We start from the raw sequence: 144,179 nt of genomic DNA, 5'->3' as shown, positions 1-144,179 counted from the left end.
CTATGTATAGGTGGATAAAGCATTTTGCTTTTTCAGGGGCTACATCTTCGGACAAGTGAAACCTCTCTGTGCCTAATGCATGTGGTATCAGTGAACATATGTAACATGACCTGGCTGATGTCTTAGAATCCACAGTGGTCACGTGCTGATACTATGTGTTGTGTAAAAGTGTGCTGTGTAGTGCGTGTTCAGTATTAGGTGTGGTGTAATTATAAGTGACATGGGAGAGGACTCTACGCAAGCTCAGTGACAATTCCTAAATAAACTCATTAGACTAGCCCACTCTTTGGCAATTAATGGATGCAGCAGCAGCTATAGTAGAAAGAGGATATACAAATGTACAACAACACATTACTTATAGATCATTGCAGATCTTGAAATGAATATATGGAAGAAATCTGTACTCCTCTGGTCATGGGGGTTTTCTTAGTTTTAACAGTTCAAAAAAAGGTCCTGGAGCAGTTTTGAGTTCTTGATCATGTTAGCACTGATGGTGAAAGTTCTTGAAGCAATTTGTAGTTCTTATTGAAGTGGTTGCTGAAAAAATGATGGTCCTCTGTAAAGGTGGTGAACTTGGTGGCTTGATTGCAGACCTGTTGGATAAGAGCTAGGTTTGGTTTGTTATTTTAGAAACATTACATTCTTGCATGTGTCATCGCCAATTATTTCTTAGGAGCTCCTGTGCTTTTTGGGTATTCAATTTGAAATAAAATGGGTTACTGTTCATGCATGTATCAATTTTGTATCCATTTTATGAGTTTTTGGGCCTCCCCCCTCTTCGTGCCAGATTAGATGTACGGTGGTAAAGCTTATTTTTCGAGGTGATCTTGTGAGCATGTAGATAATTTCAGTTAATAACTGGTGCTCTGTGGGCACCACCAGCCCTCCAGCATCCTAATGAGCACATGGGGGTGTTATCGGTGCTCGGGGTGTTCTTCTAGCTATACATGCGCGGGACGATGTATAAAGGGTAGGCATGTCACAATTGAACATTGTTTAGCAATTGCAACATGCCCTCAGGTCACGCGTACACCCCTCTAGTCCTGGCATGTGATGCCAGGTGTCTTGACTATGCCCTTTTTCTAGAGGCTTCTTTTGGGTTAACTTTAGGCTTCTTTTTATTGGTCATTGGGCGCTTCCCTAGATCTTCACATGATCTGTTATAGTAATTGTTGTGAACTGGAGGGAGTCAGAAGGTTGTTCCAGGATCCCATGTGCCTCTGAATTGCGGTGTTCAACATTGGGACTGTTGCTTCCTTCAGAAGGTGTGTGTAAGGCCTTGTGCTGGATGATTGCTAAGCCTGATAGGGGGTGAGCATATTTCTGCATTCTATTCTGCTCCTTTTCAGACTCCCTTTTTCCCTGGCACACCCCTCTCCCTCTGATCACATCTGAAGACTTTGAGAGAAAGGAGGGGGCAAAATATCAGTACATGGAGAGTCCAGAGCAAGGTCAAGAACTCATCAACTTTTGACCAAATGATGGTAATGGACTGGGATGGCTGATTGTTCTGGTGAACTGCCTCTACTGACTCGGCATGATGCTGTGCTTCGCAATGTGTCTGATTTTGTGCATGCACTGTGGAGGCTATGGGGTCTTCACTATCTCAAGCATACAGGAAACCTGCATCCCGACACTGGAGGACAGCTTTGTTTTGGAACTAAAATGGGTGCCTCTATTTGGCTGGAAGCTGTTTAGCTTTCTGGGGTGCTGTTGGGACCACACTCCATGAAGGAATTTTGGTCCCTGTGGGTGCCCGAGAATGGGACTTGATGATTGCAACCCATCCCAATGGACTTGAGGGTGTGGGGACCCAGGTGCCTGTTTTTGAAACACTGGTTGGGGAGCTGCCCTGCCCCCTGATCAGACTGCCCTCCCCCTGGGGTGTAGCCAGCCATCCCCACCTTGGGGGATCAGCAACAGATTGGAGCTTTTGCTCCCACAGGCACCCTGAATGGCTGACTTTAGTGAGGATACCCGATCAATAAAACACATAGAGCGGGCCCTGAGCTCCCAGAATGCAAGTAAAGCCTTGAATCTTTAATATCTCGTTGGTCCTTCTTTTGAGTTTTGGTTCAGCAAATTTTGAGGTATGCATGAAATGGATGCTTCGCATTTGAGGTTTTAACTTACTGCACAATTAGGTTCTCTGTGTGTGTGTGTGTGAAGGCATTGCTTCTCCAGTTATGCCTTCCTGTGGTGGTTGTGACCCTTGTCCTTAATGGGCTGGGTTCCCTGTCTGTGATTGCTGTGACACATGTTTGTTCAACTATCTGACCCTTGTTGCGGTGGTGCGATGGTGGACTAACTTCCTTGAGTGCAAGGTGCATTTGGATTTCCCTGGGGTTGGTTTTCTGGATGGGATTTTCAGGGACTGACCCAGGCCAGCATCTGTTGCTCATGTGGCTGATTCTGTGGCAATAGTGATATTCTCTAAGGTCTGGCTAATGCCAACCTTCCTGACTTCTGCCATTATAGCTAGGTTGAAACTCTCTGGGGTTTTGAGTTGGGGCTCCCTAACATAGCGTTCCCATCTTTTTAGACAATCCTGCATGTGGGGGAAGTTCCACTTGGTATCCCCCCTCCATGCCGGATGCAGTCTTCCACAACAGCCATGTCCTCTGGTTGAAAGGATCCCTCCTCTGGACAGGGTATATCTGACTGGTCCCTTCCTTTGGTCCTGGGGGCTAGCAGGTGACAAAATGGTTGCGCTAAGAACTTGCCCTACTCTCGGGCCACTATCTCTCTTGTGGTTAATTTGTCTCTCCTGCGTGTTCACAAGGATCAGCAGATGTCTTTGTTGCTGCCCTCCTCATGCACACACAAAGGAGCCATCTTGATGCTCCTGTGTCTAAGTTGAGTTTGCACCAGACTACCTTGGTCTCTTATGTCCTGGTCAGCCTCTCTCCTATGTTGACAATCTGCTGAGACTTGGATTATAGCCAAAAGCCTCTCCTCTAAATATACCTAAGACTCCTCCCCGAACGGTGCTCTGTACCTACCCCTGCGCTCCTCAGATGGAGTGCATGGTGCTCTTCTCTCTTGTTGTGCTTCCAGGGTGCTCTCTCTTTCTCTCTTTCCTTAGTCTGTCCCTTTCTTTTAAATCACACCTTGATTGCCTCTTTCGTTCTGAGCTATGCCCTGATTTTTTTGGTTGGAATTTGCCCTCAATCTTGCTTTCTGTCATCTCTTCAGCTGCCTGAGAAAACCCTGTGGCTCCCTCCTTAGCATCGGATCCTGAAGGACTGGGACCCCTTTCTTCACCCCTGCTAGTTGTGTCACTGTCCAGAACCACTATAAATCTTCCTGACTCTTGAGTTATGTTATGTTATGTTATGTTATGTTATGTTATGTTATGTTATGTTATGTTAAAGCATTTGATAGAGAGCAACATTTTCTTGAATGTGTCTTAGTGCTAGGTGACTGACCACTCTTTTCTTAGTTTGCCATACGCCAATGCTGTCTGAGGCTCTGATGTAGTCTTTTACCCTCTAACAGTGGCTTCTTCAGGATGGACCTCCGCCCCCCAGATCCAGCAGAACTATCAATCGATTGCAGCGCCTGCTCACCTTTCTTGTTGCACAAGTGTGAATCCATCCAGGCGGGGTCTCCTTCCATCTGCTGCAGTAGGGTCTTAGGTACCAACCAGTTCCTGGCTGGTTCACCAAAATGTTGCTCAAATGTGGACTTACCTTGAAAAAATAAAAGACAAGAGGTGTTTGGCAAAGCAGGAACAGTTTGTTTGATTACACACTACAGCTTGGGGAACAGTTACAGAACAGGGTCTGAGAAATGTCTCAAAATACAATTGAACCGAGCAGTGTTTTATACATTTCTCTAAGAACCATAAGACAATATAAACATTCTTTTTTGGTCAAGAATGTGAGCACTTGTCTTGGAGTCATACAAAAGGTCCTGATAGCAAATGCGGGGGGCCTCGACTGGACACAATGAGGGGCAGTGGATAATGTGTTCAGATTTCTCGCATGAGGGGCATGTGATCGCTGTGTGTTACTGTGCGTGCTGTGTTCTGATTGGCTAAGTGTTCCTAGCTACATGTGGCATCTGATTTTATAGTGTTCGGCAATATCACACTCCTCTGGCCTTGTGTGCTTTATTGGGGCTAATTTCCTGAGGCCATTGTGGTGTTTTTGCGCCTATCTGTGGGACTGGTCTGAGTTTCCTGTTCATGCTTTTGTCCGCTGGCTACGTGCTGTCCCACCTGTGACCTCTCAATCAGTGACCTTAGGCCTAGGTCTTAGAACGATTTTGATTTTGTATGTACACATATCATGGTGTACATCGACTTCGAGTTTTCCAATGTTAACAACAACTAAATAGGGTTTAAGTTATAATTATTTAGACATCAAACTCACTATCCCTGTCTGCTCCCAACTGAAAATTATCATCTATAAATGTAATTGAATAACTCAATATTATACAGTGGGAGAGGTAGGCCTTGCAGTAGTGAAATTCAGATGTACTTATCCAACACTTTAACTACACTGCACCGTGTCCACAGGGCTGTGCATGGCCTACCCTAGTGATGATTTACACATATTAAAAAGGAAGATTTAGGCCTGGCAAAAAAGTTTACTTTGCCAGGTCAAATGCCAGTTTACCACTGCAGACGAAAACAGCAGCCTGAGGCATGTTTAAGGGCCTACTTAAGTGAGGGGCACAAAGGAGAGTTGCAGGCCCACTTATAGGTAGCATTCAATGTGGTATTATTTTACTAGACACTTAAAAGTAAATTAAATGCCAATTGGGTATAAGCCATTGTCACCATGTTTAAAGGAGAGAGCACAAGAACTTCAGTACTGGTTAAAAGTGGTGAAGTGTACAGAGTCCCTAGGCCAGCAAAACCAAATCCAGCAAAATAGGAGAAATGGAGGCAAAATAGTTTGCTTGTGACCCTGCAGACAGGGCAAAGTATAATACTTGTAATTTAGAATCTGTCCCCACACTGTTTCATGATTTATCTAAAATCAAATGACTCAAATTATGCACATTCCTAGTCAAGACATGATACAACAAGCAAACCTGGAACTTCTCTGGACTTGTCGATGCAGGAAGATTCAGTGTAGAATATAAGTGACACAGATTGCTCTTTTTGGGTCTTAGTTCACTTTGGAGACAATGGATCTGAGGAAATCTTTGATCCTGTCCATGTTTCACAAATCTATCAAAGTTGCTGATTGTACAGACTTTCTGGTGCTAGATGGTTGTTAACTGGTAGCAATTCATATCTGTTGAAATCAGAATCCCTATTGTAATAGAGTTACCTTTAAGGTGATTTCTCAGCATCCATAAATGTATGATCCAGAAGCAGTATTTTAGTCTTGAAAAGTGAAGCTTCACTTGTGCTTTCCTAATCAATTCTGAGAGTCACTAGTGTAATTATAACTTGTTAAGTTTAAGGATATAATTATATATGTTTGCTGTTGTGAGGAAAAGTAGTGACATGATTGAGCTTTGAAGGCTGCAGTAATCATGCTGAAAGGCAGAGATGTGGGTGAGAGTCAACAAGCTGATGCTTGAGAGATAGGAGGAGATTTAGTGAAAGGTGTTTCTCTTGATGTCAAGTTCTTCTTATTTATTAGATTGGAGTAGTGCCCAACAGAAAAAATGTGGCAGACAAGTTGAGTGTTTAAAATGAGGTGACTTATTCCTGTCCACTGTGGTCTGCACGTCACTTCTGATGAAAATTGGTGTTGATTCAATAGTCTACTCTCAAAGTCCAGGCAATCAGTCATACAAGGCTGCATGGCATGTCTCATTTCACACATCCTTGCAAAACATTTTACACTAGTAAATCATGGTCTGTAACATTTTATTTAAATATTGAATTTAACAAGCAGCAACCGTGTCAGCATTTTGTTCCGAAGACCACCCTTAGAACATTCCCTTTTCACTGGGTATCAACAAAGATGAGTGCTTTGCTTACAGTGAAATGAGGGTGGCAATAGGAAGGCATATCCAGAAATTATGTGAACCGTGCGTCAGGCAGATAAAGATGAAAATACTCTCCTCATAATTTAAGGGCACAAAACCCTCAGAGAGGAGGGGCAAAGGAGGAAAAGTCAAGCAACTATCTAGAGCACCACCCAGGAAGCCCTGAACCCATATTCAACCCCCCACCACATATGATACATACTATGTAAAAACATAAGGAGGTGTCAATTTCAGGCATACTGGCCTTTTTAGGGTGTCACCACATTCACAGAAACATGTTATTTTCCACTATCAATGACAAAAGTATTCACATTCCATTTTGTCCATTTTAATGTAAAACTTTGAATTGTTAGCCATCAACACTGTCAATAAAGCATTGTGTGGAATAAAGTGTCACTGAGTCTTATTTATATCTTTGCTATGCTATCACTAAAGCTTTAAACTAGGCAAATCATCAACTAGGGTCATAAATATAATCATCCTATAAGAGACATAGGCAACTCTTGGTGGACAATACTGAGTTTGGGCATTCTGTAACCCCCAAACACCTTTAAAGCATTTCTGAGGTCAGCTGGCGGAAGCCTGGAGTGGTGGTCTTCCAACGTAAAGAGTTTGGCAGGCGGCGGAAACTTGGGATGAGGCCCTAAGTAATGTCCACAAAACAAATATGCATTTTTCAGTTCCTCATCAAACTTAATTATACAGAAAATGAAGCTTTAGGAGCATCAGAAATGTTTTGTCCAACTTCTTTCCCTTTGAGACAGTTTAGTTCAAACATTTTCTATTTTGAGGGCTTTATCAATTCAGAAAGCTACCGTTTAAATGTCTTTCTCCATTTGCTGAAGGTTCACACATTTAACTTGGCCCCAAAAAGATTTCAAAACAATCCTGCCATGCCTTTCGGGGTCAAGGTTACACACCAAAGTAACTCAAAATCTACCTTCTACTTGAATGGTCCTTTGCAGCATAGAAACAGAGAAGTCAGTCTGAAGAAAGAGATTAGCTGGTTCAGGAAGTAAGCAGCTGCTGAGTTGTTCCCTTAATATAACTTTTAAACAGACTACTTCCTCCAGCATCTTGTAAGACAAGTATGACTTCATGAAAAACTTGTCTGCGTCTTGTCTCACCACTTTCTCAACCTTTGGGCATCATGTTGGAAGTATTCTCCTTCCCCATGTTATTAAGGAAATTAACTTTAATTTTGTCAAATGCCACAACACTTCTGTTCTTTTTACTTAGACACCATAGTAACCATTTAATACGTTATATGCAAATTGCATCTTTATTCACAATACTGACACCTGCTTCCAAGGTGACTTCCACAGCCAGCAAGCATAAGAAGCTTCCTTCCATACTCCCCTGGCCCACAGCCTCCTGAACTACTTGCAGGGCACCTGTGTGTCAGTCAAGTCAAGGGCTAGTCCACAGACATTCCAGGGGAACCATCCATGCCCCCCCAGCAGGTACTTTCCTCCAACTGTACTTCAGTGGATGTAAGTGAGCCAGTGCCACTGGTCCTGGAGAGACCCTTTCTAGTCAAGGGTGCCAGCTGAAGTCAAAGCCATTTAGCCCATTTTCTCAGTTGGGTCAGGTAGTGTCGCCTTCCAGCTAGAAATTTATTCAACATCTCTTATAAGTCTAGTCTTCTCAAGTGTCTCTCACTTGTTCAGTGGTTTTTAAGAGGGAGTGGAAAGTTCTGGAAGGCATGCATCTCTGCCCAATCCTGGGGTGCCTCCTCCTCACTCCACATGTTCCCCACCCTTCTGTATTCTGGGACATTTAAACTTGCCAATTTCAAGTAGGCTATAAAAAGACCTTCCCTGGAAGCCTCAGTTAAGACCCCAATTGATAGAGCTGCATGATCCTTTCCCACCAAACTTTCAAAGGTGAGCACCTTTTATGTGTGGCACCAATGGTTTGGCCATTCTCCTTTCGTTCTGTGGGCTTTCCCAAGCCATGTCCAGTGTTAAGAGCTAAATATTAAATGCAGATGTCCTTACTACCCCTTCATTTACCAGCAACTGACACAAGCACTGTTCATGGCTCTAGTAAATGGGGTGCCTTTGATTCTCCTCCTGGCCAGCAGGGTAATTAACTTGGCCCAGTCGTGCGGACAAAGGCCTGGAATCTGATTAAGACTGAGGGAAGAATAATGATTCTCAAAACCCAATAAAGAGTGTCTTTATGATGACAGTTACTGTGAATCTAAACTTGGGATGCATGTTTACCGAAGATCAATACCTCACTGAACCCTGTAGACCTAAGTAAGCAAAGCTGTAGTTTGGTACAGATTTCGACTAAAATATGTAATTCAGTTAAGCACCATAGGCTTTCAGTAAGCACCTCAGACCTACACTATGAATGTCTGCCCCCATTATACGGCCTACCACAGTTCAGCAACAATCCATGACGAGTCCAATCTGTGGCAGGCTACCTGTGCTCTAATACCAGGCTGTGGTAGACAGTTGTGTTACATATGTAGCCTGTACATGCTACACCTACGATCCAAATCCATTTCCCCCCTTGATGCTCGTAATCAATGGGCACTCCATGAGACAGGAGCTAATCAGAGAGGCAGTGACAGGTGCAAAACTGGGTAAGCCCATGGATTCTGTGAAACCATCAGAGATCATGTTTGAGATGATTATGAAAGAAATGGGATCAATGATAGGTGATATGGAAAATAAACTGAAAGAAATGTCAACTGAGGTTAAATCTACCTGGTCTGATATTCTGATTTGCAGAATCTGTAGAATCCTCACAGAAGTGCATAGAAGACCAAGAACATAATTTGGGGCTCTATCTAATTCGAGAAAGGATGTCTAACAGCTGCATACAAACTTACTGACCTGGAACTCAGGACAAAAAGAGACAATTCTTGCTTCTGCAGCATGCCATTACCATTGTAAAAATGAAATATGGAAAGGTTCCTTAATTTGTTTTTGCCTCAGCTCCTTGATATTGCCTTTCCTCCAACTCTAAAATTCGAAAAGGCCAACCGGATATGGTCTTGAGGACAGCGGAATCTTACTTGACAGAGGCAAATGAGACAGATCATCCAAGCTGCAAAGAAATGTAGCTCCTACTGTTATAAAGAACACACTGTACATATCTCAGCAGATTTGTAATTCAAAACTAATACAGAGAGGAGAAATTTTGTTGTTATCACTATGCTGAGAAGAATCTATATTAAATACCATCTCTGGGAAACAATGGTAATGCTTATCACTGTCGATGCCAAATGAAGCAAACAGACCCAGGTGAAGTGGAGCAATTCCTGGACAGACTGGAATCCACAAATAAAGAAACTCAAACTGCAGATATTGGAGTGGAACCTCTCCAACTCCCACTTCTCATTGCAGACCCATTCTCCCCCTGACATTAAAACAAGGAAGGTTTGGAGAGATTGGTGGACCCACTGACACAAGGCAAGGACAAGTACAAATCACCCTTGAAGATGACAGTGTCATTGATGTTAACTGAGAATGTTTCTTAAACTTTTCTTTTCTTAACGGTTCAGAGGAAGTCACACATTATCTTCTTCTACACATGAAATTCTTGTTATTTGTCCTTAGCACACATAAGCAAGCTGTATAGTCTCAGGGTCAGTAGTTGCACAGCGAGAGCTGAGGCAGACAGTGAGCTAAATAAATAAGACCTATCCCTAAAACATACTCATCATTCTCAGTTGACTTTCAAGACTCTACTCATTTAATTCTGTGTCGGTTCAGTGATCCTTATAAATTACCTTTACCTTCCTATCACCTCCTAATGCTACCTCCCAGGATCTACCTAATTGAAGCCACAGAGTGACGGTGCAGTGGATGCATGCCGTGGTCATGCTGCTGGCATGCCAAACACGCACTAAAGACAAGCCCGTCTGCACCTGTTGACACCTGGGCTGCATACAGCTCCAGGAACCCTGGTCCAACTGCCTCCCACAGCAACACCTCTACTGCCCGCCATGCTATTGTCCCTTGACGTCATCACAAACACTGCCATGGCACCACACTACACTCCACAGTAGCATCTTTCACCTGAACCCTCTGCAAATTCACCTGCCACAACACGCACAAAGCTACCCCTCTCAGCAAGACCCAGCCCACTTGATGGTCAAAGCCAGCTACCCACCTCCAGCTCACATGCACCATTCTCTACACTTGCTCACTCAGCAAACATGCCACCAATGTCTGGGACTTTATCAACACTCTTGTGATAGACATTGTCTTTCCAACCAATACCTGGCTCAACTCAGCCTCAGCCCCTGACATCACCACAGCCATAGCAACAGGATACAGAATCACCCACCACATCAACAAGCCAGGCAGAGGAATCACCATCATCCACAGAGACTCCATCAAATGCACCACCGCTAAGGACTATACCATCCTAGCAATGGAATGCCCCAACTTCACGATCCAAACGGGTGAGAAATACGGGTGAAAGATATACTTGCATACCATCCACCTGCAACTCAAGACACCTTCTGCAACTTCATCACTGATTTTGTCACCCCCCTCTTGCCATCGTCCCAAAGGACTAAATTCTCCTGGGTGATCTTAACTTCTACATCAATGACATAGTAGACCCTAACTCCTCCAATCTCCTGGATAGCCTGAACAACATCGGCCTCACCCAAATCATATATGACCCCACGCATATCGCAGGACTCATGCTCGATCCCATATTCACCTCCAGGGACCACATCAAATACAGCCACATCACCAAACTCACATGGACTGACCACTCAATCGTTCACTTCATCATCATGACCCCCATGCACTCCTCCCCAAAACAATGCAACGCTGCCTGTCACAGCTGGAACAAGGCCTCAGAGACGGAATGAATGGACCAACATCATCAGCCTCAACCTGCACAAACACCACAACAACGTGAAACAGATGTCAGAAGTTTTAACACTTGAATCATTCACTACGCTGACATTGTTGCCTCTATTAAGAACAAAAAAAACAGAACATCCACAAAGTAAGCCAGCTGGTTCCTTGAGGACCTCAGGACAGCCAAGCATCACTGCAAGCACCTTGAGAGAAGGTGATGCACCAACAAAAACCCAGCTATCAGAACGACCTACAAATCAGCATTCAACCTATCCCACCACCAATAGTGTGAGATGCAATCAAAAGCCCTGGCATTGTGCATCAAAGTTAACCCTAATGACAGTAAGGAACTTTTTAGACCTGGCATCCTTTTTGTGGGTTTCTCCAGACTTTTTGCCTTCAGACCACCTGTTTTGATGACCTTGTTTTTGCTGGCTTTGGGACTCTGGGCACTTTACCACTGCTAACCAGTGCTAAAGTGTGTGTGGTCCCTGCATAAAACAGAGTAACATTGGCTTATCCAGAATTGGCATATCTCATGTACTTTTAAGTTTCTAGTAAAGTGAACTACCTGTACCCAGGGCCTTTCAATTAAATGCTACTAGTGGGCCTTGAGCACTGATTGTGCTACCCACTTAAGTAGCTGTTCACATATGGCTCAGGCCTACCATTGCAGAGTCTGTGTGGTAAATGTTAACTGCCATGTTGACCTGTCAACTTAAACCTCTTCAAGGCCCAAACCTTCCTTTTTAATATATATAAGTCACACCTAGGGCAGGCCCTTGACAGCCCAAACTTAGGGTGCAGTATATTTAAAAAATAGTACTTTTAAGTTTTACATGACCTAGTAGTGAAAAACTCTTAAAGTCATTTTTCACTACTGCATGGCCTATCTCTCCCATAGGATAACATTGGGACTACGTTATTGCATTTTATAAGTGTAATTTCCATTTGGGAAGGGATGGGACCCCCAGGCTTGGATTCTCTAGACTAACAATTTAAAATCACCATTTATGGTGAAGTCAAATTTTAAATTGTAATTTTGAAAATGTCACTTTTAGGAAGTTGGCATTTTCTTACCTTAGCCATTTGGTGCCTACTGCCTCTCTCCGAATACATGTCTAGGATGGGTAACAGCTGGGCTTTGTGCATTGTCTCTAGACAGCCATACACAAAGGAAGCTTAGATGTGACTGATGGGCCATCAACCTTCTGATGGGCCATCCTGGGCAGAATAGGAGAGAGGAGCTGACACTTGGTCCCACACAAAGGGCTGTATGCCCCCTGTAATGAGTCTGGAGCCAGAGCAGAGACTCTGTGCATTTCACAGGCATATCTTTGAAGTCTCCTCCACTTCAAAGGCACCACTGGGTATAAGTACTGGACCTTAGATACCACTAACTCAGCACACATCTGGACCTGTGGATACTCTGCCAAGAAGAAGGACTGCTGTGCTGCTGAAGGGACTGCGACTCTACTTGTCTGCTACTCTGCTGGACTCCTACTCTGCTGTGTTGACCGTCTGCTCTCCTTGCCTGGGAGTGAGAAGGATGGACCTGCATCTCTCCATCCCAAAATAAAAGTGACTTCAAGGGCTTGCTGACTTTCCTCCCGATGGAAGTCGCAGTGACATAAAAGACTCCCAACTTACTTGCTAAGCTAAAGCACCTGGACTCTGCCAACTGTTAGTCCTGCCATGCCAAGTGGTGTTACTCTAGTCCTGGGCCCTTGGAAGTGGGTATCAAGCGCTGCTCCAGCCAAAATCAATGCATTTTAACAGTAACAGTAAGTTTTTTTAGCATAGTTAATTAAAACCGCCAATTTAAAACTCATCACATTGTCGAGCTAATAAACGCTCACAAGCTCTCTAGTTAAAAATGTAAAACATACAATTACAAAAAACGTTAAAAACAGCCCCCTGTAATGTTAACAGATGTGCCTCTAGATTGCGCACTTTCCCGATGGATTTACTCCACCTGGTAGTCAAAACCCTTAAAACATTACTTAAGAATATTCCAAAGCCGTGTCTTTAGACTGTTGTGTAGCCATTTTAGTTATAGCTCCATGCACGTTAGTTTAATACACTAGGCCACTGTGCACTTTGACCTAGATATATTTTATTCGGCTTTGCATTGTTATTTTTACAATAACCAGTTTTACGATCTTGGTGTATTTTAATCTAACTCTTTTTGCTTAGCCCAGCACTGTGTTCTCAAACAAGACATTCTTGATCACTTTGTGCTTCAGTCAAGGCTACAGTTTGGTACATTGCCGGTGAATGTGGTAGAAGTTTAGTCTCCAACATTCGTAGAAATACACATCCTTATGTAGGGACATTTTCATAGAACATCAGCTGTGTTATTATAAAAACACTTCCTAGTCCCATTACACGTTAAGAGGGAGATTCCAGCCAGGGAACCACAACTGTATGCTGATTGCTGAATGCTTCGCTGCAGATGCTAACGCAGACTACAGGCCTTTGCTCAGGTATGAGGTCCCGGGGGAACCTGAAAGGAAAAATTAGAGCTTAACATGCTGTGCTCAGATTATGACTTAGATAGGAAATAGTCTATACATTCTAGTGACAATATGATAGCGTTATTCTTATGCTTCACTCTCCTCGTCACCATTTTAATATTGTCATGTTGTGTCGTCCTGGTTATTGCAGCTCATGCTTTGCTATCTAAAATGCAGTTGTTTTATTAAACCAGTCTTTAAAACTCATACTGCTTCTTATTGTCATTTATATATGAGACCGAATTGTGAATGAGAGAACCGGATGCGACCTGAGTTACCACAACTTCCCTGAGAAGTATAGTATGTCATGCGCTCGGCTGCCCAATCATCTCTATCTCTTGGTGCAGATGAGGCACTGCTAGTTAAGCGGAGCAAAACCAGGATTTAGAGTGACAGGTGTCACCCGCAGTGGGTCAGACTCAGTCTCCCACACCGTGGCCGATCTTGCTGCTCCAAACCCAGTAGTCTCAATAGAATAATGAGAGCCTATGCGACATGGCGCAGCCAACGTTTGGTCAAGCTCTAATTTTCGGGTCCTCCGGAGTATCTCTGTCTCATTATATATAATGGCACCTCAATGCTGTATGCGGAGACGTCAGTGGTGCTGAGGATTTCCACCACAGCTGTGTAGGTAAGCCTACTACAACTGGCGGTTGTTCAAGCTTGAACTTTAAAAGGAAAAAAAACATTTTGGTGTGCCTTCTCTAAACTCATAGTGTTACTAACATGACGAATCCCCAACAGGTACAAATAGCTGTTAAAATAAGACAACCTCTAACGGCACACTTACTAGCAAATGGCCTAACGGCCCAGGGAGGTTCAGTCACATTCGTGGTGGATGCCCATGCAGGCTATAGAACAGAACTTTTTTTACTCTTGGGTCAAATTTCCAGCAGTTGATGGGAACACAAATACATTTCATCAATATACACCTGCGAATACGACTGGACAATACAGAGCATACACATATTTAGAGATACCTCTATCTTATCAAGAACATAATAATTGGCTTGATGGTGCCATACCCCACCCAATATTACCAGTAAGGATGGGTCCACTAAGTGATGACGGTCCTACCTGGCCTTTATTGGCCACCTATACACCACATCCTGCTGTATCAAATTTAGCAGTAGCTGAGGTTCGTCGCTTATATATTGAGTTAATAGCAATATATAGACGATTGATACAATTAGTGATGCAAACACTAAATACAAACCCAGCTCGTGCTGCTTCAGCTCGTCCACATGCAGTAATGCCAGGTATAAATCCTGTGACTGTACATTCCCTTATGGGTAAAGTACCCCCCAAACGAGAGGAAACTTCATTTTGGTTAGCACAGAAAATTAATACGCTGGAGGCAGTATTTCCCCATACGGGACCTCAGGATAAACATAGAATATTAACGATGTGCTTGCCCTGCGGGATGGTCCCTACAGTAGAAAACTGTAATACCTGGGGCACGGTATTTGCCGCGCTCTACACACCCGCACACGGTTCACTGACACTTGCCAATTTACCGGAAGTGCTGAAACAAATTCAAGATGAATATGGGGCTGCCCCGGCCCTAGATTTGGGGATGCAATTGATGGGCAATTTTGCCACAGTATCCACAATCATTTTAAGTAACCTTAAAGGGGAAGCAGTCGCACCTGCAGAGCGCATGTGGCTTCATGACGTTCCACAACAAGATAAAGAACGAGAACTGCCTAAGATAATAGCAGAGACCATGTATCGGTCGAGATAGCCTAGGGGCCAGACCACAAAAACCTAAATTTCAGGGTAAATCAAACAAAGAGACCCCCACAAGCACCTGAAGGTAATAAGAAATGCTGGGATAAAGAGCAACAAACTCCTAAGAAAGAAAGGGGAGAATCTCCACATATGGAGACCCCACAAAATAGGTATAATCTCAGAAATAGGGCTAATATAAAAATGCCTTATAGATATCAATATACTGATACACGCCAATCTCGTTCCTTTCAGGACTCATCGGAAAAAAGAAATGAGAGAGGTGGGCGATCAGAGTGAAGAATAGAGTACGTGAAACCAAGACAGGAATCACAACGCTCTTCAGAGGTTTCTGTTAAAAAGGAAGAGAAACCCGCCCAACAAAAACAACAATTTAAAAAGAAAAAAGAAGCAGCAGTCGCAGTCCGACATGCCACACAGGAAGAGGATCCTCTTGAAGGACAAGAATTGGACTCTAGCCTTGCTACACAGCGTGACAGAGGTCACAATAGTTCGCCAGAATCTTCTAGAGCATTTGGAGGTGAAGGCAACTGATGACTCTATACAAGTAGAAACTGCGGACATACGTGTCTCCAAGCCTGATAGGGTGTACAAAGTAACGCTACAGTTAGAAGGAGACATTGAACGCACAATAGACGCAATCTTTTGGGATTGCATAGTAAAAGTATATGATGTCTTGTTGGCCGAACAAGATTGGCCACCTGACTTTGTCCGTACCTGCCCATATGGAGAAGATGTCATTAAGCCTTCTTTCTCGCCCCTTGTTCCAGAGGAACTCGCTGAATCCTATTCCATTGAATGGGCTCTAGCACAAGCACCCGCATTATACAGAAATCATGTAGGATTGGATAAGGAATCCCCCTCCCATGTAATTCCAATTAAAAGTTACAACCGCAGTATCCTATAAAACATGAAGCAAAAGCACCAGTGAGAAAAATACTCATGCAATTAGAGTACCAGGGTGTGATTGAACCTTGTGTCTCACCAATGAATAACCCATTATTCCCAGTAGCTAAACCAGACCATTCATACAGAATAGTCTTAGACTACAGACATTTAAACAGTCATACACGCACCTATGCTATCCAAAATTCGCATAGCACAGCACTAATGAGCAACATAGTGCTTAAAAATAAAAAACGACACTAGACATTTCCAATGGGTTTTTCTGCCAGAATATAGGCCCTCATTATGACCTTGGTGGGCGGCTTCAGCCGCACGCCAAGATCTGACTGCCGGGCGGCCGCCAATGCGGCCGCACTCCCGCCGCGATAATTTTGAGATCCCCGCTGGGACGGCGGCCGGAAACCTGGTTTCCATCCGCCGGCCCAGCGGGGATCTCGGCCGCAACACAGGAGCCTGCTCCAAATGGAGCCAGCGGTGTTGCGGCCGTGCGACGGGTGCAGTTGCACCCGTCTCGCTTTTCACTGTCTGCATAGCAGACAGTGAAAAGCTGCATGGAGCCCTGTCAGAGGGCCCCTGCACTGCCTATGCCAGTGGCATGGGCAGTGCAGGGGCCCCCAGGGGCCCCGCGACTCCCCGTACCGCCAGCCTTTTCCTGGTGGTTCAAACCGCCAGGAAAAGGCTGGCGGTCGGGGACTCGTAATCCCCTGGGCAGCGCTGAAAGGGCAAATGTGGCGGGAAACCGCCGGCCCCGGCGGTGCGACCGCGGCGCAACCGCCGCAGTCGTAATGACCTTGGAAGCACCGCCAGCCTGTTGGTGGTGCTTCCGTCACATGACTGCCATAGTGCCTGAGAGTAGAGACTCAACACGTTTTAGCGCACTAGGCTCTCAGAAAAAATTCTGTTGTTCACCTCAGGGGTATAAGAACAGCCCAGGACTGTTCGCGGCTCGTGTCACTGCTATTTTGCACAAGATTGACCCTGAAGCATTGTCCTATATAGATAATATATATTTCACGGATGATGAACTACTACAACATTTAAGACGGGTAGTCCGCATTGTTGTAGAGTTTGCAGAATCTGGCTACACATTTAACTTAAAAAAAACAAAAATAGCCTTCCTCAGCGTCCTGTTTCTAGGATATGAGCTGTCAAGTGAAGGGAAGAGCCTAGCGCCACAATTCTTAGAAAAGTGCGCATAGTTACAACCACTTAGTACGATTAAAAAACTCCAATCATTATTGGGTTTCTTAAATTTTGGGAGACCCTATATTCCAGATTATGCTACACGCATAAAACCTTTATATGACCTAATACGTCCCGATTTTTCAAGTAAACTCTGGACCGTTAAACATACACGTATTCTTCGAGAATTTCAGACAGACATGCTTGCAGCACAACATCTACACACAAGGGACAACAAAACACATTTGGTCATCAGAGTAATAGCTGGGGCCCTTGGTTTCACCTTTGTGACATTTAATGAAGGTGAGACAGTCCTGATAGCATACAAATTGCATTTGTACTCAGCAGCTGAACAACGCTTTGCTCCCACAGAGAAAATTCTCACTGCTGTACAGATGGCTGTCATTAAAGAAAGACCTCTTGCCCAAGGAAAACACATTATTGTAGTTTCTCCAATCCCAGCCCTAGAGGCTGTTACAAAAGCTAGCATTCCAAACGCAAAAGCATTACATCCACGTTGGATACAATGGGCTACGTCTCTGACAGCCACTGATGTAGACTACATTTTTTACCCAAAGCTATAAACTCAGGAATTCCTACAATATGAAGTAAAATATCCAGTTCCAGCAAATACTTTGCCTATTGATCAGTATCATAGAGTCATGTACACCAATGGCTCTGCACAACCTGCAATTGGAACTAAACATCAATATTCTGCTGCTTGCGCAGTCGTAAGTGGCTATATGGTGGGGAATACATTTTGTCCTCTGCATACCTTTACACAGACCCTAGGGGATTGTACAGCACAATTGGCTGAGCTGAAAGCTCTACTGATGGCACTGAAACACACAGACCCTGCACAGCTTACTCTAATTGTTTGTGATTCCTATTACTGTGTCCAGTCCTTTAATGAATACCTGCATTATAGGCGCCAGAATGGGCTCGGAGATTCCAAAGGCAACACCATTAAACAAAGACTAATGTGGGGGAAAGTAGCTGACCTGAAAGAGACGCTACCGAATGTCCATATTGTACACATACTTGGACACCAGCGCATTGGAATACACATTGCCAGAAATACACTGGCTGATGAAGCTGCAAAGTCAGCAGTGGCAGTAGCCACTGTAGCTGCAGTGACTCGCTAGAGTTCCAAACCGGACGCAGACATTTGGGCTGCCATGAAAGCTACGGTTGATGGTAAGCCCCATCATAAAGAATTTCCTAACAAATATCATTATCGTATGGGAAGTATGCGGAACGCTGAAGTTAAGATACCAGGCGTAGGTGTACAAGACATCCCTAACAAAGACATAAGATCACAATTGATTAAAGTAGCACAGGAGGGGGTGGCATCTGCCCATGCTGGTGTGGCGGCTACAATTTTGATCATGCAGGCCCACTATTGGTGGCCAGGTCTCTACAAAGAGACTGAGCAGTATGTCCTTTGTTGTGCCATCTGTCAACAAATCAAGGTTTCCACTGCCAAGCGCCCGCCGCAGACACCCCTCTTAATTTCAAACAAACCATTACAATGAGTGTACTTGATCATTGTGGTCCGTTAACACCTGATAGTGCATACAAATATATCTTAGTGGCTATGGATTCATGCTCCAGATTTGTATGGGTATGGCCACAACGCTCAGCTGACGCTCGGACTGTTATTAAAGATTTGCAAATCTTTATCGGTACATATGCTGTTGCAGCTTTCCATTTGGACTGGGGCCCTGCTTTCGCTTCAAGGGCATTCAGGGATGCCATGGCTTTGTTGGGGGTCCAACTCCAGTACTCGTCTCCATTTCATCCCCATGGAAATAGTGCAGTGGAGTGATTAAACCGTGATTTAAAGCAATCCTTAACAGCCAGAGTCTTAGGTACGGGTCGTAGTTGGCTTAATCACCTGGATAGAGTCCAAAGAGCACTAAATAACCTGCCTAGAAGGTCCATGGGGGGGTCGTACTTCATATGACTGCCTGTTCAGAACTCAAATGTATGTTCCGGATCTTGATGGTCCTGGCGTGGAGGCAGCAGAGACACCTTTTGACATAAATGAACATGTCAGTGTTTTACAGGAATTGCAACAGTTCCATGATGATAATTCTTCCAAATGTGGCGCCTCCACAGGAATTAAGGATGTGTCTGTAACATCTACCGGCTGGATTCCCAGAGTTGGGGATCTTGTACGTGAAAAAGTCACAGTGAAAAAGGAATTTGGCCCTTCTTATTGAGCATCAGTCCCTGTACTAAGGATACACAGTACTAGAACTGTCATTCTACCACCGTTGGCGGGTGCCAAAGAAAATCGTTTTGTCTCTATTGACAATGTCAAACTACACCATGTGGCCAATCCTGCACAGCCGACCAAGAGGAACATCCAGTAGTTGCTGAATCCCTCTTACTACCTGCGAGGAAGTTCCTCTACAAGTTGTCTACACCAACCCCGCACCTCTCCAAGCAAGGGGAGGGTGGAAGATGATCTTGGATTAGTTCCACTAACATCAACTAATTTTGAAACATTTGACCAAGCCAACTCGACTTCAAGCCAAACGGATGGTGCCGTCTATAGTCTACCACCGCAGGAAACACCAACTCCACCACTGACAACGGCTCCGCCATTTGCACGAACTGCCTCTGGTTATTTTGCCGACTTCAACGATGATTTCTCAGACTCATTCGCCTCTTCGATAGCTGAATTGTAAAGTACACGTAAGCTAACAAACTGGCTTGAAGAAACTTATTTTATTTTTCCATGGAACTATCTATGGCTCTCTTTGACTGTCTTAGCCTTTCTACTTTGGATTGGTTTTGTCATTACCTTTTTCTTATTAATACATGGTCATTTTCTTCCTGAAAGATCAACAGTTGAACTGGTGGAGGAGGTTTTGAACCACATTTTTCATCACATAAAGTCCGAAGAGATTTATCCTATGTGAACATTTCCGCAGTGCCAATTCCTGATGGGATTGTTTGGGACAAAGTAATGTTTGATATATATGGTCCCACGGAAGTTATTCAAATACCGTATGTGTTCAAATTATCAATGAATGATGTAGTGATACCAGGCATTGTTTCTGATGATTGGGATGTGAAAACAGTTGATTCTATGATGACTGAATTGCAATATTATACTGTCTTTGAAAACGAAGATGTTTACCAATTTAAAGAAAATTATGGTGATATGTTTTGCTATAATTACTATGGGCACCATATCATACATAGAGCGAGCAGTCCCAAAACTGTATTCAATTACACGCAATGGGAACATTGCCCAATTCTACCGCAAGGGAGTTCAAAAACATTTTCTGAAAAGTTTGCATATTTTTCTGGGCACAAGCAAAAGAATGCTGAGTCATGTTATTTTAAGGTACCACCTACAAAAGATATACTCATGTTATTGACCAATACGAAATTTATATATTCGGAATCCTTTGTTTCACGGCCATTGATAGAAGGCTATGAATATTGGTCCAAATCAATTGATCTGAAAAGTGTCTGGGGAACAAAAAATTGGCAAATTAAGGGAAAACAAACATTGTTTAGAGCATGTCTTATTCCTGTTCAAATTATCTTTTTAAATGAAACAAATGGCAAAAATATACGAATGCAACTGAAGATGTGCTCAATGAGTGGGTCCAGAATGGTACGTTTAATGCTTCACTGACACGTCCTGGCGGGTGGTTATTGTGGCCAATAGATAACAATGGGTGTCATCAACGTTTTATGAACTCTTCGAGGGGTTTTAGGACGAGTAGGCCAGACCCTTGCTATATCACCAGAGCATGCAGACATAATAACAACATATAGTGTGGGAAAACTATGCCAGCAGTGGCTAAAATCATCCTCACTAGACACAGTTAGAGAACACCTCAGTCTCCTGTCTAACTCCACTGACCTACAAGATTTATTGTCAGGCCCCAGAACACCACGTAGGAAGCGTTTCTTATATGCAGTGTACAATGAAATTTGGAAACTTTCCCAACAAGATACGGCTGCCCGGTGAAGGCAAATAGATCAGGAAAATCTAACACCTTGTCCGACAAGATATATACAAGGAAGAACATTGTCTCTTCTGCTATAGACATTATACAAACTGATATGTCTTCTTTATACCATGGACAGAGTCAGATCAGGTCTATTATGCAGTTAGGTTGGACGCTTCAAACATTGAAGGTGGGTCGTGTTCCATGGCAGCACATGTCAGTGCAAGGGAGATATTTTCTTCTTTTAATCTAACGCGACAACAACAACTAATGGCTAAAAAGGAAGCGACATATGTCATGCTTAACATAGAGAAATTAGAAAAGTTACCTTTTACCGTGGCTGAAATACCATTGGTTGAGTGGTTAATACATGGGGTTATTAATCTGTCTATTTCCACACTACAATTCACCTCCTGTTTAAAACACATTCCGGTAGGCAGATATGAAAAGCTGGGAGATAGTTACATCCATGAGGTGTGGGAGCTTCCCTTCTCGTACAAATGCTTCAATGGCATGAAAGAGGTCTTTCTTATCTGCAGTGAATGCGAGACTTCAGTCAGCCATTCAATGATTTGTAAGCAGCTGTCCTTCCATGGGGCTTGTAACGCCTCAGCTTCAAACTTGGCTTGTTACCTTAAGGGAGTCCCAATCCCTTTAATTATACCTACGTTCCAGGTGCTTTCAAACGGCAGCTACGTCCTTCTCAATAGTGAAAGCTGTTGTGGCATGCAGGCCAGAATAGTTTACATTGTTTTGGTCTCTAAGGTCGTTACATGCTGTGGGAACGTATTGTTTCCCCCCCACTAAATTTAAAGAGATAGCTGATATTTGGCCTTACATTGCTACTTCAAACGTGAATTTTGACAAGTTGAGTAGACTCAAGGCTTTACTGTTTCAAAAGCATGTGGCAATTACATCTGCACGCAAGACCTACGCACTTCAAGTGGCAAGGTCATCAGCAGAAATACAGTCTCTGTTAAATACAAACTTTCCGAGACACTTTGGTGAACTCATGGGATGAATATTCAATGCGTCCAGTACGACTGGAATTGCACATTTTTTCAAAGCTGTTGGTTCTGGTTTCGTTCACACCTTCTCCTCCATATTCGGTTTGATACCTTCAGCTACCCACTCAATTTTCGGTAGTATTTTGGGGGGATTTCCGATAACTTTGGCTTTATTAGCTGGCATCCTGCTGTTGCTGTTGTTTATGCTCAATGGCTGTCCCGCCGCAACGAGGAGAAATGACGACGCTCCCATCAACGCAGCTGTGTTGTGAGCGTATGATGCAGCATTTTGGAGCAACACTCCTGTAGCAATTGGAGTGTGACTGGTCTTTGTCATTCAGACTGGTTCTGTATTGTGTACAGCCCATGTTTTGGTGCCTCTGGTGCTCTTTCGAACATGCACTGGAAGTTTGTCTTCCACAGCAGCGCCTCCCAGCAATAGATGCTGATCTGTTGATGTTCTTGCTGAGGGTTCATTACCAGGCATGCGCACTGAGGTTGCGCTTGCCACGTGAAGCTAATTATGAGTTACCCTTCCTGGAGGAAGTTGCCAACAACTCATCAATGGGCACTCCATGGGATGCCGCCTTGGTTGACACTGGGGCTATGGAACACACTTGCTCCTTGATAATTTTTGGTGTGGACTTTCCGGTTCTGACACTTGCCGAAGCGGAAGATCTCCTGTTCTCCGTGGCTCGTACTTAGTTTGGAACTTTTCTAAATTGACTCGTCCGTTGAATTCGGTTATAAGCCACGTGCTCATGTTTTAAATTTCCACGTAGTATGCTTGTGTGTCCTTTTAACTTGTCAAAATTGACCTGTTTTTTTTATATATATCTTAGGTTGCGCTTTTAGCAATGAAAGTTTAGTTTTGGCTTTGAACCAATTTAACCAACAAAGGGAGTGTGTTTTGTAGCTATTTTAGTTATAGCTCCATGCAAGTTAGTTTAACACACTAGGCCGCTGTGCACTTTGACCTAGATATATTTTATTCAGCTTCGCATTGTTATTTTTACAATAACCAGTTTTACGGTCTTGTTTTATTTTCATCTATCTAACTCTTTTTGCTTAGCCCTGCACTGTTCTCAAACAATACATTCTTGATCACTTTGTGCTTTAGTCAAGGCTACAGTTTGGTATATTTCCGGTGAACGTGGTAGAAGTTTAGTCTCCAACATTCATAGAAAATACACATCCTTACCTAAGGACATTTTCTTAGAACATCAGCTATTTTATTTTAAAAGCACTTCCTAGTCCCATTACACGTTAAGAGGGAGATTCCAGCCAGTGAACCACAACTGTATGATGATTGCTGAATGCTTCGCTGCAGATGCTAACGCAGACTACAGGCCTTTGCTCAGGTATGAGGGTTGATGTCCTCCCGGGGGAACCTGAAAGGCAGAATCAGAGCTTAATGTGCTGTGCTCAGATTATGACTTAGATAGGAAATAGTCTATAAATTCTAGTGACATTATGATATCGTTATTCTTATGCTTCACTCTCCTCATCACCATTTTAATATTGTCATGTTGTGTTGTCCTGGTTATTGCAGCTCACGCTTTGCTATCTAAAATGCAGTCGTTTTATTAAATCAGTCTTTAAAACTCATCCTGCTACTTATTGTCATTTATATATGAGACCGAATTGTGAATGAAAGAGCCGGATGCGACCTGAGTGAAAACGACTTCCCTGAGAAGTATAATATGTCATGCACTCGGCTGCCTAATCATCTCTATCTCTTGGTGGAGATGAGGCACTCCTAGTTAGCCGGAGCAAAACCTGGATTTAGAGAGACAGGTGTCACCCGCAGTGGGTCAGACTCAGTCTCCCATACCGTGGGTAATCTTGCTGCTCCAAATCCAGTAGTCTCATTAGAATAATGAGAGCCTATGCGACAAGACAAGACCTCGCTTGTAGCCATGACAATACAATAACAGCACAACCTAATTAGCAATCCTAAAATGCCAACAATATCAGAATTGCTGGGGGCATAATCCTTGTTCCTCAATCTAAAATTTAAAATACTTAAATGCACCACAAGAACAATGCTAACCCTACAACTAGACTTTGATGTGTCTCCACCCACTCGGTTTCCTATGATAAGTGAAATGTTTAACCATCAGCATACCCCCATGGACATTTGAAACAGCAGCACCCCATCCATCCTGGCTCAGCACTACCTTTTCAGTAATATTCAACAGTTTTTTAAAAGTCTGCACCATAAACATATTCCCCCGACAGGAAAGAGGAATTGAGGAGCCACTTAACCAGCTAATGACGCCCGTCCTACATGAGCGTATTCCCATGCCCATGAAGATGTATTTCAAGTATGCATTCCTTTGTTCAGCCAGCACTGGGCATGCACAAAAAATGTGAACAAGTGACTCTTTCTTGTACCCACAGAGGCGACAAGATTGAGTCCTAAACTACTGCTTCCAAGAAGGGGCCATGTATTTGGTTTCAATCGTCCCAAAGCGCAGAAGCATAAATTGATGTTTTAGTGACTGTGTGAAAAGTACAGATAGATAATCCTGTGGCAGGAGTGTTTTATATGATAACAGTACGGTCCAGGCGTGTCGTCTTTTGGCAAGCGTGTTCTTGTCTGTTGTAAGCGACAGTAACCGAGTTGCAGCGTTTACCATCCGGTAAAACTCTGCTTTGTTCAAGCGCATGCCACAGACATTTTTCAGGCCCTGTTCCTTCATTGAGTTATTTAGATGGTTTCCCCATGAGCCTTTAGCGTTGCTGCACTGTAGCTCATTGATTTCACACCAGCATAGATTACTCAGCTGCTCGCAGTCTCCAGCAGTGTTTTAAGTATGCATTTTTGCTCTGAAATTTGTAGTTCTTTAATCCAAATTCTAGGCGTACCTGGGCTGGTAAAGAAGATTTTGGAATCTGGAACACTGTTTTATAGGCCTTTGTTTGATTTTTTTTAGAACTGCTATTTCTTTGCCCAACATTGATTCTGCCACATATGTAACAGTTGACATTAGCTGTGCTGACATTAAAGAGAGCAGATGATTGTATGACGGCAACTCATTTTTTGTTTTAATATCTTAAATTCATAGGTCAAGGATTGTGCCTTTGCTTGAGCAGCAACAAGCTGTGGTTTAAAGGTCACGTGTTGGTCCACTATGAAACCCAAGTATTTGTATGCGGGAACAAACTCCACGCGGGTTCCGTTAATGAATCATGCAAAAGATTTAAATTTAGAGTACACCAATCTGACCACTTTAGTTTTATTCAAGTTCAATTCCAGACCTTGCTTAACTATATATCCAGTGACTGCATCAATGCTGTGCTTCAGACCAATTGGAGTTTGACTAAGTAATACTATGTCGTCTGCGTACTGTAACCATGCAATTACTTCCAGCGTCAAAACGGGCGGGTGATTGTTTACAGGAGAAAGAGCTTTGGCCAGGTCAGCTAGATATAAATTAAAAAGCATAGGGGCTAAAACACCTCCTTGCTGTAGACCGTTAAAAGTTTGAATTCTATTGGTAACCTGGCCACCTTTCCCAATTTTGATTCATGCCCACGTACCTGAATATAGTTCCAACATTACATTCAACAGGTTACTGGGGAGACCCGAGATTTTTCAATTTTTCCCATAGGTAAGTTCTTGGGACACGATCAAAAGCAGACTTAAGATCAATAAAATAGGTGACTAGTCGGCTTTTCTTATGCCTAGCAAAGCCAATGCAGTCAAGTTGGTTGAAGTGCCCATGCCTACTCTGAAACCAGTCTGACTTCATGGCAGAAGATGTTTCTCGTGTATCCAAACCGATAATTGTTGCAGCAGACAGGTTGCATAAAGACTATTAGCCTTTAATTTTGTGGGGAGGCTTATAAATTGGATGGAAGATGTTTTCTTTCCAGGCATCTGGAAGCAGCTTTGTACCATGGAGATCGTTAAAAAGGAGCACAAAATAATAAGCCCAGTATGTTGCTTCACCTTTAAAAAGGGCATTAGGGATGCTGCTCTGTCCTGTGGCTTCTTCTGGTTTTAGCTTTGTTATAAAGCCTATTATCTGCTCAGTGTCTATATCCGCAAGAACGTTGTCTTGATCAGAATCGAACTGGGAAGCGTCTGTTTTCAACTTTACTCTAAAACCAAAATCAGTCAAACTTTAAGTGCAACGACTTGAAGTCTTCCTTCACCTTTTGGTCTGAGGACGTATACTGTGCTGAGACATGGGCTTCCCAAGTGGCTGCATCAATGCCTGCATTACAGTGTGGATTTTTACGATGTATTAGTCCATTCACCGGTTACCAGAACTTGTTATTCTACAGATTATTAGACATCAGGAGCTTTGACCACAGATCTTTGTAGTACTGACTTTTTTCATCCAGCAGTCTTTCCTATATTGTGATCTCAAATTAAGGAGCCTTGATTTGTCAGGGATGTAATCCCTTCGTGCTTCCTTTGCCATTTTCTTTGTCTCACTTGAGACTCGATTTTTTAATTTATGCAAATATCTGTTATACCATGAATGCTCTTCGATAACACCTTTGAGATGTTTATTTGCAGTAAATGCAGAGCTAGAGAACAGGATATTATTAGGAAATTTGTTCAGTGATGAGTGGCATAGGTGCTTCAACACAATCCTGAACTCAATGCTGTTTGTTCCTGGTTCACAAGTTCTTTCTTGAGCTCTTCCAGTGACCCTGCACAGTGATACACTTCATCCATCACTTCCTCAATGCTGTGCCCCTTCCATTTAAATATTTTGTATTATAGGTCATTGGGGCGGCGATAATGATGCTTGCAGTTGGTAGTCGCTTCCATTCCCGTCTTAACTGTATGGCTTGTGGAAAGTGATCGCTCTCTGGGCATACATAAATATTGTAGGCTGAGACTAGTGGCAGTGCTGCTTCGTTGAGTAACATGAAGACAATTGTTGATTTGATTGATCCACTTGAGAAAGTTACTGGTGTAGGGGAGTCTCCCCCTAAGTGGGTCATCAAGTGACAGAAGCCAAGATTTTCAAACCTGTCGTTCAGGTGCACACCAAAGTATTTTTGTCCCTGTTTTGCAAAGCCTCTGCTCAAGTGAGCATTAAAGTCACCTGACACAATATGACTGGCCTCCTTGTATTGCCTCTGCATCGTTTTTAGGATGTTTAACAGTGTTTCCATATTTTCTCTGTTTTGATCCTTGTTAGGGTGAATGTATACATTGGTCAATAGCAGCGGTGTTTGAACACTTTTTAGCTCCTGAGGATCCAACTTAATTGGCAGCAGCCAGTCAATTCCAAGGTCAATTTGTTTGATGGCCCAATTAGTTTTGGCTGAATATAATGTAGTGAGGCAACCTTTGGGATGCCCACATTTCTGGATCTTGACTGCAGAAACATGCCGGCCGACATAGCCTGAGATTTGAATTAGCTCTGTACACCAAGTTTCCTGAAGCATGTTGATATCAAATTACTGTACGAACTTCAACGCCTGCGCGTCTGATGCCATTTTTTTCAGACCATAGGAGTTCCAAGAGCATATGTTCAGGGTGTCCTCTACAGCAGTTTTCTGCCTTGATCATTCGTCAGGACCAGTTGCTACTGTGGACCATTATGGGTTGCCGCTCTACCTGTTTCCAAATTGGAGGCCTGCCGATATATAATTGGTGGCTTCATCACTGATGAAGTTTGATTCCTTACTGTAGGTAAATTTCTCGTCTGCTTGGAGTCATCTCCACTACAACCGCTCCTTTCAACACTGAGGCCACCCTCTCAGTTCCCGGGAGCAGGAGGCTGGGATATCGACAAGGTTCTTGTCTTTGTCCCATAGACAATGCCCCATGAACTAAAAATGTCCTGGTGTGCTAGGATTTTGGCGGCCGTGGCTGGAGAGGCCCAGGATGTAAGTGTTGCCTCTTTGACCCTGGTATTCAAATGAGGGACAAACTCCACTGTCAGCAGCTCACTCGTGGTGATATGGGCTAGCAGCTGAATTTCATTCATAAGTTTGAGGATTGTTCCTCTATTTAAGATATCAAAAGCCCCTTTTGAATTGTACCAGGGGGTGAAGAGGAGTTTGTTATCACTCAAAGTTTGAGATTAATGTCCTTCCTTGTGTGTTGTTTCTTGCCAATATCCAGCATGGTGTTTGTCTGTGGGAGATGATGTGAGGACTGTCAATGATCGATTACTGCAAGTGTTTGGTTGTTTTCCCAATAATTGAAGGCTTCCCACCCAGTGCTGCCCATTCGGTTCCCTTGGACTGTGATCTGGCAGATGTTAGGATCCTCTTCCAGGGGGTTGCTTGCCGCGACCTCCAGCTGTGCCGGAGTTCCACCACAGCAGCAGTTTGAAGGCCTTAGGTCCTTAAGTGCCTGGTTTAGCTGAGCTGGTTGACTTCTACATGCAGAAACGGTGTGAGTTGGGTTATTCTGGTTATCCTTTAGTGTTGTCATCTGCTGGCTGAGGTGTATGCTGCTATCCTCCAAGTCTCCCTCATCTTTCCCCTCAGGGTCTTTGCCCTGCGTGCCCATGGACTTTGCGAATGACTTCCAGATACTGTTTTGCTGAGCCGCCTTGGACTTCTTCTGAGATTTCCTTTGCAGTTTCTTTTCCCTTTTAGTAAGAGAGACCTCATTTGCTGCTAAGGTTTTTGAAGCTTCTCCTGCAATCCTTTTCTTGATGGGACTTATTGCTTGAGTGCTGGAGTCTCTGCTGCACCCAGATGAGCTCTGGTTTTTCTCCTGCTGAGAAAAGCAGGTAGTCTGTGAGTTTCTGTTTACACTGTCAGTGCCTTTCTTGTCAAGTTAATCGTCGTGCACAGACCCTTCCCTCCAGCAAAGCCCGTCCTGTGATTTTGGGGCCTGGGCCCTGACTTCTGTCAAGATGTCGTTTAGAATTTCAGTGGTCTTGGGTGAATTGTCTCCTTTAGAAGTACATTGGCATGACACTTGCTGATCCCTTCTTATCAGGTCGTTCAATGCTTGAAGCTTCTTGTTGATGCTCACAATGTGCACTGCCAAGACATTGAGTAGGTGCACCTGAGTTTCCTGTTGTTGACTTGATAATAAATCGCCGCTAACATTGCATCCATGGTCAATAGGAGGGCCTGCCAAGAGGCCCCAGCCTCCCCGGAAGCTGGCCGGTCCTCCTCGAGTTTTGCTTCCAAAGAAGGGTCTGCTGGGGCATTTGCCTCCTCTAGACTGCCCGGCACAGTACCTGTTGCTTGATCCTGCTAGGGCGCCTTGAGTTAGAGGAGGGGTAAGCCTCCACCTCCGCCAATGAGCTACTGCAACTGGTGGTGCACTGTTTCAGGATGGCTGCAACTGGTGGTGCACTGTTTCAGGATGGCTGTTGTATTTTCCAAATGCTCCTCCCCTCCTTTCGTAGCATTGGTGTTAAACGGTTGAGCCACATTAATGGATCCCTCACAGGCCACAAGCTCCATTGAAAAAGCAGTGGCACAAGTGTCAGAGAGGTCAATTAGAGGGGGATCGTGCATCATTATGCAGTTGCTGATACTTCCTCCCTGCGGAGATTGCTGTAATTGTTGTAATTGCGGTATTTGTGGACTCTGTAGGGGGGAGTTCTGGCTCCAATTATTCCAGTTGCTAAGATTTAAAGTGGAGGAGTCTGTTGGTTACCAGTGTGCACTTCTGCCATAGTTATTACGCTTGAGGCACTTTGAGTGCTGACGTGGAAGCTTTCCCTGCCATGGAGGGGCCTCTCTGTCACTGCAAAAGTTGTCCCAACATCAGTGTCCGTATGAAGGGGTGCCGACTGTATGCCGTTTAGAGCTGGGATGGTCTTTGTCCGCCGGCTTAGTAATCAGAAAGTCAACAATTTTGTATCTCTCTTTCTTGTAATGACCAGCTAATTTATTTGAGGTGTTGACGAGTTTCTTGGCCGCTGCTGATTTAGTGGGAGGGTTCCACTCAGTAGAGTCATTTGGTTGGACCTGGGGAGCTTTGCTTTAACCTCTTTGCCGCTTTTCTCCAACCCAAGTTAGTGTCATCATCACTCCTTTGATCCTTTTGCCGGTAGTTGGTGGTTGGGCGGCAAAGCTCGAGTTGAGTGCCTGTGCCGGTGATAAGGTGATGAGGTGCTTGGCAGTTTTCCTTTAGGCACAAGCTGCACCGGTCTAACTCCAGCCGCTTCCATGCAAAAAGATAGCTGTGGCCTACGGCCCTGCAGTAGTTTCCACCCTCAATAATGTCCTTAGCTAGTGAGGTATGGTGTGGTACTCTGCGGTTGCTCACTGTTGCTTGCACTGCCTTTCAAGTCTGTGTTGAGGCCTGCACGGTGCCTCTGCTGTGCTGGTGGCAAGGAGCGTATTGGTGCTTGGCACTTGGGGATTGCTTACTTCCAGCTGAGTGATCTGGTAAAGCTCCTGGATGCCTAGACCTCTGGCCTCAAGCCTTTGCACCTCTGTGTCTGGTTTGTGATGGGGGGCAGGCACTCTGCTGACTGTTGGCCCACAGGCTGGGGCACAGTTGGCAATCAACTAAGGGTAGGGAAAGGGGCTTGAGTACCTAAACGTGCACTCCCCAACCCCCGTACCTCTGCCACTGCTATCTCACCTTCAACACTCCTTAATGTGTAGGGTAGGCAAGGGTGACTGGACAGCTGGACGGCTGCAGGCTGTGGACCTCGGGGCCTTGGGGCACAGGCTCCTTCTGTTGCCTACCCCTTAGAGTGCTTGAGTGCCGGACTGGGCCAGGTCAAAACAGGATGCTAGCACGGATGGCTCACGGCACTGGTAGGGTCAGATAGGACAGGGGAAGGCCGGGTCAGGGATGAGGCGGCCCGCACCATACTTCCACGCCCGCTTCCTCTCCACAGGCTTCACCTGTGCTTCATCTGGCGTGGGCTTGCTCCCTGCTCCTCTCTGCTACACTCCACCCAGTAGTGGCTTGATGTTGTTGTGTCGCTCAGCTCCTAAGCATCTCCATTGCTGCCACCGCATTGCCACTGCTGCAAGGATCAAGGACATTCCACTGCTAACATTGTGGTACATCACCTCCATTTCCTACATGACTCTGGCTTTGCGAGACTTAGAGCTGATACATCCCATACAATCCTAAGGAACAATGACAATGCATCGCCTCCCTGCTCCTTGCATCTTCCTTGACACAAACAAGGTACTTTGCCGTGGTCCACGGCTGGTCCCTGTATCTGACCCGGGATCCATCGCAGTCAACCTGAACTTTCAGATTTGACGTGGTCTAGCACAACCAGAGAGCCCCAGTTGGTGTTTTATGCTTTTAGGCACTGCATTTCAGTTTTTTTACTTTGGAAATTCATATTTAAAGTTCTACTTGTTAGACTTTTGTCATTTTGGTCTCATTTTGTTAATTAAATTAAGCTCTATTTTTCTAACCAAGTGTGATATTTCTCTTTGGGGTGTTTGCACAGTTTTTCTGTTTGAAGTGCTCTACAAGTAATTTACACATCACCTAAGTTAAGCCTGACTGCTCTGTGCCAAGCTACCTGGGTTAAGAACAGGTTAATTTAGGGTTTGTGGTTCTTGCCCTAACTAGAAATGTGGTTCCTGCTTGGACAGGGTTCATACCTCTGGCAACCAAATGCCCATTTTCTAACAGAGCACTTCTGTGTAGTCAAAGGAATTTAACGACCCTGCAATGGTGACAAGCAACAGCTCTACCTCTCAGGACCTATGTGGCAGCCTTGCAGATTTCTTTTGTGAGAAAATCACCAACTTCTACAGAACCTTCAATCCCTAGTTAAAGTCTGGAGACTTTTTCCACAGCCATACCCCCACACACATGACCATCCCAGGGCTAACCACTTAGATTCACCTCACAACTCAGAACACTATCAGCATCATGAAATCCATCCAGTCAGAAGCCCCATCTGACCCACATCTTCAACCTAGGAGCAACCAGGATTGACATCAAGCTTTCCAGCCTGCTTAACACCTCATTTGATTCTGCCCCCTTCCTATAAAACTGGAAGCACTCAAAAATCAAACCCCTGCTAATGAAACCTTCATTGGACCCCAACCAATGCAGAACTGACGACTCATCTTCCTGCTCCCTTTTTGGGCCAAACTAATTGCAAAAGCCACCAACCAACAACTATCTATCTGGAACACAATCACCTCCTGGATGACTCCCAATCTGTATTCCACAGCAACCACAGTACCGGAGAGATATCCATCCTTATCCTCCTCAATCTCTGAGCAGCCTTTAAACCCATCTCCCACCACATGCTCATCGCCATACCTCACATCAAAGGTACCCAACGAGCGCCTTCAGATGGATCACCTCCATGTTCACTGACAAAACATGAGTCCACCTTCCACCCTTCATTTCCTAAACCAAACCAATCAGTTGTGGAGTTCCACAAGGCTCATCCCTCTGCCCCAACCTCTTCAACATCTAAATGCCCCCCCTTGCAACATAGTTAGATCCCACAGACTCAACATTATTTTCTAGACTGAGAATGCCAACTCATTCTCCCTGAAAACTCCACCACCTCCAGAGCCAACTTCCAACAACGCATGACCATCATTGCCAATTGGACATGGAACAACTGCCTCAAGTTCAACACAGGCAAGATGGAAGCTTTAATTTTCAGCAGTGACAATTTCCCCTGGGATATCTTCTGATGGGCCACAGAACTGTGGCCCACTCCAAACCCAGCTGAGCAAATGAGGAATCTTGATATCATCTTGGACAGAAAACTCACTATGATGTCCCAAGTCAATGCAGTGTCATACTCCTTATTTTTCATCCTGCACATGTTAAGTAAGATTTTCAAGTGGATTTCCCAAAACGCAGGATGAACCATCACCCAAGCCATCCTTCAACAGTTGACTGGACTACGGAAATGCCCTCTACGTGGGAATTGATGCCCACCAAGTTCAAAGACTACAGACCAGTCAAAATGCTACCGCAAGACTTGTCGTGGATTTTCCTCATCACACCCACATCGTCCCCACCTAAAATAAAACTCCACTGGCTCCTGGTTCAGAAGAGATACCAGTTCAAGCTCTTCACCCACGTGTTCAAGGCCCTGCATGACTCTGGACCCACCTATAGCAACCACTGCCTGAGATTCCATAACCCTCCAGTCACCTCCGCTCCACGTCCCTCATGCTGGGCCACACCCCCTCTAAAAATGCATCAGAGCCTTCACCTGCTCTGCTGCGTTTTTAGAGGGGGTATGGGCCATCAGATGAATGCTCCTTTTTCAACCTCACAACCAAATTCTCCCACTGCACCACAGGACCTCCCCTACTCTACATGAGTTCTGTAGGATGCTGTATACCTGCCTCTTCGACTGAGACCCTGGACCCAACCAGTGCCTGGATGGGTTGTAAATAGCATTCTATTAGTTTACAGCCTTGATTTCCTAATTTGAGATCTCAAAATAATGTGTTGTAGGACTCCCCGTAGTGGTGCATGCTTCACAGGGGGACATAGTGTTGAGGACAGGGATGAAAAGGAGTGAGGAGATGAGTATGGAAGCTAAGTTACAGTTTCGGATTTTGGTGGCCCTGGAAAGCAAAGGCAATGGCAGGAGTTTGTTTACTTCTGTAATTTGGGTGGGGTGTCCCTCCCGTCCCTGGTTCCTCATTTCCCTTTGGCCTTGAGCTGAGGAGGGTGGGTGCCTCCCCGGGTTCACTTGGAAGTCCTTTCATTTCTGGTGGGTGGGAGGTAGGGGCAAATGTGGTTTGTGGTGCCAGGCACTGGTGGGTGCTACACTGATGGCTGGGGAGTGGTAGAATTTGGGCCTCATGGGAGTCTATTTTGGTAAAGGGGATTGGTGCAGCTGGAATGAGTAAAATGTGGCAAAAATGTGTATATTACACAAATTTTCTAGACTTAGTATAAGTGAAATATCACCAGAGTGTCACCCACAGAAAATTGATTCACACACTGGGAACAATAAAACAATTACAGAGAGATGTTTTCTTCTCAACCCAGTCTTTAGTCAATAATTGCATGACTATTGAGCGTGAAGTAAGCACTCACAATGATTTGCTACATGATACTCCAAAGTATGTTTCAAAACTGTTTCAAATAATTTTCATGAAACTTAATGAAAAAATATATGGACTTTGCCCACTCCTGTGGTGTGTGTGTTTCGACTTTATCTGGCTGGATACCAGGTAAAAGTGTAATTGCAATTTCACTATAGACAGCATTATGATATGTTGAGAGTAGGTGTTGGGTCTGCCTTGGGACATTTAATCAGTGGCGTCCTTGCTTATTTCAGTAAATATGGTCTGTGACCTGGCAATCTTCTTAGGTGCCACTGCAGGTTTTTGAATTGTGAGGACTTATCAGGGGGCAGTGGTATGAAGAGGGGGCAGAACAAAGGAGAGAAGCCAGTGATAGGGATTATTCAACCTCCTGGTAGAGCTTCAAATCAAAGGGGCCCCTTCACCTCCCTGGAGGGGATGCGGGCTCAGTGCCAATTAACCTGCTGTGCACTGTAAGATGTTTGGAAGCGGTGCTCCCACCCACCAGCCCCATTTCCTTTGTTTCAAGGTCAATCAGAGTCATTTTTTAACACAATAGAGACTGTATCCCTACATCAATAGATGAAATCTTTTTTGCCTCAGCTGTGGAGACAATCCCATTTGTCAATGTGAGAGGCATGTCAGTTGTCATGTTTACCGGGAGGATTGTTATTATGCACAGAGCATGTTACATTTGGGTAGGGCAAAGGCAAGGGAGGATCTGTCTAACGTGCAGCTCAAGGTTGCATAGGTAAAGGTGGTCAGGAATGCGATAATGAGGGGCAAATGGATTCAGTGGTTATATATCTGTCCCCTAAAGGGTGTCAGAGCAGGCAAATCTGACATTGTGTGCACTTGGGAATATCTGGAGGTGAAAGTTATTCTGCACTGCTGTAGTATGAAGGCAACACTAATGAAAGGAACTTGGCAGAGTCAGAGGCATAGGGCAAGAGAAATGTACCACCTCAGAGAAATAAGCCAGAGAAAGGCAGCAACTGAGAGCACAGGGTCAGAGAGGCCTGGGCAAGATTCTAGTCAAAAGGAGCCCTGGCAGGTACAAGTTGGCTTCCCAAAGCCCCGTCTTTCAAACTCTCTGCCTCTCATTAAGTTTGGCATGCACAACTTCAGCCAGCGGTTTAACTGAACATTGTCACAAGTTTTAAAAAAAAATCTGAATATCTATGTTTTGTATGTGTTGAATGTGGTTTATTAGAAGGTGCATGTAGGTACCTACAACTAGTAATAATACCAGAATCACAAATAAGGTCCAGTCAAAGTCTCATTAAACTAATCTGTGGGATCTTGGCTGACCCATGACCAATGGGATATGGGGTCACCCTCTGTGATATCAACTTAATTAGAGGTTTGGCATATGTTTGTCTACAAATGTATTGTTTCACAAAAATCCAAAATGTCCTGGTGGTTCAGGCCTGGCTAACCCAACTCACAGGTGTGACAAACGTTTTACCACACTCCCCTTTCAGCTCCTCTCCTAATCTATTTAGAGGTGCTCCCATCTCACTGGGGATGAAGGAAGTGGAGTTGGACATGGATCCTGTATTATCTGCCCTTCTCCCTTTGAAGACTAGTTTGGCTACCCAGACCCCTTTCTGTCCTGGCATCTGGAGCAGCAGATCTCCACACCAGATGGTTCCTTTGTATCAGCCCAGGTCACTTCATACCTCATCAGAGCAGCTTGGCTCAGCCTCTCAAAGGCTGACCAATCAAAAGAGGCTGCTACAGGGCTGATTTTAGGTAACTTTAGAAAAGCATTTCTAAAACTACTTTCATGCAATAGTTATAATGAATTTAACCCTGGCAAGCTGTTGAGTTTATTGTAACTATTATTTTGACACTTTGAGTGACTTCTCTAGCTCACTCCTGTCAAAGGTTAGACTTTATAGAAGTTTAATAAAGCCTTCCAAGGTAGTGCTACAGTAGGGAAAATAAAATTGGAAGTGATTCCTTCACCAGGGCATACAGCAAAGCATTTATAAAGTCCCTGCTTAATATTCGAATGCACCCTACCCTTGGGGCTTGTAGGATAGGCCTTAGGGGTGACTTAAATGTAAAAGCAAGGTTGTTTAAGATTTTAGAAGTACTTTTACTTCCTAAGTCGAATTTGGACATCGTTTTAGTTTAAAAGCAGTCTGCAAGACAGGACTGGCTTTTAAAATAACAGCATGCCACACTGCACCACTAAGGTAGCCCCTAAGTAATCCCAAGGGCAGGATGGTATGTAATTCAAAGGTAGGACATGTACCTTTATGATTTACATGTCTTGGTAATGAAAAAAAGCCTATTTTGTTTTTCGCTACTGTGAGGTCTACTCCTCTCATAGATTAGCATTGGGAATTTCTCAATATACTTTTAAGTTGTAATTCTTGATCAGAAAAGAGTAGCTTTCTCACATTTCATAGCTTTGGAATGGTAATCATAAACCCTCTTTACTGGAAAAGTCAGTTTAACATTACTATTTTAGAAGTATCACTTTTAGAAAGTGAGCATTTCTCTGTACTTACTGCTCTGTGTGCCTGACAGCCTGTCTCCAATACACATGGGCTGGGCTGGGTGACAGCTACATTTGTGCATTTCCTACAGACAGCCAGAACACAGGACACTCAACTGCACCTGCATTCATCTGCATACTGATGGTTCTCCCTTGGCAGGAAGGATGAAAGGGCTCACACTTACACCTCAAAGGGTAGTGGCCTGTCCCCACAAGGGCTTTTTACCACCCATAGCTAGACTGGCAGACATGCCTGATTTGAAAGTGGTCCCTCTGCACTTCCGAGAGCTCCTTTAAAGTCATTCTGTACATCAAATATTTGGGATATATGTTCGGGGTCTCTGACCCCCTAAAATCAGACACTTTGTTGGACCTGTAACAAGACATTGCTGGCTCTAAATCTGCACATTGCCAGAAGGAATCTGTGCTGCCAGGAGGAGCTTCCACGTTTCTAACTGCTCTGCTGTGTTGACCTGCTGCTTGCTGACCTGTAAGAGGGACTGCCACACTGTGACATGCCTTACTCTGCTGGCCTGCTATCTGCTACCTTTGTGCTGTACCGAACTACAAGTTTTCTCCTAGTGCTTGCTGGCTTTCTCCCGGTTCAAGAGGTCTCAGTGTCATCAAAGACCTCACCCCTTTCACTGCCATGGCACCCCATAATTGGGGGTCCTGCAAGTGGGTATTGACATGGATCAGCTTGTATGCTGATGGCTTCCTCGATCTTAGCATGAAGACCAGCTCTTCCCATTTGCAGAGAACTCAACAGTCCTTTTTCCTACAACTGGCATTGCCTATGAGAATCAAGTTGTTCCGGCTGTGCTTGTGCTGATCTAAGCCACTGCCGCACTCCCAGCAGCTGCAGTGCCTTCCAGCATGGCTCTACTGTGATGTGTTCCCCAGGTGACCAACATTTGTGATTGTTTTTGTGCGTGAAGGTGAAGGTGTCCCTTCCTGTGCACAATCATCCTTGCAAAGCAGACACCTTTGCTCCATTGTGCAAGCGTGTCTGCATTGACGCTTGGCAGTCCATTGTGCACCAGTGCCGGGGAAATGGACAGGAATGTGCCGCATCTAATAGATATTGCACATGCTTGCCCTTTTCTTTTGACGCAGGGTAGCACAGCCGTGTGGTGCGTTCTTCAAGTTCACCTCTGCCTAAAGAATTTTGCTGATGTCCAGGATCCTGGATATGCTTCAGAATAGGCTTGTTCAGGCCGGACTTTTATATGTCATGCTTAGTTTCCCAGGGATCGGGTCTCCATTGTGCTCTTTCCATCATATGTGAGACTTTACTTTTGTGGCAACCACTTCATTCTCCTAGCTGTTTTTTTGCAAGGTGGCTTTTGGGAAACACTGAATAAATGGGACTTTTCCAGTTTTGTTACTTGGGTTTGTGTAGCCAAAGCATTGAACAATTCTCTTGTCAGCAGGGCAGTGGAGGCAGGATAACTAGTTTGGTATGGCTTCCTTTTTAAGTACCTCTCTGTGCAGGTGTGCAAACACATCCTTTGTCTAGTGTGATACTCCTCACAGCAGGGAAGTGTCCAGCCTATAGAACCCACAGCAGAGGCACAACGAGGTCTGAACTATCTACCCATGGTTGTGAAGAGCCAGAAAGACAGTGATTATGTAAGAGACAAAAGGTTGGTTTGTACCTAAAAGAGCCTTCTCACTCTGAACAACAGACCACAGCCACCATCGCCCCCACCATCTACCAAGTGGCAGTGCCACAGAAAGGACCTAATCAAATTTCCTATAGGAGCCTTGTCTTTTTGTCCTCATCTGCACTGTCCAGGTCTCCTCCATTCTGCATCCTGATACACCAAAATAGAACCTACAGGCCTTTATCACTCATTTTCACCTATACATATAAAATGCATGTACTACAATAGCCACATCAACAAACATGCACATCATGCACTTGAATAGGAAAAGGTGACATAACAGGGTACATATCTTACTGCACATTGGCAAGACACTCTCATCCAGTGCCAAATAACTAATTTAGTGACTGAGTGAAAAATCATTTAATTAACAGAATACTGAAGGAAGAGCTTTAAATGCACCTTTGTTTTTTTCTGTACCACATCCTCTTGTGTAGCGTACAGATCCTGTACCATGGTTGCAGTAGTGCAGGCTATGCTTAAAAGAGCTCTCCCGGGCTTAGCACATCATTGGCTAGGACTCTTAATATTTAAACAATATGTACACTCGGAATCACATGTTTAAGCTATCTGCCCCAGATATGATGTAGCTAACATCTTGGTTCATAGATCACAACCTTTCCTCCTTAAAACCCTATCCCTGTAATGTAACATTGCCTAATCTCCCCCAACCTATCTATCTCAACAACCACTCACCTGAACCCGCACATCTCCACTAATGATCACACCTGCCTGGTATTAAAATATCACAAAGTAACTGAAGTAAATGCCTGCAATTTGTTCTTGGTACCACATGACTAAACACAACAGCTAACAAACCCACTAGATTAACCACTGACCTTGAGTTTCGGAGTAGTGTGCTAATTGCTGTGAATCACTTTAACGCCTAATCAGTGGTAGTAAGCGCTGTATAAATCCAATTACAATTACATTCTATATAAATCCCTCAACCATGACATATGCTATGATGCGGAGTCACCCAGTGATATGACACGATAATGTGCCACAGAATTGCATGACGTGACTTGCACCTAGACAAAAGAACTTTCATAGTGCTTGCAAACTCAGGCACCAATGCAATTTCATAAAGAACACGGATGAGGTTGCGGTGCTATGGATTCCCTTGCTTAAAAGATAAAATTTGTCGACTTTTCCATTTTGATTAACATTGTTGGATTTGAAAACAAATATTGACATGGAACAGCTTTTCAGTGTAATGTAGCCATAGTACAGGACATTTTATAGTGCATGCAGGAACTTCTTAATTTATGGATGTCAGAAACATACTATACTCAGCCAAATAGGCCATGATCATGTTTAAACCTTCAACTCTGAAGTTATGTGTTCTTGTCTCCAGCAAGTAATCAACCCACACAGCTTTCTTAGCAGCATTGTGAAGACAGCGATTGTGAAGGATAGGCATTACTCTTTAGGGCAATGCATTTACTCCGCATAAGCTCATTCTTAGATCGTTACATGTTACTTTCTTAACGTACAGATAGCTGGATGTCGATTTGTTTCGAAAAATAAAGTGTGCACAAGCGGTGGAGCTGCATGGTTAAATAAAGGCTTTAGAAACATAATATCAATCTTAATTTAATGTACATCAAACTTAAATGTGAACATTTTTGAAAAACATTAAATGATTCAATGTAATAGCTCAGCCGAAACCTCTTGAAAAACATTACATTATTTTAAGTAATAGTTCAGCCGTTTTCTATTTTGCGATCTAACCATTGTTATATTCAACTGGCTATCCGCGTTTTCCAACACAAGGAGTGATAATATATGATAATATAGTGATAATTTATGTACTAATTGCTAAGCTTAGAAATATTCATGTATTTCATGATGAGTAATCAGTATCAAACATTTAATCAATCTGGGAAAATACGACGCTCCTGGTGAAACGCTGGAACTTAAGTGTGCTGCACTGAGATGTCAAAGCCATGCAGTATATCCACAGAGCAATCTGGTATGGGTGCTACATACATTGTTCCAAAGTTTACCTAGCCACTGTTTGCAAGAGCTGAGCGATAGTGCAAAAAACGCACTGTGAAATGGGCAACAATTAGTTACTAAGCTTTCCAAGATCACATTCTTGAGTCTTTATTTGAAAAAACACAAAACAAAAGCTAGCTATAAAGAATCGGAGGAGGCCATTGGAACCCTATCCAGTGCGTTGCAAAATGTAAACGCAGCTATCAACGAGCCGTGTTTTCTTTCTGCTTCTGGTGAGTTCTCTGCTACCACCATGTGAGGGGTCCCAAGAGCAGCTCTATGGTTAGCAAAGGGCAACCCAGAGGTAGCAGCTGATCGGTGGGAGATGATTACAAACATTCCCTTCTGTCTGCAGAGCAAGTCACATTTTAAAAAAAGTCCGGGGAGTCAACATTGGCATAGGTATTAATTAGACTAAAAGAGATATAATGTAATACTTGTGTAACTATCAGCATTCTGCGCTGTGTGTCTGCGTGCATACATGTGATTTCGAAACGCGCGGTTTTCTTTATCAGGATGGCTACTTCACAAGAACGTGAGCTGAAGGAAGTTAAATAACTACTCGGGCCTCAGTTACGAAAAAGAAATACCAGTGCCCGAATGTGTTTCTCGCAACGTGGCTTTTTCCGTCTTGTGTTTTATCACGTAGGTCATGATCAGCTGCCTCTTTTGAGGATTTTCTAGACCTCTCATGTTGTTTCAAGTTATAATCCTAAATTCCTGCGTGATACATTATACATATTTTAAGAATGAATAGGATCTCTGTGATTGCCCATATTTACCCATAAAACCTGTCTACTAAATCAAGAAGTATTCCTGTTTCCTGTATATCTATAAACCTCCACTACCGTGCCCCACTCGCACTGAAAACCCAACCGTCAGTGTAAAATCCCCATTACATACAGATAACTTCCAAAGGAAAACTTAATAGAGCATACATGCTTAGAGACCTGGCAGTGGCGTAACGCAATAAGATGGGTCCCCTGCAAAATGCCCTGAGTATCCTATATCTCAGAGCTGTTCATTGTCAGTGGGCTAAATGGGAGCCCCCTAAAGGGACGAGGAGCTCCTCAAGAGTTGGGGGCCTCCCTGCATCAAGAGGCTGAAGAGGCCTGCAACATCATCCAACCGCATGGTCCAGAGTGCAGGTGCAACAGTGAAATCATATGATATTTCACCATCACCTCTTCCTTAGGGCATAGAAGCATAAAGGAATATTATGAAACAGTTGTGCTATATTTCAGAAGATTCACCGGAAGATATTGAGGCAAGCTGAAGGAGTTTTAACTAGGTGTCCAATTCCAGAAACAAACAAAAAATAGGGAATTTGAAGTCCATTTTAAAATGATCACCTGCACTTTTCTTCTTTTTCACAACGTCCTTGGCAAGTTTCATTGTATCTTTTGGCATTTGGCACATATTTAAGTGGTCTCCCTTTTGTATTTGAAGATATGCTCGCTACAGAATAGCGTCTTTGATTTAATATGTGTGAAACAGTTTGTTACCTCTGCGTACGCCCTCATTGCCTTCTGCAATGCCAATACAAAGTAAGGAAAAAGATATGGTTCAGCCTTTTTGTAACTGTAAAGGGCCTTTTTTCCTTGCCAGCCTCAGGAAACAGAGAGATGGTTCAGCCTTTGTAACTGTAAAGGGCCTTTTTCTCACACCAGCCTCAGTGCATTTTCTCTGTCTCAACAGCTTTATATGTGGGCGATTATTGTCTTGGCTGTGCTTGAGGATATAGCCCTAATGCCCAGGGTGCTTTCTTGACAATTAAGAGGTTCGAAACATTTCTCTGTCCAGCATATCTGCAAAGAGTGTTTCCACAAATGTTTCCAACTTACCAATTTGTGTGGATTCAGGAAAGCCCATTTGCAAGTAGATTGATGCCAGATAAGGGACTTCTGTCGAAGGGAAGACCGGGAGGCCCAGGTTGTTACAGTCTTGGTCTTCCAGAAGTAAGGATGACGCCTTCTAGTATCCACAATGCAACCAACACCTAATACCGACTAAGCAGTTAGTGCCCTCTAGAAGGAGGCCCATTTGAGGAAAAAATCCTGAAGGCAAAAAAAGACTCCTTGATAATAGGATGGATCCAAGAGGCTGAGAGAAGAAGACAAAGAGAGGATAGAAATTGTTCAAGGATAAGCTGGCGGGAGTTAGGAAGTTGCCTAGAATTGAAACAACAGGAAAATAACTACTCAGGAATAGCTAGGAGGTAGTCAGGAGCAAGGAAACACAGCAACAGAACTGAAGAAGCATTGCAAAGAAAGGAGTAACGTAATTTGTTGTGTTTATACCCTGAAAGCAGGAAATTACCTCACAAGTAGTGGTGGGGCAATGTTGGATTGGGAGATAGGTAACAATGGTGTGGCAGTCATCTTGAAATAGGCAATATTTTTATACTAGGAATCCTCAATAGAGAATTCTGGGAAGGAGGAGGAATTGAAGAATGGAGGTGCAGAGGGCTTCTCCTACCATTACCCTCCTCTGCCCCTCCAGGGTGAAAAATGGTGGTGCAGGAAGGAGACTGTATAGGATAGCTGGCCTCCTTGAGATGCACCTGGTGAGGAAGCAGAGCGGTCTTCCAGTACTGTCTAGCCTGACTCATGCCTAAGCAGCTGCGTGTTCCGTCTTCCTGAGACTAACTCTGGTATTTATACTGGGCGGGATGTCAGCAATACAACATGATTATGTGCACATCATTTCTGCTTGACTGCACTTTGAGGTCCTCATTCTTGGCACTGATTTTCTGAGTTCTCCTTCCAGACGCTGTGCGACTATTTCAGAACCTGGACTATCATCTTCAAGGATGGATATTCTAAGCTCACTCTCATCATCTTTGTCCAAGTGATCTTCCATTAGACTCACTGATGCAGTTAGATGGTCCATCTTGGAATGAATAGCTTGTAGGATTAATTTAATTTCAATTAGGATACTTTTACAGTCCAGGCCCGTTGAGCTCTCCATGCCATTATCATCCCTTTCTCCACATGGTTGGGGGGGGGACTTGATCTGGGTCCATCTTTTTTTCTCTCCTCCTTGGTCAGATTTGCACCTACCATGCTTGGGTCAGGTCTATCCATCATTGCACCAAGGGTAGCAGGGATTGTACAGCTCTGGGCTTTGCTATGCAACGACATAGTGGGTGTATGGCAGTAGTATGAGTTTAAAATTTTGCAGTTAAAGCAGTCCAGTGGTGGATTTTGCACTTTTAACAGGGGGTGACATTTGCAATTGCACTGTCTTTTACACCTAGGCGCCTCAGGAACCATACAGATATGTGTATACTTTAGTTGCTCTGCATCTCACTTAAAGGCATTGCATATGATTTTTTAGGGTTTGTGCTGCCCTCAGAGGCTAATGCATCCTTCATTCATTGTTGGCCTCCCTTCCAATCATTCTGCTGTATCGCCTCTTGTGCCGCTGCAGCAGGAGGGATCAAAAATGAGATATACATCATCTGGGCCTCCTGCAGGACATTGGCACAGGCATTCAGTGGAGCATTCCCCAGGCCTGGTTTACTCAAAGAGTGCAAGACTGCATGGTAGAAGATGTGATACACTCTTATGTGATCATGATTCAAAAAATTTAAGTTAACAGGTGCCGAAAGCTAGAACACCAGAACATGCTTTCTGAATATAGGGCCTGATTTAGAGTTTGGCAGATGGGTTACTCAGTCACAGACATGACGGATATCCCATCCGTGGTATTATGATTTCCATAATATCCTATGGAAATCATAATACAGTGGACAAGATATCCATCACGTTTGTGGCAGAGTAACCCCTATCCGCCAAACTCTAAATCAGGCTCATAGTGTCATCTTAAAGGATCAAAGAATGACCACATCACTAGTCTCCATCCATTAGACCTATCTCCTCCTTTACCTTAAAATTGTACCTGAGATCTTGAAATTCAGAAAGGAATACAAATATTTTTGTTCCTCAAGCCATAATTTACAGCATCCCCTGCTGTTTATGAGATACACGCTTCTTTGTACCCTCTTTATTCATGTGCTTGAATTATGACTTCAGAATTCTAACAGTAATTCTTCAACAAGGAGTCAACAAGTTGCCCAAGGCTAGAACCCCTGCCCCTGCTTTTCAGACCAGATTGTCAAACTGAGTGATACCAGGTTGAGTCCAGGCCTGGAAAAATCTACTTGACCACTCGCTATGATGAGTCACTTTTTTATGGTTGAGACAGTTTTCAGGCCCACTCAGCTGACCAGGTAAGAGAGCTCATGCCTAATTTAGTGCACTAAATACATACTGTAGCTAAGACAGCACAAGGCTCAAGGGAACAGCTAATTGAATCTTTAAAAAATGGCAAACAAACAGATGTTCTGATTGGGTGATTGCAGCGTGAGGTCAGGCTGCAGAGTCCAAATATCAATCAGTCAATCAGAATGCATGTGAAAAATTTGTGCTTTCATTCAAGCATGTGGTGTGCAATTGTTTAGAGGCACTTTATTGGTTGCTATTGGCTGACTAGCGTGTGTTCATTGGAACTACCTCCTTTATCATAAAACTTGTACAAGAGGTCTCCTTTCCAGTCGCGGTTCACTTAGCTAATGAGGAGGAGGGCGGGAGAGGCATGTGGGGGTTGGGGTGGGTGGATGCACAGGAGTGGTTCTAAAAATTAATTAAAAAAATAATAATAAAATAAAAACTTACTTTGCTCCTCGCCGCGCCGCTCCTCTCCTCTGTCTCGCTGGCGCTGCAGGCACAGGCTCCCAGCCTGCCATGCACAGATCTTGACTTTGCTCTCAGGATTGGGTGGGAGCGTCCTGGCTGGGCATTCCCAGGCAGACTGAGTGTCTGTGCAAGCTCTCTTCAGCTCAGCAATTGTGTTGCTGGGCTGGAGACAGCCGACAACGCATGGGTGTTTGGCTGTCCCGAAATGGCCGGCCAAACACACATGCGCTGTGAAGGGAGTGCACAGTGCTTGTCACCCCCGTGGCCCCACCCCAGATGTTAAGTCTATGGTAGAAAACACCTTAGCACCTTGTGTCATGACCAACGGTGACTTTGTTATGGGACTAAAGAAAAAATTTCCTTTGGTATTTTGAGGAAAATTAGGATGTCTTCAACATTATGTGCATCACATTCGCCTGAAGGAAGGTGTGAAACCGGTATGCAGCAAAGTTCGCGGAGTACCGGTTGCTCTCCGTGAGGACATGAAATTGGACCTGGAGAGGCTGCAGAAAGAGGGAATCATAGAGGAAGTTGAAGGAACTGAGTTGTTGGCGCCAGAAGTTGTAGCCAGGAAACCGAATGGGACTATATGCTTATGTGTGGACTTAAGAGAATTAAATAAGAATGTAATTGTGGATAGGTATCCCATACCCAATATTTCTGATATGTTGTTGCTTTTACAAGGTGCTAAGGTGTTTTCTACCATAGACTTAACATCTGCACATCATCAGATTAGATTGACTGAAAAATCCAAGGATCTTACTGCATTCATTACACCATTTGGTACTTTTAGGTATACCAGACTACCATTTGGATTGGTGTCTGCGGCCTCTGTATTTCAACGAATTATGGAGAAGGTATTGAAAGATCTTGTTGGTGTGAGTGTGTATCAAGATGATGTTTTAGTATACGGGAAAGATCAGGTCCAGCATGAAAAGAGGGTTGTTAGTGTTTTAGAAAGGTTGGAGGAATTCAGGTTGACAGTCAAGATGGAAAAGTGTAGGTTTTGTAGTAAATATATAGAGTATTTAGGACACACCATAACTGGTGAAGGCATATCTCCAAAAAAGGAGCTAGTAGATGCTATTGACAGACTACAATCGCCACTGAATAAAGAAGAACTTATGACATTTTTAGGTATGGCTGAATATTACAGTAAATTTGTGAGGCGTTTTGCTGAGAAAAGTGTAGGTATGAGGAAGTTATTACGGAAAGGAGTGGCATTTGTGTGGAGTGAAGAGTGTGAAAATGAATTTAGAGAAATAAAAAAGGAAATTGTGAAAGCTCCCAGATTGAGGAATTTTAATCCCAATTTGCCCTCGATCTTAATAACTGATGCAAGTGCGAAAGGTTTAGGGGCGGTGTTACAACAGGGTGGCCAAAATAATGATCAAGTTGTATTATTTTTGTCACGAGCCTTAAGAGATGCAGAGTTAAACTATAGTGTTATTGAGAGAGAGAGACACTTGCTGTTCATTGGGTAGTGAGAAAACTTAAGAATTTGTTGTGGGGAAATAAATTTGAGGTAAGGACGGATCACAAGCCCCTTTGTGAAATTTATAAAAAGAAAGGGGTGGATGCAGTCTCTAGCAGAATCACTAAATGGGTCATGTCCCTACAAGATTTTGATTTTGATATAAAGTATATTCCAGGTGCACAAAATAAGGTAGCGGACACACTGTCAGGATTAGTGTTGGTAAGTGAGTTGGAAGAAGATAAAGGAACAGATGGGGATACTGAAATGGTGTGTGGGATCGAGGAGAATGGATTTGATGAAAGTGTCGTGACAAAGGAGAGGTGGCGGAGAGAATGTGAGTCTGATGACACCATAGTGAAAGTGATATCTTTAATAAAAGAAGGTTGGAAAAATAGGAATGAAGGAGGTAGTGAAACACAAAAATTCTGGCATGTGAGAAGTGAGTTGTCTTGTGATGATGGGTTTCTATTCAGAGGTACGAAATTAGTTCCTCCCACCTCATTGAGACAGGAGCTTATTTCTCTTGCTCACACGGGTCATCAGGGAATGTCCAAGACCAAAGGGAGATTGCGTTTGACTTATTGGTGGCCAGGTATGGATTCCCAGGTAGAAAGGTCAATCAGAGAATGTATGCAATGTATCATGAGTGAGAAGACTGTGAAACCTAGGATTCAGCCTATGGAAATAAGGGAACGCCCCTCTCAGCCGTGGGAGGAGGTTGCTTTGGACATTCTAGGGCCTATCCGTGGGGAAGTTTGTGAAATGTACCTATTGGTACTAGTTGATCTGTTTTCCAGGTGGCCAGAGATTAGATTTACTAGGAGTATTGAGACTAAACAAGTAATTGATTTTCTCAAGGAAGTGTTTGGGAGAGAAGGGCTGCCTAAGAGCATTCTTACTCACAATGGGGTACAATTGGTATAGAAGGAAATGGAGAAGTATTTGGCTGATTGTGCCATAGTTCATAAAAAGTGTGCATTATACCACCCCGAAACCAATGGCATGGTGGAACGATTTAATAGGGTGTTGAAAGAAACCATAGCTTTAGCTAAGGTTGGTGGATTGAACTGGAAGAAAGAAGTGATCAAGCGGGTTGAAGCATACAGAGTTTCGCCTCATGCCATTACTGGGAAAACACCTTTTGAGTTACTCAGAGCCAGACATCCTAATACGTTGGTGTCACCTAGGTGGGTCAATGACATGGGAGCAAGAACTGGGGTGGTGGTGTCGGATGGAACTTGGAGACGGGATGAAGAGGAAAAAATAAAAGCGCGGAAGGAGTATTTTGATCGCAGGAAGTCAACTCACACAACCAAAGTTAAGGTTGGAGATTGGGTGTTGATTCGTAAGCCTGTGGGTAAAGGAAGGAATGTCGATAAAGTTAAACCTTTAAGGGTAGTGAGGCTATTCAACAATGCTGTAAGAATGGAGGATTCCAAGATAGGAAATTTAAATCGTGTAGTGGTACTAAAATGTAAAAATGTGTGGATTTAATATATATACTGTTGTGTTTTTTTTTCTGTTTTTTTCTTTTCCCTTCTTGTTTCTTTTGGTTTGTAAAGGGAGGTGGAGTGTAGTATGTCATAGCTTGTAGAATGTTTGAGATGTCATAGCATGTAGAATTTAGAATTGTGAAGGGAATGGTAGAATCCAGTAGAGAGGACGACGGAGAGTGAGGAGAAGGAGAAGCTGGCGGTTGATGGAGCTGGATGGGGTTTCTGTAAATAAATAAAAGCTACTTCGTGAACCCTAACGACTCACCGTAATTTATGGACCATATCTTACAGACCCTCACTCTAGTCAGGGTAAAATAGAATCACCCTCAGCTAAGCCCTGTAATGTATGCTGAAATAAGGAAGACCAGCTTCCAAAACATGTTTGAAGGTTGAACAAGCGTCGTTTATTTTACTTGCTCCGGTAACAATATGATCAAAAATGTCCAAATAATCACCCCAGCAGTGCGCCGCAAATCGCTCGACCTCTCTTCCACCAACTGCCGTTTTCTCTGTGTCAATGGTACCTCGCGCCGCCACACGCGCGTCCGGAACACAGAGAAAACGGCTCGTGCAATCGGCTCTGACGCGTGTGTAGTTTCATTTCACACGCGCGGCAGATACTACACCCTGCTTAACCCCTTGATAGCTTGGCAGAGCAGTAGGCTTAACTTCAGAGTGCTAGGTGTAAAGTATTTGTACCAACACACATAGTAACTTAATGAAAACACTACAAAATGACACAACAAAGGTTTGGAAAAATAGGAAATATTCATCTAAACAAACCAAGACCAAAACGACAAAATCCACAATACACAAGTCAAGGTATGAATTTTTAAGGATTAAATTCACAAATAGAGCTTAGAAACACAAAATGCTTCGATGAGGTGTTAACACGGCTTTGTGACAGTCGTTCACAACAATCCGACACCAGCGGCACCGGCCACGGAGTCACGCAGACCCCCAGGTACAGTGCCTTGGTGAAGAGTGAAAACAAGCCAATGTGCAAAGTGGGGGATCGCGGCGTCTGTGCGAAACATTGAATCCTCGCACTTCGAGCGGCATCGGTCACGACATGGTACGGCGACTTCCACGGAGTCGCTGACTTTGGCAAGGCTGCAGCGGTGTCGAGCCAGCGAAGATCGTTGCGTTCCAGCGAAGATTACAGAATGGGTTACAGGCGGCGTCACCAGATTCAGCAGCGGCGTCATTGCAGAGTCGTCCGAACTCGATTTCCTTGGAGTTTCACCAGCTTTTCCTTTCAAGGGCCCAGGGACTGGATAAGGCACCACTTGTCAGGGCAGGGTTCTCAGCAGAGAGTCCAGGTGCTGGTAAGAGAAGTCTTTGATCGCCCTGCGACTTCAGAACAGGGTGCAAGCTCAGTCCAAGCCCTTGGAGAGTCCTTCTCAAGCAGGAATATAGCACAAAGTCCAGTCTTTGTCCCCTTGCACAGGCAGAAGCAGCAGCTGCAGGATAGCTGCACAAAGCACAGTCCCAGGCAGGGCAGTATTTCTCCTCAGCTCTGCAGCTCTTCTCCATGCAGAGGTTCCTCTTGATGTCCAGAATTTATCTAAAGTCTGTGGTTTTGGGTGCCTTTCTCATACCTAATTTCTCCTTTGAAGTAGGCCTACATCAAAGTAAAGTCTCTTTTGAATGTGAAATCCTGCCTTACCCAGACCAGGCCCCAGACACTCACCAGGGGCTTGGATACTGCATTGTGTGAGGGCAGCCACAGCCCTTTCAGGTGTGAGTGACCACTTCTCCCCTCCCTCCTAGCACAGATGGCTCATCAGGAAATGCAGATTACACCCCAGCTCTCTTAGTGTCACTGTCTAGTGTGAGGTGCAACCAGCGCAACTGTCAAACTGACCCAGACGGGGAATCCACAAACAGGCAGAGTCACAGAAATGGTATAAGTAAGAAAATTACCACTTTCTAAAAGTGGTATTTTCAAACACACAATCTTAAAATCAACTTTACTAAAAGATGTATTTTTAAATTGTGAGCTCAAAGACCCCAAACTCCACATGTCTATCCACTCGTCAAAGGGAATCTACACTTTAATCAGATTTAAAGGTAGCCTCCATGTTAACCTATGAGAGGGACAGGCCTTGCAACAGTGAAAAATGAATTTAGCAATATTTCACTGCCAGTACATATAAAACACAGTACTATGGCGGTCATTCTGACCGCGGCGGTCGGCGGTTGCCGCCCGCCAAGCGGTTCCCACCGAAAGACCGCTCCGCGGTCCAAAGACCACGGCGGCCATTCCGGCTTTCCCACTAGGCCGGCGGGCGACCGCCAGAAGACCGCCGGACGGCCCAGCGGGACAGCCCCTTCAACAATGAAGCCAGCTCAGAATGGAGCCGGCGGAGTTGAAGGGGTGCGACGGGTGCAGTGGCACCCGTCGCGATTTTCACTGTCTGCACAGCAGACAGTGAAAATCTTTGTGGGGCCCTGTTAGGGGGCCCCTGCACTGCCCATGCCAGTGGCGTGGGCAGTGCAGGGGCCCCCAGGGGCCCCACGGCACCTGTTCCCGCCATCCTGGTTCTGGCGGTGGACACGGCCAGAAACAGCCCGACGGAAAGGGGGTCGGAATCCCCATGGCGGTGCTGCAAGCAGCGCCGCCATGGCGGGTTCCCTGGGCCAGCGGGAATCTGGCGGGAAACCGCCGGCTCCCCTTTTCCGACCGCGGCGGCGGCTTTACCGCCGCGGTCAGAATCGCCCAGGAAGCACCGCCAGCCTGTTGGCGGTGCTTCCGCCGCACTCCGCCATGGCGGTCATGGACCGCCAAGGTCAGAATGACCCCCTATATGTCCTACCTTAACCATACAGTGCACCCTGCGCTTGGGGCTACCTAGGGCCTACCTTAGGGGTGTCTGACATGAAAAGGGAAGGTTTAGCCCTGGCAAGTGGGTACACTTGCCAAGTTGAATTTACAGTTAAAACTGCACACACAGGCACTGCAATGGCAGGTCTGAGACATGATTACAGAGCTACTTATGTGGGTGGCACAACCAGTGCTGCAGGCCCACTAGTAGCATTTGATTTACATGCCCTGGCATCTCTAGTGCACTGTACTAGAGACTTACTAATAAATCAAATATGCCAATCATGGGTAAGCCAATTATGTACACATTTTGTAAAGGAGCACTTGCACTTTATCAATGGTTAGCAGTGGTAAGGTACCCAGAGTAACAAAAACAGCAAAATCCACATACATCATCAACCTGGGGAACAGAGGCAAAAAGTTAAGGGAGACTATGCCAAAGATGAAAAGTCTAACAAAGGGGATAACAGTCTTTCGGCTCTACCCCACACACTAAAAGATCTCATCCCAATGACAAGCAAAAGGACATTTGATTATTTTAGGTTTTGATTTTACATTTGGGCCATTAGAGCCTGGCTGCCTCTCAAAATCATTCCATTTAGAATGGTGAGGGCTGCACTTTTTGGACTTTGGGAAGCTTCAAGTAGAAAAATCTCCAAGATTTAGACACATCTGAAAAATAAACAGCTGGGTGAGTCCAGGGTGGTGTGCTTCACATGCACCCTGCACCATTTTCTTACCCACAATGCACTGCAAACCTCCAACTTTGATTGAAATCACACATTTTCCCCACATTTTTGTGATGGAACCTTCCGGAATCTGTAGGAATCCACAAAATTCCTACCACGCACTATTGTCACATCTATACTGAGAAAAATTCTGCTCCGCTTATCAGCCTGAAAAGTTTTTTTCAAACTGCCCTTTTGAACCCGCTTTGGTTCCCCCTCAATTTCAACATGTTTTTGACTCTTCTCTGTCACAGGCACTTGGCCCACCTACACAAGTGAGGTATCATTTTTTTCAGGAAACTGGGGTAAACGTTGGGTGGTAGGACATTTGTGCCGGTGTGGTGATCCCACACAGAAGTGTGGGAGAAATGTGATTTTTTTAGCTAATTTGGTGTTTGCTGAGGATTCTGGTTAAGAAAGCACTGGGAGATCCACGCAAGTCACACCTCCCTGGACTCCCTCGGCTGTCTAGTTTTCAGAAATGTCTAAGTTTGGTAGGTTTCCCGGTATGGCTGCTAAGCACTGGATCAAAAACACGGATTCCCCCCGGTAGTTTTGCATTTGATAATTTTGATGTGTGTGTGGGGCATTTCCTGTCGTGGACACTTGGCCTACCCACACAAGTGAGGTACAATTTTTATCGGGAAACTTGGGGGAATGCTTGAGTGGAAAGACATTTGTGGCTCCTCTTGTATTCCAGAACTTTCTATCTCCGAAATATGAGTAAAAAGTTTTTTTGGGCCAAATTTTGAGGTTAGCAAAGGATTCTGGGAAACAGAATCTGGTAAGAACCTAACAAGTCACCCCATCCTGGATCCTCTAGGTGTCTATTTTTAAAAAAATGCACAGGTTTGGTAGGTTTCCCTCAGTGCCGGCTGACCTAGAGGCCAAAATCCACAGCTAGGCACTTTCTAAAGAACATGTCAGATTTCACTGTAAAAATGTGATGTGTCCATCTGACGTTTCCTGACACAGGTATTAGGCCTACCCAAGCAAGTGAGGTACCATTTGTATTGGGAGACTTGAGGAAACACAGAATAGAAGAACACGTGTAATTGTCTCTTGTTTTTCTCTACATTTATTCCTTCCAAATATAAGACAGTGTGTAAAAAAAGACGACTATTTGAGAAATTCCCTGTAATTCACATGCTTGTATGGGGACCCCAGAATTCAGAGATATGCAATTAACCACTGATTCTCAATATATCATCTTGTGATCATTTTGGAAATAGAAAGGCTTCCTTTTTGATTCTTTATATTTCAGCACATGAATTGCGGTATTCCAGGTATAGAATGAAAACCCATTGCAACGTGCAGCTCCTTTATTGGCTCAGGGTACCTATGGTTCTTGATGTATCTACAAGCCCAATATATCTCCGCAACCAGAAGAGTCCAGCAGATGTAACGGTATATTGCTTTCTGCCATAGCTGGAAAAAGTTATAGAAGAAAGCGAGGACAGAAATGGCTCTTTTTTCACCTCAATTACAATATTAGTTTATTTTAGCTTTTACTTTCTGTAGGGAAACCTTAAAGGATCTACATTAATTACCCCTTCCTGAATTTAACATTTTGTTTACTTTACAGAAATGTTTAGCTATCCAGGATCCGGCATTGGTTTTACACCCATTTCTGTCACTAACTGGAAGGAGGCAGAAAGCACAAAAAATAGTAAAAATGGGGTAAGTCCCAGTAAAATGTCAAAATTGTGTTGAAAATGCGGTTTTCTGATTCAAGTCTGCTTGTTCCTGTAAGCTGGGAAGATGGTGATTTTAGCACCGCAAACCCTTTGTTGATGCCGTTTTCAGGGGAAAAACCACAATCTTTCTTCTACAGCTCTACAATTTTTGCTGTATTTTATATAATTTCTTGGTCCCCTCCAGGGGAACCCACAAACTCTGGATACCTTTAGAAACCCTAGGATGTTGGAAAAAAGGACACACATTTGGTGTGGTGAGCTTATGTGGACAGAACGTTTTGAGGGCCTAAGCGCAAACTACCCCAAATAGCCCCAAATAGGCAACAAAGTCCTGCCACCTGAGGGTGGGGGGGCAGCAAAGAGGTTAATTCCAACATAATCACTGAATATGCTCAGCCTCTGCTTTTTTATTAAACAGGTTGACATCAACCAGAAAAAAAATCTATTATTGAGGAGGCTCAATATTTATTGCTATTCAAAATATAACCCCTCTCCTTCCTTGCTCTTCTAGGCCACATATCACACAGACCAAAATCCTGTATTACATTTCTTAAGACCTTTCTGACTTTGGGCTTACTTATAGTGCCATTCCTGGCAAACCTATCCAAATAGCTGTCGAAAACCATATCAAAATATCTCCAAAACAAAAAAGGTGCTTGGAAATCCAACAAAGATTACTACACCTTTTGCACACATAGATTGGCTGTACTAACCACTTGTTGAACCCAACCTTCTTTACTAAAAATCATCCTGTATTCCGTAAGTGTTAAATGGATTTCTTGGAATATTATTATCTGTGCAGGGGTATCTTTCAAATACTGGAATATTAACTTCTGCCTACTTTTGGAATGAAGACCATGACATTCTATGTCATTGTTTTAACTGTTACTGACTTCTGCAGTTGTCCCATAGGTTTCAGTTATCCGCTCCATCTCCCTTACTTCCACTTTATTGTATCCAACCTACAATGAGGAGTTTTTTTTAACCTTTTGTTATAATTTTGGGGATTTCTTCCAATCATGCTCCCAAGTCCATGATCCTACTTGTGCCCCACCCTAAGGAACCCACCCTAAATCATGTGGCATACCTAGTATGCAAATTTAGGTTAACCTCAAAAAGTAGAGACAATTACTCAACTACAAAAATATCGTAGTGATTCCACTAACAACTAAATACCAATTGAGTGACTAAAACACCTTATGGCTCATATCTGCCTCTTCCTTGTCCCTATCCCCATGAAAACAAAGGCTTAAAAATAGAGTAGAGCTACCTTGAGCTATACATCAATGTAATCATCTCATCAGCCTTGTCCACTGACCTGACATTATGTATCTCATTTTTCCATACAATCCTAAACCTCGCCAGAAATGTAAGCTGCACTTCATCATCTGCCATTCTCTGTCTCATCTTCCATTGCCACTGCTCTGTCACTCTTCACGTGTCAGATCTAATTGTGTATGTGTAATAATTCCCTTCTAATTTCTTGATTTGGAGCGCATTACCTAGGATCATCTTTTTCACACTATAAGAAAATGTATGCCTGACAACATCTCTGTGAACTCTGTATTTCTGTCCATAAATCAATTTCCAGGTTATTTACCATTACTACTTCCCTTTGTAGTAATTACAAACCCTGAAGACCCTCCGGCACATTAAAGAATCTCAAATTATTCTTTTGGGAGTGGTTTATGAGTCTTTCCATATCATCTTGCAGAAATTGGTTCAGGGACTTAGTGCAAGTAATTCTGCAGTGTCAGTTTCTCTCCCATTCTGGGCTTTTTCCATGCTAGTTTCCAACACCCCTGGTTTTGATGTATTATCATCAAGTTGTGTTCCTAGGGGTTGGCATAAGCCTTGGACACTTTCTTGGTTTACTTCCAAGGTCCAAACCTCTTCTGGATCTCAATACAGTGATCCTGGAGCATCTGTTCTATTCAGACACTTGCAAAGTCATTCCCTGAGCACCCTGGTGATGCACTTTCTATATTAAGACTGCCAGCTTCCTTATTTCTGGGGGACCAGGCATCATACTACCCCCCTCTATATTGTACACCATCCACAATGCCACTCAACACCTCAAAATGTTCTCCATAAGTTAGCTGTCTCTCCTTCTGGCCACACCTGTTGCTGTTTGAGAGTTCTGAGTTTTGTTCCCATTATTTAAAGTAAGAGCTTAGAGAGGGTGATACTTTTAGTGCAGCAGCCCTATTGTCAGAGACAATATCCTTTCCCTTGATCCTAAATGGCTCCTTCTTCTTCCTCACATTCTCTTCAATGGTGGCAACACTCATATTTTTCTCATTTCTTTTCCTCTGGGCCAGTGCTTCACTTGGTAGAGGAAACAGACCAATATCTATTTTGGCTGCTGTGGTATCCACTTTGACACCATTAGAAACTGATACCAGTGTTTTTCTCTCACCACCTTCTCACAGGAGAAAGAACTCCAAAGTGGATCTGCAAGTAGTAACCACCTCTTTCCCCCAGACTTCTGACACTGGCAGCTCGTGTCTGGATTTCCATGCACCTACTATTAATGCAGGACCACTTTCTCCTACCTATACGGGTGTGGTAACCTACTGAGGCTTCCTCTCACCTCAGCTATACTTCAACGAAGACATTTTCCTCCTTCCAGGCTTTACTCACCCTGCTAGTGCTTCCCATGACAGCCAGCAATTTGTGCTGACTCTGCCAAAGCCAGATGTAATCTGCGACAACTCTGCATCCTTCCTTTATTCAAGATGCCGTTCTCCAAACAGACTCCTAGCCCATTTCAGGGTAGAGGGGAAACGGGGGAAATAAGGGAAACAAGTACCTTATTATAATTCAAATTCCTACTGATAGAGGTTCCCGTGTGAAGCCCTTCCGCTATGTGTCTCTCCTGCAGCACCGAGCCATGGCAACTCACTTAGACAACATCCAGGTTCCGTGCTCTTGAAACATCTGATATTTTTGACTTCTGGGAAAGTTATGTCTGCCATCTAGGCCACAGTTCAATGTGGTTTCCTTTCAAAAAAGGATCCTAATTTGATGTGAGGTTTCCTGGCCTTGATAAATCAAATGTGCATTTAATCAAATGTTTATGTACATTTGCAGAGAGGGTAATCATGGATTATTGTTGTAGTAGAAGATGATTTACTATGTCATTTAAAGTGTAACATGTGCAAGAGCCTTTTTAGATTTGAAACATAGATTCAACACCTTTTTTCCTAACCTTTGATGTGAAAATGCTATCAAACTAAATTTTCTTCCCACACATAGGCCCTCAATATGACATTGCCGGTAAATCCCGCTTACTGCCATGCTGGCCGCTGCCAACATACCACCACCACGGCAGATTACCACTATATATGCATATTATGACCCACACATAGCAATCCGTTACTATACATACACAAAAACAAGTCCGCCAGTCCAAAGGTCAGTGATAAACTGGTAGTACCAAAACCCACAATGTTACACCAACAGAACTACGCCCACAACATTATGACCTACGAATCATCACGGCAGACATTCAACTGTGGTAAACCATTGGCAGTACATACAACTGTGCTCAAAATACACACACTCAAACAAAACAACACCACAATGGACAAGTGAAACTACACACAGTTGACACACATACACACACCACACCCACACAACCAAACCACCATAAAACACACACACAAACTACCCATAACCCTTTACAACTAAAGAAATTGACAACTGAGAGAGACTGACCAAGAGCACCCACAGAACCAGAGCCACAAAACACCATCACCCATACACCATCCACGTACCTTACAGCACACATCCCAACACATCACCCCACACACCCTCACACACACCACTCACACTACACCCATGGCACCACAAAGACACCCCAGGTTCTCAGAAGAGAAGCTAAGAGTCATGGTGGAGGAAGTCATCCGGGTAGAGCCACAGCTATTTGGAGCACAGGTGCAGCAGACATCCATTGCTTGGAAGATGGAGGTATGGCGGAGGATTGTGGACAGGGTCAACGCCATGGGACAGCACCCAAGAACAAGGGATGACATCAGAAAGAGGTGGAACAGCATACAAAGGAAATAGTGTTCTGTGGTAGCAAGACACCAGAAAGAAGTACAGAGGACTGGTGGTGGAGCCCTACCTCCTTCCCCACAACTAACAACATGGGAGGCACAAGTCTTGGCAATCACGCATTCTGAGAGCCTGGTAGGAGAAGCAGGAGGACTGGACTCTGGTAAGTCAAATCTCTATTACTATCCGCCCCCCACATCTATGCCATCACATACCCCCACCTTCACTCCCATCACCCCACCACCTTCCACACACCCCACCATCACAATCCACCCCTCGCATGACCAAGGCCTGCATGTAACACCAAATCATGGACCCCCATCACAGACCTACATGGACACACATCACTAAAGCATGCACACTTGAGACAATCACCCAGCCCACCAAATCACTACTCACACAAGACCAAGCTGCCAGGGTAATAAAAGCCATAGAGGGCAACACACCCATGCACAAAATGGCACACACAGAAACAATAACACTGCATTTACATCCCCACAGGTCCACCACCCAACGTCACCGGAGATGAGGTGCCAGCAACATTCAGTACCTCCCAGAAAATGCTCACAGTGATGACAGCAGCTCTGGATGCCTGGATCTGGATGATCAACCTGGCCCATCAGGGACCTCCGGACAGTTGGTTACCCAGGCACAGTCCCATACCACTACAGAGCCTCCCCCCTCAGGCAACACCAGCACAGTACCCACCCAGGGGGCCCATACCTCTGTCCCCAGGACACATCAATCAGCAGTGTGTCCACCACTACAGGGACCCCAGGACACCCCACAAACACAGTACGATCAGGGACCTAGGGTCAGTGGCAGTGGGCACACGGTTCAGGGGACAGAGGCACAGGACAACAGGGAAGCTGGGAGGACTGCTGTGCGACAGGGGGAGGGCAGGCCCAGGAAACCGACTCTCCACGAGGCACTCACCAACATCCTGGGAGCATACCACCATTCCCAGGAGATGATGGGCCAGATACTGGAAAAGTGGCAGGAGACCCAGCGGCTGCAGGAGGGACAGTACCTGGGAATCAGGGAGGACCTGAGGGACATCCACACCACCCTGGTCACAATTGCAGGGGTGCTGGCCGACATGACCAACACCATGAGGGAGGCAGTGGCACACCAACGGGCCCCTGACACTAGACACACCAATGAACAGCCCTCCACATCCACTTCCGCTAGTGGACAGGAGGCCTGTAGCCGGGCGGCGCAATAAGGACACGTAGTCAGTGGTCGAATGCTAGGGTGACTTTTATTTGCAGTTAAAGGTATGGGTCAAGTGGTTTATGTTTCCCATGTGCACAATGCCCGTTTCGTTAATTCTTCTCCTTGTCTTCTCATTTCAGGGCTCCCAGGAGGCGCATGTGGGAACAAAAGCAAGAAAAAGAACCGGTAAGTAGGCTATCCTTTGTTACGGGTTTTTGTTTTCTTCTATTTTATGTCCTTCCTTCCCCCTTTTCCCCTTTTGTCTTCTCTCTGAACTATTGTCTGTCTCCCCTTTGCTTTTGTCCTATGCTGGCTGCTTCTTCTTCTTTCTTTTCTTAGTTTCTCTTCTTATATGTTTTCAGCTTATTTTTGATAGTTGTCCCTTTTCCTCTCGCTCCGTTCTCTCTGCTTCCCTGGTTCTTTTTGTGTTCCTTTTTCTTATGCTCTTTCCTGCTTCCTGCTTCAGTTGTGCTTCCTTATAGTTTCTCTGGGTCTTGTCCCCTCCCCAAAATACCCTTCTGTTGTTCCCTTTTCTTGTGCTGTCCCCTCACCCCTGCCCCTAAAGTAACATGGGAAAAAAACAAAAAATATAGTGCTTTTAGTCTCCTCCTGTCTGCCCTTTCCTTTCCCCAGTTTAGGGTAGCCACCCATCTGAGGGGGCCATGCTTTTCCCTAAACGTGGGCGCAATGTGCGCTGGGTGCCTCCCGCACCACTGGTGCTAGACTCAGGGTCTCGGAGCAGTGTTTCAGATCCACAGTCGTCCATGGCGTCTTATCGGGTCCCGTCGTTGCTGTCTTCTGTGGTGCTGCTCTTCTCTCATCTTCTGTCCGTCTCTCTCCCTTCGCCTTCCCCGGACTCCGGTTTTAAAACACCAACAGCGCAAAGCCGCTGACTCTGCCCCTCTGCTTCCGGAAGCAAAAGGGGATTGGGCAGCTCGCACTGCACTTCCAGGTCGGGAGTGGCAGAGCCGTGTAGTTCCTCAGAATAGGGCGGGTCCGTTGATGGTACCAATTGCCCATACAAGGCCCCACCACAGGAACAACAGGCCAACAGCACCCCTCCCCCTGCAGAATGAGTACCACCCCACAAACGGTCCCTGCGATCCAGGCAGAAGCCAGAGAACATTGCCAGGAAATAAGACTCTCCTGAATTTCACTGTTGTGTCCCACTCTGTCACTCTGTCCACCTTGAACTGCCATTGTTCCACTTCCTATGCCCCCTTGGACAATGCACCAGTGATACAAATAGACTGGACTCTAACCTGGACTTTCCTCCATCAGCAACCCAGCCCATTGCAATACCCCCTCCACTTATAAGCACCTAAGTAAACACCCTTGGAAAAAATACAAGTATGGAGTCTGTCAATTGATTCAACTATGTATATGTTTAACAAGCTTTAAACATTCCAATTTAACTGTACAGAAATGTATACATAGGTATGACCTGTAGTTGGCTGCAGTCAACACACGATGAGCCAGAGTGGGGCGCAGGTATCTGAAAATAGAGATGCCAAAGGGTACAGTAAGTGGCCATAGTAGTGGGAAAATCAGCCTGCCATGTGCAATGTCCAACACAAAACTGTCAATGGAAGGTGAAGTTACAGTGTCTTACCTGTGTGTCACTGGAAGTACTGTCGTATTATTGCTGTTCTGTTGTCCTCATCCTCATCCTCTGCCTCCTCTTCGTCACTGTCCACAGGGTCCACTGTTGCTACACGCCCATCTCCAGACTCATCTTCCTGCAGAAAAGGCACTTGGCATCTCAAGGCACAGTTATGCAACATACAACATGCCACAATGATCTGGCAGACCTTCTTGGGTGAGTAGCACAGGGAACCACCTGTTAGATGGAGGCACCAAAACCTTGCCATCAGGAGGCCGAATGTCCTCTTGATTATTCTTCTTGTTCGCCCATGTGCCTCACTGTAACGTTCCTCTGGTCTTGTCCTGGGATTCCTCACAGAGGTCAGTTGCCATGAGAGGTTGGGGTAACCAGAGTCACTTGCAAATATTGAGCTATACTTGTTAGCCAAACACTAACCCTTAGGCCCTACACCATATCCTTACACCAACATGTACTGGGTGGGAACCATGGGCTCACCTATTAGCCACACCTGGTGCCTCTGGAGTTGAGCCATCACATATGGGATGCTGCTATTCCTCAGGATAAAGGCATCATGCACAGACCCAGGATACTTTGCATTGACATGTGAGATGTACTGGTCCACCAGGCACACTATCTCCACATTCATCGAGTGAAAGCTCTTTCGATTTCTGAAGACCTGTTAATTTCTCCAAGGGGGGACAAATGCAATATGTGTACCATAAATAGCCCCAATAATGTTAGGGATATGTCCCATTGCATAGAAGTCAGCTTTCACTGTAGCCAAATCCTCAACCTAGGGCAAAACAATGTAGCTGCACATGTGCTGAATCAGGGCAGACAGCACTCTGGTCAGCACTATTGAGAACACTGGCTGTGACATTCCTGCTGCCAAGCCCACTGTCACTTGGAAAGAACCAGTTGACAAGAAATGGAGCACAGATAGGACTTTCACAAGAGGGGGGATCCCAGTGGGGTGACGAATAGCAGATATCAGGTCTGGCTCCAATTGGGCACACAGCTCTTGGATTGTGGCCCTGTTAAGTCTGTAGGTGAGGATAATGTGCCTGTCCTCCATTGTTGCCAAGTCCACCAGGGGTCTGTACACGGGGGATGTCTCCATCTCCTATTCATCTGCAGTGGTTGTAATCTATGGGGCAAAACAGGGAACAGCTGGTCAGTAGTCCACATTTCCAAACACTACACTACATTGCATGTTGTGACTGAACCACTATGTTGTTGGATAGGCTCAAAAAGTGCTTATGTGTACTGTGACACAGTTAGGTGCCATGGCCTTCCCCCCCCTGAAATGGCATCTGTATGTCCTGTGTGGATGGACATGTGGAAATGAGGTAACGCCGCTGACGTTGTGCGCTATTGTGGGAGGCGGTTGAGTGCCGCCATGCAACTCCTCATTGGTTGCCATTGGGCCCTATGGGTTACAGTGGGCAATGGTGATGTACGCCGGTGGTGACGGTAGGCACCGCAGCGGACGTGACCGCTGTTTTCAATCTGTTCACTCTTATGCTACTTGACCTTCAACAGGAGAGGACCTACACTGCAAGTGCTGCTGTGACCTGTGTCTGGAACTGAACATGGCTCGAGTCACTGGGGAAAGGGCCCCTGCCTTCACTACTTCGGTGTTGGAGAGAATGGTGGATGGGGTCCTTACCAGTACCGAATGCTGTATTGACCTCCATACCAACAGGTGAGTACACTGTGAACACGATGCATGGGGCATCAATGAATGGAGTGCTGTGTGTGAGGGCCTCGTGTAAGGGGGAGTTGGTGGAAGGATCCTGGGCAGTGTGCTGCATGTATGGTGGGCAATGACTGTGGGTCAGGGGATGTGAGGGCTATGGTGGGCCATCAGTGTAACAGGCTGGATGGTATGGCTGATACATTTTTCTATGTTTATTTTTCTGCAGGTCAGCACCCTTCAAAAAAGGGTATATGGCGTGCCATTGCCAAGGACGTGCGGACCCTGGGCGTCTACGTCAGGCGGAGCACCCACTGCTGCAAACAGTGGGAGGACCTGAGACTATGTGAATGGAAGACGGCGGAGGCTCAGCTGGGGATGGCCTCCCAATTAGGAAGGGGTGCCTGTCAAACCCTGACCCCCCTGATGTTCTGCATACTGACATGGCCTATCCGGAGCTGGATGGGTGCTTGAGGGCATCACAGCAGCCACAAGGGGGTGAGTGCAGTTTCCAAATATACTACTTGCACGTGGTGGTGTGGTCTCTGGGTGGGGAATGTGGGCCTGTGGGTGCCCCTTGGCCAGGCCGGACATTGCAGGGTAGGTCAAATGTAGGGCAGAGGCTGATGAACACCTCCTCCTTCAAAGCTAGTAGGCATCCTCTACTGGGCAGGGGTCTGTGGGTGTCAGGTATGCTGCTATTGGCGTTCAGTGTTGCTGTCCTTGGGCTGGTGACCAGCATTGTGACTGGTAGTGCATTGCATAGTGCGTAGGCCTGTTCCCTGTGTGAGGGTGCTGTGTATGCCAATGGTGGTGTTGATGCAGCCACTGACCAAGTGTATCCTTTGTCTCTGCCACCCCTTTTTGTCACTCTGTCCTTATGTGCATTAGCATCATCTGGTGGAGGAGCAGAGGCACCGGCGATAGAGGGAGCTGCATCCCACATGGCCCATGAGGCTGAATCCACCGACGGTGAGGGTACCAGTGGGACGGAAGGCGAGGGGAGCACCACAGTGGAGACAGGGGGGGACAGTTCTGACAGTGATATCTCCTCTGATGGAAGCTCCCTGGTGGTGGCGGACACCTCTGTGCCCACCCCAACTATAGCTACAGCCGCCACCCCCCATACCAGCACCGCCCTCCCAGCAGCCCCTCAGCATGTTTCCCGTGCCTGCTCACCCAGGAGGGTGGGCATCTCCTTTGCCCCAGGCACCTCAGGCCCTGCCCCAGTGAGCCCTGCTGCCCTGAGTGGGTAGGCTATTGAACTCCTCCAATCCATCTCTGTTGGGCAGTCAACCATTGTGAATGCCATCCAGGGGCTGGTAGCCCATTTGCAACAAACAAATGCATTCCTGGAGGGCATTCACTCTGGCATGGCGGCCCAACAGAGATCAATCCAGGCTCTGGCCTCCTCCCTGATGGCAGCCATTGTCCCTGTCCCGAGCCTCCCCCTCCAACTTCCTCTACCCAGTCCCATTCCCCTCAACTCCAACCTATACCAAGCACACACGCAGACCAGCATGCACCCAAGACAACACACAGGAGTGGCTCAGGCAAACACAAGCACCACACATCATCCCACAGGCACTCACACAAACACCATCCAGATGCAGACACACCAACATCCACTGCCTCCACTGTGTCCCCCTCCTCCTCATCGTCGCCCACCCTCCCAGTAGCGTCTCTACTCACATGCACTACATCCTGATCCACTACTGCCATCACCATCAAGCCTCTCACTACACACTCATCACTGGAATTCACCCCCCCACATCCATGCACACGTCCCCTGTGTCCTCTCCCACTGTGTCTGTGCCCCCTCCTCCCAAAGTACACAAACTCAAGCCCTCAGACACCCAACAGCCATCCACCTCACAACAGCATCCAGCCCATGCACCAGCACTCAAACACAGCAGACTGACACCTCCTACAACCACTCCCTCTTCCTCCACTACCAAACCTTCACCCTCTTCCCGCCCCAGTGTCCCTAAGAAGCTTTTCCTCTCCACCGTTGACCTCTTCCCCCTCTTCCCCCTCTTGCCCCCCCGCCCTTCACGTCGGGCCAAGGAGGTCAGAACCCAGGCGAGCACCTCACGCCACCCAGTCCAAGGCCACAATAGTGTCGGCAGCTACTGCAGGTGGCAGAGGCTCCAGGGAATCAGCCATCAGCACTGACAGTTATTCTGCACCGGTTGCCAAGGGGAAAGGCAAGGAGGCACCACCAGCTGCCAAGGGCAAGGGCAAGGAGGCACCACCAGCTGGGCAGGACAAGGGGCCTGCCCGTGCAGGCAGGAAGGACAGGAGGCCTGGTGCTGGGACTGAATCTGAGCCCCCAACACCAACCATGGCGGTTCAGCCATCTGAAGCTGCAGGGGGAGGGCTGGAGCCTCCCCCCACCACTGCCAGCACCGCCACATGCACCGCCACCAGCACCACTGCTAGCAGCAGCAGCCCCAGTGGGCAGCTGTCCGAGGCTGCAGGGGAAGGGTTGGACCCTCCCCCAACTACTGCCAGCACCGCCACCTGCACCACCACCAGCACTGCCACCAGCACCACTGCCAGCAGCAGCAGCCCCAGTGGGCAGCGGTCCAAGGCTGCAGGGGAAGGGCTGGAGCCTCCCCCCACCACTGCCAGCTCTGACACCATCCCCGCCACTGCCACCACTGAGCAGCCATCCCCGTCGGCGGGCAGTGTGTAGTCCTGCCTCCATGGACTGTAGTGCATCCTGGACCCTGCAAATCCTGCGGGTGTGACACCCAGGTGAGAGACCTTGCACTCCCCAAGTGCTGCATCACAGAGCACAATGCCCCCTCCAGAACCAGTGGAAGAAGCCATCCACTACCCCCTCCTTGCCAGGATGAAGCACACTGGGTACAAGGCCCCCTCTAGAACCAGTGTAAGAAGCCATCCACTCACCGCATCCTTGCCAGGATGAAGCACACTGGGCACAAATCCTCCCCCAGAACCAGTAGAAGAAGCCATTCACTCACCTCATCCTAGCCAGGATGAAGCACACTGGGCACAAGACCCCCTCCATAACCAGTGGGCATACCACCCACTAGAGAGACTGTGGCTTTGTACTCCCCAGGTCCAAGCAGTGGGCAGACCACCCACTTGAGATACTGTGGCTTTGCACTCCCCAGGACCAAGCAGTGGGCAGACCACCCACTTGAGAGATTGTTGCTTTGCACTACTCAGGACCAGGCAGTGGGCAGACCACCCACTTGAGAGACTGTGGATTTCCACTCCCCAGGACAGAGTGATAGGCATGTTGCCCCCTCCAGGATCAGTGGTGTTGTACCATCTTCCTGCTGAGGTGCCCCCCGTCCCCCTGAGGTGCCTGTGTATTTTTGACCTGATGCCCCTGCGGTGTTCTCTCCGTGTTGTTGCAGGAGTCAAGTGGGGCCTTGGCCTATGTGATGTGGCCCTGTGGCCACTGACATTGTGGACTGGGTTGTGTCCCTCCATTTGTATATATGTATATACTGTTTTGTTTTGAAGCATGATTTTCCACAATTTTATCTTATTACACTCACTTTAATCAATTCCTTTTGTCCTTGCATTATTCCTGAGGGGTATGCGGTGAGTATGTACTGTTACTGCATCTGCTTGTGTGTATACCCCACTTTTTCAACACAATTTTGGCATTTTACTGGAACATACCCCATTTTTAAAAAAAATTGTGCTTTCAGCCTCCTTCCAGTCAGTGACAGAAATGGGCATGAAACCAATGCTGGATCCCAGACACCTAAACATTTATGAAAAGTAGACAAAATTCTGAATTCAGCAAGGGGTAATTTGTGTATATCCTACAAGGGTTTCCTACAGAAAATAGCAACTGAAAAAGAAAAATATTGAAATTGAGGTGAAAAAAACATCAATTTTTCTCTATGTTTTACTCTATAACTTTTTCCTGCAATGTCAGGTTATCGAAAGCAATATACCGTTATGTCTGCTGGACTCCTCTGGTTGCGGGGATATATAGGGCTTGTAGGTTCATCAAGAACCCTAGGTACCCAGAGCCAATAAATGAGCTGCACCCTGCAGTGCGTTTTCATTCTATACCGGGTATACAGCAATTCATTTGCTGAAATATAAAGAGTAAAAAATAGCTATCAAGAAAACCTTTCCAAAAAGGGCACAAGATAAGGTGTTGAGGAGCAGTGGTTATTTGCACATCTCTGAATTCCGGGGTGACCATATTAGCATGTGAATTACAGGGCATTTCTCAAATAGATGTCTTTTTTACTCACTCTCCTATATTTGGAAGGGAAAAATGTAGAGAAAGACAAGGGGCAATAACACTTGTTTTGCTAATCTATGTTACCCCAAGTCTCCCGATAAAAATGATACCTCACTTGTGTGGGTAGGCCTAGCGCCCGCGACAGGAAACGCCCCAAAACGCAACGTGGACACATCCCATTTTTTTTAAAGAAAACAGAGGTGTTTTTTGCAAAGTGCCTACCTGTAGATTTTGGCCTCTAGCTCAGCCGGCACCTAGGGAAACCTACCAAACCTGTGCATTTTTTTAAACTAGAGACCTAGGGGAATCCAAGATGGGGTGCCTTGTGGGGCTCTGACCAGGTTCTGTTACCCAGAATCCTTTGCAAACCTCAAAATTTGGCTAAAACAAACACATGTTCCTCACATTTTTTGGGCAAAAAGTTCTGGAATCTGAGAGGAGCCACAAATTTCCTTCCACCCAGCGTTCCCCCAAGTTTCCCGATAAAAATGATACCTCACTTGTTTGGGTAGGCATAGCGCCCGCGACAGGAAATGCCCCAAAGCGCAACGTGGACACATCCCATTTTTTGAAAGAAAACAGAGGTGTTTTTTGCAAAGGGCCTACCTGTAGATTTTGGCCTCTAGCTCAGCTGGCACCTTGGGAAACCTACCAAACCTGTGCATTTTTGAAAACTAGAGACCTAAGGGAATCCAAGATGGGGTGACTTGTGGGGCTCTGACCAGGTTCTGTTACCCAAAATCCTTTGCAAACCTCAAAATTTGGCTAAAAAAACACATTTTCCTCACATTATGGTGACAGAAAGTTCTGGAATCTGAGAGGAGCCACAAATTTCCTTCCACCCAGCGTTCCCCCAAGTCTCCAGATAAAAATGATACCTCACTTGTGCGGGTAGGCCTAGCGCCCGCGACATGAAATGCCCCAAAGCACAACGTGGACACATCCAATTTTTTTAAAGAAAACAGAGCTGTTTTTCGCAAAGTGCCTACCTGTAGATTTTGGCCTCTAGCTCAGCCGGCACCTAAGGAAACCTACCAAACCTGTGCATTTTTTAAAACTAGAGACCTAGGGGAATCCAAGATGGGGTGACTTGTGGGGCTCTGACCAGGTTCTGTTACCCAGAATCCTTTGCAAACCTACAAATTTGGCTAAAAAAACACATTTTCCTCACATTATGGTGACAGAAAGTTCTGGAATCTGAGAGGAGCCACAAATGTCCTTCCACCCAGCGTTCCCCCAAGTCTCCCGATAAAAATGATACCTCACTTGTGTGGGTAGGCCTAGTGCCCGTGACAGGAAATGCCCCAAAGCGCAGCGTGGACACATCCAATTTTTTTAAAGAAAACAGAGGTGTTTTTTGCAAAGTGCCTACCTGTAGATTTTGGCCTCTAGCTCAGCCGGCACCTAGGGAAACCGACCAAACCTGTGCTTTTTTTAAAACTAGAGACCTAGGGGAATCCAAGATGGGGTGACTTGTGGGGCTCTGACCAGGTTCTGTTACCCAGAATCCTTTGCAAACCTCAAAGTTTGGCTAAAAAAACACATGTTCCTCACATTTCTGTGGCAGAAAGTTCTGGAATCTGAGAGGAGGCACAAATTTCCTTCCACCCAGCGTTCCCCCAAGTCTCCCGATAAAAATGGTACCTCACTTGTGTGGGTAGGCCTAGCGCCCGCGACAGGAAATGCCCCAAAGCGCAACGTGGACACATCCCATTTTTTTAAAGAAAACAGTGCCTACCTCTGGATTTTGGCCTGTAGCTCAGCCGGCACCTAGGGAAACCTACCAAAGCTGTGCATTTTTGAAAACTAGAGACCTATGGGAATCCAAGATGGGGTGACTTGTGGGGCTCTGACCAGGGTCTGTTACCCATAATCCTTTGCAAACCTCAAAATTTGGCTAAAAAAACACATTTTCCTCTCATTTCGGTGACAGAAAGTTCTGGAATCTGAGAGGAGCCACAAATTTCCTTCCAAACAGCGTTCCCCCAAGTCTCCCGATAAAAATGATACCTCACTTGTGTGGGTGGGCCAGGTGCCTGCAACAGAATAAGGCCCAAAACTTGTAGAGATAGAGGGGATAGCACAGCGAGTTTATAAGGACATATTCTTTTATACATCTTTAGACGGACTCTGCTTTGGGGACCCACATAAGTGAGGTGTCATTTTACTTGGGAGACTGAGGGGAAAACTGGGGAGTAGGAATTTTGTGCTGGAGCGGTGATCCTACTAAGAAAAGTCAGGAAAATATGCTTTTTTATGCAAATTTTGAGGTTTACAGAGGAGTCTGGGTAAGAAAATGTTGGGGGAGCCACGCAAGCCACACCTCCCTGGACTCCTTGGGGTGTCTAGTTTTAAAAAAATGTCTGGGTTTTGTAGGTTTCCCTAGATGAAGGCCACACCCAGGACCAAAAACATAGGTGGGCCCTCCCCCCCAAACACAGGTATTTTTGTAATATATCATTTTGATGTGTGCACATACGTCCGTGATGTGGCAAACACTAAAATTGTGAAAAGAAACACACTTAGGTTATGTGAAAAAGACCCCTCACCCACCAACCAAGTTGGTGGCATGCTTCATCATCGGGGTCCCACCCGAGGCACCTAGCGTGTCACAGATGTGCTGCGACGCCTGATTACAGCGGAGCAGGTTTTGTCATTTTTACCACACATACTGGTTGGATTTGGCACGAGGGTGAGTGATGGTTCAGTGGATCAAATTTTATTAACAAGAGATTTCACAAAAATGAAATGCACTGTTAATAACTGAAAGGCAAAAAACTGAACCAATGACTCACAGCTCGTGAGCTGTAAAGCCGCGACAAGGCACCAACCGCTTTACAGTCCATTCACACACCTTTCATACATGACACGCACAAGACCATTCACACCGCCAGCCACGGGCCCAGAACATTACAACACTCACATCAACAGACCACGCCACTCAAGGGCCCATCACTTACATACGCCCACATGCCTGATACAAGAATCACACCAGCTGATGGGAGTGTGGACTGGCGTTTGGCTGGCACCGCCAGCCAAGCGCCACCCCAAGCACACCGCCAGCCAAGCCCCACCCCAAGCACACCGCCTTCCATGCCCCACCCCACGCACACCCCCAGCCAAGCGCCACCCCACGCACACCGCCAGCCAAGCGCCACCCCAAGCACACCGCCAGCCAAGCGCCACCCTAAGCACACCGCCAGACAAGCGCCACCCCAAGCACACCGCCAGCCAAGCGCCACCCCAAGCACACCGCCAGCCAAGCCCCACCCCAAGCACACAGCCTTCAAAGCCCCACCCCACACACACCGCCAGCCAAGCGCCACCCCACGCACACCGCCAGCCAAGCACCACCCCACGCACACCGCCAGCCAAGCGCCACCCCACGTACACCGCCATCACTTTTTTTTTGTTTATAAACAACAAAGAAACCACTAATTATAAAATAAGCACAAAACTACAAACACAAAAGCTCTAACTAAATACATGACAGAGATGCCAACTGTGAAACATATGAAAATATAAAACAGACAGCTTACGCTCACGGTATTTCCCAGAAGTTTTTTTTTGTATGGTAACTTCTATAACAGCTGGGCACACACAGCCCAGACTTTGAAGGGCATTCTGGGCAGTACATCCGGCTCTCCCTCCGGATTAATCTCCGGGCACATACTCTACATTTCTTTGTGGGCAAGTCTTTTTTGGGAGTGGGAGGAACGTGATCTGGAAAGTGCCGAACTTTCAATCTAGCCACATCCTCCACCACTTCTACTCTAGGAACTCTTGCCGGTTCCACCACAATAAGGCTTTCTATCACCGACTCCTGAAATTTAACAAATGTCATCCTTGACTCAGGGGAACAATCCTTGTATACAATAAAGGCATTAAAAGTTGCCAAATGAAATAAATGTAGGGCCAACTTTTTATACCACACATAAGACGAAGAGCAGTGTAAGGTTCCAACCTCTGATCTACTCTATCAACACCACCCATGTGCCTTTTTTAGTCCAAAATGCACGCAGGTTTGCGCACTTCCGCAACCTGACCCCAAACAGCCACAGGGGAAGTACTCTCATCATGGATGGTCGATAGCATGTACACATCCCTCCTGTCTGAAAATTTCATAGCTAGCAGCTCATTATTCCGCAAGGCACTGCACTGTCCCCTCACAAGTTTCTTACAGACAAGCTCCCTTGGATAGCCTTTCCGGTTAGAACGGATTGTGCCACAAGCAACAGTGTCCACTCTAAACAACTCCTTGAACAACTGCACTCCAGTGTAGAAATTATCTACGTACAAATGGTGACCTTTGTTAAACAGCCGTCTAGCAAGTTCCCACACAATTTTTTCGCTAACTCCAAAAGTGGCCGTACAACCAGGAGGGTCAATACTGGAATCCCTACCAGTGTAGACCCGGAAATTATACACATATCCTGTACTGCTTTCTGACAGCAGATACAATTTAATCCCATACCGTGCCCTCTTACTAGGAATGTACTGCTTAAAAACTAAACGCCCCTGGCCTCTCACCAGGTTCTGTTACCCAGAATCCTTTGCAAACCTCAAAATATGGCCAGAGAAACACTTTTTCCTCACATTTTGGTGACAGAAAGTTCTGGAATCTGAAAGGAACCACAAATTTCCATACGCCCACCATTCTCCCAAGTCTCCTGATAAAAATGGTACCTCACTTGTGTGGGTAGGTCTAGTGCCCGCAACAAGAAATGCTGCTAAAGAAAGCATGGACACATCACATTTTCCCCAAAGAAAACAGAGCTGTTTTATGCAAAGGGCCTAGCTGTGGATTTTGGCCCCAAAAACACAATCTGGACACATCAAAATTATCAAATACAAAACGACCTGTTTTTGCGGGGCACACCTGCGTTTTTGGTCCTGGGCTCAGCAGCCATACAGGGAAACCTACCAAACTCAGACATTTCTGAAAACTAGACACCTTAGAGAGTCCACGGAGATGTGACTTGAGTGGATCCCCCACTGTTTTCTTACCCAGAATCCTCAGCAAACCTCAAATTTAGCTAAAAAATCACATTTTCCCCACATTTCTGTGTGGGATCACCTCACCGGGACCTACCACCCAACGTTCCCCTCAGTCCCCCGGTAAAAATGATATCTCACTTGTGTAGGTCGGCCAAGTACCTGTGACAGGGAAGAGCCAAAAACCTGTTCAAATTGAGGGGAAACCAAAAGGGTAGTTTGAAAAAAAAAGTTTTAGGCTGACAAGTGGGGCATAATTTTTTGCAATATAGATGCGACAATGCTGTGTGGTAGGAATTTTGTGGATTCCTGCAGATTCCGAAAGGTTCAACACAAAAATGTGGGACAAATGTGTGATTTCAAGCTAAATTGGAGGTTTGCAGGGCAATGTGGGTAAGAAAATGGTGTGCAGTGCATGTGAAGCACACCACCCTGGACTGACCCAGATGTTTAGTTTCAGATGTGTCTAGGGGCCTGATTCCAACTTTGGAGGACGGTGTTAAACCGTCCCAAAAGTGGCGGATATACCACCTACCGTATTACGAGTCCATTATATCCTATGGAACTCGTAATACGGTAGGTGGTATATCCGTCACTTTTGGGATGGTTTAACACCGTCCTCCAAAGTTGGAATCAGGCCCTAGGTCTTGTGGATTTTTCTACATGGCAGCATCCCAAAGACCAAAAAGTGCAGCCCTCACCATTCCAAGTGAGATGATTTTGAGAGTTAGACAAGCTCTCATGGCCCAAATGTAAAACCAAAACTCAAAATAATCAAATTTATTTTTGATTGCCGTGGGATAAGATATCTTAGCGTGTGGGGAAGAGCTGAAAGACTGTTACCCCATTCTGTTGGGGTGGGGGCATAACCATGCCCATACTGGTTCGTAGCTATCACCCCACTATTTTTTTTTTTATTCCCTGGCATCTAGTAGGCTTTCTGCCCCCCCGGGGAGTGGATCGGGGGTAATTGCCCAATCTGCCAACCGGTGGGCAGAACAACTTTGGCCCCATTTATTTGTGTTGGTGGTATGGCCATACACCCACCCTCTCTTTTTGAAAAAAAAAATCTTCCCCGGTCTCTGGTGGGCGTTCTGCCCCCTTGGGGGCAAATTTACCTTCCAAAAATTGGTCAATCTGCCCCCAAGGGAGACATATATGACCAACAGTAATGTGTCCCTATGGGGAGCGACACTTGCCCAAGGGGCTGCCCCCCAAACCAAACACACACATACACCAATGAGTGGTGCCTAAGTGGTTCCCCCCCGGGAGCAGATCGGCATAATAGAAATAGGGGGCAGAAATGGCCCAATTTTTTTTTGCCCCTGTAGGAGAGTGACCCTTGCCTAAGGGGTCGCTCCCCTTAGGTGAAATTGGTGCAAAAAAAGAATCCCTGGTGCCTAGTGGTTTTCAATAAAAATAGGCCGATCTGCCCCCAAGGTGGACAGAAATGGCATAAAATAAATTTGACCCCCCCCCGGGGGAACGACCCTTGCCTAAGGGGTTGCTCCCCTTGCGTGAAAGTGACACACAAAAAAAAATCCCCTGTTTCTAGAGGTTTCTGCCCCCCTTGGGGGCAGATTGGCCTAATAAAAATAGGCCGATGGCCTAAAAAAATGTTCCTCACAGGGAAGCAATCCTTGCTTAAGGGGTCGCTCTCCATGTCAATTTTTTTTTCAAATGATCCATGGTGCCTAGATGATTCTGCCCCCCTTGGGGAAGATTGGCCCAATTGTAATAGGCCGATCTTCCCCAAGAAATGGCCTAAAATAAATTCCCCCCCCCCCCGAGGAGCGACCCTTGCCAAAGGGGTTGCTCCCCTCACGTGAAACTGACAAAAACAAAATTCCTGGTGTCTAGTGGTTTCTGACCCCCTTAGGGGCAGATTGGTCTAATAAAAATAGGCTGATCTGCCCCCAAGGGGAGCAGAAAAAGCCTATAGTTAATTTTTCCCCCTGGGGAGTGACCCTTGCCTAAGGGGTAGGCCTAAAAATAAATTGCCATTCTGGGGAGTGGCCCTTGCCCAAGGGGCCGCCCCCCTTATTCAATAATAAAAATAATAATAATAAAAAAAAACTGGTGTCTAGTGGCTATTTCTGCTGCCCGATCACATGACGATCAGGCAGAAAAAATACAGCGAGAGACATGAAAGGAAAGGCCTTTCCTTTCTTTTCATGCCTCTCTCACCCCCTCCATGTGATCGGAGGAGAAATGCTAAATCATTTCTCTTCTGATCTGCGCTGGAAGCTGGGCTTCCAGCGCGGAAGGGGCAGTGTCCGATGAGGTCAGCGCACAATTGCGGCTGACATCATCAGACGCCACTGGGGGGTCCTGAGGGGCGGGGGTGGAAACGGAAGCAATTCCCCTTTCATCCCTGCCCAGGGGAGGGGGCGCCAGGTCCTCAGGGGAGCGCTAGCCCTCCCCCGAGGGCCGATAGCAGGGCAAGCTGGTCTCGTCCTTGGCACCGCGCAACCGTGGCCGAGGATGAGGCCAGCTCGTACTGGGCACCTGAGGGGTTAAGCTATTATCTCCACATAGTATTGTAACTTTTTTGGCTATGTTTTGTAGTGGAACAAGTCTTCAACCACAGAAAGTTTTACCTCTTTTCACATACCCCGTGCCCTCAAGAAGTGTTGTCAAAAAAGCATAAGTAGAACTCCTCCACTCATATATTCTATAGATGTTCGGAGAACTCTCTAGACATGGCTGTGTCCTTATTGGAGTAAGACAAAAAAGGCTAGGAGTATTTAAAGATCAGCAGGTACAACTCCCCAAGAAACAATGGCAATCACAAAAATGTGCCCAGGCCTTCAAATTATATCTGAATCAATATTGGATCAATCACTAAAAAACAATGTTTCTGACAGAGGAAGAAATAGAGCCTTCTTTACAATGAGAACCCTCACCTGCCTTGAGGTAGCATGCTTCATCATAGGGTCCTTTCTAACACCACAACAGACTGTTATGATTTGGGCTATAACTCCTGAAACATGAGGAGCTCTTGGGTGGTCAGCCTATCCTATGAGATTCTAAAGTCAGGTGAGCTAAGCAGAGTGCAAAAAGTGAAATACACTTTAAATCGTGGTGTAAATAAAGCTATCTCTTGCCCAGACCCTAAAACTTTATTCTGTGCACTAGGACAGGATTAAAAACAGAAGAGTGAAGCAGGGAGGTGACTTATCCCTGACTATATACATGGTTGTGCCCTAAAATTACCCCTAAAGAGGCGTAGTGGGCATTTGTCAGGACCTACTAGAGCCACTCTACTATAATGTACAGTGATAAAGTATGAAATATTAAAGATACTCATACAATGGTGGTCACCTAAGAGCAAAGGAGAACCACCTCTTGGGGAAATAATAATATATTGCCAGAACAATGTAAAATTATAGGTATCCATATATCAATCCTATATGGTACCTTAATAGTACACACATATTGAAAGTGTACCTCAAAGCACAATGAATGTCATGCCTACTGACAGTGTCAAACTTCCAGTGAGTGGTGCAATAATCACTCATGAGATCACTAGTGAATCAATAAAAGTTGAATGCTTACCTGGTATTGTTAAGTGTACTGCCTCTACTCAAGGCTACCTTGGCAAAAGTCTCTGGGCTGTGGACATAGGACACATACCAGAACACAAACCGTGCATTATTATCAAATTTGTACATATAGAAATGCAGCCATAAAGAAAAGGAAACATTTAATGAGGTTGAGGTTTATAGTGTTCGATTTGGTAAAGGTAAATAGGCTATCTCGTTACCCTTATCCGCAGCAAAATTAATATAAAGTGTGAGTTCTGAACTTGTTTCCTTAAACCCCCTTGCAGGGTGGGACAGGGCCAGAGGTGGTGATGCATCGTTTCTTTCAGATGGGAGGGCACGTGGCCCTCGCCCTGTGACTCTGTGATGGCTTGCGGATCCCATCCCTCAGGCCAAAGTAAAAAGAAAAGGGAGGAGGGCATGGGGCCCTCTTCCTGAGCCTAAAAATGCCCCGATGACCCCATCCCATGACCCCTAATTAGGCCCCCGGGACTCCATTTCCTGGGGCTGAGATATTTGGGAGGGAGGCCATGTAGGCCCCCTCATGGTGCCTTTAATTAAAGGTCACAGGGACCGCATCCCCATAAGGCCGGCTGAGAGATAGTGTTCCGGGGAGCCCACCCCCAGGGCACTGTAGTTTCCCTGCCTGCCCTACCATTGCTCCCCGCACTGCCCCCAAACCTCTGGCCCCCTCCCCTTTTTTGAATTTGGCCCTGGGGATAGGGATCTCCTTGAGCCTAATAAGGTGGGGGGGAGGGTGCCTTGGTCGTCTTCCAATTTTGCAATTGGATTTGGCCCCGGTGATGGGGTTCCAGGCCTTTGAAGGCCCAGGGAGGGAAGCCGCATGCTCCCCTCTGCTTTTTTTGTTGAATTTGGCCCCTGAATGGCACCCCAGTTTCTAATGAGGCACAGGAAGCCAGGCACTGCAGTTCCCTCTCTGTTTTCAATTAAAGTCTGCCTCGGGGTTGAGGTCCCTGGGTCTAATGAGGGTCGACAAGGGGGCTGCGGGGTCCCCTTCCCCTTTTTTTAAATCATATTTATCCTGAGGGGATGTCTCTCAGGGACCTAGTGAAGCTTGGCCCCCCGCTTAATATATCCTGGGGATGGGCTGTCCAGGGTCCAAAGGTCAACCCTACAGGGCTCACACCAAAGGCTGTGAACAGCATTGGGTTGGCAGCCTTTAATGACTAATGCAGTACAGTTAATGATGAAATAAATAAATGTGATGTAATCATGGAGGTTGTTCTGCAGTGAGGACAGTAAAGTTTCCAGGCCTTCGTCCTGGGCAATACAAGTGAAGAGAGACTGCACATCAAAGGAAACTGAAAAATCTGTGGGGATATCAAAAGGCAGATCCTCCAAACTGTTTAAAGCGTCTTTAGTGTCTTGAAGGTACGTTGGCATGGCACCCTCTCAAAACTATCGTTAAAAAAATCCCTAACTTGTGAGAGTGGTTCCAAAAGAGATCCAAAACCACAAACAAAGGGCCTACTGGGCAAGCGAGCGGTATTCAACTAGGTCTAAAAGAGAGTGAAAAAAGGTTCTAATAGATTGAAATTCCTCACCACTGCTTTTTCAAAAGTCAAGACCTCCCTCTGGTGGTAAACAATATGCAGTAGGATTGAAGGAATTGAAGGAAAGCCTGATTTCCAAACCTGTGTTCTCATCTTTGGATCCTCTGTTACTGTCTCAGACTTGCTGAAAATATATTGAAGGGAAATCTTATGAAAAAAACATGCCAGATCTTTATAAATCATGAAATGATTTGTATTAAAGGTAGGGACAAACTCTAAGCTGTTATTTATCAACTGTTCATCTTTTTGAGGAAGGTACTGTGTGTTATGATTCACTATGAGTTCATCTCATTGCTGTTCATCAGTTGTCCTCTCATCATGCTCTGCATCTGACATAGGGGGGTTAGAGGTCTCCAGTGGATGTATGAAATATTTCCTCTTCTGGTGTGGAGGGTGGGTGGAAAGGGGCCATCTGATATCCTAATGGATGTGGAGGCCACCGTGAAGCCAGCAGGCCATAAAATGTCCTGGTGTTCTAAAAGGTCTTGCTTTTCATAAAGTAGAGTGGCTTGTATTTCTGGCTCCAGAATCATCATTAATTGTGCTCCAATTGTCAGATTCAGAGGCACAGCCTTGGGTAGCCTTCCACCAACCCTTCCATCCCCTTCTACCTTGATTTTGGGGTTAGGTCTGATATTTGTGAAATATCTATGGTTTTCCCTCTTCTGTGAGAAATGAGAAAGACACACACACATGTCATGTGCCTCTCATGTCAATACTGTTGTCTTTAAAAGGCAAAAGCTCAGTTTTCTTCTGTCCTTGAACCCAGCAAGGATCACTATGCAGGAGTTGCCTGCTAGTTAGTGTCTTGGTGAGTATTGCCCACTTTTTTTTAATTTTCTCGTCATGAGATGCCTCACTCACATGGTCCAATATGGTCTAAGCAGTGACTTTGACCTTACAAATCACCCCTTTTCAAAATGGAGTGAGCAAATTTTTCCTATGTCACTTAGGTTACTCTGAGAGTCTTGATTTTACTAAATGGGTTTAGAAATGGTGCCAGTGGTCCCAGAGTGTCGTTAAGTATCTTTATGCCACAAATTATAGCTTCTTAACATAAGCATAACTTTAAGTATAACCATAACTGCTGAATTTCTGTGGTTGTGTGTGGGTAAAATGTCAACCACACTATAACGTCCCTGTAACCCTTTGGGTAGTTATAATTAGGTCAGCTGTTCCATAGGAGAATCATTGTTTGTGTTGCCAATAACTTTGGCCTCATTTGACGAATCTCCAATTTTTAAAAAGGTACTACTTTTTGACTAATTTTGCATGAAAAGTTTTGGGATGGTCTATTATGCGGTGGCTTGAAAAAGGGGGGTCTCAAAAAGCAAAATCCACTTGCATATTTCATAGGCTTCTTAAGACAAGACTACAGCAAAAACTGGTAAACATTTAAATCAAATTTGGCAGGAAGCTAGAACTTGGTATGCAGATTGTGCTTTTTGTGATTTTGTGTTGTTCCGTACAGCAGTTTTTGAGAAATGAAAGTTACAAATAATATAGATATCGGGACAGTTGGGTCCATTTGAGGCTCAAGATACTCTTGAGAGAGTGCAGTTTAAAAATGGAGAGTTCTGATTGCGTGAGGGATCTTTTTTCCCTTGGGTCGATACACTCCTGCAGTAGTCAGACTCCCACAGGAGTAAACGCTCTGACTGGCTGCCAGCAACATCAGAATTTTTTTGCTTACAGCCATTACAGAATATGGGGATTTGGTGTGAAAGGGTAGGGATACCCTGCCACCCATACTCCTTGGGGGCAAGAGGGACTGCCCCGGGGCAAAAAACAAACAACAAAATAAAATCATCAAAAATTGCGCTAATCCCTTGGGACTCTCGCAGGATTAAAAAAATGAGAGCCGGGACACATTAATAAATTATGGGCCCTAGGAGCCCACCCCTGGGCAGTATTCAATAAGGGTAGGCGGGCTTCCCTCCATGAGCTATTAAACTCCCTGGGGAGCCCACCCCTGGGGCCTAAATCATGAAAAAGGGGAGGGGGTCACATGTCTCCCTCCCTGAGTCATTAATGCCCTGAGGATGCCACACCCAGGACCAAATTTTGCAAAGCAAGGGGAGATGTACACCCCTTTCCTCGAGCCTCCAGAGGCCCCAGGGGCCCCACACCAAGGGGCTGATATCTTTAGTACAGGCAAAGAAGGCCATGCTGTACCACTCCTTAAACCATTACAGGCCCCAGGAAGCCAAACCTGTGGGAACAATTGCTTGAAAAAGGGGATGGGTGTAGTATTGTGTTTATTTATAGAACAATATTGTAGGTAGTGTTTGTTGTATTATTTCAATGTAGGGTTGTATTTTATGTTTTAGGGGTATTTGTATTATGAGGAATCTATTTGGTATCTTCCAGCTTCACCTGCAGCATTTAGTATCTTCCTCAGCTGGACAGCATTCCGTGCTGGACAGTTGATGGTGCTGGAGGTTTTATAGGAGGCTGGAGTTCCTGTTATTTTACCTGTGAGAAATTACTGAATAAAAAGCTGATGCCAACATCACCTGCGTGGACCTGCACTCATCTTCAACTTAGATACTACATTTTGGCGACGAGGATGGGATCCGAACCCACGCGTGCAAAGCACAATGGATGGGTGTGTTTTGGAAGGCGAATGGCGTGAAGAGTTAAGTAAAGATGAAGATCTATCTAAAGTTATAAATTTGCTGGAGTTGGGGAAATTGAAGGATTACCATGGTACTTCAATTTCACCTTACAAGAAGGTGTGGGATGAGTTGTGGTTACATGAAGGTTTGTTGTTACGGGGTAACAAACTCGTTCCTACATTATCTTTACGTGACAGGCTCCTTGCTCTCTCACATTCCGGTCATCCTGGTATATGCAAAACTAAGGAAAGAATGAGGGCTTCATATTGGTGGCCAGGAATGGATATTGCTTTAGAAAGGAGAGTATGAGATTGTGTTGAATGCTGTTTGGCAGACAAGACGCTTAAGGTGAGAACTCAACCGTTAGTACTTAAAGAAATTCCAAATGAGGTGTGGGAAGAAGTTGCTATTGACATTATGGGACCTGTGTCCTCAGGGTCTAGTTCTAAGTATATCATTGTGCTAATGGATATGCTTTCCCGTTGGCCAGAAGTGTGCATAGCTTCTGAGATCACTTCGAAGGTTGTGGTTGACTTCCTGTCCAAAGTTTTCAGGAGGGAGGGGAATCCTGGCGCAATTCTGTCAGACAATGGAGTTCAATTCACTTCGAAATTTATGAGAGATTTTCTTTTGTCTTGGGGAATTGTTCACAAAAAATTTGCACTTCATCATCCTGAAACCAATGGTATGGTGGAACGTTTCAACAGAACTTTGAATGAAACCATCCAATTAGCTAAAATAAATGGAGTTGGTTGGGAGAGTTGAGTGGAGAATAAAGTTGAAGAGTAAAGGGTTCACTCCACATTCCAGCACTGGTCAGAATCCCTTCTTATTGTTTAGGAAGCGTGTGCCACATACCAAAATAAATCCTCCCTGGCTTAGGAAACATCTTTCTTGTGTTGTGGATGAAGAATCTATTGAAAACAATGCTAAAGATAAAGATGAATATCAACAACTAAAAAGGAAGGAAATCTATGATGTTCGTAAATCTGTGAAAAAATGTGTTGTATGTATTGGTGACAAAGTTAAAGTTAAATTACCTGGAACCAACAGGTCTAGTACATCTAAATTCAGTCCTATACATGAAGTTGTTAAAGTGTTTAAAGGGGCTATCAAACTTGATGATGGGCGGATCTGGAATTTGAATAGAATTGTTGTGATTTAATTTATATAGGGAGGGGGGTGGTGTAGTATTGTGTTTATTTCTAGAAGAATATTGTAGGTAGTGTTTGTTGTATTATTTCAATGTAGGGCTGTATTTTATGTTTTAGGGGTATTTGTATTATGTAGAATCTATTTGGTATCTTCCAGCTTCACCTGCAGCATTTAGGGCCGTATTTATACTTTTTGGCGCACAACTGCGCCAACGCAGTTGTGCGTCAAAAAATTTAACGCCGGCTAACGCCATTCCAAAGCGCCATGGGGGCGCCTTATTTATGGAATGAAGTTAGCCGGCGGAGCTGACGGGTGTGCGTCAAAAAAAATGACCCACACCAGGCAGCGCCGGCGTAGGGGAAAATGGAGCTTGGGCGTCAAAGAATGGGGCAAGTCGGTCTGAGGCAAAAAATCTGCCTCAACCCGATTAGCGCCATTTTTTTTTACTCCCACCCTCCATTGACATGACTCCTGTCTTAGCAAAGACAGGAGTCATGCCCCCTTGCCCAATGGCCATGCCCAGGGGACTTCTGTCCCCTGGGCATGGTCATTGGGCATAGTGGCATGTAGGGGGGGCACAAATCAGGCCACCCTATGGCAAAAAAAAAAAAAAAAATACTTACCTGAACTTACCTTAAGTTCCCTGGGATGGGTCCCTCCATCCTTGGGCGTCCTCCTGGGGTGGTCAAGGGTGGCAGGGGGTGTCCCTGGGGGCATGGGAGGGCACCTCTGGTCTCCTTCCGAGCCCACAGGTCCCTAAACGCCTGCCCTGACCAGGCGTTAAGAAATGACGCAAAAGCGGCTGGACGTCATTTTTTTTGACCCGCCCACTCCCGGGCGTCATTTTTGCCCGGGAGTATAAATACGGCGCACATGCCTCGGAGTCATTTTTTAGAAGGGAACACCTACCTTGCATATCATTAACGCAAGGAAGGTGTCCACGCTAAAAAATGACGCAAACTCCAAGATCTTTGGTGCTAGACGTGTCTAACGCCAAAGTATAAATATGGAGTTCGTTTTGCGTCGGATATGCGTAAAAAAAAATGACGCGAATCCGGCGCAAACAGAGTATAAATATGCCCCTTAGTATCTTCCTCAGCTGGACAGCATTCCGTGGTGGACAGTTGATGGTGCTGGAGGTTTTATAGGAGGCTGGAGTTCCTGTTATTTTACCTGTGAGATTTTACTGAATTAAAAGCTGATGCCACCATCACCTGCGTTGACCTGCACAAACCTTCAACTTTGATACTACAATGGGCCATGCGGTCCCCCTCCCAGAACCTTTAAAAAAGGCCCTGGTGACCCTACTTCAAAGAGCGGCTATTCACAGTTTAAGGGAGGGGGCTGGGCGACACTCCTCCCTGATCCTTCTATGACCCCCAGGGAACTCATCTCCTTGGTCTATCTCACTAGCTAAGTCCTGGGGTACCCATCCCTAGGACATTGCAGTTTCTCTGCCTGCACCAGCACACACGTGGATACCTGTGTTTTCTCTCACTTGGCAGGAGCATTTTTTCATCTCCAGCTAGGGTGGGAACAAACAGAGGGCCTGATTTAGAGTTTGGTGGCGGGGTATTCCCCCGCCAAACTCTAAAACAACCCCAAAATCAGCTCCCAGAGGATGGGGAGCTTAAAAAATTATCCCAAAAGCTGGGAGCAGACTTTTGACCTTTTCCCTCCTGCACTGTTGCAGCAAAGGAAACAGATTACAATATTGCTCCCATCTCGGCTCACTTTTTGCGGGGAGCTGGATGAGAAGGTGAGGGGCCCGGGGCTCCTCCTGCAGCCCCCTACAAGTGCATATTGGGTGCCCTGGGTGGGCCCCAGTGCACCCACCTTTAATTAATATAGAACCTAAGCCTAGGTCTCCTGGACCGCTAGGGATGGAGGCCATGTTACCCACCTTCTCTTACATATATGTACAGCCCTGCGGGATGGGGTCTCCAGGGCCAACAGAGGCTCAGGGAGGGAGCCAAGTGCCCCCCCCCCTTTATTTTTAGTAATGGCCTTGGTGGATGTGGTCCCCAGGGCCTAACAGGGCTAATTAGTGTTTTCTTTTTCATTATGGCTACATTTGTATTGTCCAAATTTGATAATAATGAAAGGTTTGTGTTCTGGTATGTGTCCCATAGACACAACCATGAGTCACTTGCAAGGGTAGCCTTGAGTGGAAGCAGTACACCTACAATAGTGGGTAAGCTTTCAACTTGCATTGATTTACTAGTCTTTTGAGCAGTTATTGCACCACTCACTTGAATTTTGACTCACAGAGGAAGCCTGATTTTCATTGTGATTTGGGGTGCACGTTCAATATGTGTACACTACTGAGATAAATGTAAGACTGACATATGGATACCTATGAATGTACGATGTTCTGATGATATACTATTCCTTTTTACAGGTACCCTAAGAAGTGGATCCCCTTGGTGATGGTGACCATCATTGGCATCAGTATCTTTTCTATGTCATACTTTATCACTGTACGTTGTAACAGAGTAACTCTAGTAGGTCCTGACAAATGCCTACAACACCTCTTGAAGGATACTTTCAGGCCAGAAACATGTCGAACAATCTATACACTTAGTGATGAGTTTCCTCTCTGCTTCACTTCATTGTCTTTAACCCTGTCCCTGGTAGACAGAATAAACCTGTAAGGTCCGACTAGGATTTTTCACCATATTTCACTTTTTTGCCCTTTGCTTAGTTCACTCACAACTTAGACTCTCATAGGTTAGGTTTAACATCCAAGAGCTCCTCCTATTTCAAGAGTTGTAGCCACATCACAACAGGCTAATGTGATGTGAGGAGGGACCGTATGATGAAGCATGTCACCTCAGGGTGGGTGAGAGTTCTTGTCCTTAAGAAGGTTCTCTTCCTTCTTCTGCCAGAAACATTGGCCCAGATTTAAAAGAAATTGTGCAAAATTGTTCTAGCTCAGTTTTGCATCAAATAAATGAATGCCGCACTATGATATTTTCTTGAGCCCTGTATGGGCCATATTTACAATATGGTGCTACACAGCGCTAAGGAAAGCTTAGCGCTACAAAAAATGGTGCTAACGTAAGTGGCATATCAAAAAAGGAAATGTTGCTATTGCCGGAAAAGTGGTGCTAACTTGATTTGCGGCATGTTATGTGACGCTAATCGTAATATTTTCACTTTTCAGCAAAAAGCATCAAGAAAAAGCCACCGAAAACACCAAACAGAAACCTGCAAATAGGAAAATAGAGAGATTTGGACAGGAGAGACCCCAGAGAGACCCCTTCGAGCCAGCTACCATTCAGGATGCCCAAACAGACTTACCGGAGACGGGGAAAAGGAAGAGGAAGTGCATGTTCAGTCAGGAGAAAAATAAAATACTGATCACAGAAGTGACAGAGCAACAACACCAGCTCTTTGTTACCTCTACATTTCCAATACGTAGGAAGGAGGCCATTTGGCAGACCATAGTTGATAAAGTTAACAGTGTGGCAGAGGTCAGAAGAACTGTGGTGGATTGTAAGAAGAGCTAGCACGATTGCAGGGGACAGGACACTGCAGGAATTGAGAAGCCACAACAAACACAGGGGAAGGAGCAGTGGGGGGCAATATTGTAACCCACAAGTGGCATAAGGTGGGAGGCACTTAGGAGGCATTGCATGCATGCTAATGAGTTACATGAGGGCTCACTAATGGCTAAACATCAAATGCATGTAATGTCCACTGACCCAGCTCACCCCATATGCACAGACCACCTCGCTAACTTCATTGCACTATCTCCAATGTGCCAACTATACCATTTAGCCATTTCTGAATCACAATGGGCAACACTGACCATCCATGTTGTGCAAGGAGGGCACCAACGGCTGGGACAGGCCTGCCTTTACCACTGGGAAAGGGCACAAATGTAACTTGCACACAACTGATGTGGGTCCATTGTCCTCACCACTTGGTCTGCTGCATGTGTTGCTGTCATGTACCTATGCAAACACTTCAGCGCCATACTGCAAGGGGGATGATTCCTTTTGGGCATGAAGGGACGCCTCCTTGTATTGACCTGTACACACAAGGTGGGTGCATCTTACTGTGGATGGTGCAGGATAATGCACACAAAATAAGAGATCACATGGAGGATGCAGGATGAATTTTACCCCACTTGCATCTCTTCTACAACATGCCCGGTTGTGCTGTATGCAGCCAGGGACCTGTGAATTGGGGACTTGATGTGTTGCTCATTACCATCAAAATTTGGGAGATTGACATTTTCAATTTAGGACTAAATATTTGGGGACTTGATGTGTGGCTCAGTACATCAAAATTAGGAAGATTGACATTTTCAACTTAGGACTAAATAGAATAGCTAGTACAGGACAACAGTGACATATCTCCATTTCATTGCAGAGAATGAAAAATTATCTCCTGGCCAGCTGCCTTTCCTGGACTTCCAAGATGATCTTGATGACCAGCTACCAACCATCATTCTAGACACCATCCAGCAAATCCTGGGTTCTATCCGGTCACCGTCTCCAGTTGCAGGGAGGTCACAGAGCTTTGCTGGGTCTCCAGATGACTTACCCAACAGAGCACATGCACCACCTGCCAGCTCACACATAGCTTTAAACTCCCAGGACCCAGACATAGTTTTCCAAAATCAAGCAGTAGAAGTCCAGTGGGAGTTGGCACAAAATATGCAGGTGGGGATGGAGACCATGGCAGTCAGCTTAGCTGAAGTACAAAGGTGCCTCCGTCCCAAAAGGGACAACTCTGCTGCCATTAGAGGCATCCACTCCCCTCCGCATGAACTGAAGCAGTCCCTGGCCGAAATCACTGACGTACTTAGTCAGAGTCACAAACAAATGCCCTACCAAAGTGGCACCAGCGAGGTTGCCAACAAGCAAGGCGAAATGCTCACTGTCATGCAGTCCATGCAGCAGGAGCTGGCATCTATCAAGGAGTACTTGGCTGCTTACCACTGTGATGTTGCTGCTGTGTTGAGAAACAACCTTGCTGCAGTGATCATGTGCATCATTCACCCATAAGACATCCTGGTAGCTACAGTCTGAGGCCCATGAACAGTTTCTCTTTCGCTCTGTGCTCACGATCGTGCCAGTGTTGCTTAAACATTTCACCCACCCATTTCTCTTACTCATTCTTGACCAATCAGACCTATGGACTGTCAATGTGCCCCATCCTACCTAATGGCAATGTGAACACCTCCTGACTGAACAACTCCTTTTCCACACATGTCTAGTTACATGTTCCCCTACCTCTATTAACTCATTTGGCAACCAATGAATTGGGACAGCTCATGAAGTCTACCTCCTGTGCAATGAACTGAATCAATACCCCACAATAGCGAATATATATAAATGCATGTTACACATGATCTGTGTCAATCTTTGTAAGAGGTTGAAAGTATTTGAACAGAAACATCTTGAAATGTTGAAACAATATAGGGTCTATGTACATAGAAATGGAGCTGTGCATTTCTACAAGTGAAGTAATTAGACTGAGGATTGTCTTACACAAAGTGCCAGGTGAGGGCATATGAAATAGAGCAGAGTCAAAGTGTGTGCCCACAGTAGCTAATGTGTATGATCTACAGCTCAGCACCAGTGCTGGCATCCTAGCACCATGCTACAATGTGTGGCAGGCCTGCAGGTGACTGATGCAGTATATGCAGGAAGGTGTCCCTTTCAGAATGACTAAAGTCCCTAATGTATTTTTGCACTCTTCATGTGTGTAAGATAATTGGGGACACAAAGTGGGAAGCCAATCTGAAAAAGCAAGAATTGTTTTACTCACAAATGTGCCAGGCAAACCACACCCCTGGGCTGGTGTCAGTAAATTCTTCATTTCCTCAGGTAGACGTATCATGGTATGGCTGATGTTATGTCAGACAACTTGATTTTTTTTTGTTTTGGCCAAATCACCGCCAATGGAATGCCTCTCAACTGCACCACCTAGCTGCAGGGGAGCTACACATGTAAATTTGCGCTGTAGCAGCCACAGTGCCACAGTTACCATCATTTCATATGTGTAAAAGATCAGAAGCTCAATAAATGTGGGCATGGTGGTTTTATTGCATTGCACATATGCTACAGAGTACCCACCAAAGGGATATGTGTGTCAATGTGTCTGGACCAATCCCACATATACTGACTCAAGCATGATTACGGTCACTGAAATCTATGAGGTAAACTAAGTAATACATGAGCTATTCAAGCCTGGTCTGTGTCATGTAGCATGCGTGTATCGTCAAACCTGACCAAAAGAAACATACATCTGGCTGGGCTATGCAAGTCTGTTTGTTACATCACACCATCTATATATTACATTGTCAGTGTCAATCAAATACCTTTAAACCACATTGTGAACTTACATGAGGATGCTTGTGTCAGGATGTGTATCCATCCACAACCAGAGTGCCAAGTACCTTGCAGAAATGTATCTTCAATAGCTAACATCATACTACTGGCAACTTGACAGGAAGCTCAGAATAGGTGATACACATTGTCACATATGTCACAAAGTAGTGCTGCTCAGGTCAATGGATTGTACTAAACATTTCCTGAATAAACATGCTATCATCTAGACAATAGACATGATGGAGAGTGGTGCAACAAGATTTATTTAAAAAAATACTTAAACCTATTAACACACTAACTATAATACCTAACTAAACTATGCTAACCTACCCTAATTTAATTTACCTTATAACTACAATTATCTTAGTTTAGTTTAACATATTCTAATCATCAATTGAACATCAACCCCTACCCTCTTCATTACATCCGCTGACAAAGACAACAGTGACTAAAGCTAAACATTGGCGAACTATACATATATGCTACACAAATATATATTTTTTTGTATTTTAAAAACATAAATATATGTTTTTTTACATGGAACATTGACCTAAAACATGAGCCACCCATTCCCCCAATATCACCCTGATGCCCACCAACCCCACGTCCTAATAATTAACTACTATGGCCTAAAAATACTTACACTAAACTAAGTTACCTATACTAATTAACTAATAAACCCCCTAAACAATAACAGTTAACATTTTGAACAGGGGGAGGGAAAACTGTCCTCATCAATGTTCTTCAAGATCATTTCCTCCTCTGGTTGGCCTGTATGTTCTTCATAATACTTAATATCTGTTCCACCTTATGTACAAGCTAAGCAATCCGGTGTTTTTGATTGGCCAGTTCTGTGCGCGGGTCCTGTATGTAAGATGGCTCAACATGGTGATGCCCTGGCTGTGATCCTGCAGGTGGTAGCTGTACATTAGGTAGCATAGGTGCCGAGGATGGTTCTGCTCCTGCTGGTCCTCCCACGTCTGCCTGCTGGTTGGGTGGTGGAACTCACATTGTTGCTTCCTTGTCTCTCTACAGAGAATGCCCTCCACCTCTCTGAGCCGTTTTCGTGGTCATTGAGGGTCTCCATCTTCCTGTACCCCCTGTGCACCTGCCTGATGTGGTGATAACGATCAGCCCTTTGTTCAAAATTCCTCTTTTCTACTGGGGTCATGTTGGCAGCTGCATGAAAAAGACGACATGTTAGGCTACTGTCTGTCAGGCAAATAACAAACAGAAAACCAGTAACTGCAAAGCTCTGAAATTAATGTATATATGGTATTGCCAATTTGGCCCATACTAAATCTTCCTAGATATGGGAATTGTTCAGGGTGTCTCAGCTCTCAAATGTCATCCAATAGAAAACCACTGTCCTTTATCATCTCCTAAGGAGCATGACACCATTGACCACTATTATCAGACACAGCATCCATGTGTACATGGTATGTTATACTCAGCATTAGGGATAGCTCTTCTTTTAACTTCACTCATGCAACATAGACCCATTCTCTTATTGCATGTAGAAATTCCATATAAGCAAAAAACGCTACCGACAGGTAGGCTCACAACGGTTTGTGCTTGTTCTGGCAGGGATATTGTCTGAACACTTGCAACATGGAAAAGTTCAGTCAAACATGTTTTATGGGAGATTGTTGGGAACACCAGTCACACAGAGAAGATTGACATTCCAAGTGTCAACACAGCTATGTACCAGGTTCCTTGTGCCATAACTGATGGGAGAATCCAAGAGTACCTTCATGCCTAGCACTATGTTTAGCATACTTCATATAGTGGTTCTAAACATTTTCATTGTACGTAGCACTGTAACACCATCTCATATGTGGGGGTACAGATGTCAAAGATCTATTCTGCACTGAGAATTTGGATCAGCACCGACTAATGCTGTACATGTTGTGAAGCTGGTTGATTCACATCAAGGACACGTACAGGTCCTTCACTGACAGCGAATGTATGGCAAGATGAAATGTGGTCTGACAATGTTGTATGGACAACCCTGAGCCCGCACACAGGTCAAGATATCTGAGAATCGCATGTGTTGCCATTGTAGTGACTAACGACAATGAGTATGGGGTATGGCACCATCATTCTGGTTGAGATGTGTGTATTACTGATTTTTTGGACCCTGCCTACTATACAGCAACATCTGGGTAGTAATTTAAGCATCAAACATCCCACCATGTCCGTAGTCGACGTGTGCCACATGGGGCACACAGTGCAGTCACATATTTAGCAAACAACACACGAACCTAGCCCAAATGTATGTCTGATTACAAAAAACATAGACATTTATCAACAGTCAACAATTTTCCTAGTCCTCTTGTAACATGATCAATATTTACAAGTCTTTACCAGTACATGTTGACCAATAATACTCACAATGTCCCACTCCCACACTGGGTACCTAAAGGAGGAATCCCAGGTGTCCTGAGGAAAGAGAGTCTCAATAACACAACTGATATATAAGCAACTAGCTCCATCAAATATGACAAATCAATATTACATTTATTAGATGATATACATATTCACAAACCCAATTTTTACCAAAGGATGCAACAAACTGATACATGGAGCAGACATTAACCCTGGAAAAAATACATAGCCTAAATAACAATAATCACACTCATACTAATTCACTCATACCATAATTTAAAATGTAACAAGGACCCAACATAAACCATGAGGAACAGCAAGTATCATACAAAAAGGAACAAATATGTTAACGCCAGGCGGGCCAATCGGTCTCTCCAAAGAAGTCACAGCAGAATAGTACTAAATTAGTGTCATAATCTACAGACTCCAATGTCCCAAATGAGTTCTTCACATATAGAATGGTATATTATTAATCCAACGTTCTTGTTTTTGTTTCTCCTTTTTTAATACTATGGTGGTCATTACAACCTCAGTGGTATTTTTACAAGGCCGCCGAGGGACCACCGTGCGGTAGACCGCCGGTTTGCTGCTCTGCGTATTATGACTGTTGGCCGCCCTCCGTCCTTTTACGGACGGAGAGCCACCAACAGCCATATCGGCGGGCGGCGTGGAAGTGGAGGTTGCTCCACCTCCACCGCCACGCCAACAGAACACCGCCCAGCGAATCACGTCCTGTGATTCGGCGTGGCGGTGTTCTGTTGGTGGTGTGGTGTCGGCGGAGCAGCCCCCATGGCTCCGTCCCCTCCCGGAGGATTGACGGAACAGGTAAGTCGATAGTCCATTAGGGGAGGGGGGTGGGGGGGTGTTGTGTGGGTGCACATATCAAATGTTTGTGAGTTGGCAAATGGGGTCATCACCCATGGTCAGATTTCAATATCCCTGGTCTGCTTCAAAGGGAGAGGAGAGATAATGTTAGACTTGCCCTTGTGTATCATTTCAACTGGCCTGGAACAGTTTTAGAGCATGATTTAGGTGTTCAGACTTACTTCATACATAGTGTAAGTTCTTGTTCGCATCCATGATTATATTGGTATGTAGTGGAACTCCTTCTAGTTGAGTGTGCAGCCTCATAGTCATGGATATTGTGTTATTTGAATAGCATTACGGTTCACCCATGAAGGTTGTGTGTGATGTAGATGTATGCATATGTTTTTACTTGTATAAACACTTCTTTCGGCGTTTATCTCTTTGCACCTAATCGCCAATGGTGCTGGAATGGGACGCACGCCACCTCGTCTTTACTTAGAACATAAATCCTTAACAAATCATTAAGGCTCCAGCACTCCACGATGGTTTCAGGAGTTTATTTAAACAAAGCAGGAACGTGTTTCGGCGTGACCGCCTTCTTCAACCTGCTGGCCGCCATTTTGGCCACCTTTATATATCCTATGTGTTACCATTCATTTAAAGCAATACACTGCCTTTAAAAACGTAATAACACCCGTGATACAATACATGTGAAAAATATATAATACATGTGACATAATATAATAATGTGACAAAAATATACCAGTATATAAGGCAAAATCACTGATAAGTATTTACCAGTTCTAAATAAATTTTAATAAATCTGGTTATATTACAATTGATCACAGAGAAACTAATTACGTATATATCTTTAAAGAGATCCACCGAGTCCAATAAATTTATATGATTATTGCATAAGGCATTGTTAATTGGGACAAACGTTAATAAGCAAAATCTCATGTATACAATCAAAATCTCATAAGAAATATAATGAACTTATTCTTGTCACTATATTATCCATAATTAGTCAACCATATCACCCTAAATGTACATATAACTCTTCACTTGAGTTCAACCCTACTGGTTCCCTTGAATCAAATGCCAATATACACCTGGACTCTAATTTCCTCAGATGTTTCTCCCTGTCTCCAAATGACCTACCAAAGAACCATGTTGTGTGAGTTTGAACCCTTTGTGTGTATTTTGTGCCATGTGACAGGTGTTGTGCCATGTATATAGCATGCAAACCACATACCCCTTTGGACATGGTACTCTTTCCCTGCCCAAATGGCTAGTTTCCATATTTCCTGACTCACATGCATGTGTGTGTGTGTATGTGTGTGTGTGTGCATCATGCAAAGTGTGGCATAGTAGTTTGGGACGTATTGGCATGTTTGTGGTTTTTGGGGTGGCCCCTGTGGCATAGGATGTAACAGGAATTGTCTTGAAACCCCATCCTCCACCACTGGGCCATATTGGCAGTGTGCCATGACTACTAGATGTGGAGCATTGCTGTCCTCAGCCACCGTGCTAACACTTGTTCAGCTGCTAAGTTGCAACATGGGCACCCTGGGACATTGGTTCTAAGATGCCTGCATTGCTGGGTTGATTGCTTATGTGTATGTATGTTTTCTTTCTACACATGACGTATCAGTGTAGTAAATGTGCTATTGCTATGTGTGCTGTAGACAGCTGTAAACATCAAAAACTATTGAAGTGTGGAGTGTTTCTCCTTTTTTCACAATACTATTTACACCCTTATGGTAGGCTAAAATTGTGCTCTTGCCTCAGGTGTACATATTGCTGTATATGTGTGCCAATGCAAATATGCAATATATTATGGGGTGGCACAGACACATCATGAGCCAATGATTGAATGTGTGTGCTTCCTGTTCCTATACCGGTATTTGGTTATGGCAGGAGTGGCAGTAGCACATGCGTGCAGTTCATAGCACCCAGGACATGTGGGAAGCCAGCAAATGCATAGAATCCCTGTTTAGTCTCCTGCTGCAGTTGCTGGGTTTGGTGAACAAGATATGGTGAGGAATGAGGCAAATTATGGCATCCAACACACTTGGCAGGAGGGCTTGAGAGAGAGGGCTGGGATAATCCACCCATTTATGCCACAGTTGACTGGAAAGTACCTGAGACCAGCATGTGCAGCACAGCCAGGAGCTTGGTCATGGGTGGTATGTTGGTTGACCTAATCATCCTGGGTGTGATTGGTGGTGCTATGTCATGAGGCAGCTGCACAAAGGACTCCAGCTTCAGTACCTGATGACATGTTACTCTCTTTTTCCAAGAATGGATATCCATTGTCAATAGATTTGCTCTCTCCTCCTGCGCTACCTTTGTGATTGGTGTAGTGGTGATAAAGGGTCCTGCTGTGAGGCTGGTAGTGATTGGCAATATCGCTGTCTTCTTCTTATACCTATCTGGAGCAGTAACAGGTCCATGTTTCTCTGGTGCTTGTCAGAGTGCTTAATGTGTGTTTTCCTTTTATACCTGTGCCTTTGCACCATTTTAATGCCTGGTCTGAGCAGGCATTATATTTTCTGTGTTAATAGGTATTTCCCCATTTTTCAGATCAACGCATAATTTTTCAGTACGCTTGTAAATATGCCATTAGGTGACTAGCGACATTTTTTCGTAGGGAACGTCTACCCTGCATACGATTTTTGTTAAACGGCACAGTGTTAGGTAGCACTCTGTAAAATGGTGCTTGGTACAGAAAGGTGGAGCTAGTCATATCTAGTGCATCTTTGTAAATATGGAGCTAATTTTTTGGTGCCATTATGCCAAAATTTGTGGCGCTAATGCTGCTCAAACAAAATCTAGGCCATTGTTTTTCAGTGGTTGAATCGTATATTGATTCAGATATCAATTGTTAGACCTGGGTACATTTTTGTGATTTATATTGTATCCTGGTCTGGTGAGACACTCCTTCTATTCTAACAGGTAAACATTTATTTTCATTATATCAAAATGTAAATAGTTTGGAAACACCCTCTTACAATCTCACGTATTGTGTGATTCTTCTCTGATATGAATATAGGTTGTCACTGTTTGCCATGGTGTCCTCAAATAGAGCATAGTAAGCCATTTTAGTACTTTGGTCAAGATTTACAAAAAAATGGGTGCATCAGTACTGATGCACCACTTTTCTTGCATCTTCCTTACCTCATCTAACAACACCATGTGTGTGCCGTTTTATAATACAGAACACCATAGTGGTCATTCTAACAATAGCGGCAACATTTTTGACACTATTGTGGTAGTAGTGTAGCAACGTGCAAGGAGGCCCATTGATTTCAAAGGGTGCCTCATTTTAATGTCTGCTTTGAGCAGGCGTTTAAAAATGACACCAAAAATGATGCAGTGAAATCTTGTAGATTTCACTGCTCCATTTCCGCGGGCCTCCTAATGCCGGAACGGCCCCTTGCATACATTATGCCTGACGCAGACATAGGGGGTTATTACAACTTTGGAGGAGGTGTTAATCCGTCCCAAAAGTGACAGTAAAGTGACGGATATACCACCAGCCGTATTACGAGTTCCATAGGATATAATGGACTCGTAATACGGCTGGTGGTATATCTGTCACTTTACCGTCACTTTTGGGACGGATTAACACCTCCTCCAAAGTTGTAATAACCCCCATAAAGTGGTGTGAGAGGTCGCAAAGTGGCACTTCAAAACAATGACACTAATGTGGCACAAAAAGGCGCTAGGGCCTTGTAAATCTGGCCCTTAGACATGCCCCTGGCCGAAGCTATTTTTTGATTTGGGAAAAAGTGCTATGCAAGGAAGTGTGTATATTATTTCTCTAAAAATTACATCACCAAAATGATTGTTGTGCTAAGATGTACCTTTTTTTCAGTTTCAATGAACACAGTTATTTAAAAAAAAATCTGAACAGTTTTGCAGTTTTTCTATGTGGTAGCCAATATTTCCTATTACTGCATTGATACCTACTTGCACTTTGTGGAGGAAAGATGTGTGAAACCCATGGGTGAACCCAGAAAACTACACATCTCTGAGATGTAAACTTAATTCTAAATTCAACAAGAGGACATTTGTGTAGATTGTTTAGAATTTTTACAAATAAACACATTATTGCAATCAAAATAAATGAAAGTAAGCAACAAAAAAGAGAACAAGTGACAATGTTTTAAATCTGTAATTTTTTTGCCCCCACAGATAATCAGCAAAAGTCTTACACCGTTACGTCTTCAAGACTGTTTCAGTGTGGGAATATGTACTGTTTGCTGGTTGTCCAAGAACACACAATACCAAGAGCCATGACCCAAACTGCAGTTGATAATGATTTTTCATGATGAGTCAGCAAACAAGATGACATCAATTAGCTGAATAATGTTTAAGAGGGAACTTCACATTTGTGAAATGTGCCCAAGAAACTCAGTTTGAGACTAGTAGTGAATAAAAGGGTGTTTTGCAAACTGTATTCTTTCTTGCACACTAACGTGCACTGGAAAGCCAAAACTGAAGATAAAATTAATAGGCAATATGAAATGTTCAGTGATTATGCATTCCCATACTTTCCTCAATACAATAAGAACTTTACTTGTGTAGGTGGGCGTTAGACCTGGCATGCACCTTTGGCATGGTTTCCCCTGAGTTTTTGCCTTCAGAACTCCTGTCTTTACTGTTTTTGCTGACTTCATTTTTGCTGGCTTTAGAAATCTGTGGTATTTACCATTGACATATTTAATTTACCTAGAAAGGCCTAGAAAAGTGCAGCACATGTGCCCAGGGCCTGTAAATTAAATGTGATTAGTGGGTCAGCAGTACTGTTTTTGCCACCTACTTAAGTAATCCTTTAGGCATGTCTCAGGCATGTCACTGCAGAGCCTGTGTGTGCAGTTTATTTTGCCATGTTGACCTGACAAGTTAACCTACTTGCCAAGCCCAAGCCTTCCTTTTTATAACATATAGGTCACACCTAAGTTAGGTGCCCTACAGCCCATGGGCATGGTGCAGTGTATTTAAAAAGTAGGACATGTACTTTTAAGTGTTACATGTCCTGGTAGTGAAAAACCCTTAAATTAATTTTTGACTAATGCAAGGCCTATCTCTCCCATTGGATAATATTCAAATTACCTTATTATATTTTACAAATATAACTTACGATTGGGATGAGATGGGACTCCCAAGGCTGGTGTCTCTAGAAAAACAATTTAAAATCACAATTGATGGGGAAGTTGGATTTTAAATTGTAAATCTGAAAATACCACTTTTAGAAAGATGGAATTTTCTTACTTTAACCACCTGGTGCCTTCTGTCGGTCTATAATACACATATGAGGTAGGTGACAGCTGGGCTAGCTTCCTGCATTATTTCTAGACAGCCACACACAAAGGAAGAGTGGGGAGGGGCTGACATACCTGAAAGGAATGTGTCCTGTTGTCAAACAAATGGTTGCATACCCCCTGTAGTGAGTCTGGGGCTAGGGCAGGAAAGAAAGGTACTTGTGCACTTCAAGAGAATCTCTTTGAAGTCTTTCCCACTTCAAAGGCCCAACTTGGTATAAACCTCAAACAACAAGAACTCAAAACACTTCTGGAACTGAGGACATTCTGCCAGGAAGAAGGACTGCTGTGTTGTAGGAGGCTCTGAGACTTTGCTGAGTGTCTTTGCTGTGTTGCCCTGCTGCCTCTTTCCTGGGAATGAGGAGGACTGTATCTACAATCTCTCCACCCCAGAACCTAAGTTTCTCCCAGGGATTGCTGGCTTGCCTCCTGTTCTGAAGTCTCAGGGACATCAAAGACTTCTCTTCCATATACAAACAGCACGTGGAGTTTGCTTGCTGCAAGTCTTGCTTTAGCAAATTGTGCCAACTCATTTCAGGGCCTTTGGAAGTCAGTATAAAGTGCTGCCTCTGCCAGAACATCTAGATCAGGCCTGATGCATGACCACTGATGCAGAAACCAGACCGGCGTATCGCACTCAGAACTGCTGCATCACCTCTGGAACCACCCATTCCGAACCAACGCAACACACAGGAGAAGATTGATGCATTGCCCTCTCCAGTGTGGATTAACTCGGTGCATCACACTCAGAACCGCTGCACTCGGAACCAGCGCTTGACTCAATGGACCTGAGGCATCGCCGCAGTTGTGTGGAAAAATCCAGTGCAACCCCACAACTGCCTGTGGATCATCAACAAATCTTGTGCTGGATCAAGGATTAAGGGACTTTTGGTAAGCAGGCCCTGCATGGGTCCTGTAGCAGACCAAGGCTCTATTGTGGTAGGCCTGAACTTTAGACTTTGTCCTGGCGCAGCTTGTGAGAAAACAGGGCTGATTGCAGAGGCCCCCTAACTTTTTGCCCCCATTTTCCACTTTTTGCTCTTTTTTTCCTGACTCTGATGGTGCCCTGGGTAGTGCTAACCAGTCCCAGGGCCTGTGCTCTGTGTAAATTCACTATGCAAATTAGGCTAATTATAATTGGCTAAGTCAACCTACCTATAAGTCCCTAGTATATGGTAGGGCATGTAGGTATAGGGACACCAGCATAGGAAGTGCACCCATGGGTCCACTGCTGATGTGCCCAGTGTCATTTTCAAGGCAGGCCTGCCTTGCTGGCTGCTTTTAAATTAAAGTTATATGCAAATTTTAGTTTGGAATTAAAAGTATTTCCAAAGTCCTAAACTACCTTATTTTTACTTATGTCACCCCTAAGGTGTGCCCTATGTGCCCCTAGGGATGGGTGCCATGTAACTATAAGCAGGGACCTTATAAAAAATAGTGTTTATAAGCCCTGGTGAGGTAAAAACAGCCACATTAGTTTTGCCCTCATTGTAGTGAATGGCTTCCATAGGCTAGAATGGAGAGACTCTATTTTATTTTTAAAAGTCCTCTTAAGCAATGGATACCAAGAGTTTGGTATCAAATTAATTGTTATAATAAATTCCACAACTTCCAGTTGTTGGATTTAATATAACTTGTTCAGGTAAAGAGTTTTAAACTTTACCTGAAAAGTTGCCAATTTCAGCCCTGTATTGTTTTTGCTGCTGTGCTCTTATTGGACAGCCTCTGGCAGCCTGGCCAGGCCGCCTTGATGAGGTATGAAGTGGCCTGGCTTCACACAAAGAGATGTGCCTGTGGGAGGGAATCTCCCCTCACCAGATGGTGAGGCAGGAAGGGGGAGGGCTGCCAAACTGGTCTTCAAAGGCAGAGAAGGACATTTGGAGCAACACCCCCACATCCTGCAACCCCAGACAACTAGGTGCCCCCTTTATTAGATTAGGAGAGGGCAAGAGAGGGGTGTGTTTATGATTTTTAGCCACACCAGTGGGTCGGCTCAGCCAAATGTAACCTCCAAAAATCATTTTCAGCCATTATGGATTTTTGAGGAATGTTGCCTCCTGGGATTGATTTTTGCCACACTTCCCAGGAAGTGGTCATCACAGGGGGAAGGACCCTGCACCTGATTGGAGAACCAGGACCCCCCCTGTTTTTCACCCAAGAGCAAGGATAAAACTGGCAGACCTGTACCCACACCTCAGTTCCCTACCAGGAAGAACTACAGAAGAATAAGGACTGCCCTGCTGGACCCCTGGCCTGCACCTGGAATCTGCACTCAGAAGGACTGCACCAGCTGCACACTTGGGCTTCACCACAAGAAGGACTTTGCCTGGCTTCAACTGGTTCAAGGAGGGACTCTCTGTTTGCTACAGGTGAAAAATTGCTAACCAGAGTCCCCTGCACCAACTCCTGAAGAAAGCAACCAGCTGACCACTGCCCAGTGGCCAAAAAGGAGTTTGTGCCAGGTGCATTCTGGGAGGTGTAGTCCGCACCCCCAAGGCCCATCTCAGAGCTTCTGGACCCTTTGGGTGAGCTGTGGACCCCAAAAGAACCTTAAAAGAACATTTGGGAAAAGTCCCAGAAGTTTGGAGAAGTTTGGAGTACTTTTGAAAAAAAGCTCCATAGAGGGACCAACCAGCCGCGGCAACTCTAGCCGGCTTGCCTCAACCGCGACCCGGCCTGTTTTGCAGGTTCGTCCCGGTAAAGAAAATCTCCAAAAAAGAGACTTAGGGCCAGATGTAGGAAGCATTTTGCATGGTGCAAACTGCGAAAATCGCAGTTTGCGCCATGCAAAATGCGCATCGCGATGCTCATTCACATTTTGCGAGTCGGTACCGACTCACAAATAGGAAGGGGTGTACCCTTCCTATTTGCGACTCGCACCGCAATGCTAAATTGCTTTGTGACCGCGAACATGGTCGCAAAGCAATTCTCAGTTACCACCAGTGTCACACTGGTGGTAACCCATTCGCAAAAGGGAAGGGGTCCCCATGGGACCCCTTCCCCTTTGTGAATGTTGCCAAAAATGTTTTTTTCAGAGCAGGCAGTGGTCCAATGAACCACTGCCTACTCTGAAAACACAAAACCAAATGGTTTTGTTATTTTTTTTGTAAAGCAACTCGTTTTCCTTTAAGGAAAACGGGCTGCGTTACAAAAAAAACAAACTGCTTTATTTAAAAAGTAGTCACAGACATGGAGGTCTGCTGTCTCCAGCAGGCAACCATCCCTGTGAGTGCAGGGAATCGCTATGGGGTCACAAAATGCGACACACCTCATTAATATTAATGAGGTGGGTCTTTGCGACCCCATAGAGATTCACAGACGGTGTCTGAGACACCGTTCTGCATCAGAATTTGCGATTCGGAAATTGCGAGTCCCACCGACTCGCAATTTCCCGAATCGCAAATTCTGAAATTGCTACATCTGGCCCTGAGTCCAAAGGTAAAAAGTTGACCGGGACCTCCCAGCCAGCATATCCGAGGAGGGCTCCAAAGACGTCAGATCAGGATCCAGGTTTACCCCGGTCGAAGGATTTTCACCTCGACAAAACGACTAAGTCCGAAGGTAAAAATCTCCACCGAGGGCTCCCGCGATGAGTATCCGGAGAAGAGTTCCAGGAGGTCGGATTGGACTGGCAGGTTCGTCCCGCTGAAGAAAATCTTCAGAAAAGAGACTAGGGTGGTCATTACAACCCTGGCAGACGGTGTTAAAGCGGCGGTAAGACCGCCAACAGGCCGGTGGAAAACAATTTGCAATTACGACCGTGGCGGAAACCTCCAACAAAGACAGCCACTTTAACACTCTGAATGCTACGGCGGTACAAACAAACAGCGCGGCGGTCACAGATAAACAGACAGGCGGGAGACAATGTACCGCCCACACTATTATGACAGGCCAATCCGCCACCTTTTCCGGGGCGGATTCACCGCGGATAAAAACACGGCAGAAACAGGAACTTTGAAGGGAAAACGCTCACCTCATCACACTCCACAAGGAACGAGGACAACATGGAACTGGAACTCCAAATCCTACCTGCGATAGTCTTCCTGCTCCAGAACCAGGAGCACGAACGCAGGAGGCGAAGACCACAGTGAGTACTGCACCTGCGACACAGGGGAGGTGGAAGGCAAAAAACAGGGACACGCAACACGCAACACGCAACACCCCCACCCTCACCCACTACAACACACACACTAATACATATCTATACATTATAGTTACACCCTCCAACCCCCCCCGGAAGAATGCAAATACAAAAGGAAATGAGTGTAACCATTGTAATATATTAAAATGCAGTACGCAAAAATATACATATTTACACTATTAACAAAATATACACCAAGAATAGTAGACCAGGTATTGCACCATTTATAGTCCGTGGACCACTGGGCCCAAACTGCATGGGCGAGGCCCACACTCAATACCAGATCAAAACAGAGAGAACACTGCAGGGGCATCAGATAGAAAAACAACAGGCACCTCAGGGGGAAGGGAAGGGGGGGCACCTCAGTCGGATGAGTGCACGATGCCAGATCCACGAGGGGGCTCAATGCCCACTGTTCAATCCTGGGGAGTGCAAAGCCACAGTCTCTCAAGTCTCTACAGTGGGTGGGTTGCCCACTGCATAATCCTGGGGAGTGCAAAGCCACAGTCTCACAAGTCTTTTCAGTGGGTGGTTTGCCCACTGCTGTTTCCTGGGGAGTGCAAAGCCACAGTCTCACAAGTCTTTTCAGTGGGTGGTTTGCCCACTGCATTATCCTGGGGAGTGCAAAGCCACAGTCTCTACAGTGGGTGGTTTGCCCACTGCATTATCCTCGGGAGTGCAAAGCCACAGTCTCACAAGTCTCTACAGTGGGTGGTTTGCCCACTGTTCAATCCTGGGGAGTGCAAAGCCACAGTCTCTCAAGTGGATAACAGTCTCCACTGGTTCTGGAGGGGGACTGGTGCCCAGAGTGCTTCATCCTGTGAAGGACAGAGGTAGTGGATGCATGTCTCCACTGGTTCTGGAAGGGGACTGGTGTCCAGAGTGCATCACTCACCCAGTGATAGTCCCAGTTGCGTCAGTGCTCCTGCCGCTCATGGGCTAGCGGTGCTTGATTTGGCGGTGCCCTGTTTAGCGGTGCTTGATTTGGCAGTGCCCTCTTCAGCGGTTCTTGATTTGGCGGTGCCCTGTTCAGCGGTGCTTGATTTGGCGGTGCCCTGTTCAGCGGTGCTTGAGTTGGTGGTGCCCTGTTCAGCGGTGCTTGATTTGGCGGTGCCCTGTTCAGCGGTGCTTGAGTTGGCGGTGCCCTGTTCAGCGGTGCTTGAGATGGCGGTGCCCTGTTCAGCGGTGCTTGAGTTGGCGGTGCCATGTTCAGCGGTGCTTGATTTGGCGATGCCCTGTTCAGCGGTGCTTGAGTTGGAGGTGCCCTGTTCAGCGGTGCTTGATTTGGCGGTGCCCTGTTCAGCGGTGCTTGATTTGGCGGTGCCCTGTTCAGCGGTGCTTGAGTTGCCGGTGCCCTGTTCAGCGGTGCTTGATTTGGCTGTGCCCTGTTCAGCGGTGCTTGAGTTGGCGGTCCTTCATGGCCCAGCAGGTCTTGTGCTGGCGGTCCTTCATGGCCCACTGGGTCTTATGCTGGCGGTCCTTCATGGCCCAGGTGGGCTGGGGCTGGCAGGGCCCTCCTGAGCAGCTGGGATGGGGCTGGTGGGGCCCTCCTGGGCAGCTGGGCTAGGGCTGGCGGGCCCTCCTGGGCAGCTGGGATGATGGCTGGTGGGGTCCTCCTGGGCAGCTGGGATGGGGCTGGCGGGGCCCTCCTGGGCAGCGGGGATGATGGCGGTCTTCTCAGCCATACTGCTCTTCCCAGACTTGCCGGGTTTCTTGTGGCCCTGCCCCACTTTGTTAGGTGTCACAGCTGAGTCCACACTCCCACCGGGACCCCTTGGAGCGGCTTGGGTGGCTGGAGTCTTCCTCCTCTCCCGCCGGGCACTGGCCAACTTCTGATGCTTCACAGTGGGGGACTGGCTGTGCTGTGGCTCCGTGCCACACTGGCTGTCCTGGTGGCCGGTGCACTCCACATACCTTTGACTACAGGCACCACTGGTCCCGGAGATGTTGTGGCTGAGGTGCTACTTCGGGACCTATGAGATGGATGGGGTGGGGGAGGTGTGGGAAAAAGGTCAAGGTTGGCCAGGAAAAGTTTTTTGGACACACTGGGACGGGTAGCTGCAGGGGATTTGGGAGTGGAGTAAGAGGTGGTGGTAGTAGGAGGTGTACGTTTGGTGACTTTGGGCGAAGGTGCATGCGCTGGAGGCTGTCGTGAGGTGGATGGCTGTTGGGTGGGTGTGTGCCTGCGTTTGTGTATCTTGGGAGGGGGTGTCACAGACAGACTGGGAGAGGACACAGGGGACGTGTGAATGGTAGTGGGGGTGGTGACTGTACGTGAGCGGGGTGTGCTGGTGAGGGACGTAGTGGCTGTAGAGGTAGTGCATGCAGGTGTGTGTGTAGACGAGAATGGGTGGGAGGAGGGAGACGAGTAGGAGGGGGACACAGTGGAGGCAGTGGATGTTGGTGTGTCTGCATGTGTCTGATGCTTGCGTGAGTGCCTGTGGGATGTGTGGTGCTTATGTTTGCCTGAGCTTCCCTTGTGTGGTGAGGTGTGTGCAGGCTGGTCTGATGGTGTGCTTGGGATAGGCAGAGGTACAGGGGATTGGGTCTGGGTGAAGGAAGTTGGAGGGGGAGGCTAGACACAGGGACAATGGCTGCCATCAGTGCTGAGTCCAGAGTTTGAAAGGCTTGGTGAAGGGCCGCCTGACCAGAATGAATGCCCTCCAGGAATGCATTAGTTTGTTGAAACTGCCTTTCTACACCCTGGATGGCATTCAAAATGGTAGACTGCCCAACAGTGAGGGACCTGAGGAGGTCAATGGCCTCCTCACTGAGGGCAGCAGGGGTGACTGGGGCAGGGCCTGAGGTGCCCAGGGCGAAGGTGATGCCCACCCTCCTGGGTGAGCGGGCACGGGCGAAGGCTGAGGGGCTGCTGGGAGGGCGGTGCTGGTTGGGGGGTGGTGGCTGTACCTGTAGATGCGGGGGGCACTGATGTAGCCGCCACCACAAGGGAGCTCCCATCGGAGGACGAGTCCATGCCGCTGGTTTCAGCTCCTGTCCACGCCGTGGTGCTCCCCTCGCCATCCGTCCCACTGGTGTATTCAGAGTCTGTAGTGTTGCCCTCCATGGCCATGTGGGATGCAGCCACCGCCAGGATCCGGAATATCAGGGGGGTCATGGTTCGACGGGCACCCCTCCCACGTTGGGAGGCCATCCCCAGCTGAGCCTCCACCGTCTTCTTGCTCCAGTGGCGAATGTCCTCCCATCTTTTCCGGCAGTAGGTGCTCCGTCTGTGGTAGACCCCCAGGATCCAGACGTCCTTGGCAATGCACGCCAAATATCTTTCTTCTGGTGGGTGCTGACCTACATGAAATGTACAGGGGAAGAAGAGAAGTCATTACCAACTGCACCGTCAAAGTGAGTGGCCCCCATCCCTACCCTTGCCATGTGGCATATGCACCCACTGTCTTTCATGCACGCAGAACTCTGCCCCCTTCCTTCTTACATCCAGCCCTCTCCACACAGGTATACCCCATACGACATGCTCCCTGTGTACTTACCTATTTGTCTGGAGGACCGTAGAGTAGCGTGTACTGGGGGAGGACCCCTTCAACGAGCTTCTCCAACTCCTCCGATGTGAAGGCAGGGGCCCTTTCCCCAGACGCACAAGCCATTGTCTCTTCCAGACCAAGGTCACAGCAGCACTTGCAGTGTAGGTCCTCTCCTGTCAAAGATCAGGTATCTAGTGATTGAACAGATAGAAAATGGCGGTCACATCTGCGGCGGTCACGTCCGTGGCGGTGCGTACCATCACCGCCGGCGTACATCGTCATTGGCTCCTGGGACCCATAGGGTCCAATGTTAACCAATGCAGCACTGTGCTGCGGTCTTCGACCGCCTACCGTGACGGTGTAGAACGCCAGCGCAGTTCTCTCACATCCCACTGTCCCACTTTAGATGTCAGGCAGCCACCATTTCAGGGGCCCACATGGCCTAATTTCCAACTGTGTCACACATACCTAGGCCTAGTCTCAACACACATACAGGCCACCTATTGTGTATGATTGGTGTTCTGTGTAAACTGTGGGTACGTACCTCTGAGTTGTTTGACTCTGTGGCTGCTGGGACATGTGAGGAGATGGCGGAATCCTCCGGTGTACCGACCGCTGGTGGACCTGTCGTCAGTGGAGGAAATACATTTGATAATCACCTACAGGTTTGACCGTGCCACAATCCAGGAACTGTGTACCCAGTTGGAGCCAGACCTGATGTCAGCAATCCGCCATCCCACAGGAATCCCCCCTCAAGTGCAGGTGCTGTCAATGCTCCATTTCCTTGCAAGTGGGTCTTTTCAAACAACTGTGGCCATGGCATCAGGGATGTCCCAGCCTATGGTTTCCAACGTATGGTCCAGAGTGTTGTCTGCCCTGCTGAAACACATGCGGAGCTACATCGTTTTCCCTCAGGTAGAGGATTTGCCCACAGTGAAAGTTGACTTCTATGCCCTTAGACATATCCCCAACATCATAGGTGCCATTGATTGGACCCATGTGGCTTTGGTCCCCCCACACAGAGGTGAACAGATGTACAGAAACCGGAAGAGTTATCATTCCATGAATGTACAGATGGTATGTTTGGCAGACCAGTACATCTCCCATGTGAATTCCATGTTCACTGGCTCAGTGCATGACGCCTACATCCTGCGGAATAGCAGCATCCCTTATGTGATCCTCATCACTGTCCACAGGCTCACCAGCTGCCACAACACCGCCATCTGGACCATCCTCCTGCAGAAAAGGCACCTGTCATCGCAAAGCCAAGTTGTGAAGCATACAGCAGGCCACGATGATCTGGCACACCTTCTTTGGTGAGTAGAATAGGAATCCACCTGTCATATGCAGGCACCTGAACCTGGCATTCAGGAGGCCGAACGTCTGCTCGATCACCCTCCTAGTTCGCCCATGGGCCTCATTGTAGAATTCCTCTGCCCTGGTCCTGGGATTCCTCACTTGGGTCAGTAGCCATGACAGGTTGGGGTACCCAGAGTCACCTGCAAATGGCGAGGGACAACTGTTAGACACACACTGACCTGGAGGGATAACCCCAGACAACCATTCCCACTGTCTTGCTTCCAGGGGCTCACCTAACAGCCACACCCGGTGCCTCTGGAGTTGACCCATCACATAAGGGATGCTGCTATTCCGCAGGATGTAGGCGTCATGCACTGAGCCAGGGAACATGGCATTCACATGGGAGATGTACTGGTCTTCCAAACATACCATCTGTACATTCATCGAATGATAACACTTCCGGTTCCTGTACACCTGTTTACTCCTGTGGGGGGGGCCCAAAGCTACATGGGTCCCATCAATGGCACCTATGATGTTGGGGATATGTCCCTGGGCATAGAAGTCACCTTTCACTGTAGGCAAGTCCTCCACCTGAGGGAAAACGATGTAGCTCCGCATGTGTTTCAGCAGGGCAGACAACTCTCTGGAAAACACGTTTAAAAACATAGGCTGTGACATCCCTGATGACATTCCCACAGTTGCTTGAAATGACCCACTTGCAAGGAAATGGAGCACTGATAGCACCTGCACTTGAGGGGGGATTCCTATGGGATGGCGGATTGCTGACATCAGGTCAGGCTCCAACTTTGTACACAGTTCCTGGATTGTGGCACGGTCAAACCTGTAGGTGATTATCAAATCTTTCATCCATTGTCGACAGGTCCACCAGCGGTCGGTACACCGGAGGATTCCGCCATCCCCTCACATGTCCCAGCGGACGGTGCCTAGCATGGACAACAGCGAGCACAGAGTCAAAGAACTCTGAGGTATATACCCACTGCCTACACAGAACACCATTTATACACAAAATCTGTCCTGTATGTGTGTTGTGAGACTAGGCATAGGTATGTGTGACGCAGTTGGTAATAAGGCCATGTGGGCCCCTGAAATGGCGGCTGCCTGACCTGTAAAGTGGGACAATGGGATGTGAGGTAACTGCGCTGGCGTTGTACACCGTCGCGGTAGGCGGTCGAAGACCGCGGTGCAAAGCTGCATTGGTTAACATTGGACCCTATGGGTCTCAGGAGCCAATGAGGATGTACGCCGGCGGTGATGGTACGCACCGCCGCGGACGTGACCGCCATTTTCTAACTGTTTAATCACTCGATACCTGATCTTCGACAGGAGAGGACCTACACTGCAAGTGCTGCTGTGACCTCGGTCTGGAAGTGACAATGGCTCGTGCGTCTGGGGAAAGGGCCCCTGCCTTCACTGCAGAGGAGTTGGAGAAGCTCGTCGACGGGGTCCTCCCCCAGTACACGCTACTCTACGGTCCTCCAGACCAACGGGTAAGTACACAGGGAGCATGTTGTATGGGCTATGCCTGTGTGGAGAGGGCTGGTTGTAAGAAGGAAGGGGGCATAGTTCTGCGTGCATGAAAGACTGTGAATGCATGTGCCACATGGCAAGGGTAGGGATGTGGGCCACTCACTTTGACGGTGCAGTTGGTAATGACTTCTCTTCTTCCCCTGTAAATTTCATGTAGGTCAGCGCCCACCAGAAGAAGGATATTTGGCGTGCCATCGCCAAGGACGTCCGGACCCTGGGGGTCCACCACCGACGGAGCACCCACTGCCTGAAAAGATGGGAGGACATTCGCCGCAGGAGCAAGAAGATGGCAGAGGCTCAGCTGGGGATGGCCTCCCAACGTGGGAGGGGTGCCCATCGAACCATGACCCCCCTGATGTTCTGGATCCTGGCGGTGGCCTACCCGCAGTTGGATGGGCGCTTGAGGGCATCACAGCAGACACAAGGCAATGAGTACACTATCATTCAGTGGACTTTGCGCACAGTGAAGGTGTCTGGGTGGGGGAGGAGGGCTGTGTGTTCCCCTAGGTCAGGGCGAGTTCCGTAGGCTAAGCCCATTCATAAGACATGGCCCTGTGGCCCCCCACCCCACCTCTGTAGAGTGGCAAGTACAGCTAGTCATGCCCCTGTGTCATCTATGTGTGCAGATGTCGTCCATAGCCTTGTAGGCCATTTCCCAGGAATTGCACTGTAGAGCCCAACAGCGCGACTTAGTGCAGGGGGCTGCTGTGTCTGTATTGTCCGTCAACGGTAGCGGTAATCCATGCACTCAACCTGTCTTTCTTCTGTCGTCCCCCCGCCCCTTTTTGTGGTCTCCCTGTTCTTGTGTGCATTAGCATCATCAGGCGGAGGTACAGCAGCACCGGAGCATGAGGGAGCTGCATCCCACATGGGCATGGAGGCCCACACTACGGACTCAGAATACACCAGTGGGACGGAGAGCGAGGGGAGCACCACGGCGGTCACAGGATCTGCAACGAGCGACACGGACTCATCCACCGATGGGAACTCCCTGGTGGTGGCGGCAACATCTGTGCCCCCCACTTCTACAGGTACAGCCGCCACCCCCCCCCACCAGCACCGCCCTCCCAGCAACCCCTCTGCCTTCGCCCCGTGCCCGCTCACCCAGTAGGGTGTGCATCACCTTCGCCCCAGGCACCTCTGCCCCTGTCACCTCTGCTGCCCTCAGCGAGGTGGCCATTGACCTCCTCAGGTCACTCACTGTTGGGCAGTCTACCATTTTGAATGCCATCCAGGGTGTAGAAAGGGAGTTGCAACACACAAATGCATTCCTGGAGGGCATTCATTCTGGTCAGGCTGCCCATCATCGAACCGTTCAGACTCTGGACTCAGCACTGATGGCAGCGATTGTCCCTGTGTCTAGCCTCCCCCCTCCAACTTCCTCCACCCAGACCCAATCCCCTGTACCTCTGCCTATCCCAAGCACACCATCAGACCAGCCTGCACACACCTAAAAATGTAAATTAGCACTTGTATAGCGCACTACTCACCCGTTAGGGTCTCAAGGAGCTGTACTCATACCGCTATGGAACCCCTCCTGGCTTTTCCCTGTGAGGCGCCCACTCCTGAGCACCCCCAGGGTGAAGCCAGGCATCCAAGCACTGTTGGGGCCGTTGTAGAGATTAAGCAAGCTATTGCCCAGAGTTGCAGAGTGGGACCCATGAATTAGATTAGGCACCGAGGCGAGAATTATCTGGTCAAGGGGAATTGAGCCCAAGACCTGCCGAAGCGGGACTAGAACCCTGGTCTTGAGCCATATCTCTGCTTCAGGGTCTGCCGCTCTAACCATTGAGCCACACTTCTCCACACACAAGGGAAGCTCGGGCAAACTTAAGCACCGCACATCCCACAGGCACTCACGCAAGCTTCACACACATACAGACACACCAACATCCACTGCCTCCACTGTGTCCCCCTCCTCCCCCTCCTCACTCCCAGTCTCGTCTACACTCGCACCTGCATGCACTACCACTACAGCCACTACGTCCCGCACCAGCACACCCACCACCATACCCCGCTCACGTGCACTCACCACTCCCACTACCATTTACACGTCTCCTGTGTCCTCTTCCAGTGTGTCTGTTACGCCCCCTCCGAGGATACACAAACGCAGGCAAACACCCACCCAACAGCCATCCACCTCACGACAGCCTCCAGCCCATGCACCTGCACCCAAATCCACAAAAGTTACACCTCCTACAACCACTACCTCTTCCTCCATTCCCAAACCCCCTCCAGCTACCCGTCTCATTGTGTCCAAACAACTTTTCCTGTCCCCCCTTAACATATTTCCCACCACCCCCCGTCCAACTCATAGGTCCCGTACTAGCACCTCAACCAAAAAATCTCCTGGACCAGTGGTGCCTGTTGTTACAGATATGTGGAGTGCACCGGCCACCAGGGCAGCCAGTGTGGCACGGCCACAGCACAGCCAGTCCCCCCCCTGTGAAGCACCAGAAGTTGGACAGTGCCCGGCGGGAGAGGGGGAAGAATCCAGCCAGCCAAGCTGCTCACAGGGGTCTGGGAGGGGGGGGGTGGACTCAGCTGTGACTCCTCCCAAGGTGGGGAAGGGGCAGAAGGAATCTCCAAAGTCTGGGAGGAGCAGCACGGCGGACAAGACCGCCATCATCCCCGCTGTCCAGGAGGCCACCGCCAGCCCCATCGTCACTGCCCAGGAGGCCACCGCCAGCCCCATCGTCACTGCCCAGGAGGCCACCGCCAGCCCCATCGTCACAGCCCAGGAGGCTACCACCAGCCCCATCGTCACTACCCAGGAGGCCACCGCCGGCCCCATCGTCACTGCCCAGGAGGGCCCCGCAAGCCACAGCCCAGCTGGCCAGGAGGGCCCCGCAAGTCACAGCCCAGCTGGCCAGGAGGGCCCCGCAAGCCACAGCCCAGCTGACCCATGAAGGACCGCCAGCTACAGCCCAGCTGGGCAATGACGGACCGCCATGGCATGGACCGCTGAACAGGTCAGAAACTGACAACTCAATCACCGCTGAACAGGCCAAGGACCGCTGAACAGGGCAAAGACCGCCATGGCAAGGACCGCTGAACAGGTCAGAAACTGGCAACTCAAGCACCGCTGAACAGGCCAAGGACCGCTGAACAGGGCAAAGACCACCATGGCAAGGACCGCTGAACAGGTCTGAAACTGGTTACTCAAGCACCGCTAAACAGGCCAAGGACCGCTGAACAGGGCAAAGACTGCCATGGCAAGCACTGCTGAACAGGGCAAAAACCACCATGGAAAGCATCGCTAGCCCATTTGCGGCAGGGGCAGTGACGCAACTGGGCCCGTCACGGAGTTAGTGCTGCACTCTGGGCACCAGTCCCCCTCCAGAACCAGTGGAGACCTGCATCCACTCCGTCTGTCCTGCACAGGATGAAGCACTCTGGGCACCAGTCCCCCTCCAGAACCAGTGGAGACCTGCATCCACTCCGTCTGTCCTGCACAGGATGAAGCACTCTGGGCACAGTCCCCCTCCAGAACCAGTGGAGACCTGCATCCACTCCGTCTGTCCTTCACAGGATGAAGCACTCTGGGCACCAGTCCCCCTCCAGAACCAGTGGAGACCTGCATCCACTTGGGAGACTGTGGCTTTGCACTCCCCAGGATGGTACAGTGGGCAAACCACCCACTGTAGAGACTTGAGAGACTGTGGCTTTGTACTCCCCAGGATGGAACAGTGGGCAAACCACCCACTGTAGAGACTTGAGAGACTGTGGCTTTGCACTCCCCAGGATGGAACAGTGGGCAAACCACACACTGTATAGACTTGAGAGACTGTGGCTTTGCACTCCCCAGGATGGAACAGTGGGCAAACCACCCACTGTAGAGACTTGAGAGACTGTGGCTTTGCACTCCCCAGGATGGAACAGTGGGCAACCCACCCACTGTAGAGACTTGAGAGACTGTGGCTTTGCACTCCCCAGGATGGTACAGTGGGCAACCTACCCACTGTAGAGACTTGAGAGACTGTGGCTTTGCACTCCCCAGGATACATCAATGGGCATGGAGGCCCCTCGTGGATCTGGCGTGGTGCACTCATCCGGCTGAGGTGCCCCCCCTTCACTTCCCCCTGAGGTGCCTGTTGTATTTCTATCTGATGCCCCAGCAGTGTTCTCGCTGTCATGTTAGGGTATCTTGTGTGGGCCGCGCCCATGCATTTTGGGCCCAGTGGTCCACGGACTATGAATGGTGCAAAACCTGCACTACTAATCGTGGTGTATATTTTGTTTATTTTATATATATATATGTACATATCTGCTTACTGTATTTTGATATATTACAATGGTTACACTCATTTCCTTTTGTCTTTGCATTCTTCCGGGGGGGTTGGGGGTGTTACTGTAATGTATAGATAAACATTGGTGTGTGTGTTGTAGTGGGTGAGGGTCGGGTGGGGGTTCGGGTGTTGAGTGTCTGTGTCCCTGTGTTTTTGCCTCCCCTATGTCATAGGTGCAGCACTCACTGTGGTCTTCGCCGCCGGCATTGATGCTCCTCGTAGAAGAGCAGGAAGACTAGCGCTGGGAGGATATGAAGTTCCGGCTCCATGGTGCCCTCCTTCCTCGTGGAGTGTGTAGAGGTGAGCGTTTTCCCTTCGAAATGGCTGTTTCCCCCGTGTTTTTATCTGCGGTGAATCTGCACCGGAAAAGGTGGCGGATTGGCCTGTCATAATAGTGTGAGCGGTACATTGTCTCCCGTCTGTCTGTTGGCGGTTAACGCTGCGGTGTTTGTTTGTACCGCCGTGGCGGACGGAGTGTTAAAGTGGCTGTCTTTGTTGGCGGTTTCCACCACTGTCGTAATTCCCAAATTTTTACCGCCGGCCTGTTGGCGGTCTTACCGCCGATTTAACACCATCCGCCAGGGTTGTAATGACCACCTCTGTCTCCTAAGTTAAGCCTTGTCACTCGTTGCCAAGCTACCAAGGGTTGAGCTGGGTTTAATTTACTGAGACCTAACTGGACCTAAGTGGAGGTTAGTGGCCTATTGCTAAGTGTAGGTACCTACCTGCCCTTACCAATAACCCATTTTCCAACATTTTTGGTGCGCAGTGGTGGGATCCTGTACTTGTGTTCAGTATCACATCATAGTTTTAAGTAAAACAAATTAAAAATCCCTTAAATTGTCCTAGTGCAAAAACATTTTTTAACTTTTAATTTGGATTAATTTCAATTATTGAATTTTTGTGATTTTTATAAATTATTGTTTCCAATTTTTGAAAAACGTTTTTGTTGACACAAAACTAGGGAACCATGGAACTTGATCTGGCTAGCCTGCCCACACTGACAGAATTCCAGGTTAGTGGGTTGCGTACTGAAAGGGGGTTGCCTGCAACCACTTACCTCAGGAAGCATGTCCTGATCAAATCCCTGACAGCATGGGCTGAGACCCAAGAGGTAGACCCAGAGGAAGCTCCAGAGGAGGGAGAAGTAGGGGAGGATGCTAGCTCTAACCACTCAGGGGAGGGAGGGCATCTGAGCCGAAGTGAGGATGAGGAAGACCTGTCCTCATTACATACAGTCACTAGGGGCAGACCCAAAGCTAGTTGGGGGAAGGGGGTCCATTCAGGAGGAGGGAACCTGTCCCTCAGGGAAAGAGAGCTGGAGGCCAGCTAGCATTTATAGCTTTGGAGGAACAGAAGCTGGCCCTAGAAGAGAAAAAGTGGGCAAAGAAAGAGAAAAGAGATGGTGGCAGCGACTGAGAAGCTGAGGTGTCCATGGGTGGGGGGTTTTGCCCCAAATTACCCAAGGGGGTGGTTCCTGCTTATGTAGCGGGGGATGACATAGACAAATGGTTGGAGGCCTTTGAGAGGGCACTCCAAATGAGAAGGGTTAAGCCTCAATACTGGGGTTCACTTTTATGGGAGTTGGTCCCCAACTCAGGGAGGGATAGGTTTCTGACCTGGGGGGAGGAGGCAGATTCATACCTTAGTATGAAGAGGTGCTTAACCAAGAAGTTTGGTCTGACCCCAGAGCAGTATACGATCAAGTTCAGGGACACCCAGAAGGTCAATACCCAGTCTTGGCTTGACTTTGTAGACACCTCACTTAAGGCACTAAAGGGCTGGATTATTGGTAACAAAGTAAATACTTATGAGGGGTTATACAATCTGATCATGAGAGAGCACATCTTGACCAATTGTACCCAAGAAAGGTTACGCCAGCATCTAGTGGACTCTAAGCTGACCAACCCTCGAGAGCTAGGGGAGGCAGCTGATGAGTGGTTGAGAACCAGGGTGGTGTCAAGTCCCAGGCGGGAGACTCCAAGAAGGGGGGGTCAGGTCCCCAAAAACCTAAGGATGGAGGTATAAAGCCCACCAAAGAGACTCCCTCTGTACCCCAGAACCCTAAGAAGGAGGAGAGTAAATCCCACTCCCACTCTGATAAGCAGAGACAGGGAGACCCAGGGTTAAAAAGGCTCTTGGACAGTGAGGCTTGACTGTCAGCAGACAGGTCATTTCAGAGGAGATGCATCCTGTCCAAAGAAGGTGGTTAGCACTGGGCTGTCCAGTGTAGCCATGGAGGAGGACTCCTCAGATGATGAAGTCCTCCTAGCATTGAGCTGGGAGACAGGACCAGATGGCAAGTTGGTGATCCCTGACGGTGGGAGTAGGCACTTTCACCCCATTAAGGTGAATGGGATCCCTACCACTGACCTGAGAGACACCTGTGCCATTCACACTATAGTGAGTGACCGGTTAATGACCCCAGACATGTATGTCCCAGGAGAGACCAGGAAAGTCAGGATAGCCACAGGGGAGGTTACCTCCAAACCTGTAGCCATAGTGCCCCTAGAGAGGGAGGGTATCCTTGACTGGCTTAGGGTGGTAGTCAGTGCTGACCTTCCCCTAGATTGTATCCTGGGCAATCACCTCCCAGAGGTGAGTCTGGTCCCAAATGGGGCGGTCGCCCACGGCGCCCCCCCCAACCCAAAGTCCTGGGGAGTCAGTCCCTACAGTTAGGAGACAGGGGTCCCCAAGAAAAGGAAAGAAGAAAAGGAAGGGTGGGGCACTCTTAAAGAGAGTTCCAGGGAGCCAAAGGCCTTCTGCCCCAGTAGGGGGGGAGCCCAGAGTTCGCACTGGTGAGGCCTCACCTGACCCCAAGGAAGTCCTGAGCAGTCAGGCAGCTGTCCAGATGCAGGGTGTTGCCCCTACACTGAGAGAAGGGCGAGTGGAAGGAATGTTTCTGCCACAGGAGGTGGTAGCCCCCCACTCTAGACAGCAAGAGGGGTGCCAGGACCCCACAGTTGCCCCTAAAGCAGCTCAGCCACCAGTCAGTGGAGAGCTTAGGGTGTCGTTCTGGATACTGACAGCTGTCAGTAGCCTCTGCTGGGTGCTAGCCTTCCTGGCAACACTGCACTTGGCCTGGGAGGCAAACCCCAGGGTCAAAAGCAAAGTAGGCCCCCAGACCCTGTTGGTCATGGTGGGGTTGCTCAAGTGTTGGGTGACCTCTTTGGGTAAGCTTGGTGTTGCCCTAGCAAAGTTAGGAGTAAGGGAGGTCGGCACCTCACTACCCAAGTTGGCAGAGAGAGAGAAGTTTCAGTTTGAGATGGGTTCTTTAATTGTTGGGATGGATTCACTACCCAGAGGGAGTGACCATGGCAGGAGGATGTAAGGCAGAGTAGGCCCTGCAAAGAGACAGCCTGTTCTCTTCAATGTCTTCCTCGCCTGACAAGCCAGGAAGACTCTCCCAGGGTTAGGCTGAGTCTCCTGGGCGTGTGGGCTGAGGGGGGGCTTGTGTGAGAAAACAGGGCTGATTGCAGAGGCCCCCTAACTTTTTGCCCCCATTTTCCACTTTTTGCTGGTGTTTTCCTGACTCTGATGGTGCCCTGGGTAGTGCTAACCAGTCCCAGGGCCTGTGCTCTGTGTAAAATCAGTATGCAAATTAGGCTAATTATAATTGGCTAAGTCAACCTACCTATAAGTCCCTAGTACATGGGAGGGCATGTAGGTTTAGGGACCACAGCATAGGTAGTACACCCATAGGTCCACTGCTGAGGTGCCCAGTGTCATTTTGAAGGCATGCCTACCTTGCTGGCTGCTTTTAAATTAAAGTTATATGCAAATTCGACTTTGGAATTAAAAGTAGTTCTAAAGTCTTAAACTACCTTATTTTTACATATGTCACCCCTAAGGTGTCCCCTATGTGCCCCTAGGGCTGGGTGCCATGTAACTATAAGCAGGGACCTTATAAGAAATAGTTTTATAAGCCCTGGTGAGGTAAAAACAGGCAAATTCGTTTTCTCCTCATTGTAGTGAATGGCCTCCATAGGCTAGAAATGGGAGACTTTGGGGGTCATTACAACCCTGGCGGACGGTGTTAAAGCGGCGGTAATACCGCAAACAGGCCGGCGAAAAAAAAAAGGGAATTATGACCGTGGCGGAAACCGCCAACATAGACAGCCACTTTAACACTCCGACCGCCACAGCGGTACAGACAAGCAGCACGGCGGTTACCGCCAACAGACAGGTGGGAGACAAAGTACCGCCCACAGTATTACAACAGGCCGATCCGCCACCTTTTCCGGGGCGGATTCTCCGTGGATAAAAACACGGCGGAAACAGCTTTTGCAATGGGAAAGCGCTCACCTGAACACACTCCACAAGGAAGGAGGATACCATGGAGCCGGAACTCCAAATACTTCCTGCGATTGTGGGGTCACGGACACACACATGCAACACCCCCACCCGACCCTCTCACACTACAACACACACACCAATGCATTACCAAGCATCACAGGAACAACCCCCAACCCCCCCGGAAGAATGCAAAGACAAAAGGAAATTAGTACAACCATTGTAATGTATCAAAATACAGTAAGCACATATATACATAAATATATACACATTCCAACTATATACATCACGATTAGTAGTGCAGGTATGCACATTGCAATGTCCGTGGAACACTGGGCCCAAAATGCATCGGTGAGGCCCACACACAATACCTGTCCAGAAACGGAGACAACACTGCCGGGGCATCAGATAGAAATACAACAGGCACCTCAGGGGGAAGGGAAGGGGGGGCACCTCAGCCGGATGACAGCACCACGCTAGATCCACGACGGGGCTCTATGCCCATTGATGTATCCTGGGGAGAGCAAAGCCACAGTCTCACAAGTTTTTGCAGTGGGTGGGTTGCCCACTGTACCATCCTGGGGAGTGCAAAGCCACAGTCTCACAAGTCTCTGCCAGTGGGTGGTTTGCCCACTGTTTTATCCTGGGGAGTGCAAAGCCACAGTCTCACAAGTCTTTGCAGTGGCTGGTTTGCCCACTGTTTTATCCTGGGGAGTGCAAAGCCACAGTCTCACAAATCTCTGCCAGTGGGTGGTTTGCCCACTGTTTTATCCTGGGGAGTGCAAAGTCACAGTCTCACAAGTCTCTGCCAGTGGGTGGTTTGCGCACTGTTTTATCCTGGGGATTGCAAAGCCACAGCCTCACAAGTGGATAACAGTCTCCATTGGTTTTGGAGGGGGACTGGTGCCCAGAGTGCTTTATCCTGTTAAGGACAGACAGAGTGGATGATGTTCTCCACTGGTTCTGGAGGGGGACTGGTGCCCACAGTGCATCACGCTCCCCGTGACGGTCCCAGTTCCGTCACTGTCCCTGCCGCACATGGGCTAACGATGCTTGAGTTGGCGGTGCTTGCTCTGTTCAGCGGTGCTTGCCCTGTTCAGCGGTGTGTGCCATGGCAGTCCCTCATTGCCCAGCGGGGCTGTGGCTGCCGTGGCCCTCTTGGGCACTGACTCTGGCGGTGGTCTCCGGACCAGTGATGATTGTGCTGCCCTCCTGGGCACTGACTCTGGCGGTGGTCTCCTGACCAGTGACGATTGTGCTGCCCTCCTGGGCACTGACTCTGGCGGTGGTCTCCGGACCAGTGACGATGGGGCTGGCGGTGGCGTCCTGGGCAGCGGGGAGGATGGCGGCCTTCTCCGCCGTGCTGCTCTTCCCAGACTTTGGCGACTTCTTCTGCCCCTTCCCCACGTTGGGAGGAGTCACAGATGACTCGACTCTCCCCCCGGGACCCTCGTGAGCGGCTTTGCCTGCAGGAGTCTTCACCCTCTCCCTACGTGCACTGTCCAACTTCTGATGCTTCACAGGGGGTGGACTGGCAGTGCTTTGGCTCCATGTCACACTGGCTGCCCTGGTGCCAGCTGCACTCCACATACCTCTAACAGGCACCACTGGTACCAGACTTTTTTTGGCTGAGGTGCTACTACGGGGCCTATGAATTGGAGGGGGGGGTGGTGGGACAGAGGTCAAGGTTGCTCAGGAAAAGTTTCTGACGAACACTGGGACGGGTAGCTGGAGGGGGTCTGGGAGTGGAGGAAGAGGAGGTGGTTGTAGGAGGTGTAACTTTTGATGCTTTGGGTGCAGGTGCATGTTCTGGAGGCTGTCGTGAGGTGGATGGATGTTGGGTGTGTGTGTGCCCGCGTTTGTGTACTTTGGGAGGGGGCGTCACAGACACACTGGGAGAGGACACAGGGGACGTGTAAATGGTAGTAGGGGTGGTGAGTGCAGGTGAGCGGGGTGTGGTGCTGGGTGTTCTGGTGTGAGTCCTAGTGGCTGTAGTGGTAGTGCATGCAGGTGAGAGTGTAGACGACACTGGGAGGGAGGAGGGAGATGACGAGGAGGGGGACACAGTGGAGGCAGTGGATGTTGCTGTGTCTGGATGTGGGTGATGCTTGTGTAAGTGCCTGTGGGATGTGTGGCGCCTATGTTTGCCTGAGCTGCCCTTGTGTGTTGACGTGTGTGCAGGCTGGCCTGATGGTGTGCTTTGGATAGGCTGTGGTACAGGGGATTCGGTCTGGGTGGAGGAAGTTGGAGGGGGGAGGCTAGACACAGGGACAATGGCTGCCCTCAGTGCTGAGGCCAGAGATTGCAGGGTTCAATGATGGGCAGCCTGACCAGAATGAATGCCCTCCAAGAATGCATTAGTGTGTTGCAACTCCCTTTCTACACCCTGGATGGCATTCACAATGGTAGACTGCCCAACAGTGAGGGACCTGAGGAGGTCAATGGCCTCCTCACTGAGGGCTGCAGGGGTGACTGGGGCAGGGTCTGAGGAGCCTGGGGTGAGGTGGTGCCCACCCTCCTGGGTGAGCGGGCACGGGGCGAACGCTGAGGGGCTGCTGGGAGGGCGGTGCTGGTAGGGGGGTGGCGGCTGTACCTGTAGAAGTGGGGGGCACAGATTTTGCCGCCACCACAAGGGAGATCCCATCGGAGGACGAGTCCGTGTCGCTGGTTGCTGATCCGGTGACCGCCGTGAAGCTCCCCTCGCCCTCCATCCAACTGGTGTATTCAGAGTCCGTGGTGTGGCCCTCCATGGCCATCTGGGATGCAGCTCCCTCGTGCTCCGGTGCCCCTGTACCTTCGCCTGATGATGCTGATGCACAAGAGAACAGGGAGAGCACAAAAAGGGGTGGGGAAACAGAAGAAAGACAGGTTGAGTGCATGGATTACCGCTACCGTTGGCGGACAATACAAACACAGCAGTCCCCTGCACTACGCCATGCTCTTGGGCTCTACAGATGCAGTTCCTGGGATATGGCCTACATGGCTATGATAGACATCTGCACACATAGATGACACAGGGGCATGTAAACCTGTACTTGGCACTCTACAGAGAAGGGGTGGAGTGCCACATGGCCTGCATTACAGAGGGGCCTAGCCTACGGAACTCGCCCTGGCCTAGGGAAACCCACAGCCCTCCTCCCCTACCAAGACCCCTCCACTACGCGCAAAGTCATGAGAATGTGAGTGTACTCACCCCCTTGTGTCTGCTGTGATGCCCTCAAGCGCCCATCCAACTCAGGGTAGGCCACCGCCAGGATCCTGAACATCAGGGGGGTCATGGTTCGACGGGCACCCCTCCCACATTGGGAGGCCAACCCCAGATGAGCCTCCGCCGTCTTCTTGCTCCAGCGGCGAATGTCCTCCCATCTTTTACGGCAGTGGGTGCTCCGTCTCTGGTGGACCCCCAGGGTCCGGACATCCTTGGTGATGGCACGGCAAACATCCTTCTTCTGGTGGGCGCTGACCTACATGACATGTACAGGGGAAGAAGAGAAGTCATTACCAACTGCACCGTCGAGGTGAGTGGCCCACATCCCTGCCCTTGCCATGTGGCACATACATTCACACTCCTTCATGCTCGCAGAACTCAGCCCCCTTCCTGCTTACATCCAGCCCTCTCCACCCAGGCATAGCCCATACAACTTGCACCCTATGTACTCAACTGTTGGTCTGGAGGACCGTAGAGTAGCGTGTACTGGGGGAGGACCCCGTCCACGAGCTTCTCCAACTCCTGTGCAGTGAAGGCAGGGGCCCTTTCCCCAGACGCACATGCCATTGTCTCTTCCAGACCGAGGTCACAGCAGCACTTGCAGTGTAGGTCCTCTCCTGTCGAAGATCAGGTATCGAGTGATTGAACAAATAGAAAATGGCAGTCACGTCCGCGGCGGTGACGTCCGCGGCGGTTCGTATCATCACCGCCGGCGCACTTCGTCATTGGCTCCTGGGACCCATAGGGTCCTATGTTAACCAATGCAGCATTGCCCCGTGGTCTACAACCGCCTACCGCGACGGTGTAGAACGCCAGCGCAGTTACCTCACATCCCATTGTCCCACTTTAGAGGTCAGGCATCCGACATTTCAGGGGCCCACGTGGCTTCATTTTGAACTGCGTCACACATACCTAGGCCTGGAGTCAACACACATAGAGAAAGCTTTTTGTATTTATGTCGTGTTCTGTGTAGCTGTGGGTACATACCTCTGAATTGGTTGACTCTGTGGTCGCTGTTGTTCTTCCTAGGCACAGTCAGCTGGGACATGTGAGGAGATGGCGGAATCCTCCGGTGTACCGACCGCTGGTGGACCTGTTGACAATGGAGGAGCGACATTTAATCATCACCTACAGGTTTGACCGTGCCACAATCCAGGAACTGTGTACCCAGTTGGAGCCAGACCTTATGTCACCAATCCGCCATCCCACAGGAACCCCCCTCAAGTGCAGGTGCTATCAGTGCTCCATTTCCTATCAAGTGGGTCCTTTCAAACAACAGTGGCCATGGCATCAGGGATGTCCCAGCCTATGTTTTCCAACGTGTTGTCCAGAATGTTGTCTGCCCTGCTGAAACACATGAGGAGCTACATCGTTTTCCCTCAGGTAGAGGATTTGGCTACAGTTAAAGGTGACTTCTATGCCCTGGGACATATCCCTAACATCATAGGTGCCATTGATGGGACACATGTAGCTCTGCCCCCCCCCGCAGGAGTGAACAGGTGTACAGGAACCGGAAGAGTTATCATTCCATGAATGTACAGATGGTATGTTTGGCAGACCAGTACATCTCCCAGGTAAATGCTATGTTCCCTGGCTCTGTGCATGACGCCTACATCCTGCGGAATAGCAGCATCCCTTATGTGATGGGTCAACTCCAGAGGCACCGGGTGTGGCTATTAGGGGACTCTGGTTACCCCAACCTGTCATGGCTACTGACCCCAGTGAGGAATCCCAGGACCAGGGCAGAGGAACGCTACATTGAGGCCCATGGGCAGACTAGGAGGGTGATCGAACGCACCTTCGGCCTCCTTAAGGCCAGGTTCAGGTGCCTGCATATGACAGGTGGTTCCCTATTCTACTCACCAAGGAAGGTGTGCCAGATCATCATCGCCTGTTCTATGCTTCACAATCTTGCTTTGCGACGACAGGTGCCTTTTCTGCAGGAGGATGGGCCAGATGATGGTGTTGTGGCAGCTGTGGAGCCTGTGGACAATGATGAGGAGGAAGCTGAGGAAGAAGACATTGACAATAGGGACTCTGTCATACAGCAATATTTCCAGTGACACACAGGTGAGAACAATTTCTTTACTAGTACATTTACTTTCACAGTTCTACCTCTATCCTGTCCGTCAATTTGAAGCAGTATTTGGTAACTGAGTTGTACATTTCCATTACGGTTTCACAGGTGTGTTTACCAACGTGTGTCATCTGCTTGCATCCTTCATGGACTTGTGATGTGTGACATAGGTATGTTTACATTACAATCTTGGAAAGGATTTTGTCATTGTCATAGATAATACAAATTTTAAAAAACACAGACTGACTCCAGATTGTTTTGTGGTTCAAGGGTGTTTATTGACGTGCTAATTATTGGAGGGGGTGGCAAAATGGTGATGGGTGACGGTGGAGGAATGTCCATGGCAGAATCCAGTCTATTAGTCTCACAGGTGGACTGCCCATATGGGCATAGGAAGTGGAGCTGGGGCAGTTAGAATATGGACAGGGTAACAAAGTGGGACAGTGGGATGACAATCAGGGTGGTCTCATTTCTTGGCGGGGGTCTTAACATCGTGCTCTGTCCTGTTCCTGGATCTCAGAGACTGCTTGCGGGGTGGTTCTTCATCTGCATGGGGTGTGGTGCTGGTGTGGTGGTCCTGTGGCGGGGCGTCCTGTCCACTAGCGCTGGCGGAGGTGGTGGGCAGTTCATCGTCCATGCTAGTGTCAGGGGCCCCTTGGAGTCCCTCATGGTGTTCTGTATGTTCTTCAGCACCCCTACGATGGTGCCCGAACCCCAAATACTGTACCTCCTGCATGCGCTGGGTCTCCTGAAACTTGGCCAGGACCGTAGCCATCGTCTCCTGGGAGTGGTGGTATGCTCCCATGATGGAGGAGAGGGCCTCGTGGAGAGTGGGTTCCCTTGGCCTGTCCACCCCCTGTCGCACAGCAGCCCTCCCAGTTCCCCTGTGTTCCTGTGCCTCCGTCCCCTGGACCGTGTGCCCACTACCACTGCCCCCAGGTCCCTGTTGTTGTTGGGGTGGTGGGTTACCCTGGGTTCCCTATAGTGGTGGACATACAGCTGATTGACGTGTCCTAGGGACGGAGGTATGGGCCCGCTGGGTGGGTGCTTTGCTGGTGTTACCAGAGGGTGGAAGGTCAGTGTTGGGCTGTGCTTGTGCGAGGGGAACCGACTGTCCTGAGGCCCATGATGGTCCGGGCTGGTCATCTGGATCCAGTTGGCCAGAACTGCTGTTGTCACTGTGGGCCTCTTCTGTGGGTGGGGTCGAGATGTCTGGACCCTCCTGTCTGGTGACGTTAGGTAGTGGTCCTGCAGGGGTATAAAAGCATAATTATTGCATCTGTGTGTGCCATGGTGTGCAATGGGTGGGTAAGCGTGTACCCCAGTGCTAGCATTCCTGTGTGGGGGCTTGTGTGATAATGGTTAGGGGGTGTTATGAGTATGTGCAGTGGGCATGCTTTAGTGATGGGTGTCCATGCTTTGTTGTGTCATGCAGGGCTTGGTGTTGGGATTTGTGGTTTGTGTTATTAGTACATTAGTGAGCATTTGCCGTGAAAGGGGAGGGGGTGAGGGTGGGGGTGTGTGATAGCATGCAGGTAGGGTGGGGGATATGATAGTTAAGATTTGACTTACAAGTGTCCATTCCTCCACTGACTCCTCCGAGGCCCTCAGGATGCATAATGGTCAAGTCTTGCTCCTCCCATTTTGTTAGTTGTGGGGGAGGAGGTGAGGGTCTGCCGCAAGTCCGCTGAACTGCGATGTTGTGCCTGGAGACCACGGAACACACCTTCCCCCGCAGGTCGTTCCACCTCTTGCTGATGTCCTCCTGATTTCTTGGGTGCTGTCCCACTGCGTTGACCCTGTCCAGGATTCTTGGACTTGGAGGAATGGACTCTGGTAAGTCAAATCTTAACTATTACATCCCCCACCCTACCTGCATGCTATCACATACCCCCACCCTCGCCCCCACCCCTATCACTCCAACTCCTCACAAATGTACCAATATCACAAACCACACATCCCAACACCAAGCCCTGCATGCAACAACAATGCATGGGCACCCATCACTAAAGCATGCCCACTGTACATACCCATACACCCCTCTAAACCATCATCACACAAGCTCACACACAGGAATGCCAGCAATGGGGTACACGGTCACCCCCCCATTGCACACCATGATACATACAGATGCAATAATCATGCCTTTCCAACCCTGCAGGACCACTACCCAACGTCACCAGACAGGAGGCTCCAGACATGTCCACTCCACCCACAGAAGAGGCCCACAGTGATGACAGCACCTCTGTCCACCTGGATCTTGATGACCAGCCCAGACCATTGGGGGCCTCGGGACAGTCGGTTCCCCTCACACACGCACAGGCCACCACAGACCTTCCTCCCTCAGGAAACATCAGCACAGCACCCACCCAGCGGGCCCATATCTCCGTCCCCAGGACACGTCAATCAGGTGTGTGTCCACCACTACAGGGAACCCAGGATAACCCACCACCCCAACAACAGGGACCTGGGGGCAGTGGCAGAGGGCAGACGGTCCAGGGGACGGAGGCCCAGGAACACAGGGGAACTGGGAGGGCTGCTGTGCGACAGCGGGCGGACAGGCCAAGGGAGCCCACTCTCCACGAGGCCCTCTCCTCCATCATGGGAGCATACCACCACTCCCAGGAGACAATGGCAACAGTACTGGCCAAGTTTCAGGAGACCCACCGGATGCAGGAGGAACAGTATTTGGGGTTCAAGGAGGAACTCAGAACCATCAGCTCCGCCCTGGGCACCATTGTAGTGGTGCTGAAGGAATTACTCAACACCAGGAGGGACACTGTGGCACTACAAGGGGCCCCGGACACTAGCATGGACGATGAACTGCCCACCACATCCACCGGCACTAGTGGACAGGAGGCACCGCCACAGGACCACCACACCAGCACCCCACCCCCTGCAGACGGAGGACCACCCCGCAAACGGTCCCTGAGATCCAGGAACAAGACAGAGCACAATGTCAAGACCCCCGCAAAGAAATGAGGCCACCCTGATTGTCATCCCACTGTCCCACTTTGTCACCCTGTCCATTTTGAAACTGCCCCAGCTCCACTTCCTATGCCCATATGGGCAATGCACCTGTGAGACTAATAGACTGGACTCTGCCATGGACACTCCTCCGCCATCACCCCTCACCATTTAACTTCCCCCTCCAATATTTTGTATTTAAATAAACACACCTAAAGCACCAAAAGATCTGGAGTCTGTCTATGATTTCGAAATAGTGTATTTGCAATTACAGTGACAAAATATTCTTGAAATAGTAATATCAACATACCTATGTCACACAGCTCTAGTCCATGAGGAATCTAAGCAGATGAGACACGTTGGGACCCACACCTGTGAAACCGTAAGGGAAAGTGACAACTCAGTGACCATACACTGGGTGAAAACGACAGACAGGATAGAGGTAGAAGTGTAAAAGTACATGTAGTAGTCAGGAATGTATTCTCACCTGTGTTTCACTGGAAATATTGCTGGATCACTGAGTCCCTGTTCTGCATGTCTTCTTCCTCTGCTTCCTCCTCATCACTGTCCACAGGCTCACCAGCTGCCACAACACCGCCATCTGGACCATCCTCCTGCAGAAAAGGCACCTGTCATCACAAAGCCAAGTTGTGAAGCATACAGCAGGCCACGATGATCTGGCACACCTTCTTTGGTGAGTAGAATAGGGAACCACCTGTCATATGCAGACACTTGAACCTGGCCTTCAGGAGGCCGAAGGTCCGCTCGATCACCCTCCTGGTTCGCCCAAGGGCCTCATTGTAGCGGTCCTCTGCCCTTGTCCTGGGATTCCTCACTGGGGTCAGTAGCCATGACAGGTTGGGGTAACCAGAGTCACATAATAGCCACACACGGTGCCTCTGGAGTTGACCCATCACATAAGGGATGCTGCTATTCCGCAGGCTGTAGGCGTCATGCACTGAGCCAGGGAACATGGCATTCACATGGGAGATGTACTGGTCTGCCAAACATACCATCTGTACATTCATGGAATGATAACTCTTCTGGTTCCTGTACACCTGTTCACTCCTGTGGGGGGGGACCAAAGCCACATTGGTCCCATCAATGGCACCTATGATGTTGGGGATATGTCCAAGGGCATAGAAGTCACCTTTCACTGTAGGCAAATCCTCCACCTTAGGGAAAACGATGTAGCTCTGCATGTGTTTCAGCAGGGCAGACAACACTCTGGACAATACGTTGGAAAACATAGGCTGCGACATCCCTGATGCCATGGCCACAGCTGTTTGAAAAGACCCACTTGCAAGGAAATGGAGCACTGATAGCACCTGCACTTGAGGGGGGATTCCTGTGGGATGGCGGATTGCTGACATCAGGTCAGGCTCCAACTGTGTACACAGTTCCTGGATTGTGGCACGGTCAAACCTGTAGGGGATAATCAAATTTCTTTCCTCCATTGTTGACAGGTCCTCCAGCGGTCGGTACACCGGAGGATTCCGCCATCTCCTCACATGTCCCAGCGGACGGTGCCCATGAAGGACAACAGCGAATTGGTTAACACTGGACCCTATGGGTCCCAGGAGACAATGACAATGTACGCCGGCAGTGATGGTACGCACCGCCGCGAACGTGACCGCCGCGGATGTGACCGCCATTTTCTATCTGTTGAATCACTCGATACCTGATCTTCGACAGGAGAGGACCTACACTGCAAGTGCTGCTGTGACCTCGGTCTGGAAGAGACGATGGCTCGTGCGTCTGGGGAAAGGAACCCTGCCTTCATATCGGAGGAGTTGGAGAAGCTCGTTGATGGGGTCCTCCCCCAGTACACGCTACTCTACGGTCCTCCAGACCAACAGGTAAGTACACAGGGAGCATGTTGTATGGGCTATGCCTGTGTGGAGAGGGCTGTTTGAAAGAAGGAAGGGGGCAGAGTTCTGCGTGCATGAAAGACAGTGGGTGCATGTGCCACATGGCAAGTGTAGGGATGGGGGCCACTCACTTTGACGGCGCAGTTGGTAATGACTTCTCTTCTTCCACTGTACATTTCATGTAGCTCAGCGCCCACGAGAAGAAGGATATTTGGTGTGCCATCTCCAAGGACGTCCGGACCCTGGGGGTCCATCACAGACGGAGCACCCACTGCCGGAAAAGGTGGGAGGACATACGCCGCTGGAGCAAGAAGACAGCGGAGGCTCAGCTGGGGATGGCCTCCCAACGTGGGAGGGGTACCTGTCGAACCATGACCCCCCTGATGTTCAGGATCTTGGCGGTGGCCTACCCTGAGTTGGATGGGCGCTTGAGGGCATCACAGCAGACACAAGGGGTTGAGTACACTCTCATTCAGCTGACTGCGCGCAGTAGAGGTGTCATGGTGGGGGACAAGGGCTGTGGGTTTCCCTAGGCCAGGGCGATTTCCGTAGGCTAGGCCCCTCCGTAAGGCATGGCCCTTTGGACCCCCCACCCCACCTCTGTAGAGTGCCAATTACAGCTATTCATGCACCTGTGTCATCTATGTGTGCAGATGTCGTCCATAGCCTTGTAGGCCATTTCCCAGGAATTGCACTGTAGAGCCCAACAGGGCGACGTAGTGCAGGGGGCTTCTGTGTCTGTCTTGTCCGCCAACGGTAGCGGTAATCCATGCACTCACCATGTCTTTCTTCTGTTCCCCTCCCCTCCTTTTTTGTGCACTCCCTGTTCTTGTGTGCATTAGCATCATCAGGCAGAGGAGCAGTGACACCGGAGCATGAGGGAGCTGCATCCCACATGGGCATGGAGGCCCACACTATGGACTCAGAATACACCAGTGGGACGGAGGGCGAGGGGAGCACCACGGCGGTGACAAGAGCTGAAACCAGCGACACGGACTCGTCCTCCGATGGGAGCTCCCTTGTGGTGGCGGCAACATCAGTGCCCCCCGCATCTACAGGTACAGCCGCCACCCCCCCTACCAGCACCGCCCTCCCAGCAGCCCCTCAGCCTTCGCCCCGTGCCCGCTCACCCAGGAGGGTGGGCATCACCTTCGCCCCAGGCACCTCAGGCCCTGCCCCTGTCACCCCTGCTGCCCTCAGTGAGGAGGCCATTGACCTCTTTAGGTCCCTCACTGTTGGGCAGTCTACTATTTTGAATGCCATCCAGGGTGCAGAAAGACAGTTGCAACAAACCAATGCATTCCTGGAGGGCATTCATTCTAGTCAGGCGTCCCTTCACCGAGCCTTTCAAACTCTGGCCTCAGCACTGATGGCAGCCATTGTCCCTGTGTCTAGCCTCCCCCCTCCAACTTCCTCCACCCAGACCCAATCCCCTGTACCTCTGCCCATCCCAAGCACACCATCAGACCAGCCTGCACTCACCTCACCACACAAGGGAAGCTCAGGCAAACATAAGCACCACACATCCCACAGGCACTCACGCAAGCATCACACACATACAGACACACCAACATCCACTGCCTCTACTGTGTCCCCCTCCTCATTGTATCCCTCCTCCTTCCCAGTCTCGTCTACACTCACACCTGCATGCACTACCTCTACAGCCACTACGTCCCGCACCAGCACACCCTCCAGCACACCCCGCTCACATGCAGTCACCACCCCCACTACCATACACATGTCCCCTGTGTCCTCTCCCAGTGTGTCTGTGACGCCCCCTCCAAAGATACACAAACGCAGGCACACACCCACCCAACAGCCATCCACCTCCAGCGCATACACCTGCACCCAAAGCCACAAAACGTACACCTCCTACAACCACCACCTCTTCCTCCACTCCCAAACCCCCTCCAGCTACCCGTCCCAGTGTGTCCAAACAACTTTTCCTGGCCAGCCTTAACCTATTTCCCACCCCCACCCCCCTCAACCAACTCATAGGTCCCGAACTTGCACCTCAGCCACAACATCTCCGGGACCAGTGTTGCCTGTGGTCACAGGTATGTGGAGTGCACCGGCCACCAGGACAGCCAGTGTGGCACGGAGCCACAGCACAGCCAGTCCCCTCCCTGTGAAGCACCAGAAGTTGGCCAGTGCCCGGCGGGAGAGGGGGAAGACTTCAGCCACCCAAGCCGCTCCCAGGGGTCCCGGTGGGAGTTTGGACCCAGCTGTGATTCCTCCCAAGGTGGGGAAGGGCCACAAGAAACCTGGCCAGTCTGGCAGGAGCAGCACGGCGGAGAAGACTGCCATCATCCCCGCTGCCCAGGAGAGCCCCGCCAGCCCCATCCTCGCTTCCAAGGAGGCAGAGCCAGCCCCATCCTCGCTGCACAGGAGGACCCTGCCAGCCACAGCCCAGTTGCCCAGGAGGCCACCGCCAGCCCCATCCTCGCTGCAAAGGAGGGCCCGCCAGCCACAGCCCAGCTGCCCAGGAGGCCACCGCCAGCCCCATCCTCGCTGCCCAGGAGGCTAGCGCCAGCCCCATCCTCGCTGCCCAGGAGGCCAGCACCAGCCCCATCCTCGCTGCCCAGGAGGCCAGCGCCAGCCCCATCCTCGCTGCACAGGAGGGCCCCGCTAGCCACAGCTCAGCTGCCCAGGAGGGCCCCGCCAGCCACAGTCCAGCTGCCCAATGAAGGACCGCTAGCCACAGCCCAGCTAGTCAATGAAGGACCGCCAACTTAGGCACCGCTGAACAGGGCACCTCCAACTCAAGCACCGCTGAACAGGGCACTGCCAACTCAAGCACCACTGAACAGGGCACCACCAACTCAAGCACCGCTAGCCCATGAGTGGCAGGGGCACCGTCGCAACTGGGACCGTCACAGGGTGCGTGATGCATTCTGGGCACCAGTCCCCCTCCAGAACCAGTGGAGACATGCATCCACTCCGTCTGTCCTTCACAGGTTGAAGCACTCTGGGCACCAGTCCCCCTCCAGAACCAGTGGAGACATGCATCCACTCCGTCTGTCCTTCACAGGATGAAGCACTCTGGGCACCAGTCCCCCTCCAGAACCAGTAGAGAAAGGCATCTACCTGAGAGACTGTGGCTTTGCACTCCCCAGGATGAAGCAGTGGGCAAATCACCCACTGTAGAGACTTGTGAGACTGTGGCTTTGCACTCCCCAGGATTGAAGAGTGGGCAAACCACCCACTGTAGAGACTTGAGAGACTGTGGCTTTGCACTCCCCAGGATTGAACAGTGGGCAAACCACCCACTTGAGAGACTTGAGACACTGGGGCTTTGCACTCCCCAGGATTGAACAGTGGGCAAACCACCCACTGTAGAGACTTGAGAGACTGTGGCTTTGCACTCCCCAGGATTGAACAGTGGGCAAACCACCCACTGTAGATACTTGAGAGACTGTGGCTTTGCACTCCCCAGGATTGAACTGTGGGCAAACCACCCACTGTATGGACTTGAGGGACTGCGGCTTTGCACTCCCCAGGATACATCATTGGGCATGGAGCCCCCTCGTGGATCTGGCGTCGTACACTCATCCGGCTGAGGTGCCCCACCTTCCCTTCCCCCTGAGGTGCCTGTTGTATTTCTATCTGATGCCCCTGCAGTGTTCTCTCTGTTTTGATCTGGTATCGTGTGTGGGCCTCACCCATGCATTTTGGGCCCAGTGGTCCACGGACTATAAATGGTGCAATACCTGGACTACTATTCTTGGTGTATATTTTGTAAATAGTATTTATATGTATATTTTTGCGTACTGCATTTTTATATATTCCAATGGTTACACTCATTTCCTTTTGACTTTGCATTCTTCCGGGGGGTTGGTGGGTGTTACTATAATGTATAGATATGTATTAGTGTGTGTGTTGTAGTGGGTCAGGGTGGGGGTGGGGGTGTTGTGTGTTGCGTGTCCCTGTTCTTTGTCTCCCCCCTCCCCTGTGTCGTTTGTGCAGTACTCACCGTGGTCTTCGCCGCCGGCGTTGGTGCTCCTGGTAGAGTAGCAGGAAGAGTATCGTGGGTAGGATTTGGAGTTCTGGGTCCATGGTGTTGTCGTTCCTCGTGTAGTCTGTAGAGGTGAGCGTTTTCCCTTTGAAATTCCTGTTTCCGCCGGGTTTTTATCTGCGGTGAAGCCGCCCCGGAAAAGGTGGCGGATTCGTAGGTTGTGATACTGTGGGCGGTACTCCGACTGTCTGTTGGCGGTGACCGCCAAGCTGTTTGTCTGTACCGCCGTGGCGGTCGGAGTGTGAAAGTGGCTGTGTTAAAGTGGCTGTCTTTGTTGGCAGTTTCCGCCACGGTCGTAATTGCAAATTTTTTACCGCTGGCCTGTTGGCGGTCTTAACGCTGCTTTAATACCGACCGCCAGGGTTGTAATGACCACCTCTGTCTCCTAAGTTAAGCCTTGTCACTCGTTGCCAAGCTACCAAGGGTTGAGCTGGGTTTAATTTACTGAGACCTAACTGGACCTAAGTGGAGGTTAGTAGCCTTTTGCTAAGTGTAGGTACCTACCTGCCTTTACCAATAACCCATTTTCCAACACAGCTTGACCAGATACCCCAATAGGCACTTATAGCTTCTACGTGCTACTTTCACATTTATTCTTTTAAAATGTTTTCACTGTGTTACTGTTTGAAATGTTGCACAAATACTTTATGCATTGCCTCTTAAGTTAAGCCTGTCTGCCCTGTGCCAAGCTACGAGAGGATAAATACAAGTTAATTTATGGTGTGTACTTGACTTACCCTGGCTAGGAGTGTGGTTACTGCTTGGACAGGGTGCATACCTCTGTCAACCAGAAACCCATTTTCTAACAGTGGGCTTATTATCCAGGAAGCTGTCCCTTTTCATGTCCGTGGGAAAAGTGGAGACTTTATGGTAGGATTTCTTATCCAACAATCATGTGAAGAATAAAATTGGAATAAGACTCTTCAAAATATTGATATCTCGGTGGAGCACCAATTTCTTTCCTATCTTTCCAGTTATAACCCATTTAGCTTTAGAATAATATTGGATATTCTTTCCTAAATCCACCTTTTATCCACATATGCTGTTTTCTTTCTTGTGAGTTAATTTAATTTTCAGATTTGGGTTTTATCAGAGGCTTTTGAGATTTTTTCTCAAAAGCTTCTCTTCTCATGGAGTCATAAACTTGAGAGATAGTTTTCAGCAATCAATCTCTTTCTGGTCTTGTGGACTTACAACGTATCATGGATGTTAGAAATGGGGTCGCTAGTTGGCAGTCTGTTTACACCCTGTCCAAATAATGACCCTCACTCTAGTCAGAGTAAGGGAGTCACAAACCTAGGGTAACCCCTGCTCACCCTGCTCACCCCCTTGGTAGCTTGGCATGAGCAGTCAGACTTATCCTAGAGGCAGTGCGCTAAGTATTTGTACCAATAGACAGTAACACCATGAAAACACTGCAAATGGACACCACACCAGTTTAGAAAAATAGCTAATATTTATCTAAGTAAAATAAGACCAAAATGACAAAAATCGAAACATACACAAGCAATGATATGAATTTAAACATATTAAATCCAATAAAGTGTTTAGAAACACATTAGTTCCAACTTGTGCTATCACAGTGTCATGACAGAGTCGTTCCCAACAGTCCAATGCCACTCGCGAGAGAGTGAGGCACCAGTCACAGAGTCGTACGTGCCCCAGGTACATTACCTTAGAAATGAGGAAAGTCAAAGTCGTGGCATGGAGTCAGGGAGGTGAGGCGTTGCTGGAGCCGGTGCAATGTTGGTTCCATACTGCTACATAGGAGGTGTGGTGTCAGTTCCTTAATGCACCACAGGGAAGGTGAGGCATTGGTTCGTTATGGAGAGAGCAGAGGTGAGGCGATGTCGACGGTGAGGCAGCAGTTTCTTATGATCCGTCAGGGTCAATGAGTCCAGTTGGTCAAGACGCGATGGGGCAAGCTCTTGGGGTCACGGTCACACCACGGGCCACAGGAACCACAGCGGAGTTGGGCAGCACGGTTGTTGGTGGCACGACACTCGAGACTCACAATGTTGCATGACTTCATAGGACCTGCAGTGTTGGTCTTGTTCATCGCACTTCAGGCGGGGACCACAGCTTCGGGTGCAGGCAGGGGTGCACAGTCAGACAGCAAGCCGGTTCTGGAGTCGTTCAAAGTCGATGTGCTCATCTCTTCTTGTTTTATGCCAGATTTTACTCTCAGTGGCCTAGGAACTGGAGTGGCCACCTCTTGGAAAGTCAAGGTCCTCAGCAAGAGAACCCAGGGGCTGGCAGGTGAAGTCTTTGATGTCCCTGAGACTTCTTGAAAGGAGCCAAGCTCAGTCAAAGCCCTTGGAGAAACTTCACAAGCAGGATACACAACAAAAGTCCAGTCTTTGTCCTCTCCAAAGCAGAAGCAGCAACTACAGGCCAACCCAGAAAAGCATACACAGCAACAGGGGAGTACTCCTCCTCACTACTCTTCAACTCTCCTCCTTGGCAGAGTCTCCTCATGATCCAGAAGTGTTCTAAAAGTCTTACTTATACTCATTTGTGCTTTTGAAGTAGACAAGCTTCAAAAGAAAGTCTGTGGTGCACAAGACCTTGCCTTTCCTGCCCTGGTCCCAGACACACTCTACAGGGTTGGAAACTGTATTGTATAAAGACAGACACACCCCTACTTAGGTGCAAGTGTCAGCTCCTCCAATCAATTGAGCCCAGGAAGACTCATCAGAATGTGCAGGTCACACCTCAACTCCATTTGTGTGATTGTCTAAAGTGAATTCACAACCAGCCCAACTGTCATCCTGATTCAGACGTGTGTTCTACAGCCAGGCAGGGGCACAGAATGGTTAAATAAGAAAATGGCCACTTTCTAAAAGTGGCATTTTCAAACACACACATTAAAAACACTATCCCTAAAAGATGTATTTTTAAATTGTGAGTTCAGGGACCCCAAACTCCATTTCTTTATCTGCTCCCAATGGGAAATCACACTTAAGAGATATTTCACGGCAATCCCCATGTTAACCCATGTGAGGGATAGGCCTTGCAATAGTGAACACTGAATTGGGTAGTATGTCACTATCAGGACATGTAAAACACACCGGTACTTGTTCTGCCTGTTAAATACACTACTCCCTGTCTATGGGGCTACCTGGGATCTACCGTAGTGGTGACTTACATGTACTAAAAGGAAAGGTTTGGGTCTGGCAAGTGGGTGAACTTGCCAGGTTGACATGGCAGTTTAAAACTGTACACACAGACACTGTAATAGCAGGTCTGAGACATGCTTAGAGGGCTACTCAAGTAGGTAGCAGAATCAGTGCTGCAGGCCCACTAGTAACATTTGAGTTACAGGCCCTGGGCACACATGGTACACTATACTAGGGACTTACTAGTAAATCAAATATGCCAATCATAGATATCCAATCATAAATACAATTTACACAGTGAGCACTTGCCCTTTAGCAATGGTCAGCAGTGGTGAAGTGCCCAAAGTACCAAAACGAGCAAAAACGTAAACCAACACACAGTCAAAAATACAGTACAGAGACAAAAAGACTGGGGTAACCATGCTAAGGATGCTAGGTTTAATAGTGGATATATATCAACCAAGCAGGCTCTCTTTTGATATAATAGAGAACTATCGCAGAGACAGTAGCATTGTTGCCATCAGTTTCATACCCAGGTCCACTGCAGGTCAGGAACCAAGCTTTTCCTTCATTTGCTTCAGGTTTTCATGTAGTTATCAGGTGGTTTTCAGGTGTTACCTGTTGTAACCTTGTATGAACTATTGTAATGTGCTGTATATATCGTAAAGGCACCTCAATGAATCTGTATGTATCCTAACGCACTGGAGGATTTATTTGTATATATCACATGAATAACCCTGCTGCAAGTACAGCTTACATTTCACTCCATGGACCAAATGCTTCTGTGGTATTTACTGGGTCTGCACTGACCACCAATGTGATTGCACTTTGATTATTTGGAATCCCTTTCAGTTAAATGGGTAATAACAGGAGGCCGCACGTTCTCCAGAATATCCAAGGTCTATAGTTCTACCTTTTCAATTTCTACCAACATTGTTTACAAAACTCAGATTTGGTATTACGATTTGGGACGATTCTTCATAAATCAAAAGTGCTCAACAGTCAGCTGGATACAGGGATACCTTAACTATTACCGAGGAGGATAATAACATAACCTTGGACATCTCATTTGGGCATAATCACTTTTTACCCCTAAATTTTAGAGAGTCATTCTGTAACTCCTCTAAGCCTCAAAAGAGCTAGCAGATGTCTCTCAATTCTCTAAAATAATATTCTGGCAGGCAGGAGTGTTAAGAGACAACCAAGTCTGTGAGAGACTCTTTAATCCAAAAATAATATATGTTAGAAATGGGGTTACTGGTTGACTAGGGTATGCACCTAAGCCAGGCAGAACCCACCCATTCTAGTTGGGGCGAGGGAGTTGAACACCCAAGATAACCCCTGCTCTCCCCCTTTGTAGCCTGGCACGAGCAATCAGGCCTATCCCAGAAGCAATGTGGAAAGCGATTGCACAAAGCACACAATACACGTTATGCACTATCCCTACCACAAAGGAAACACAACACCAAGTAATATAAAAATCAACAGTATTGTACACAACATCATTAGACCAAATACAACATGTTGGCAATACCCTGCTACCCAAGCAGTTGTCAGAACATTACACAGTACTAGTACTCAGCCAGCAGTAGTCACATAAAACATATAGGTTACTGGTTATCCTGCAAAGTAAGCATTAGTCAGGTTGCCATTACTAAAAGAATGTCATAATACCATCATAAATGCCCATAAAAGGAACATCAGAGAACATATGGTAAGTCATGAAAACATATTACAATAAATGCGTGGGTCATAGTAAACAAATTACACAAAAATGGACATGTCCTAGTAAACAAGTTACCAAAAATGCCTGGACATTATCGTGAATGCATTCTCACCTACATCATACAAAAGGGGCGATAAAATCCCAGCCCCATAGATATCATGCAGGAGCTCATGTGCTCCTGTGATCAGGAATCCAGTAAATGCTGCGATGCAGGGTTACATTTGGCCTGCTATATCAGCCACCAAACATGAGGATCCTGGCGAGAATCAAGGACGCACCCACCCTCTTGCACCTGAGGAGACCATGCGTCTCTTACTTAAAGGGGCGTTCTTTGCTTCAAGGTGCCCTTAGGAGGCCCGGCTCTTCTCCTCTGCAGGGGAACTTTCTTCCTGGGTCCTCACTCAAAGATGCAATCTCCATCCCCAGCCGCCCACGTCCACGAGGCAGCTGCAGAGGCTAGTGGCTTCCTGGCAAGCCGTGTTCCTCCTAGAGACTACAGCTGGTGCCTCACCATGCCTTCCGCATCGTCAGGTCATCCCGCTCCTTTTTCCTCCTCTGTCTCTGGGCCGTGCCTCCTTCAGCCAGGGTAAGCGTCCAGAGGACTCGGAGGCTTCCAGGCCACTCTGTTCAGCTTCCCGGGCTGCGGTTGTGATGCACCATAAGAAGTGCCCATTTAAGCCCAGGGGACACTCTCTGATGCGCTCAGGTGCCCTGGGGGCACCAATCACGGAGTGCACTGGATTTTCTCGACCCACCTGGGTCGCAACAAGGAATCTTCACTGGGGGCAACCTTGAAGTACTCGTCACGTGCTTTCCAATGGAAAAAAAGGGAGAGCAAGCAGGCAGAAGCTCTCTTCCTGCGCTATGCCCCTACACAGGGGAATTCAAATATAGCTCTATCCTCGCACTTTCTGCAAACAGTCCACAGTGCTTTCCTCATGATGGGGAAGTAGGGAATAAAGAGCTTTTCTTGCGTTGTGATGCACGGGACAGGGACCTCATAACCCAGCCCATGGAGACAGTAAGTGGGAGCCCAGGGCGGTAGGGCACAACAAGCAGGCCAGCACAAGGGGTTGCAATCAGTGGCAGTTCCTCCTAGTGACCCAGCAGGTCACAGGTCAGCACAACAGCAGCAGTCCAAGGCAGTTCCTGGTGAGTCTCTCCAGCAGCATTCTGTGACCATTTTGGTAGTCCATTATTGTCTCAAAGTGTTTCTTTAACATGGGAAAACACCTTGTACGTACACTCAGTTTTGCACAAGCTTTCACAAAGAGAGGGAGAAGAGGTTCCAACCAGTCACAACTGGTTCTAGGAGTGTCCCACCTCTCCTCCAGCACAGGCTCCAGACATCAGTTGGGGGTAAACAAGCCCTTTGTGTGAGGCCAGGGCACAGCCTTTACAAATGCAGGTGTGCCCCACCCCTTCTTCTCTCACCCCAGGAAGACCATTCAATATGCAGATGCACCTCTCTGACCCTTCCACCGTCCCTTTGTACAGGCTGTCTGAATAGTGTACACAAAGCCTAGCTGTCACTCTGCCCCAGACGTGCATTGGAGTCAAGCTGCAAAACACTAAAATCATAAGCACAGAGAAATGCTCACTTTCTAGAAGTTGCATTTCTGTAATGGTAATAATAAATCCAACTACACCAGTAAGCAGCATTTCTCACTACCATTACAACCATACCAAACATGCCTACACTACCCCTCATAGATCAGACAATACCCCGTAGACATAAGGCAGGGCATTTCCAATGCAATCCTATGAGCAAGGCAGCACTCACAGCATTGAGAAACCACATAGGCTGTGTGTCATTACCAGGACAGGCCACACTACCAGCAAGGCACATGTCCTCCCTTCTACTTACATAGAACCCTGCCCATAAGGTTTTGCTAGGGCATACCGTAGGGGTGACTTACATGTAGAAAAAGGGGAGGCAAATACATTTAGATGCCAGGTCTCTGTGGAAGTAAGCTATACGTGCAGGCCCTGTGCTAGCAGGCCTGAGACAAGTTTGAAAATCCACTTCTGTGGGTGGCGCAAGCAGCACCGTTGCCCACTAGTAGCATTTAATTTACAGGCCCTTGGTATAGCGATAATGCTGTACAAGGGCATACAGGTAAATTAAATGTGCCAACTAGGTGTAAGCCAATCATACCAACTTTAGAAGGGAGAGCACCTGCACTTTAGCACTGATCAACAGTGATAAAGTGTTCAGAGGCCTAGAGTTAACAGCAAGAGGTCATAACAAATAGGAGGAAGGAGGCAAACAGTTTGGGGATGACCCTGCAAAAAGGGCCAGGTCAACAATATATAAAGTGCATCACCCAGGAGTCCAAAATCATTATGCACATACAACTGTTGGCATTTTAAGCTATGTAGTTATGTATTGTACACTACTGGTCAAAGAGGAAACAAATACCAATCATAGTTACCCAATGAGTAATTAGTTTTTAGGTGATGTGTCTGCCACTTTGTTCTGAAACTCTCAAAAATGGATTTTCACAAAATGTATCAAAGCCAAATTTTGTTCCTTATTTCCTCAAATGTTAGAGGTTCTGTGTTTTTCAGGATTTGTGAATTCCCCTAAAATGAACTGAAAAATAGTCAGAATGTAACAAAATGTGTTTGCTGTGCAAGGAAGTGTGGTTTTCTAAAAATTATGTCAACAAAACATTTGCTCTGAAACTCACCATATTCCCAGCTTTCAGGGAAAAACATTTCAGCACAGTTTTTGCATTTTTCTGAGTAACAGTCTATTAATATTATCTTCTGTAGTTTCTATATGCTTGAAGTTGGTATCGGAAACAGCTGTGAAACCCATGGGTAAAACCAAAGTCATATACATTTCTGAAAACTAGACAATGTTCCAAATTAAGCAAATTGTCATTTGTGTAGATTGCTCATGATTTTCCTAAAGAAAATAATCATTGAAATAAGAAGCATCATGAAAATAAGTCACAGGTCTCCCAATAATAATGGTGTCCCACTTCTGCATGTGGACCCATTGACTGCAACAGGAAAGGCTTAAAATGCAATGTGGAGACATCACATTTTCACCATATCCTTACACAGGTTATTTGAGCAACAATTTGTATTCAAATTATACCCGGAGGCTCACTGCTTACTTTTTTTTCCTGCCTTCATTTAAGACCATCTACTCTTGTAACATTATTTCACCTGCAACGTTCATGAATATTGTGTGGATCAGAGAATTAAAATGTTCCTTCTTGGTTTTTGTTAATGTAGGAAAGCTTTGCAATCTTTGCTTCACAAAGGAACAGGTTAGTGTGCTTTGTGGGACCTATACTTCCAACATGCACTGGATCTATTTTAAATGTGCAGATAATTATCATATCAATGTCAGAAAAACGAGACCTGAATTGCACGTATCATGAAAAATATATAGAAAAGTCTTGCAATACAGGCCTGTGCCTCATTTAGAGTGTGGATAATTGTGTTTAGTGTGCTATTTGAGGATAGATGGCCAGTGTTAATCAGGACCCATATTATACGTTGTGCTTGGTAATGCAATGGGCATGTGCACATGCTTTGTTCACCCCTGTGGCTCAATGATATTACAGGAGGGGCCACTGGCATTTGTGGCCCCTTCTCTAATAGAAATAGTGCTGGCACACAATCTTGTGCCAGCGCTGATAAAAGTGGGTGTTTCCTCATTTGCATGGGTGTGTGGCCCCATAGAAATGAGGAAACCACTTTGCTTCTGCATTGTATAACTGGCGTGGGTGTAGTGCTCCTCCTAAAGGAAGCCCTCTGGGAGGGAAAATGGGGTCTCCTGGACCCCTCAGGCATCCCTACAAGCAGGTGCAGTAGCTCATTGTAGTGGTGACAGTCCTGTATTTGCCAGACATGACTACCGTCTTCTGATGAACCTCTCACTTGACTCCTGACACTGCTGCCAGCAAGACTTTCAGAGCACGAGCTGATGTGTACAGCCTCTGGGAGCAATCATGCCACATTCTATAAGTGATAGGGCCCCTGCCTTCTCAGCAGAAGAGCTGGAGAAGTTTGTGGAGGAGATCCTACCCTTGGCTTTTAAATGCCACTTTCTAGAAATGTTACCATCTGGACCGCTATTGTATGGCTTCAGCACCTCAAGTTTGAGCCTGTAGACACATCCTGTATCCATGTACAGCCTGTGATGGTAAATACCATACCTGGTAGAAAGGTGGGTTGGCTCTTGTTCTCTGTCCTCTGCTATGTATCAGGGGGTATGTCTATATGTGAATTAAAGACAGGTCGGGACAAGTCATCTCAAGTGTTTAATGGTTTCTGATGTGTCACAGCATTATGTGAACCAGTGGTGTCCATCAGCCATATCAAATGACATACATAGCTAACATCTTCACATCTGTTTCAAGGTACTTCCCCTTGATAAGTGAGGAATGTGCTTGGACATGTGTGATGTGCCATCAGAGTTGACAATATGAATGTTGTTTACCAGTGAGCATATGCTACATTTCCAAGGGGCCCATATGCTGGTGTCAGATGTAAGAATGTGATTGCTATGCGAATGTCCTGATAGCAGACATGATACATAGTTTGTCCATGGTATACTTGTGTAGATATGGTACATAGGTAACGGTTGTCCACTCACATCAATGGCCCAGACAGTACTGTGTCAAGATCATGTGTAATGTAGAAGACAAAGTTCATGCCTTACTGTTGGATATTATCATGTGTACTTGCTGTAGCTATGTAGCTCTGACAAATGAGGTCAGGGTGTTTGGAAACTTCCTGTTTGTCAAGAAACATATGTGGTGCAGTTGTGGTAGTACTTAAAGACCTTTGCGTAGGTTGATAAGTGTGACGTGACTTTTTGCTTGCATCATGGTCGTTCTACCAGCAATGTTTGCATGACTTATGCTTTTCCTTTGTGAATCCACCACAGTCAGAAGCCAGGCTTGCCATGTCTGATATGTGGTTAGTGATGTTGCTTCTCATTCTGTGGCAAAATGTTTTACTAATTTTGGTGTTAGCAATGTCTGTTTCCCTCCTTCCTGTACATCACAGTAGTCTGTTTATACACACACAATTTGGTAAACTGTGTGTGGGACATTGCTGTGAGCGTAGCTGGTCCTTACATAACCATTAATGTTTGTTTTGTTGTTGACATCTGAGTGATGTATTTGTGTAGTAAGAGTAGGATCTCTGTAAATGTGTAGCTACCTTACAATGGGAATCCATTGCTTGTCACCATCTATTTTCAGCATCAGCACCAGAAGGCAAAGGAGATGGGGTGCAGCTGAGTAGGAAGCTTTTGGCCACAGAACCTCCTGTCACAACAACACAGACACCAAATGACCCAGTGGCCCAGAGGGCAAGGGAGGTGCACAAGGGAGACCTAATCTGCTACATCTTCATCTGAGTCCTCCTCCAGTGACTACTCCCTAGTGGTGGGTACCATCCTGTACTATCTCTGTCTGCCACCTCCAGTTCTATCACCGCCCTCCTCATAGCTCCCCACCCAGTTGGCCGTGCCCACTCATCCAAAAGGGTGAGCGTCTCCTTTGCTACAGGCACCTCTGTCCCAGCCCCTGTTCCCCCTGCCGCCCTCAATGAGGAGGCTATTGACCTCCTGAGGTCCACCCCTTCAGGTCAGATGGCTATTGTGAATGCAATCCAGGGACTCGCAAGCCAGATCCAACAGAGCAAAGAGTTCCTGGAGGGCATTCACAGTGCAATCTCTGGCCTACAGAGATCATTCCACACTGACGGCAGCCAGTCACCCCTTGTCTACCGTCCCCCCTCCACCTTACTCTTCCCAGTCCAAATCACCCCTTCCCCGACCCAGCCAAAGCACACAAACAGACAGGCATGCATCCCCCTCAACATGTAAGGGTAGCACAGACAAACATAAGCACCACAAAACACACCACCAGCATGCACACAGACAACATCCACTGCAACAGTTACAACCTGCCCTGACATCCCCACCATCCCCAGCTTCACAGACACAACACCTGGCACACCTGCAGACATCACACAAACATTTACTGATGCAGCCACCACACCAATCCTAACCACAGACAGCACCCAAGCAGACCCTCAGACATCCACCCCAGTCACCGCACTCACAGACACAACAACCACTGACACGCCTACATGCAGCACATCCACCATACCTGTAGTCACTACCCCAACAGACACCCATCCACCCACCACTGCATCTCCCAGTACTTCCACCCTCCTCAGCCCAAGACACATAAATGCTCTCACTCACCAACCCAACAGACACCCATCACACAAAAGCACACCTCTAACAAACACACATCCAAGACATCAACTCCTAAACATCATACAATTGTTCCCTTACCCTCCACACCCAAACACCCTTCTGATGATCATCCCTGTCAGTCAAAAAAATGGTTTGTTTCTCAACTTGACCTTTTCCCTACTCTCCCTTCCTGTGACATCCCCAAAACGACTGTTTCCCTCCCCAAAGCCATCCCTTCCACCTCTAAGGCCTCCCCTACCCCTGCTGCCAGCACCCATGCCTCTCCCCCACCAAAAAGAGTTCCACCTCTCCAAAGAAGGTTCCTCCATCCCAAACCAAAACCTAAACTCACCTTTCCCAAGCTCAAACCTACCCCTCCTCCCTAACACTCCCTGAGGTGCGAGCCTGCCTTCTTGATGCCCCTACCTATGGAGGTTACCTGGCAGTCAGGAGTCAAATATGGGCACCATTTTGTGCCTTTGGTGCAAATTACATTTGTATATATGGACTGGCCAACCGCCTTGGACTTTTATCTTTCTTAAAAACTTAATATATTATAACCAACCAGTTGTTGGTTTTCTGGTTACATCTCTGTTGTGCATTTCCCTTCCGAGCTTTGTGTTGTTCCTGGCTGGCATTGGTTGTGTGGCAGTATTTTGTTGTGTTTGCTGCTTGTTTCTTCATGTTTCATTTGAGCAGTATGTGAGGTTGTGTGCAGTGCTGTTGTCCCACAGGGATTTGGTGTGTGTTGTGTGATAGGTATGTGCATGTAGCTGAAATGTTGATGTCATGGTACTGTGTTGTATTTGTGTTTGTTGTTGTGCAGTGTCACTTTGTGAATTTTGACTGTTTGTGTCTGCTTGTATTGTGCATGGCATGATAGGTTTGATGTACTGTGTGTGTGTGTGATGCGTGTGTCGATAGCTGGGTTGTGTGATGGTGTTGTGTGTGTTCCATCACATATGGTTGTATTTTGTGTTGTATGTATGTCGAGTCCCTGGCCAATGTTGGTTGTGAGTGTGTGACATATGTCTGTATTTGTGCTGCTGTTGTGTTGTTGTTACGAGTTTGTATGTGTTGACTGGGAATCTGTGAGGCTAGGCCTGTGCTGTGTTGGCGTGGGTCAATGTGTGGTATTGACATGTGGTGTGTGTTTGTGTGTGTGTGTGTGTATACGGGCTGCAGTGTGTGTGATGTTTATGTGTGGGTGTCCTTGATGCAGTATGAGAGTGTGTGTGTTACTATGCTGTTACATGTGAGTGCAGCCCTTCACACACCCTCCTTATGGTATGTAATGTGACTGTACAGATTTGTACATTTTACAAATGTAACAGGTGAGTGGGTGTACTTACAGTTGTTGTCGTCCTCGTCTGCAATGTCTACATTGTCTTTTGGCAAGCAGGAGCAGTGGGATGACGTCTAGTTGTGGTTTCATGGCGGCTCTGGACGTATATGGCTTCCTAGAGGTGAGTGTCTCCTTTTCTACTGTTCCATTCCACCTGGCGCTCCATGGTGGTTGAACCACAGCGATCACATTGGCGGTGTGCAACTGCCTAATGGGTCCTGCAGAAACATGGATTTCGCCAGGCTGTTTGTGCCTCCATTCAACCGCGGTGGTCTGGCCTGCCTGGCTATGCTGATGGTGCTTTGGAGGTCTTCTGTGTGCACTACCGCCAAACTCATAATTTGGCAATCTTCTCTGCCAGCCTGTTGGAGGTCGGCCCACTCTGCCGACATGGCGGTTACAGGATCGTCAAACTCATAATAAAATCTGCTACTGGTTGCCTGATGGTGAGAACTAGTGGCAGAGCAGTTCAAGTTTCAGGAAAGTAAGCCTCCCCCACACTTTAAATGAGGCTCAGATGGGGTTGCATGGATGTGGCATCTGTCCATTTTTGGAGGATTTCCTATTACTGTTCTATAGATGAGGCCCTGTGGTGCAAAAATGTGTCTCTGAAAACATTTATGGGGTAATTTAGGTAGATCGACAATTCACCAGGAGACCCGTTCACACTATTTAGCGATTTCTCCCTTTAACTTTTGTGGATCTCTGTGCTGTGAGGGGAGCCATCCCTCTCATTACAACATTGCATGTTTGCAGAACAGTCGATTTGCTTAAAGTGTTTGCTTTCTCTAAACAAAAAACGAATAGCTCCAACACAAAGAAAGCTTTTTGCTCTTTTTTTGGGGGCCAGTCTACATTATTCCTCTCAGAGGCAGGCAAAATCAGTGGAGGTGGCCCAGCCCTTAATACTGTGAGCCAATAACTACTATGACCGAATGACCGAGTGGTGAACGGACTGCCTGGTCTGGTTTTACTGTTGGCGTTGCCAGGTAAGGCATGGCCAATGGTATCCCTATCCCTAAAAAGGATTTGAAAACCACGTTTGGTGTGGGGGTGGGCCTATTGCATTACGGCACCCCTCCGAGCCCACCAAACTCTAATAGCGGACCTCATTTCCCCTCTAAGAGACAGCTCATCAGCTAACTGCAAGGTTTCCTGCTGTGCAAGCGAGATTTACAAATCTCTTCACTTTATTATTTCCAAACTAGACAAAGCCAACTTGGACTGCCAGAAACCTACATGCTGAAGTGCTAAAAGGAAAACATTTTCAGGTATTTTATGAAATGTGAATCTAGAGCTCTCTTTAATCAGTCAGATTTGTGCACTGCCAATGAGGCACACAGTAGGCAGCCCTGCCTTTTCTCCGGATGTTTCATTTGAATCAATTTTCATCAAATTATCACTCGCAGTGATAGATAAATACATTATTTCATGAAGGCAGTATTGAATTTAAATATTTCAGGCCTGCTGGTTTGCTCTGCGTTGGCAGGAAGGAAGCATATTGACTCTGAGCTGCAGCTAATGCTAGGTTTTATAAATATCCTGTCAGACAAATAATGGCTCTCAATGGAATCCAATATGATGTACAGTTCTAAAGCAAACACGGTATTTCCAAGACGCTCAAAGAAACCTGCCGTCACAAGACTGTAGACTGAATAATGGGGTTTCACTTTATCATTCGTACCACAGTATCGGATCTCAAGAACGTCTAAGTCGGCTTCCGGTCTCTGAGTGGAATGTAAAGTGGACTCATCGGGTGCAGCGAAAGGCCAGAGCCCTCGGACTTCATACGTGTAGTCTTGGGTGCTGTTCTCACAGGTGGTTCTCTTAGATAAGAAAAGAAAGTGAAATATTGGAAACATCAAAGCAAGAGCACAGTCAAACTTTAATACAGTGATAAAATGTTGACCTTAAAGATTTCAGGGTCTTGCTCCGGTTGCGCGTATTTTCGTTACATACAACTGGATGCAAGCACATTTAACTGCAGGTTTCATAAATGTTGTACATAGGAGCAAAACTTGATGACAGGACTGTTGCTTTCTGTTACAGTGGTTCCCAACCTTTTAACTTCCGTGGACACCTACTTTATCATTATTGGAACCGGGGAGCCACACTGGATCATTATTGGAATCTGGGGACCCGCCCACTGAGTCATTACTGGAAGGCGGGGGCCCCGACCTAAACACAGTTGAGGATTTAAAATGCAAAACAATACACAACAAATACAGATACAAGCATTCATAAAACGCGTACCCAAATGATAACACGTTATTTAATTTGCAAACCAATAAATTACAAAAATAAAAAATGTAATTGGAAAGTTGGAGCTTTTCTAAATTCAGTTGAAGCCACACGTCATCCATACTCTATTCTGCCTGATGCACTGGCACTGCTCCCACCAAACAATCTGAGGATACTAATTACATTTTTAGCCTCCAATTTCGAATTCCTTGACATTTACCATACGTTTTAAAATTTTCAGTTATACATTTACTCACTTTATTTGTATGCACTTTATTAATCTGTTAATATTATTTAATTTTTTAAGCAGTCGTGGACCCCCTGAGGAGGCTTTACAGACCGCCAGGAGTCCCTGGACCACAGGTTGGGAACCACTGCTGTGCAGTGCAATTGAACCGATCTATTAATAAACAGGTTGAGAGTACTTGGTATGGGGACACACACCCACACAATTGAACACCAGATGTTATCAGCTTAACCCCTACACTGAGAAACTCCTGATGACTTTCCAGAAACATTGCAGCGCTTGGAACTCTGACTGCTTTGTGACTCCATGCATTCCTGCAGTTGCAGGTATACTCACAAAGTACACAAGGCTATAAACAAAGCCATTCCAGTCTCCAATTAGCAAAACACAACTCTACTATCACACAACTGTACACAGCAACTATTACATTAACTACTGCTGCCACCAACAAGACAGGCATCATAACTTATATACAAAAAGAGCATACCTCTTAAGCAAGTATATGTAAACACCATATCAATGAAAGGTAGGCACAGCGATCAGCCACATGCTGTATTTGAAAATTCAGCTTTAAAAACTATGGGAATTGTGTGGCATAGTGAAATACAGTGTACAGAACACATTTTGTGAATTATTCTTTGCAAAACCTGCAATATTTGCTGGGCCTATTCATATAAATACAGCTGTTATTACTATTTTAGAGAGTGCATTCTTAGGGACTTAGGCCCAGACTGAAGAGGGCCTAGCGCCATTTAACGCAACATTAGCATAATTTGTTTTTATGCTAAAGAAGGCCAAAAACGCTGTGCCATATTTACAAAGTGACACAATGCTTGCATTGCACCATTCTGTAACCCCTTGGGCCACATTATGCCTTCACCAGGCAAAATGTATGCATGGGAGGCATTCCGGCATTGGGGACCGATAAAATGGGGCAAAGAAATCTCAGAGATTTCTTTGCATCATTGTAATTGGCATTTTTAATGCTGATAAGAGCAGGCATTAAAGGGAGGATCACATTGTTTTAAATGGGCCTCTGGGTGCTCTCCAGGCGAAGTGTAAACATTTCTGATGCTAATCCTGCAAAGCGCCGGACAAGAATTATGATGCTAGTACTCCTGACTACCACCATGGTGCACCATTTTTTAAATACAGCGCACACATGGTGGTGTTAGGGGGCACTAAGGGGCGCAAGAAAATTGGCGCTGGGTACAGTGCCACTTTTCATAACTCTGACCCTTCATGCTTTTCTGTGGAACTACCACTCTGCATGATTACACATTTCCTGGCTGTGGAATCCCACTC

This window comes from Pleurodeles waltl, chromosome 1_2 (genome assembly GCF_031143425.1).
Source record: "Pleurodeles waltl isolate 20211129_DDA chromosome 1_2, aPleWal1.hap1.20221129, whole genome shotgun sequence".
In the NCBI taxonomy this organism is placed as follows: domain Eukaryota; kingdom Metazoa; phylum Chordata; class Amphibia; order Caudata; family Salamandridae; genus Pleurodeles; species Pleurodeles waltl.
The sequence above is the reverse complement of the archived record's forward strand: the minus strand, read 5'-3'. Positions refer to the sequence as shown.